Here is a 144179-nt window from a genome sequence, read left to right on the forward strand (position 1 = left end):
GCTCCAGGCTCCGAGCCATCAGCCCAGAGCCTGACACGGGGCTCGAACTCACGGACCGTGAGATCGTGACCTGGCTGAAGTCGGACGCTTAACCGACTGCGCCACCCAGGCGCCCTTCTCCTCTAAGGTTTTGATGGTTTCCTGTCTCACATTCAGGTCCTTTATCCATTTTGAGTTTATTTTTGTGAATGGTGTGAGAAAGTGGTCTAGTTTCAACCTTCTGCATGTTGCTGTCCAGTTCTCCCAGCACCATTTGTTAAAGAGACTGTCTTTTTTCCATTGGATGTTCTTTCCTGCTTTGTTAAAGATGAGTTGGCCATACGTTTGTGGGTCTAGTTCTGGGGTTTCTATTCTATTCCATTGGTCTATGTGTCTGTTTTTGTGCCAATACCATGCTGTCTTGATGATGACAGCTTTGTGGTAGAGGCTAAAGTCTGGGATTGTGATGCCTCCTGCTTTGGTCTTCTTCTTCAAAATTACTTTGGCTATTCGGGGCCTTTTGTGGTTCCATATGAATTTTAGGATTGCTTGTTCTAGTTTCGAGAAGAATGCTGGTGCAATTTTGATTGGGATTGCATTGAATGTGTAGATAGCTTTGGGTAGTATTGACATTTTGACAGTATTTATTCTTCCAATCCATGAGCAGGGAATGTCTTTCCATTTCTTTATATCTTCTTCAATTACCTGCATAAGCTTTCTATAGTTTTCAGCATACAGATCTTTGACATCTTTGGTTAGATTTATTCCTAGGTATTTTATGCTTCTTGGTGCAATTGTGAATGGGATCAGTTTCTTTATTTGTCTTTCTGTTGCTTCATTGTTAGTGTATAAGAATGCAACTGATTTCTGTACATTGATTTCGTATCCTGCAACTTTGCTGAATTCATGAATCAGGTCTAGCAGACTTTTGGTGGAGTCTATCGGATTTTCCATGTATAATATCATGTCATCTGCAAAAAGCGAAAGCTTGACTTCATCTTTGCCAATGTTGATGCCTTTGATTTCCTTTTGCTGTCTGATTGCTGATGCTAGAACTTCCAGCACTATGTTAAACAACAGCGGTGAGAGTGGGCATCCCTGTCGTGTTCCTGATCTCAGGGGGAAAGCTCTCAGTTTTTCCCCATTGAGGATGATGTTAGCTGTGGGCTTTTCATAAATGGCTTTTATGATCTTTGAGTATGTTCCTTCTATCCCGACTTTCTCAAGGGTTTTTATTAAGAAAGGGTGCTGGATTTTGTCAAAGGCCTTTTCTGCATCGATTGACAGGATCATATGGTTCTTCTCTTTTTTTTTGTTAATGTGATGTATCACGTTGATTGATTTGTGAATGTTGAACCAGCCCTGCATCCCAGGAATGAATCCCACTTGATCATGGTGAAGAATTCTTTTTATATGCTGTTGAATTTGATTTGCTGGTATCTTATTGAGAATTTTTGCATCCATATTCATCAGGGATATTGGCCTGTAGTTCTCTTTTTTTTACTGGGTCTCTGTCTGGTTTAGGAATCAAAGTAATACTGGCTTCATAGAATGAGTCTGGAAGTTTTCCTTCCCTTTCTATTTCTTGGAATAGCTTGAGAAGGATAGGTATTATCTCTGCTTTAAACGTCTGGTAGAACTCCCCTGGGAAGCCATCTGGTCCTGGACTCTTATTTGTTGGGAGATTGTTGATAACCGATTCAATTTCTCCGCTGGTTATGTGTCTGTTCAAGCTTTCTATTTCCTCCTGATTGAGTTTTGGAAGAGTGTGGGTGTTTAGGAATTTGTCCATTTCTTCCAGGTTGTCCAGTTTGTTGGCATATAATTTTTCATAGTATTCCCTGATAATTGTTTGTATCTCTGAGGGATTGGTTGTAATAATTCCATTTTCATTCATGATTTTATCTATTTGGGTCATCTCCCTTTTCTTTTTGAGAAGCCTGGCTACAGGTTTGTCAACTTTGTTTATTTTTTCAAAAAACCAACTCTTGGTTTCATTGATCTGCTCTACAGTTTTTTTAGATTCTATATTGTTTATTTCTGCTCTGATCTTTACTATTTCTCTTCTTCTGCTGGGTTTAGGCTGCCTTTGCTGTTCTGCTTCTATTTCCTTTAGGTGTGCTGTTAGATTTTGTATTTGGGATTTTTCTTGTTTCTTGAGATAGGCCTGGATTGCAATGTATTTTCCTCTCAGGACTGCCTTCGCTGCATCCCAAAGCGTTTGGATTGTTGTATTTTCATTTTCGTTTGTTTCCATGTATTTTTTAATTTCTTCTCTAATTGCCTGGTTGACCCACTCATTCGTTAGTAGGGTGTTCTTTTTTTTTTTTTTTTTAATTAATTAATTAATTTATTTATTTTTCAATATATGAAATTTACTGTCAAATTGGTTTCCATACAACACCCAGTGCTCATCCCAAAAGGTGCCCTCCTCAATACCCATCACCCACCCTGCCCTCCCTCACACCCCCCATCAACCCTCAGTTTGTTCTCAGTTTTTAACAGTCTCTTATGCTTTGGCTCTCTCCCACTCTAACCTCTTTTTTTTTTTTTTCCCTTCCCCTCCCCCATGGGTTTCTGTTACGTTTCTCAGGATCCACATAAGAGTGAAACCATATGGTATCTGTCTTTCTCTGTATGGCTTATTTCACTTAGCATCACACTCTCCAGTTCCATCCACGTTGCTACAAAAGGCCATATTTCATTCTTTCTCATTGCCACGTAGTATTCCATTGTGTATATAAACCACAATTTCTTTATCCATTCATCAGTTGATGGACATTTAGGCTCTTTCCATAATTTGGCGATTGTTGAGAGTGCTGCTATAAACATTGGGGTACAAGTGCCCCTATGTATCAGTACTCCTGTATCCCTTGGATAAATTCCTAGCAGTGCTATTGCTGGGTCATAGGGTAGGTCTATTTTTAATTTTCTGAGGAACCTCCACACTGCTTTCCAGAGCGGCTGCACCAATTTGCATTCCCAAAAATATGGAACGCTTCACGAATTTGCGTGTCATCCTTGCGCAGGGGCCATGCTAATCTTCTCTGTATCGTTCCAATTTTAGTATATGTGCTGCCGAAGCGAGCACAGTAGGGTGTTCTTTAACCTCCATGCTTTTGGAGGTTTTCCAGACTTTTTCCTGTGGTTGATTTCAAGCTTCATTGCATTGTGGTCTGAAAATATGCATGGTATAATTTCAATTCTTATAAACTTATGAAGGGCTGTTTTGTGACCCAGTATGTGATCTATCTTGGAGAATGTTCCATGTGCACTCGAGAAGAAAGTATATTCTGTTGCTTTGGGATGTAGAGTTCTAAATATATCTGTCAAGTCCATCTGATCCAATGTATCATTCAGGGCCCTTGTTTCTTTATTGACTGTGTGTCTAGATGATCTATCCATTTCTGTAAGTGGGGTGTTAAAGTCCCGTGCAATGACCACATTCTTATCAATAAGGTTGCTTATGTTTATGAGTAATTGTTTTATATATCTGGGGGCTCCGGTATTCGGCGCATAGACATTTATAATTGTTAGCTCTTCCTGATGGATAGACCCTGTAATTATTATATAATGCCCTTCTTCATCTCTTGTTACAGCCTTTAATTTAAAGTCTAGTTTGTCTGATATAAGTATGGCTACTCCGGCTTTCTTTTGGCTTCCAGTAGCCTGATAAATAGTTCTCCATCCCCTCACTCTCAATCTAAAGGTGTCCTCAGATCTAAAATGAGTCTCTTGTAGACAGCAAATAGATGGGTCTTGTTTTTTTATCCATTCTGATACCCTATGTCTTTTGGTTGGCGCATTTAATCCATTTACATTCAGTGTTATTATAGAAAGATACGGGTTTAGAGTCATTGTGATGTCTGTATGTTTTATGCTTGTAGGGATGTCTCTGGTACTTTGTCTCACAGGATCCTCCTTAGGATCTCTTGTAGGGCTGGTTTAGTGTGACGAATTCCTTCAGTTTTTGTTTGTTTGGGAAGACCTTTATCTCTCCTTCTATTCTAAATGACAGACTTGCTGGATAAAGGATTCTCGGCTGCATATTTTTTCTGTTTAGCACACTGAAGATATCGTGCCAAGCCTTTCTGGCCTGCCAAGTTTCAAAGGAGAGATCAGTCACGAGTCTTATAGGTCTCCCTTTATATGTGAGGGCATGTTTATCCCTTGCTGCTTTTAGAATTTTCTCTTTATCTTTGTATTTTGCCAGTTTCACTATGATATGTCGTGCAGAAGATCGATTCAAGTTACGTCTGAAGGGAGTTGTCTGTGCCTCTTGGATTTCAATGCCTTTTTCCTTCCCCAGTTCAGGGAAGTTCTCAGCTATAATTTCTTCAAGTACCCCTTCAGCACCTTTCCCTCTCTCTTCCTCCTCTGGGATACCAATTATGCATATATTATTTCTTTTTAGTGTATTACTTAGTTCTCTAATTTTTCCCTCACACTCCTGGATTTTTTAATCTCTCTTTCTCTCAGCTTCCTCTTTTTCCATAACTTTATCTTCTAGTTCACCTATTCTCTCCTCTGCCTCTTCAATCTGAGCTGTCGTCGTTTCCATTTTGTTTTGCATTTCGTTTAAAGCGCTTTTCAGCTCCTCGTGACTGTTCCTTAGTCCCTTGATCTCTGTGGCAAGAGATTCTCTGCTGTCCTGTATACTGTTTTCAAGCCCAGCGATTAATATTATGACTATTATTCTAAATTCACTTTCTGTTATATTATTTAAATCCTTTTTGATCAGTTAATTAGCTGTTGTTATTTCCTGGAGATTCTTCTGAGGGCAATTCTTCCGTTTGGTCATTTTGGATAGTCCCTGGAGTGGTGAGGACCTGCAGGGCACTTCCCCTGTGCTGTGGTGTATAACTGGAGTTGGTGGGCGGGGCCGCAGTCAGTCCTGATGTCTGCCCCCAGCCCACCGCTGGGGCCACAGTCAGACTGGTGTGTGCCTTCTCTTCCCCTCTCCTAGGGGCGGGATTCACTGTGGGGTGGGGTGGCCCGTCTGGGCTACTTGCACACTGCCAGGCTTGTGGTGCTGGGGATCTGGCGTATTAGCTGGGTTGGGTAGGCAAGGTGCATGGGGGCAGGAAGGGCAGGCTTAGCTCACTTCTCCTTAGGTGATCCACTTCCGGAGGGGCCCTGTGGCAGCAGGAGGGAGTCAGATCCGCTGCCGGAGGTTTGGCTCCACAGAAGCACAGAGTTGGGTGTTTGCGCGGAGCAAGCAAGTTCCCTGGCAGGAACTGGTTCTCTTTGGGATTTTGGGTGGGGGATGGGCGAGGGAGATGGCGCTGGCGAGCGCCTTTGTTCCCCACCAAACTGAGCTCTGTCGTCCGGGGGCTCAGCAGCTCTCCCTCCCTTTGTCCTCCAGCCTTCCCGCTTTCTGAGCAGAGCTGTTAACTTATGACCTCCCAGACGCTAAGTCGCTTTTGCTGTCGGAACACAGTCCGTCCGGCCCCTCCACTTTTGCCAGCCAGACTCGGGGGCTCCGCTTGGCCGGTTAGCCGCCCCTCCACCCCGGCTACCTCCCGCCAGTCCGTGGAGCGCACACCGCCTCGCCGCCCTTCCTACCCTCTTCCGTGGGCCTCTCGTCTGCGCTTGGCTCTGGAGACTCCGTTCTGCTAATCCTCTGGCGGTTTTCTGGGTTCTTTAGGCAGGTGTAGGTGGAATCTAAGTGATCAGCAGGACGCGCGGTGAGCCCAGCGTCCTCCTACGCCGCCATCTTCCCTCCAACCCCAGAGATCAGCTTTTAAAAGTATGCAAATATAGGGGCGCCTGGGTGGTGCAGTCGGTTAAGCCTCCGACTTCAGCCAGGTCGCGATCTCGCGGTCCGTGAGTTCGAGCCCCGCGTCAGGCTCTGGGCTGATGGCTCGGAGTCTGGAGCCTGTTTCCGATTCTGTGTCTCCCTCTCTCTCTGCCCCTCCCCCGTTCATGCTCTGTCTCTCTCTGTCCCAAAAATAAATAAAAAACGTTGAAAAAAAAATTAAAAAAAAAAAGTATGCAAATATATACAGCCTTGAGGGGCCATGAGCATAAGCGCCCCCTGGCCTCCAGAGTCAGGCATCAAGAGGCATCTTCTAGGTAGCAGCTGCAAAAATCAGGGCAGCAGACACATATAAAGGCTCCTTTCTGGAAGATACTGGTGCTTTGGAGTATGGCAAAGGGAGAACGTGAATATGATGCCTGCCAGTTCTGTGCCCAGAGAGTGTTCCAGCAGCAGTGTGTGTGTTGAATTAGATGTCTGTCCCTCAGGCCAAGGTGATCCTCCACTTTACTCTGAACACAATTGGGTGCCTCAGCTAGGCCCTGGGGTGGGTGAGTCCAAGTGCATGAGCCCTTTAATAGCTGTTTCTCAGATCACTACCATTTTTTTTAAGTTTATTCATTTATTTTTAGAGAGACAAAGATAGCATGAATGGGGGAGGGGCAGAGAGGGCGGGAGAGAGAGAATTCCAAGCAGGCTCTGTGCTACCAGCTTCAGAGCCCGACGTGGGGTTCTAACACATGAACTGTGAGATCATGACCTGAGCTACAATCAAGAGTCAGACGCTTAACTTACTGAGCCACCCAGGCACCCCACAGATTATTACCTTCTTCTGGGTCTCAGGATGCATGCCCTGTTGGCTTTCATAATAAGATGTTTTGGGGGCTCTCAAGTGCATGTCTTAAAATTTGGGATGACTGATTTGCAGCAATGTGGATAGAACTAGAGTGTATTATGCTAAGTGAAATAAATCAGTTAGAGAAAGACAAATATCATATGATTTCACTCATATGGAATTTAAGAAACAAAGCAGATGAACATAGGGTAAGGGAAGAACAAATAAGATAAAAACAGAGAGTGGGACATCTGGGTGACTCAGTCGGTTAAGCATCAGACTTTGACTCAGGTCACGATCTCTTGGTTAGTGAGTTCGAGCCTCCTGTCAGGCTCTGTGCTGACAGCTCAGAGCCTGGAGTCTGCTTCTGCTTCTTATTCTCCCTCTCTCTCTCTCTGCCCTTCCCCACTCATGCTCAGTATCTGTCTCTGTCTCTGTCTCTGTCTCTCTCAGAATAAATAAACATTAAAAAAAAACAGGAAGGCACACCATAAGAGACTCATAAATACAGAGAACAGGAACACCCGGTTGGCTCAGTTTAAGTGTCCAACTTCGGCTCTGGTCACGATCTCACAGTTCATGAGATCTAGCCCCATGTGGGACTCTGTGCTGACAGCTCAGAGCCTGGAGCCTGCTTTGGATTCTGTGTCTTCCTCTCTCTCTCTCTGCCCCTCCCCTGCTCACATTCTCTCTCTCTTAAAAACAAATAAGCATTAAAAAATACTTAAATTTTTTTTAATGTTTATTTATTTTTGAGACAGAGGGAGTGTGAGTGGGGGAAGGGCAGAGAGACACAGAATCCAAAACAGGCTCCAGGCTCTGAGCTGTCAGCACAGAGCCGAACGCGGGGCTCAAACCCATGAACCGTGAGATCATGATCTGAGCCAAAGTCAGACACTTAATCAACTGAGCCACCCAGGCGCCCCTAAGAATATATATTAAATACAGGGAACAAACTGAGAGTTGCTGGAGGAGAGGTGAGGGGGGATGAGCTAAATGGAGGATGGGCATTTAAGGAGGGCACTTGTTGGGATGAGCACTGGCTGTGATGAATCACTGGGTTCTACTACTTCTGAAACCAATACTACATGGTATGTTACGAATTTAAATAAATTTTTTAAAAAGTTGGGGTGACCGATGTGGGGTTTGAACCCTTTATCCTTCAGGGAGAAGCTCTAGGTTTTAGTACACTTCAAGTTATGGGTTGTTCTGCCAGGGTGTGTTTTATGGTGAGATTGTGTCCCAGTCTCTCCTACCTGCTTTGATGTGGTTTTCTTCTCATTTGCCCAATGCATAGTCACCACTCAGCCACATTTGATATTTTGAGAGGAAATTGTTCCATATGTAGCTTTAGATTCAATATGCTGGTGGGAGGAAGTGAGTTCAGGATCTTCTAGTCACCATCTTGAATCTTTCAGATGAACCTAAGAAGTAGTTCTTTGAAAAGATAAAGTGACAAACCTTTAGCTACACTCACCAAGAAAAAAAGAGCACTCAAATAAATATAATCAGAAATGAAAGAGGAGATGTTACAGCTGATACCATAGAAATGCAAAGTCTCATTAGAGACTACTATGAATAATTATAAGCCAGCAAGTTGGACAACCTAGAAGTGGATAAATTCCTAGAAACATATATAGCTTATCAAGACTGAATCATAATAAAATAGAAAATCTGAACCAGAAAGGAGATTGAATCAGTAGTTAAAAACCTCTCATCAAGCAAAAATTTAGGACCAGATCGCTTCACTGGTAAATTTTACAAAGCATTAAAAAATGAATTAATACCAATCCTTCTCAAACTCTTCAACAACAACAACAACAACAACAACAACAACAACAAATAGAAGACAGGAAACTTCCAAACACATTTTATGAGGCCAGCATTAGGCCAACCCTAATACCAAAACCAGACAAGGATACTACAAACAAAATTATAGGCCACTATGAACATAGATGCAAAAGTCCTCAACAAAATATTAGCAAACTGAATTTCAACAATACATTAAAAGGATCTTACACCATGAGCAAGTGGGATTTATTCCAGTGATGCAAGGATGGTTCAACATCTGCATATCAGTCAGTGTAATACACCACATTGACATAAGGATAAAAATCATGTGATCTTTAAAAGAGTCCCACACTAGTGACTATGAGTGAACAAGAACATTTTCCCTCAGTGGAGGAGTTATCCTGTATAAGTGATGCTGATCAGCATTTTGAAAACAAGAATAGACAGAACATGAATAACCTGTTTCATTGGAATCACTACATAACTTTTAGTCTGAGTGACAAACCAGGCTTAGGGTGACTCTCAGCAAAATGGTTTTAAACCTTGTCTCCATTTTCACCCTCTAGTTATCTCTCCCCTGGGTTTAAAAAAGTGAAATATTTATATTACTTGAACTCCTCACAAGGTCTCTTGACACCAGAATGTTTAGCTAAGCAGGATTCCTCTGACACTCGAAAATGCTTTTTTTAATACAATGTTTGTGCTATTTCCAGATTTTCCTCATTCATAAAGCATTCCAACATAGAGGAAATAGTACCAGGACTATTGCATTTTATTACAAAATGCAAGCTGTCTTTGAAGGGCCCCAAATGCATAGAGTGAAGCCACAAAATACAGGTCTATGTTGGTTTTTACATAAAGCCAACAATTCATTTAAGCCTCCAAAAGCCATCGTTGTTGCCAAAGTAATTCACTAGAAATGTTTGGGGAAGAATAGTGTAAACAAAGCCCTGAATAAAGAGATGTTGTCCAATCCAAACTGGGTGTTCATGAGACTCTGCCACATCCCCCTGGACCACTGAGGCTGAAGGTGGAGGAGAGTGGGGCTCATAGAAGCAGGTGGTTCACTGAAGCCTTTGCTGCTGAGCACCTGCAGCCCAGCTCGTCCATCCCTTCTTCATAGTTCCCAGTGGGAAGGCCACCACTGCTTAGTTTACATTTATTCATATAATAAAATAGCCCCAGCTGGAAAGTATGCTTTGACAGCACACTTCCTCTGATGGTGTTATGTTGTTATATTCCACAGCCACTTACATACTTATTGTGGTTGGTAGAACAATGAGCTCTCAAAAGCATATACCCTCTAAGCCCTAGAACTTGTGATACATGATGTTACAAAAGGACTTTGCAGAGATGATTAAGGATCTTGAGATGGAGAGATGATCCTGGATTACCCAGGTGGGTCCTGTGTGATCACAAGGGAGAAGAGAGGGAAGCAGGAGGGTGTCAGGGAAGGAAATGTGACAATGGGAACAGAGGTTGGAGAGATGGGATTGCTGGCCTGGAAGGTGGAAGGGAGGCATGAGCCAAGGAATATGGACAGACTCTAGAAGTTAGAAAAGGCAGGAAAACAGATTTTCTTCTATAGTCTCCACAAGTAATACAACTGTGTTAAAACTCTGGAGTCCTCTAGAACTGTAAGATAATAAATTTGTGTTGCTTGAAACCACTAGGTTTGTGGTAATTTGTTACAGCAGCCATAGGAAATGAACATAACTGTAGATGTTTACATTTTCTGCCTTAATATTTTGCCTTTTGTGAGTTACCTTTATTGCTCACAGAGTTAGAGTGGGGCCTGTTTTCCTACTCTTGACTGGGTTGGCCATATGATTTGCTCTGGCCAAAAGAATGAGCTAGAAGTGATGGTGTGCCAGTTCTGGGTGTAGGCCTGAAGGAACTTTGTGTGTCTGTTCACTATTGCACTTCTGTCATTGCCATGATGAAGGCAGGCATAGGCTAGATGTTGGTTTGAGGACAAGGATGGGGGACATTGGAACACAGCAACCCCAATTAAAGTATCCCAACAGCCATAGGCCCCATCTAAATCATAGACAACTGAGCACAACTTAGGTCATCTGGGATCCTTAGTGACCTCCGAACTATAATAATAAATTGTCACTTTAAGCTATTGAATTTTGGGATGGTTTGTTACACAGCAGTAGCTAAGTGATACAGTGATGGCAACTTGGAAAGCAAAGCGGTTTTTTTGTTTTGTTTTGTTTTGTTTTTGTTTTACAATCTCACTGTAACGTTTGCTTCTGTTGAGTGCATGGCCCAGGCCATAAAAATTTAGGAAGTTCATTTAGGCTGGTCACAATCCTACAGTCTCATCTTACACGTGCAATAACCAGGAACAGAGTAATCAGAGGCTTCTCCACTCACCTGCCCCCTCCCTCCCTCCACCCCCAGAAAGAACTCACATTGTAGCAGTCTGTAGATCTCCTTTTTATTAGTTTATTGAAACTGTAAAATATAATAAGTTATATATACAGGATGAGACAAAACTATTAACAATTAAGACTTCACTGGCTAAGGCCCACAGCTCCAGCTTAGGGTGTTTCCTAAAAGTTTTTAAGTATAGCAAAATAATGAATGTCTCCATACAAAATATCAGGGTGGAAGTCCCTGTTCTGGTCAGTGATAATCATTATGGTCACATTGATTTGAATTCCACAATGTAGGCTAAAGCTCATCAGAATAGACTATTCTTGGATTTATGTCCAAATAAGTAGATGACAAAAGAATGTTTAGCTCTATAAGGACTAACTTTCTAAAAATGGCAGGTTGAGAATCACTGAAACATGGCATGATGCTGGCTAGACATCTGGCCCCAGCATTGTAAGTGTGAAATGAGGCAAAGCTCTGGGTCCAGGAACAGCCGCCTCTGCTTCTTCACTGAAAATATTGTTCTTGGGAAACTGCAAGCTGTCTCCCTGGAACAGCATTCTTATCACATGTGACATTTACAGCCTGATTCAGGGGGACAATCTCATCATCATCATCACAAAGCAGGAGAAAGGGGTGCCATAGGATTTCAAAGAGGGATTAAAAGGATAATTAAGTTTTGCCATGGAGTATTTAGCTTGTAGGATATAGCAAATAGGTTCTGAAAAACAGCAAAGAGACACAGAAAATGATGATATTAAATATTCAGGACCTAATTATGATCCTATCACAGTATGTTCTACATTCATTGGTGGGCAATTGCTTGTTGGCTCTAAATGTATGACTGATTTCCTCTCCCCAAAGCATTTGCTCAGTCATGTGACTTATAATTTTAAAAACATCGCTTTGTAAGTCAGAGACTGGTTTTAATTTGGTAATAACTATAGTCAGATCTGTCATTAGGAAGCTCAGCAGTGAACTCTAAATTAAACCCCTGGTATGATCACTACCCTGGCTCCCATGTTCTTGGCAACTGCAGGTGTAGTAAGAGATTTTGCCAAGAACAATGCCAGTTTATTACTTTACCTCTAAGTGTATGTCAAACAATTATAGTTACTCCGAGTTTTTCTGCTTCTAGTCTCATCTTGATGACTCATCTGTGTTCACTTCAATGTGCACCTTGAAGGCCTGGCATTTCCTGAAGTCCACTTTCCTGTTGCCCACCTAAACCTTACTTTTCCTGATTACAGAATCACAGACTAATCTCTCTTTTGCAAAAGAGAAACTGAAGTCCAAGAGGGAGAAGAGAATGGCCCAAGCTGGCACAACTAGAATCAGGTCCTTGGATTTCAAGCCCAGGCCCTGCCTGTGTTGTGAGGCTCCATTTTCCTTGACTGGCTCAGAAACCCTCATGTCACAAGGCTCATTCACAAGTCTCAGACACTCAGAATCTAAAATTATGCATGGCTGAATTCCTAGGAAGTCACCATTTCTCTTTCCACATATAGCTGACCACTCATTTCTGTTTGAAGCAAAAACAGGCTGACACATAATTTAAATGGACTGTGTCTTTGAACATTGCTGCCCCCAAAGAGTCAAATCTGACTAGGGATGAGAGTGGAAAGCAATTCATGTGTAATACAAAACCACTGGGTCTCAGGCCTGGGAATCAGGCAATAGGTGAAACTGGCCACTGACTGGACACAGGTCTACTTGACTGGACAAACACATGCCTTGTAGATCAGTAACAGAAGGCAGGCCACAGAGTGAACTCTTCCATTAGTGATTGGAAGGGCTGTAGGAATACGAATGACCTTAAGAACAGCCACTTAGGATATTAACAGACTTGTACCAAACCTGACACACTATGTGGAGTGTGGCATCTGCCTTTGGTAGCCATTTCACCAGGCATTCAAGCTTCTTTCTTCATGATGCTGCCCTCCTTCATCACCCCAGTGGGGAGCCATCTCCCTCCCTCAGAACTTATTATGTTTTCTTAGTATCCCCTCATCTAGACTGTTTGATGTTTTCTAGCAAGATGGTTTGTAGACACGTCTTCTGTCTCTCCTGAGGTTGTAAACTCCTTAAAAACAGGTACTAGATTCTTCACCTCTGTCATCCCCACATTGTTTGGTTCATCTGAGCACCCAAAAACATCCCTTGAATGAGTTGAATAAATATTCATCCTGCCTGGTGAGGTACAGGTGGGTAGCTGGGACTATCCCAACTTTAATCTTTTATTTTTGGTTAGATTAGAAGACAGGCCTCATTTCCTCTTGTTCCTTGGAATGGCCTAAGGCAAATCCTCGTGACAGCAGAAAAAGCCTGACTCTTGGCAGTCTGTTGCCAGCACTCACAGCTCCAGAGCCCTTGGTAGATCCTTGGTGCTTCCCAGGGAAGGCAGACTATAGGCAGGCTCCTCAGGATGTAGTGGGTGGCTGGGAGGCAGGTGGCACAAGCCCAGCCCACTCCAGTATGTCTGCACACAAGGACTCCACAGCATCCAGCCGTTCAATCTGCACCAGTTTTGTGAGCAGCTCTGGGATGCTGTAGCCTGCTGTGCTGATGCGATCAAAGAGCTGCATGCCATCTGTCATGCCCCCAATCTCATCCCTCTTGAGTCCAAAGCTCTCGGCAAGGTGGCGCCATGTTTTCACAACAGCCTTCTCAGAGTTGTACGTGGAACTGAGCATTCGGCTTGTCTTCTCAAGGCAGTCAAATGGCAGCTCTGTGGGGCTGAGACCTGCGGACAAATAGCCATAGTCAGACATTGCAAATGGCAGTCAATAGAAGCTCAACGCCATTAAAAATTATTTTTAAAACTTAAAAAAAGATTGTAAAATAAAACACAGATGCAGAAAACCATATAAAATAAGTGCATAGCTTGAGGTGAACTACACCCAGGACTTTGCCAGCCACATGAGAAGCCTTACCATGGATCCTAACCCCAATAACAGCCCCTTCCTCCTAGGAAAATAGCCACTATATTGACTGTTACAATAATCCCCTCAAGAACACTGTCAGCAGTCACCAAAGCCTTAAATATGGGCTACCCTTAGGTTACCGTGCTTTACATGGAGCTGGGCTGAGGAGGGAGTCAAAAGGACAGACAGTATTATGCCCTTTATGGAGACAGCAGTCACCTTTATGAAAAGTGCTTTCAAAGACAGCCCAAAATTGGTGTTACCTGAGCCAACTCACTGCAACCTGAGTGGTCCAATGGTTCTCAATCTTCCTGCCTGTTAGACTTACCTGGGAGCATTTTTTAAAAATGATGTATTTTTACTTTTGGCAGCTGGAGTAGACATGCTTTTCCTGATTGCTCCTAGTAAGTACAGCTAAAAACCCTAGATGCTCTGTACAAAGCAAACACAAAGAAACTCTGGAAAGTGGTGAGAAAAGACAGACTGGTAGAGAGCTTGGGAATAGAGCAATGACATGGTGCTGAGCCTTTTGCATCATTATCCCAGACATGGAGCTGAAGAGTCCGGCAATCCAGAAATATGAACAATAACAAACCAAAATTGTCCAACAGATGCCTGCTCTAACTAAAGCACTAGGAAAAAAGAAGCTTAGCAAGAAGAAAACATTTAGACAGTAACTGCTTTGTTACAGCAAAACACCACAGAGAAAACTGTGGCCCCACCCTCAACAAGGCCAGCAAAGCCTGGATGTCCACTCTCCATAGGCTGTTACATTGCACCAGGTTTCAGGGAAGGCAAGGTCAAGAGCCTGGACTTTATCATCATCAGCTGGTAACAAGCCTCCCAGCCCAGTGGTATCAGTGGAGACCACTTGGAAAAACAGTTTCCCACCCCACCCCTCTGCCATCAACAAAAAGAGATTCCTACTTGGGTGTAAATTAAGGCTGAGTGGGAACCTAGATATTTACCTCCATAGAAGTATCAGAGGAAGCCAGATACAACAGAAGGTTTAAATAAGACACAGAGTCTCATAACATGACATAAAACTCTCTAGATTTCAATAGAAACCCACTTATCATACCAAGAACTAGGAAGATCTCAAATGTTCTTAATTTTACTTTTGAAAATATTTCTAAAAAGGGATAAGGAGTGTGAGGCAGGGTCAGCCAAATTCTCTGTGGTTTTTGTAGCTAGAAAAATCTCAAATAAAAATAGAAAATATCAGAGATAACAGAAATGCTAGAATTACCTGACAAGGATTTTATAGAAGCCATGATACAAATGCTTCAACAAATAATTACATACATGCTTAAAACAAATGAAACAAATAGGAAGCCTTAGCAAAAGATAGAAAATATAAGAACCAAGTAGAAATGTTAGAACTGCAAAAATACAATCGAGATAAAAAGTTAAGTAGATATGCTCAATGGCAGAATATAGACTGAGGAAAGAATTAGTGAACTGGGTAACAGAATAGAAATCACTTATTTGAACAACAGATAAAAAATAAACTGAAAAACACAGAGCCCCAAGGACCTGTGGGGCTATAACAAAATATCTCACATTTTTGTCATGGAGGCCTAGGAGAGGAGAAAGAGAGTGTGGATGAAAAAAGAAATAACTGAAAATTCCCCAAACTTGGAAAGAGGCATAAGCCTACAGATTTAAGAAGCTGAGAAAACTCCAAACAGAATACACCCAAAGAAATTCATATCAAGATACATCATAAATTCATGGAACTAAAGACAAAGGAATCTTGAAAATAGCAAGAAAAATCAACACTTTACCTACAGGGGAAAAGTATTAGAATGAGAAAGTATTTCTCATCAGAAACCTGGAAGCCAAAGGGATGTGGCACTGTATTTTCAACTATGGAAATGAAAGAACTGTCAACACAGTGCCCCATGCCCAGTGAAAATACCTCTCAAGAGTGAGGGGGAAATCAAGGCATTCTCAAAATGAAGGAGAACTAAGAATTTGTCACCAAGAGAACTACCCTAAAAGAATGACAAAGGGAGGTCTCTAAACAGAAAGGAAATGCTAAAAGAAGGAATTTTGGAACATCAGTAAAGAACACAGTAAGCAAAAATATTGGTAACCACAATAGCTTTCCTTTTCCTTTTAGGTTTTCTGAGTTATGTTTGCTAGTTTGAAGCAACTGATGTGGTTCTAAATATATAGAGAGGAAATATTTAAGACAACTATAAACAGGAAGGACATAAACAGAAGCTGTTGTTGTTTTTTTTTTAAGTAGGCTTCATGCCCAGTGCGGAACCCAGTGGGGAGCTTGAACTCATGACCCTGAGATCAAGACCTGAGCTGTGATCAAGAGTTGGATGCTTAACTGACTGAGCCACTCAGGTGTCCCAGGACGTAAGGTTTTTATACTTCCCTTGAACTAGTGAAAGGATGACCTCAGTGGATTATATATGTATATATAATACAGTACCTAGAGAAACTGCTAAAATAGCTATGGAAAAAGATGCACTCAAAACATATAGTATACATCACTCAAAAAACATCAAAGTGTATTTCTAAATTATGTTCAAGTGACCCAAAGGAAAGCAGGAAAAAGAAAACAGAGAAATGAAAAACAGGGACAAAAAAGAGTAAACAAAAAAAAATAGCAATCTTAAATGCTAACATATCAATGACTATGTTAAAAATATCCTAATTATATGCTATCTACAAGAAGCTGATGTCCAATATAATGATATAGGCAGGTTGAAAGTACAAGAATAGAAAAACATATACTATGTAAACACTTAATAAAAGGAAAGCACAAGTGGCTATTACATCAGACAGAGTAGACTTCAGAATAAAGGAAATGACCAGAGATAGAGAGGGACATTAATAAAAGGGTCAATCCACTGTCTGTGAAGACATAGCAATCCTAAATCTATATGCATCAAACAACAGAGCTCCAAAATATATGAAGCAAAAAACTGAAGAACTTAAAGGAGAAATAGACAATTCCACAATTACAGTTGGGGACTCCAACACCTTTCCCTTAGTGATTCATAGAACAATTACTAGGAAATCAGCAAGAATACAAAACTCAACAACAGAAGGAAAATCCAACCATGAAGAAAATCCAATCAACATTATAGAACACTTGACTCAACAATAGCAGAATACAGGCCTTCAATTTCAACAAAAGAATTTAAAAGAATTGAAAGAGTGTATTTGCCTACCACAATGGAATCAAACCATAAATCAATAAATAACAAAGATAACAGGAAAATCTTCACACACTTGGAAAGTAAACAACAACCTCTTTTTTTTTCTATTGTCAGGGATGAAATTTGGTTTATTACATTTATTTCTCCATGGAGTTATTGCATTTAAAGACATGGTTTATTTTTCAAATGAAGAGACTTCTTTTCAGAGATCTTTATTAGGTTCCTGTCAGTTCCCTTGACTTTCCTTTAGAAGAAAATTGCATATGGGGGTGGGGGAAGAAAAGATATATGGATCCTCCTCTTTCTGGGAGGTTTTAGAACCAAAGGCTGTTGGTGTTTCCCATGCAGGGATGAGTCACCAGCAGTCACTTTCTCCTCTGTGTCCTTCCTTCTGCCGTGAAGAGAGCCACTGGCACTGGGAATAACTCCACAGTGCTGCCCTCCACTGGGCAGCTGAGGTCCCTTGGCCTTGCCAGCCTTATCACACAGGCTGACCCTGGGGCATGTGTATTTTTGGAGAAGAGATGCCATATTTCAGCAGGCAGCCAAGTAGAGTTCTTGGCCCCTAGAACTTATTTCTGACCAACAGAGCACCCAGCCAGGGAGCCTGCCCCAGGCAAGGTGTGCTGGGCTCTAACTGTGCGGAGAACTGAGAGCACCAGGCTCCACTCCTGCTGCCTGGGCCAGACCTTGAAGTCCAAGGAGGGATGCCAGTGAGACCAGGACTGAGTGGCCTGATGAAGCCGGGAACATTCCCTAACCTCAGTGATGAGGGGTTTTGTCTCCTGGGTGAATACAAAGGTGATTTAGAGCCTGGATTGAGAAGAAGTGGGCAGTGTGGATTCCTGTTTCAGGTTGAAATGTTTATATTCCTAGTCCTGCTGCCCATACCTGGAGGGTACCTGCTGTGATACAGCCTGACTTTGCTTGCTCCAGAAGCATCTTTGTGGATGGAGACCATTACACAGGGAAAGGGCAAGGCCAGCTAATTATTGGGTAAGTGACTGAAAACACCAATGTGGGGACAGCATCTGGGGACACTGGAGGACACTGTTCTCTAGATCATCATGAATCCACAGTGCCCTAGAGAGGCTCTGCCCTGGGGATGGGTGTCATCTTCTTGTCCTGTGAGGGAAAGGGCTGTGGGGAGTGCCAGGCAAAAGTTAAAAAAAATTTTTTTTTAACGTTTATTTATTTTTGAGACAGAGACAGAGCATGAACGGGGGAGGGCCAGAGAGAGAGGGAGACACAGAATCGGAAGCAGGCTCCAGGCTCTGAGCCATCAACCCAGAGCCCGACACGGGGCTCGAACTCACGGACTGCAAGATCGTGACCTGAGCTGAAGTCGGACGCTTAACCGACTGAGCCACCCAGGTGCCCCAAGGCAAAAGTTTTAAATAGCTTCATGCCAAATCCCATGTCCTTCCACACCTGAAGTGGGTTCCCCAGCTACTGGGATAAGGAGCATGACAAGCTAGAGTGGGCGGCCTTTCTCAGCCCTCATGGGGCCTCAGGACTCCTACCAGAGCTGTTTCCTACATATTGATGATTGGGACAAGATCCTTGGGGAAACCTGGCTAAGTGTCCCCCAACAGTGCATCCATGCTTACCTTCAACAACTCCACACACATTGGCATATACATCCAATATCTTTTTCCTTCGACTTTGAATCTATAGGAAAAGTTAAGAGAATGTTAATTTTCACAAGGGAAAGTGGTAGCCATCAAAGATACAAATTCTCCATTGGAGTGTTGGCAACTGCTCTCCCCTGACTTCTAGTCAGAAATGCTGAATGGCGCCCTCACATGAACATCTCATCAGGAAATCACAGGGAGAAAGCCTTTTCTTCAGGTCTCTGCCTGAAGCACATTCAGTATTCACAGAGGTAGAGGCTGCTGCTCCCACTGGACATTCAGGCTCACAAGACTGTGTGGGAGGGTAAGTGGGGAGGACCCCAGCCGGCTGGCGGTGGCCTGAGATGCTATGGCTGTGTCTGCAGCTATCCACAGACTCTTCTCCCAGAGCACACAGCTTGGGGTAAGGACACAAGGCCCATGCTGGATGAGTGCAGAAGGGACCCTGGCTGAAAAGTCCCATGCTCCACAGGAGCCAGTACCTCTCAGAAAAACTCCATAGGCCTCCAGGGTCCCTACAAGTGATGGGTGCCATTACAGACATCCCTGAACTCAGGGCAGCCCAGAGCATGGCATCCCTGTCCAGACCCAGGCCAGATCCAGCTTCCCAATGGAGGGACTTTTTTTTACCCTAAGCTACATTACCTAGCAACATGCTGACCTGGGGTTGGGAGAATAGGTCCCAAGGGGCTGCCAACGACCCAAGTGCTACACACTCAGGCAGCCTGGGCAGAGCTGTGCTTCTTTGCCCATGCACCCTGCCATGAGGGTGGGGGCCTGATTTAGGTGACAAGCCCTTTGGACAATTTTACATGAAAAATGCATATTATGTATGTGTGTGTATTCATATGCCCATTCCCACCCCCACCCCACACATATACATACGCTTGTCTGCTTAGATACACACCAGTATGTTTGCAAAGGTTTTTTCCTGTCCTATGGTATCCCAAACAATTTTAACTTTTTTCTCTCTGCTTATTTTCATTTTCTTTCGTAAAGTTCTATAATAGAGAGATAAGTTTCCTATTTTTTTACTATATCGTTTTGAACCTGCCACTCTGTCTAGGTTCCTGGCGGTGGGTCTACTGGGGAACGGTGAGCGTGCGTGCGGCAGCGCCAGGGCCTCACCCCAGCTGACTTCGTGGCTGCTGACTTCTCCCGGGCCAGGTGAACCAGCGACAACAGGCACAGCTCTGGGGAGCCCTGCTTGTCAGTGGCAGGCTCCTCATCACTGTCCATGCTCCGGCTTAGCAGCTGCTCATTCTCCGATGATGCGTCATTCTCGCTGTGGAAACAGAAGGGTGTGTGTTAACTGCAGCCCTGATACGTCCTCCCAGTGGGGAGACAACCGGGTCAGGGACTTGTTCCCCATGCTTTTACTGAGCAACTTCTGGGCATGAAGTGAGAGAGACGTGCCCCGCTCTTACTCCTCGTCCTCTGCTATTTTCCTAACTAGTGACCCGGATGTTGGGTGGCCTGCAGGTGTCCTGTCAGAGGACTCACAAGGTGTCTCATGAGCCCCCCAGGGCTGGGGTCCAACAGTGAGGGGGACGGCATCTGTTCATCTGTCCACCCCCACCTAGCTCAGTCAAGCTTTCTTAAATACGTCACAGCTTCCTATATTTAATGCAGGAAAGTGCCAGGTTCAGCCTCGTGTCTAAACGCAAACAGTTTATGGGGCCAGCACCAAATCTCTGCAAGCTCTCTGGAATAACCCAAAACAAAGCTGAATGGAGCCTGCCTGGGGACCCCCTCTTGACTAGGGGGTGACCTGGCTGAAATGTGTGCATTGTGGTGGTGGGGGGGTCACAGAGAGCCTGGTGAGGGGCTCTGGGAAATCCCCCAGGAAGTCATGTGGGCCCACGTTCCACCACTGCTCACTGTCCACAGCCCTAGGCACATGTGGGGTGGAGCTTAAACTCTCAAAATCATTCCAAATATATAAAAAACAGCATTCTTTTTTATAGGCATCCTGCTGGCTTCCTGTGGTCTGGCTGAAGACTTACAAAGAATTATTCTTTTCTAGCAACTGGGTTACAGTAATGAAGCCCACACTCAAACACAACTGTAGAGACCAGATAAAGGTGAGGCCCAGTAGGTTCAAGGGACTCACTTGGAGTTGGCTGGCCTGCTGCTGTCTCCACTTGACAGCAGGCTAGGAACAAAAGCATGGTTGTCCCCAGAGACCACTGACTGTCCCAGGTCCTTTCCCTAAGAACTGAGAGCAGGCAGAGGGGAGAGGAGCTCTGTGCCTTGTCTTCTATAGCACCATCGTTGGGTTTTAAGTTTTACTTGACATTTACATATGAAACAAGTATTATTTTTCCAAATATTTTTCCAAATTCCCCAAATTTCCCTCATTCTTTAGATGAAGCTTAAGTCATGGGACACATCCCTGCCCTTTTTAGTATTCTTTTTTCCTTACTTTTGAGAATGAGAAAAGGCTGGAAGAACAGAAGAGGAGAGGCTGCCACAACACCAGGCTGGATAGACTGGAGGGTGGAGGAGAAACTTGTCCCCAGGGAGGCACTCTGCAGAGCCAGACCCTGCATCATGGCCCCTGCATGCCCTGGGGTTCTGAAATGAGGTCAGTGGGAATGGAGGCACTCACAGGAAATACCTGCCATCTGAGGGCCTGCTGAGGTGGACACACTTTCTTTTCTTCCAGCATGCAAAGATTTCATGATTTAAGTCTGCTTTCTGACCTTGTGTCAGGGGTCTTGAGAGATGCTGGGGTTTTCCAAATGTAACATGTTTAGAAGTGCTTTATTAACACCGAAGCTCTACATGAACATGTGGATTCATGATCATTCCTACAAATGAAAGCCTTTGCAAGAGTTCACCCACCACAGGAAGGTCCCAGGCCGGAGGCCAGGACAGGAGGCATTGCTCCTCTGCTCTTCCTGTAACTAGTTTGGGGGTCTCCCATGGCCTCTGTGCCCCAAATACATGGGCATTTGGGTAGACGGTGTCCTGGAATGGCCAAGTGGGTGGAGGCTGGACAGGGTGCTGATACCATGGGGTGGGTTTTCGGAACCTAAGCAGGACCAAGTTCAAATTACCATCTAAGGGGCTAAGGAAAAGTTCACTTCCCTCTGCCCTAGACATTATAGCCAGGGCTGATTCTACATCCTAATGTGCACTAAGTACGGTGCAAATTTCATATGCCAAACCTCTTCCTTAAGAGGCCTTACTTCATAAGCATTAGTGGTTGGTCTGGAGCCTGTACAATGTGGGCTCTGGAGTCAGAGCTCCAGGGGCTCTGGCTCTCTGCCCTGCCACTCATGGATGTGTGACCTCAGGCATGTGACAGCTTCCAGACCTTGGCTTCCCACAATCAGGGATATTATTAGCACCTTGCTCATGGGGTGCTTACACTTAGCATGGTGCCTGGCGGCCAGATGTCTGGTAGCCATCATCATCACCTGTGCCATTCAGGGTTTAGGGATACTAGTGCTGGCCTTAGCACTAGTGATGTCAGTGTCAGTGCTGGCCACAGTAGGCTGCTGGAGAAGAAAGGGGCACTCGCAGGCTTTGGGTCTGCACGCAGAAGGTGGATGTAGAAGAAGAAAGCCCAGGGCATCTGGCCCTGGAGCAAGGTGTTAACCACCTGCCCCTCATGCTGCCTGGCCCCTGCTGCAGGTCAGTGGTGAGGCTGAAACCTGGTACTCACTTGCCTTGCCGGTCTTGAGGCCCTGCTCCCTCTGGAGCCTCCAGCCAGTGGCTAGGCTTCTCCATGTGCTCCCCATCTGGCAACCCAGCTCCCCTTCCTGCTCAGGAACCCAAGAGGATCCCTAACCTCACCTTGGGCTGGGGGCTGCTCCACCCCATGGTAAGTGGCTGCCTTGGCTTGGCTTACCTCTTGGCAGTCTTGGCTGGAGCTGCGGTCAGCTTCTCAAATTCGTCCTTCTCGGAGAAAATCACCACGCTGTCTGCAGATAAATGGAAAGATTGGGGGTGGGAGAAGGGAGCTGGAGTCGGCCCGTGACTCTGAGCTCATCCTTCCCTGCTCACTTCCTCTTTAGCAGGCCTGACTGGTGTCTAAACCACACCACCCTCAAAGCCAAGCACAATGTGGGGGCACTGACACTTTTTCCTGCAGCCCTGTTCTACGTTGCATGGGAGCACCAGTGTTATGAGGCCAGGCTGGTGAGTGGCGCAGACAACCTCCACCCTGGAGATGGACACCCGTGCTGTGGGGGCTGTGTATGCAGACCTTGGGCCTCTTTCTTCTCCTCTTCCTTGCTCACTTGGGCTTCCACACTCTTCACTGAGTGGCTGGTGCAGCATGCTGGTTGGAGAAAGGGAAGGGTGTGAGGAGCCTGGCTCGCTGACAGGGTAAGCTGATGGAGCAGTCTGAGAGTGAGGGTTTGTGGGGTGGGTGTAGGGGCATTGGGGAGCAGTCACCTGGGGCTGAAGGCTTCGTCTTCATGATGTAGAACATGATGATGAGGACAATGGCTATGGCCATGATGAAGATGGTGGACATGGCAATGATCAGGGCTGTGGCCAGGTGCCCTTGGCCTGAGAGCTCTGCTGGAGGCAGGGAGAGAGGGCAACATAGGACTCAGGACTCCCTACAAGAGCCCATCAGGCCGGCAGGACCCGCCCTCTGAGAAGATGGCAGCGCCTGTGGCAGGAGATGCTTCCAGGGGACCCTCGGAATCCAAAACACATGCTTAGCCTGAGACCCAAGCTGTACAGATTTTCTTTGGGAATCATGTCAGGACTACCCAGGAGCTCTCCTGGCTGGTCTTAACTAAGGCTGATCCAGACTTCTCTGGAACCCCATGGTTTGGGTTCACTCATTTGTTCCTGAGGTGCTTGCTTGTGCTTCTCCTACTTTGGGAGCCCTGGGTCAGGTGGGATATGGAGAGGAAGAGACCCATGAGCAAGTGTCCTGAAGACAGTTCCACCCAAGGTTTTTCTGAGGGCCAGAAATTCTATTTTTGGTTTGGCTCTGTCCTGTGTCTCATGCAATTTCAGTTGCATGTAATAATCGGAGTCTCAGGGCAAAGGTGGTACAGGTGCTGCCACACCTCTTCCTCTGTTCTATCACCTCCACCATGATTCTTCCCCGGGGCGGTTCGCCAGGTGGTTCTCACTCATTTCCCCAGTAATGCCTGCTGTTGATACATACAATGCCCTGACGTGTGTTCTAATTCTCTGAAATCACAAGATTCCTGTTGTCATGAGGCAGGATCCAGGTTACCCACCATGGGAAAGGGATAAGATCTAAACCACTGGGGACCATGTAAGGGAGGTGGCAGCCCTTTAGGAAGAGGCATAGAGCTTGTAGCCCCAGCACTGCCTGTTTCCACAGCTGCCCATCCTCCCCAGTGGGGTGTGTCTGCAGGAAAACTGGCCTCAGCTTGTCATGTGGGGAGTATCATTATTTGGATGCCAGGTATGGATGATATAAATATTGTAATATTCTCTGTGGTGTGCTATTCCTGCCCCTCACTTGGGGTCTGGAGGAAATGAGACTCATATATCCTAGCAAAGTCTTCCTGCTTTGATGCTCTGTGAAAGTACAGGTCAGGTTTGGAGAGCAATGCCAAGGCTGGCACGCTGAGTGCACTGTGGGATTTTGAAGGGCCCCCAAGCCTCACTGAGACCAGGGTCCTAAATATGCTTAAATAACAGCATTAAAACTGCCAGATGGCAGCATGAGGCCTTGATCTGAGAGAAACATGGGTCTTGGGGTCTTCTGCCCTCCTCAAGATTTTCCATCCCTAAGGGAATAGGTAGTGAAACGTAGTTACTGAAAACAAATATTAAAGTGTTGAACTCAGCAGGTTTATCTGAAAGCCAGCAACAGAATGGCTATTGCTGTCAAGCCCAGCCACGGCCAGGAAGCTGGCTCCCCTCTGAGGGGCCGCCTGTGCTCTGAGCACCACCCTGCCATCCCCGGGATGTGCTTTTCTTGCCAGCATGTTCTAAGGGGCCCAGAACACCCATGGAGAGATCCATTCCACTCCTTGCAGAGATCATGACCACCTTCCTGCTACTGGGGGCACTGAGGAGCCCTACTGCTATTCCTCATAGCTGCTTCCAGCCTCCCTTTTGCTCTTATCCAAGCCCCTCATTTCCAGCTGGCTAGCTGCAGAAGTGCAATCCTTACCTTTGTGGGCGTGCTGGAAAGGAGAGAGGGTGCTGCTGCCAGAGGTGCTGGGGAAGTTGGCAGAGACTCCGGAGCTGGCTCCTGTACCTGCAATGAGAACCCAGTCACCACGTATTCCTCGGGATGACCTGGACAAGCCCCACCTCCAAGGATGGAACGCAAGGTATAGTCGCAGAGCCTGGAGATCTAGTATTCTGGATTATGCAGGGACTGCAGCAAGGGGCATGGGACAGGGAAACATTTTAATCTCCTAGAATGTTTCATAATCCCTAAAGAGTGTTCTGACCTCCCAAGGGTTAATCTTCAAGAGAAGACACGTAGGTAAATCTGCCAAGACTAAAAAGTGGTGCCTCACCAACTCAATATTTCTATGAACAGAGGTAAAATATATGCAATCTATAAAGATGAGAAAAGTACATATACATACAAGTATTACTGGAGGAAAGTAATAATTGAGAAATTTCTTCAATTACACAAAACAGAAATGTCTTTTTAATACTTTTTCTAGTTATAAAAGTAATATGTTCCATTATTAAAAATCAGGAAAAAAATGGGAATACAAGAAAGAAGTAAAAGAATTGCTAGCTGAAGTTGAAAATTTGGTGTGTTTTCCTTTAGGATTTTCCTAGGATTCATTTTTTTTAATGTTTATTTATTTTTGAGAGAGTTAGCATGAGCAGCAGAGGGGCAGAGAGAGAGGGAGACACAGAATCTGAAACAGGCTCCAGGCTCCGAGCTGTCAGCACAGAGCCCGACCTGGGGATCAAACTCATGGACTGCGAGATCATGACCTCAGCTGAATTCAGATGCTCTCAGCCTACTGAGCCACCGAGGTGCCCCTCCTAGGATTCATTTTTAAAAATACTTGTGCTCAAGCAGTTTAAGAACAGAGATGAACTTTGCCTTCTTTCAAAACTGTGACTCCTAAAACTTCCCTTCTCTATTCCTTCTATCACTTAGCAGGGATGAAATGGAAGCTGGTTTTGTGACCAATTGCATCACTGAGAAATTGGTTAAAACAAAGCAAAAATGTTCTGCCACAGAAAACACATCCTGATAGCCAATCTTCCTGTAGGCTGGACTTGAGTTTTGCCATTAACGAAAATGATCATGTTTCAAATATGCTTCCTCTGTCTCATTTTTGTCTCTGCCAGTTCTGGAGTAATTTGTGAAGTGTCCTTGCATGATCCCAAGTAAGGGCAGGTGAGCTGGCCTCTCCAAAAGTCACACACTTGGTCCCCCAGCTGGCCCAGCAAGGAGTGACACCTGCCCTGGGACCCTGGTCAGCCAGCCTCAAGGCTTCCATGAGAGCCATCTGTAACACAGACAGTTTCTTTAAGAGAAGTCATTCAGGAGAAACCACACTCTGTAAGTGGTATTTCCAAAACTATCTGTGCACACAGCTTGGGTCAACTTGGGAGATGGGCACCACAGCCAACTGGGTGAGGAAAGTCCTGATGAATTATCCACACATCTGTGTCCAGTAAGTAGACAAGGTCACAGGAGAGCAGGGCCAGAACAAAAGAGAAAACTGCAAATACAATGGAGACAGACTGAAGATTGGCTCCCGGGGTCACTGTACTTCTGTTAGGTGCCATGGGTCTCAGGGCTGGCCTGTCACTTGGGTTTGCCAGGAATGTAACTGTTGCTGCTGGATGAGAAATGTCATCTGCAGGTGGAGGAGTCAAGAGGTGGGCTCTTTAAACCACACACCTACTGTAAGGAAGCACTGAGGGGTGTGAGGCACACATAACCCCAGCAGCCCCTGCACAGGGGCCAGCCCAGGAGCCCAAGAAGGCTTGCCAACAAAGTCAGCTTGGGGGCTGCTGGGACCACCCTGCCACCCTTCCAGCCCAGGCCAGAGCAGTCTTGCTAAATCAGACCTCTCAGCACCAGAGGTGTCTCCTGTCTGGGGATCCATCACTTCTGGAGCCCAGGGATCTAACTTATCTGGTGCTCCTGGTCTTTGCCCTTTCACCTGGTCTCTGTCACCTGCTGTGCTGCCCCAGACATGGATGTGGCTGTGCCAGGACCACCACACAATGGACGGAGCAGTCCCCTCCCCTGCACAGGGCACTCTGAGTTCTGTGGCTCCGGCTTCTCTCCTCTTTCTCAACTGCTGGTTATGGGGATCACTTCTTAGCTCTGCCATTACAAGAGGGGGGGCATGCTGAGGGGTGCACAGGGCACCAAGGCAGCAGGCCCATCTGTGGTGCCTAGCCCTGCACACCACCATGGGCTACCCTTGTGTTAGTGCAGACTGCAGAGCTGACCCGCTCAGAATGGAGGTGGCCCGCACCTTCCTCCCCCCAACCATCCCCAAAGTTTTTAGCCTTTTCACCTGGCCTCAGAACCAGTGGCCTCTCAGGAAGTGCTGGTGGGAAGGCGCACCCCCTCTCCGTCTCCCTGTGAGGGCTATGTGCACACGGCAAACCCTGGGGCTGGGGGCTCTGCTGTGTGCACCTCACAGGCCATGCGGCTCCCCTTCATCATGGTAAGGGGGCTTCAACTGCATCCAGTCAAGTAGGAAAAGCAACATGGGGCATGGCTTTAAGCAGAACCCAATTTCTTTTTTGAAAGCAAACAGGACACTGAAAATAAAGCTAATCTATCTGGTAAGGGGCTGAAAGGAGTTTAAGCTATTCATCAGGAAAAAAAAAATACCCATGGGCTCTGTTTGTGGATTTGTCATCTTTGTCTCTTCTTGTCCCTTTCTGCCAGGGCTTGCTGGCCAAGGCTGGGTGACAGAGTCTGGGGTTAGAGGCACAAATGTGCCCAGGCCTGTGGTCCAGGGAGGAACAATGAGAACAGCCCAGCCACACACAGACTTGTGAGATGCCTTTGCACCCGACTGGCAGGACTGCTCACACAGTGCCATCAGCAAACAAGGTGTCCAGGCTACTGCATGTCTGTAAAACACATCTCACTACACCCAATGGACAGCTCCTGAACTCGGTCAGGTGGCAAGGTGGGCCCTGCCTCCATCCTGGTTCACTAGACATTCCCTCAATTGAGCTCTAGCCAGTGTCAAATGAATGGCCCTGGCCTGCAGGTGCTGGGTGGGGTGTTCTCTGGCTGTTCAATGATCCCTAAGCCTACTAGAAAAATGTTCTGTTCTGAGCACATCCCAGGGAGAGAGGGAGGGTAGGCAGGAAGGCTGCATGATTAGAGGTCTATCTCTGTGGGTAGGTGCCCTGAGTACAGCAGGCCACCAGGCCACCAGGCCACTGCATGGCAATTTCCCTATTCCAGATTCCCCTTTGGTCTAATGAGGGTTAACTCAGTACTAACACAAGTATTTGGTGTCCGGGAGGTTTCCCTCCACTCCAACACATGGCACGTTTTGGGTCCACTTGGCCTCCTTAGAATGGATTGTTAGGTGAACATATTTCTCAGTAGTTTCTGTCGGGTGACCAACTACTGGTCCATCTTACACAGCATAATGCTCCCACTGGAGCCTAGCTTTGAATAAGCAGAGATAAGTCCTTTACACACAGAGTCAGAGAAGTAGATGAAAACCATAGGCCCAGAAAATAGGCAGACATCTTCACACAAGGTCTATATTAAAATGAAAGCAAGTGGGTCCTGGCTCTGCTTAGCTCACTGGTGTGTTCGGGGCAGACTGACTTGGACAGTAGGTAGGGGAGGTGGGGGTTCTACACGGTGTAGGCCCATTTTCCTCAAGAGGATTTTGAGAACTGTAAGCCTGTGGCTCAATGCAGTAATACCTCTATTCAATGTGATGACAGGACTTACGGGGCCTTTGTGGTTTGTTAATCCACACAGTTTATAAATATGCTGTATGTGTTAGAGACTGCTGGTCTTCTCTGCATAGGGCAAACAGGTTGGATTTTCAGGAGTGGTTTGATTCTTAGAGCTGTCGGCGCAGGTGCCCCCAGGATGCTGTGTTGGCCCAGTGCCCCCCAGTGGCGGAGCCTGGAACAATGGGCAAAGCTGCTGGAAACTTGGCAGGAGGGTGTCTCCAGGATCTCCCTGGAAATGCAGTCTAGGAACCCACCCCAGACCTGCCGTGTCGGGATCTCTTTCTTAGCAGGACTCTGTGATGGGTGTACACATTCCAGTTTGAGAGACACTGTGTTAGAAACAGCTGGCCGCTGGCATTTGGGAATGCCACAGCTCCACATTTAGTGGGCATTGCATGATGGCATCTGAATGAAACTTGCCACAGCTTTCCTAAGCAGAATTCTCCAAAACAGACTCTGGTTAAGTCTATCCTGGACCCAATGCAGGGCTTGTCGTCACGGAGGAGGGATAATAAAAATGAGGACATTGGGACAAGTGAGGACCCAGCCCCGGACCTGACTCATTGGTCCCTCCAGCATTCTGTGAGGGTGAGCTCCTGTTGGTCTGGTCCCACTGGGGCAGGTGGGGGACAGAAAGTCAGTGTGGGCTACCTGGGGTGGGGCCACGCTCACCCATTGGGCTGTGGAACTCTGCCATCTGCTCCCTGAGCACCCTGTGTGGTACTGGGTGGACTCATCATCCACGGTTGATGCACCATCCCTCACCACATCTTATGACACAGATATCCACATTTTAAGGATGAGGAAACTAAGGCATAAAATTAAGTAACTTTCCCAAGAGGGGAACTCATAATGAAACCCAAATCTTCCTGGCTATGGCACCAGGCCACCTCTGTGTTATCACACCACAGATTCCTTTATGAGGCAGCCCTCAGGCATGAGTTCTTCAGAATGTGCGGGAAATAAAAACAGACAGTGCTGGTTCACCAAGTGAATAGTGCTCTTTGACTTGGGCTTCTTCTCTTTTTTCCATCTGGTGCTGATTTGCCAGGACCCAGATAGGGATGGGATTGGAAGTGACTGCGGTCATTGCTGCATCTGGAAGGAAGCTGCACACTTTCCTATGGGCAGGTCACAAGCAGGGAGGAGGGGAGGCTCCTCTGGGGGTGCTATGAGCATCCAGGGGTCTCCCTGTTGCACTCTAGTTGGTTTAGAGAGGAGTCCTCATTTGCACTTGCTTTGTGCTTTCAATACTGCAAGTATTTTGTGCACGTAGGTCAGCCCTATTGGCATACTGAGAGGATATTAGTTTCTCAATTATACAGGAGAGAAAACAGATGGAGGGTGGTTCCTGGCTTGCAGGGTTTTTCACAGTCCCTGAATACCAGGCTCCACAGTAACATCCACTAATTTCTGTTCTCATGAGAGAGAACAACTGGCCCAAAGGCAAGATGATCGCAAACAATGGCCCCTTCACCCTACATTTCATAGAGCTGTGTAGGGAAGATGCTTCTGTAAGATGGAAGAGGAACCCCTGTACAGAGAGAGGGGGAGTGCCCTAGAGGGTGGGGGGAGATGTGACAGCTCCTGGCTGGCCTTCTCTGGTATGGTGTCTTCCAGACTCCTGCATGGGTGTCTTTCAGGGGGCTCCTGTCACCTCTGGCCAGCTCCAGGTCTGCATTATATGCTTTGCCCAGGGTCCATGCCAGGCTCTCTGGCCACAGGTTTGCACAATCTGCTACTCACTGACTCTGGGTAGTTTCATGCAGCAAGTGCCCAGGTAAATCACATCAAAACCAGAGGGAGTGTCTCAGCTTGGAGGCAAAGGAGTTCTTGACCACTGACTGTAGGCTCAGGAAAAGCAGCACCTGATGGGACTGGGACAGCCAGCCAGTGATGTCAGGATCCTGATGAATGAGGCTTCACTGACTCTCCTGGCTCTCCTGGGGTGGAGCTGTTGAAGGCAGTCCTATGGATTTGAGTCCCAGGGTCTTCATGGAGGCTGTGGTCACAACCAGCTTTTCTGATTCTATTGGCTGCTCCTGAGCAGGAGCCTTGGTTTGAAAGATCTTGGGACTGAAGCTTGGTGCATGGGGGAAGTGCAGACCCCAGAGCTGGAGAGAGAAACTCTCACATGCACACTTGAGACCCTGACCCAGACAGGGCTCCATTCACCATGACACCCCACAACCTAGCTGGTTACCTCTCCCCATTTTCCAGATTGGCAGACAGAGGTCTGGAGGCTTGCCCCTTGACTCTTGGCTTCAGTGTCTTTGCTGGCCTCTTTTAGGGCTGGATGCTATGAACCCACTACAAGGCCTTACTGGAAGCTGGTTTTCAGTTAAGCAATTCAGGGCTGGGGGCTGGGGAGAGGATGCACTTATTTTCAAAGTGTCGAGGGCTCAGGGGCTCTGCTTTCTCTCCCCATGTCATGGACCCCATTGTTGTACGGCAAGAGGAGGGAGGCACCCCTCCCCTGCCTCAGAGCTCTTCCAGCCATCTGGCTGGTTATGGAAGGCCTGGGCAAGAATAAACCTCATGTGTGTGAGCTTGTTTTCCAGGTTCTTCAGGCAAAGAGACTTTTCTGCATAGGTGGGGGAGTGCCTCACATCTTCCCAGTGAGAACTCCATCCCGGAACTATCTGGTATTGAATCAGTTGGGATCCTCTAGCAGGAGGCAGTGGCATGGTGAGCAGACTTCACCACGGGACCTGCTGGAAGCCTGGAGCCCTTGGCCCTCCCCCAATTTGTGAATTAATGAGCATGTGGCTGGGTACAAAGCTTAGCTTTAAAGATATGCAAATCCATTACTGCCAGTGCATCTACTGAAGTTATCTAGGAAAGAGGGATGGCCCCCCAGGGGCAACCTGCCACATGCTCACCTGCCCACTTGGGCATCTCCTCCCCCTGAACCATAAGGTGCGGGGGGGGGGGGCGCGGTGTGGAGTGGTGCTCCTTGTTTGCTTCTCTCCTTCCCTCCCTCCCACTGCTCTTAAGGGCAGGCCCTTGTTCTACTCCCCTAGGCAGGAATATGGTGAGAACATGGAGTGGGGGAGAGGCAGGGTCCCCGCACAGCCCCTCTTCTGCCCTGTGGCAGGAGTGGGCCTGGGGGAGAGCAAGGAAGGGCTCCTGCAGCCCAGGGACAGCTGTCCACCCACTCTCTTCCATGGCGTCTCTCCAGACCATAGATCCAAGGGGCCACATGCTACATTCTCTGGAGCAGAGGTCCCTGGCCCTTCCTCACAGATACATGCAGTGAGAATCAACCAGAATGAGAAGGGGAAAGAGACAGCTTAAGGTGGGACTCTGAATCTGCGAGCCTCACTGATTACATGGGCTTTGTGGAGTCCAGTTCATTCACTGTGACCACTCCTCATCTTTCCCTTGGTCTCATCTGGTTTGAAATGTATGTACAAGAACTTAAAATTGTCTAGTACTTTGCAGGACTTTGCAAAAATACCTTGGCAACTGTGATCTCATTGGTCTTTCCAATAATTGCATGAGATGGAGGGCTCAGATTTTAAAGCCCCATGTCACAGATGACAAAACTTGTTCAAGGTGTCAGGTGGTTCAGCTATAGCAGACTTCCCTTCAGGGACCTGCTGCCTGACTGGCCAGGCCATGGGAGCATTTTTGTTTATGCCTTCACTGTATTCATCTGCCTGGGTGCTGGGACTGGCTTATTTTTACAACACCGCATAACAAGAGATACCAGTGCTGAAGCACAGTGTTCCAATGGAAGGACAAGGGCACTCACATTCCTTGGTGTTAGGGGGTGCCAGGAGGCAGGAGTAGCAGACCATGCCGTAGATGTTCCTGGGTCTATTTTCCAACATGTAGTAGCTACAGGGAGGGCGAGACAAGACAAAGCAGACAGGTGAGCCAGGTGTCACCACAAGCAAGTACTGATCACTTGGCATGCCCATGATTCAGGCATGATCCAAGCATGATCAAAGTGTAACCAAAGTCAGGGATGAGACACATGCCATGGGAATCGGGAACCCTCAGAAATAGGAGCCCATTTTGACCACTGAGTTTCCCTGGGAGTTTTCAGCATGTCTTGAAATGGAAAAATAGTTTTTCCAATAATAGGCCACTTTGGGCCTTTAAATCTCCTTTCCTTTTTGATTGTTTTCACTGATGAATTTGTTGTGTGTATGTGTGTCCTCATCATCTTCATCCACATCATCGACCAAAGTATCTGTGTGCCTACCACATGTAGACCCTGATTAGCTCTCTGGGAGTTCCAGCCAGCGAGCCAGATCCCCCTGGAGGAGGAGCTTCCCCCCCTCAGCAAAAGCCTGTCTCAGAACCTCTAGCCTGGCGGGATTACTGGCAAATATGTCTATGAGCCCCTACGATACTGGCACCTCACAGACCTTCTGCATGCCTGCTGAGATTGAATGGAGCTGGCTGCACTGTACAGAAAGCAGCAATGTCTAGAGAGGTCAACGCAGAAGGCCTTAGGGTTGGCCTGACATACAACCAGGTCATAACTGAAATTCCTTTGTTTCCACCTCAGGAAGCACCTGACTCAGACCCTGCATGAGCTCAAGTGTTCACACTGGGGTGGCATGTACTGAATGAAACAGAGAAATCATTCACAATAAGACTGTGAAGTCGTTTACCCCCATTGATGCCACGTATTTGGAGCCTCCCAGTGTCAGTGTGCCAGCCCTGATGACCACGCTAGCCTGCAGAGCTCTGTACCCTGAGTCAGGACCCCTTGGACCTGGCGATCCTCACCTCCAGTGCTCACAGCTCTGGCTCCTTTCCACATGCAGACTTTGGCACCTCTCTTGACATGTGCCTGCTTTTCATAAACACACATTCAGCGGTGATCATGAAACCATTTATCACATCATGAGAGGTTGATTAAGTAACGTGAGCTGGTGCCAACATTTTTCCTTATGATTTCAAGAGATGAAAAATCCCTCTTCACTATTGGCTTTTTCCATGGTTGGTTTTTAATCTCTTTCTTATTAGCCGTGCACACCCAGGCCCCCACTGATGGCAGGGTAGGTGGCAGCATGGCAGGGGTGCTGGGGTTGTCTTTGGACTCCAGCCTCCATGAGCTGGACCATTACCAATAACATTATGATCATAATTGCCTGCCCTTCCTCAGGGCCTTTTATCCTCAGATCCCTGTGTATCTCATAAACATTAATTAGTCAATCTTAAAACAGCCCTCAGAGAAGCCACAACAGCCAGTTTTACAGTTAAGACTTCTGGAAAAAGCCTCTCTCAAACATTCTGCCACTCTCCATAAGGCATCTGTGCCTGGGACACAGGAAGTGACAGTGGGGCCTATGGAGCACCTGCTCCCAAGAGGTGGCACGTGTCTGTGTGTGGCCTCATGAGGGTGACAGGCTTCAGACCAGCCCCCTGATTTCTAACATCCAGACCCACTGTTGGCACTTGGGGCTCTGAGTTAGTCCTCACCTCCCCTTCGGGCACATTCTTCTGCTGGATCAGGACTGTTAGTGTGCCTGGCCTGGGAGTCCCTCAGGGCCAGCCTTGCTCATAGCTATATTCCTACTATCTGTGCAGGGCACTGAGGAGGCATGGTTCTAGGCCAACATTGGTTGGAAAAATCAAATGAACAACACTAAGTTCTCCTCCACAGAAGTTCAAAGTTCACAGCCTGACGAGGGCCCTGAGGGCATTCTGTGCATCTTTCTTCCTCCCTTTTAAAAAAGAAGCAGCACAGCTAAACCTACCCTGTTTGACATCTGAGCTCTGAGCTCTGTCTGAGATGAAGAGCCGTAGCTGCCCAGCGGGTGGAGAATGCCTGGGCTTAGAACATGGCTCCCTGATGGGTCCTTGGGGCCGCCACGCTCTGTGCACACTGGGAGGCGGGTCTGCTGCCCTTCCTCACACACAGTTCCTTCTCGCTTTCATCCCAAGGTGGGGGGTCTGTCTGACTCCCATGGGGGCTCGGGAGGGCTGCAGCAGGGCCTCCTGTCCTGATACTGTGTCTGGACCAAGCTGTGTGACATATTAAATAACGTAGCCAAGAAACAAAATACTGAAAGGCAATACATCGAAAAAAATAAATTGGTTCCAGAGGAACTTCCCAGCCTAAGTCGGCATGTGAACTGCCTCTCGCATTTCCAGGCATGTACCACTGCCCAGAACATTGTCAGGTGTGTTTCCTCTTCAGGGCTAACCTCAGCAACTCGTGCTGCAGCTTACACCCAGACCTCTCAGTCTGGCTACACAGGAGTGGAGAATCATTGCTGGGCTGCTTCTATCTGACAGATTCCCATCAGCTTGAAGCTGGGTGTTCATTCAGGGGTCTGTGGCCCTGCCACAGAGTATTGGGTCCCTCTGTCTTTCTGTAGAGGCCTGATTTCCTACACTTTGATCTATGTTTTGACTTTTCTTAGTTCTTTTTTGTTTTTTGTTTTTTTCCTCAAGGGTTGATTAAGGTAAGGAGAAAGATAAAACGCAGTTTAAATGGGGCCTCTAAAATCTTCTATGAAGGGGTTGACTTATTCCATGTCAACAGATATATAGATTTCACCCAAAGATTTCCTTTCCTCAGGGCTCCTAAGCTTGTAATGGATGTGATGGAGCCATTGGATGTTGTCTTCCCACACAATGAAGCACGTAGAACTGTGTCCTTCACCTGGCCTTCCAACAACCCTAGAATGCCTTATTTGAAGGCAGTGGACGTGGACTGGAGATCGGCCAACAGAAGGTAAGATGGGCCACTGCCAGCCATGGATAAGGCGCTGCCCTGGCAGGGGGTGGGGGTGGGCTATGAAATAAAACCTCCATGTCTTCCTCTTCTCCTGATTTGTTCCCTGTCCTCCCACACAGCATTTCTCAACAGGAAAGCCATGTATGCTCATTGTTCTGCCAGCATCTCAGCCGCATACTGACGCACAGCAGAGAGGGCAAAGAATAAGGGGAGCGTGCCTGCCAAACCACAAGGGGGGCAGGGCCAAGGGAGCCTATGGTGTTAGGAAGACAAATCCGTGGCGGCCTGCATTGTGGCCTGGCAGCCACATGGACTCCATGAAAACAGCCTTTCACTGAGTGAACAGCGCCAGCTTACCCAGACTCCTGGTAACCCTCCCCTGTGACACAGAGCATGAGAGCCTCATTTGTTCTCTGGGCCTATGGTGGGTAACAGGAGACGGGAGGTCCTGAGGCTCTGGAGCCTTCTCCTGACAAGCACAGTACTCTATAGAGCCCCTCTGAGGAGGCTGGGGGACCAGAGATAAAGTAGGGGCCTTCTGCTACAGTGGCCTTGGGGTTGGGAGTGACTTATTTGAATGGTCTGTCACACTACAGGGCCAAACTGGAAACCAACTACATCTTCATATCTGTGAAGGATGCAGTGAGATGAAAGTTGAGACGTATCTCCGGCACAGTGGCCTTCATCCACTCAATGAGTGCCCTGGGTGATTCAGTCAAGGTGTGGAAGAAGGAGGTCGCTGTTCCTATGGAGCAGGGAGCGAGTTACTCAAGACTTCAGAGCTCGGAAGACCCTTTTTTTTTTTTTTTAAATTTTTTTTTTTTTCAACGTTTTTTATTTATTTTTGGGACAGAGAGAAACTGAGCATGAACGGGGGAGGGGCAGAGAGAGAGGGAGACACAGAATCGGAAACAGGCTCCAGGCTCCGAGCCATCAGCCCAGAGCCTGATGCGGGGCTCGAACTCACAGACCGCGAGATCGTGACCTGGCTGAAGTCGGACGCTTAACCGACTGCGCCACCCAGGCGCCCCTCGGAAGACCCTTTTAAGAGTACAGATGCTGGCTTCCCCATTAATCTACAGATGGTCATTCTTATCTTTTGAAGCCTTCTAGAAGCAGGGCACTCACAACTATTCCACTGGTAATCTTTCTGGTAAATATATTGGGACCAAGGAAATTGTCTTCACTGTCACAGAACACCCTTTCTAGTGACCAAGCTGGCACCTGCTTACAGGACAAGGTTATTTTACTGCATTGGTTCCTGGGCTTGTGCTTTCTGGCTAGAAAGTCTTTGTAGCCTAAAGATAAGAATGAAACAGCCTGCTCAATGTGCATAATCATTGCCCCTTCTAGATCATCTGTAATTATGCCATGGCTGAATCTCAGAGACCACTGTGGGATGCATGTATGGTCTGAGCCACTGCTGGGACAAAGCCAGCAATGCTGTGAGTGAGGCTCCATTCTGCATCTACCCATGCTCCCCTTCTGTTTCACTGGAACAGCCTGTCTGGACAACACCATTAATGCAGAGATGACTTGCAGATCTGACTTGAACTTCATACCTGTTTATCCATCTCTGTGTCAGCTTGGTCTGGATGTTACAACCACCTCAAGTCACACACACACCTCTTCCACCCTCCCTTCACCTTCCCTCCAAAATTCCTCCTCCTCCAGTATCCCACCTCTTAGCAAGTGGGTCTCACTGTCCACACAACTGGCCAAGGAAGACATCTGAGATTCCTTTTCAAAATATACTTCCCCCACCCCCCACGCCCTTGGTCTGCAACTCTGGTCAATGCTATCTTCCAGTGAGCTCTCATGTTTCCTCTCCTTCCAATTCCTAAGGCTCCCACTTTGCCCCAGTTCTCACAGCGCCCCTGGGCTCCTATGTCTTCCCTACACAGCACATTTTCCTCACTGCTAAAAGGATCATTCCAAGGTACAGTCCAATTGTGTCCTATACCAGCTTAGAAGTCTGCATGGTGGTCTGCTTCCACACTGAGCTAACGACCAGTGTCTTCAACATCGTTCTCCAGAGCCATTTTCCCTCTGGCCCCTGCCCCCCTCTCTGGTTTCTCCACAACCCCTGGGCATGCCTCCTCTGCAGCCACAGGGACCCTCAGCTCCACATCACACCAGGTTGCTTGCCCCTTTGAGCTTTGCCCTGAGCATCTTGGAGAGCTCTGTCCTAATTCTTAGCCTAACTCCCACCTTCCCAATGTCACCCTGAGAAGTCTTCTGAGACCCCTTCCGACTCACCACCCCAACCATGAAGCGAGGGGTCCTTCCCGGACTTCTAGAACCCCGTGTACACCTACCATACTATGCTGTGGTTACTGATTTTCTTGTCACCTTCACAGAAAACTGTCTTTCCTCTTTGCCTCACTAGTGCCTACCTAGTAGGCTCTGACTTCACAGGTTTACTAAAACAAATGCAGAAGCGGTTATGCTAGGTCGTGAATGTCAAGTCAGATTCTCACCCTGAGAGACTGTGAGAATAAGTTGAAATTTTGCAAAGAGGGTTATTTACTTTCCAAGGTGAGCATGGCAAGGTGTGCACACTTTTCCTTGGCACACTTATAGTTAATCCGTGAAACTCTGTGTATCTTTCATGAATTATGTATCTGCACCAATAAAAACCAGTGAAGATGAAGTTCCAGGAAGCATATATATTTTCAGAGACTAGTTCTAGTCACCTAATGTGAAGAGCATACTGAATTTGTCTCATTCAAGCATGGCGTCTGTGCAGAGCAGTCCTTCAATGGATGCTTGTACCATTGGGTGGGAATGCATTGATTCTGCTTCTCCTAACATGTTCCTTTTGGTGGAGCCCCCACAACACAACAGCCTCAACAATTAAATTAAAGACTGTCACCTATAGAACTTTTATTTTTATCACATTTTTAAGAGAATAGTCTAATTCCTGTGTATTACCTGATTTTTTGCATATTGAAAAATAAGGTTCTGTAATAAGATTCCATGTTTTCTTTATTAATTTGACCAATATGTTTGAATCATACTCTGTGTCAGGGACACTGACATAGAGTTGTCAAGCAGATATTTGGAAATGAAGGTCTGTAGCTCTGGAGGTAGGTCTGAACTGAAGACAGAAAATGGGAGAGACTAGGGCTGGGGGATGGTCCCCAGTATAAAGATGGTGGTGGAAGCCATGGGAATCAATGCTTCTCAGTCACAAATTTGAACTAAGGTCAATTTCTGTAATTTTAAAAGATTTCCTCATTTTAAAGAGTTATTCACTTTCAATCTATTCTGAAGTTGGTGGGTCTTTATGCCTTCCTTATACTTCCTTCTTCTTACAGACTAATGCCTGGTGTTCTTGTTTGGATATATCCTCCTTGTTTTCTTTCTCCTCTTAATCCAAGACAGAGATCTAGAAAGATAATGCGCAGAAATGGGTTGCAAAGTATAGTGTGCTATTCAAAATGCCACTATTACCATGACCACCATCATTATCATCACTACTACCATCATTACTACCATAACCTCCATCACCACCACCTCTGTCACCACCACCCTCATCATCACCACCACTTCCTCCATCATCACCACCTCCACCATCGCCACTGTCTCCATCATCCCCACCACCTCTATCATCACTGCCACTGTCTCCATCACCATCACCACCTCCATCATCACTACCACCACACCACTTCTACCACCTGTACCACCTCTACTACCATGCCGCCTTTGTCACTGCTTTCAGTTTTATCTGTAACCCTTCCAAGCATTGTGCTATGTGGCCACTAGAGGGAGACAGCAGCAACAGCTGTGGCTTGGTAGATCTGAGTGTCAAGATTGCACTTTGCTCTCCTAGGCAGAACTTGCTAATGTGTCCTGCCTGTGAGAAGGAAGATTATCTTTCTGTCTTTCACACTAACTGCATTTTCACTTTGCTTTTATGGGATAACTTTTGATAAATAACAGAATTGTGGTGGACTTATAGGCACCAAATGACTCACATATTCCTTAGTAGGAATATGTACCCTCAGATTTTTCCAGAATACCAAAAACACTAAATTTAATCAGAATTTTAGTTTTCTTTTCTCCAAAGAATTCCACATGTGTTATCTTATAGTAAGTATTCAACAAGTTTGTTTGTTTTGGGTCATCAGAAGACATTATTATGATGAACATCCGCTTAAGAGATCTGGAAGCTGAGCCTGGGTGGGCTGCCTATCCTCTGAAAGATGTGGGACTCACCATCCTAGACCCTGTGCTTCCTGACTCCAGACACATGCCCTCCTCCCTGCTGAGCTGCTCCTTATAGAATGGGCAAATGCAGGAGTGATGCTACGCTGCAGCCTGAGGTGCTCACATTCAGGGCTTTCTGCACAAAGTGTCCTGGGGTGTTGTCTGGTAGCGGCCACGCTTACCCAGGAAGACACGGCCCGCACTCAGCATCATTCTCCATGTCCCCTGGTGTCAGCACGGTGGCCCGGAAGAAGCCCTCACAGTCTTTGTGACGCCTGCATATCTGGTAGCCTCCTTTGGAAAACTTCTCCGCTGGGCAGGGGACGCAGCCATAGTCCTCATCTTTGGTGCCATAACCACAGGACTGGCCAAGAAACCGGACAGAGGATACAGGTGAGTACAGCAGCCACACCCACCACGACTGGGCCTTCAGTCCTTGGGGCACCAGCACACCAGGCACAGTGGGTGAATTGGGCACACTGCGCACAATGAGCACACTAGCTGTTTCCAGAAGCTTCTCTTGCTAGGCTTTGGCTTCCTGATCTGCCTTAACTGCAACCCCCTTGCATCTCCAACTCTGAGCTTCTTTCCCCAGTGCTTCTAGGCTTTAGACACTGTCCCTCTCCCAAGGGTTTCTGAATAAAGGCAGCCAGCTAAAGGGATAACCTGCCAGTGATGCAGCCTGTGGCATCTGATGTCCTCAGCTCTGTACAAGAACCGTGAATGCTGACACTGTGGGTGTTTTGCTCAGCACTTAACAGAACAACATAATGAGGCTTTCCCAAAGAAGAGGGGCACTGCAGCACTCAGGAATCAGGATGCCATTCCTGGAGGACATCAGTCATCCTCCAATCCAGATGGCTTGAAACCTACTTGATCAAAGAAGAGTAGGAAAGTAATCATCCTTTAAAAAACTAAAAACAGGTCCTTAGAAATCTAAGTAATCTAAGTAACAAGTGCTCGGACATCTCCCTTGCCAGGGAGACACCGTTTCTGTGCTCACTGCTGCTTCAACCCTTTAATTGTGACATCTGAGGACTATAGTGACTAGCCTGATTTAGTTTAGGAACCACAAGTAGAGTGATACAGATGAGGGCAACACTCATGTGATAGAGAGTGCCAGGCCCAGGCACAGCTAGCAGGGGCCTTACCAGGTAGGGCTCCTCTCCCGGGCCACACTGGGGACACTCGTGGCACAGTCCCGTGGTCTGGTTGTAGTACTCATTCTCTCCGCAGTTGGAGTATTCTGCTCTGGCTGAACACAGCAGTGAAACCTGCCACAAGAAAGGGGGTCCTTTTGGCCTCTGTGCCTCCTTGGAGACACACTCAGGTGTGAGCACCCCATGCACGTGTTGCAGAGGAAGGAGTCTGGGTGTGGGGGCCTGGTACTACTCATGTGGTACCAAATCCTAGAAACTGCAGCTAATAAACTGGGCAGGCCAACCCGCTTCCCACCAGCTGGTTTCACTCCTGCATCTCCTTTTACCCCTCCATCAAAACTCCATCCCATCTTTGAGGCCTGTTCCAAACTCTCTTCACCCATGAAATCTTGCTTCCAGCCTCTCTGAGGTTATGGAGGAGGCAGCCCTCTTCCTGGAGCCTCCAGAAAGGCAGGTTTCAGTCACATGCAGCCTCTCCTCTTTGGGGAGTCCCATGATGGGGGCCTGGATCTTTCTCAGCTATAGGACCACAGGCATGGTGCTCACCACACAGACACTGGGTTACATAGACTGCAACACAAGGAAGCATTTAAAGACCCCTAGAAAGGAAGCTACCGAGGAGAAGTCTGATTTGGACCGGGTGCTGCTCAGTGCTTTGCACTCTCAAAAGAGCCTGGTGAAGGAGGTGCCGTTAACATTAATCCCACTGCACAGCTGTGGAAACTGAGGTGTAAGAGGCCAAGGGACTGGCCTGCAGCAGTGTGGAAGGTGAAGGAGCTCCCACTGAACCTCCTCCCGGGCCGTACTGCAGGTGCTCCGCAGGGTGAGGGTGCACTTACCACCAGGACAGGGAGCCAGGGCATCTGCTTGCAGTCTCCCGCGTGGGCCATCTTCTCCTGGGGCCTTGCCTGAAAGACACACTTCATGGCACCCTGGTGCCTGTAGGTCCTGAGCTGCCCCAGCCCTGGCTGGCCACAGCCCAGCCCCCACCCTCAGTCTGGCTTCCTCCACCATGTCCCACTGGGTGTGAGGGGCCTCCCTGCAAGTGAGGCAGGAAATGAATGCACCCTAAAAGAAAAGGCAGGTTTTAAGTTGAGCCCCAGGCCACTTGGACTGACTCCATCCATGGTCCTCCCAGTATCACCCCCCCCCCCCTCCACCAAGGACGAAAGGTCCAGAGTGCACTGAGAGCCAATTATGGAAGCCAGGGCAATGGCGGATGTTTCACCTGCTCACAGAGTCTGAGGAAGCCTGGCTTTACACAGTGTGTCAAGGGGTACTCAGGGCTGGTCCTGACCTTCTGGCTCCAGAGCAGTACTGGAGATGGTGGCAGGATAGCCTCTCCCCCAAGCCCTCTGCCCTCTCTCCCGGCCCCACAGTCAGACTCTTCTTGTCTCTGTTAAGAACAGATTGTTGTCAGAGTGATTAAGGACTCAGTGCATGAGTCCAACCACTTAATTTTATAGCTGAAACAATTGAAGCCCAGAGAGGGTAGTGACATGCCCAGGGCCACACAGCCACTAAACAGACAGAGGGTGGCTACAGCCCAGGTGTTTAGATGCTTTCACCAACTGCTAAATTAATGCACTACTTTGAAGGAGGAGGTATTGTTTTTCACTTTTCCATTTTCAGACTGGGAGGCCTGTGTTTCTAACTGAAAGCAGTCTTACCTGGGAGCCTGACTATACAAAGACATGGGACGTGATACACAGAAGCAGGTCTGGAGTGATATTCACTAAATTTTCAATAAAGGTTTTTTTGGCAGGAGTGAAATAGGGTGGGAATGACTATGGACTGTGGTGGGTTATGGGGAACGCTCCCTTTCCACACATTTCCTAGTGTCAGAATGATGTGAACTTTGTGACAGGAAAAAAGGCAATAAAGACATTTCACTTTGGGAAGAAGCATCTGATTACTCTGAGAACAGGCTGAGAAGGATGTCCCAAGGGTGATTCCAGAGACAGGGGCCCACTGGCTACTACTGTGTCAGTAAGGGGAATGGGGCAGGGCCCTGGGGGGCTTGGCTCTTTCCAGCATCTTGTCCCTGCTTACCTTGAAGTGTCTTCACTTGTGAATAACATTGGTGGGGAGGCTTTGGGGAAGGCTTAGGTTTCCAGAATCTCTTGAAGAGATACAAAAGCTGCCTCTTCTCTCTTTCTACCACGCTTGCTGTCTTGCAATTCAGTGCCCCATTTACTTTTGAGACACACTAAATGAACTGAGGCAAGATTAAAGCACCCAGCCACCCCAGCAGTGAACTTCTGGGTGTTTTCCTTCTAGCAATGGAGCAAGCTGGGACAGGCAGGGAGGGAGGCAGAGGGAGGCCCCACCTGCAGTCCTGCCAGGTGGGGAGGGTAAGGTACAAAGTCCCAACCAGATCTTAGGAACCAACTCCCTGCCTGCCACCCCAGCTTCATGATGGTGGCAGCCCAGCCTTTGCTTCAGGATGGTGGGTAGCAGAGATGGGTTTGCATTGGGTCTACAGACGGGGTAGAGGCTCTTCCCAGAAGAGCTGCAGCCCTGGAGGCCTTCCAAGAACAATACTAAGGGTTTCTAATGTAATTGACTTCCAATTATAGCTGAGCCTGGGAGGGCTTCCCTGTAAATACTGAGAAGGGCTGGGCTGGGTGCACCGGAGTGTCAACCTAGAGCATTTATTGAAAGGCTCATTAAAGATGTTCCCAGGCCAACCCAAGAAGACAGAAAAGAAAAACAAATACACAAGGCAAAACAAAGCCTGTCGTGTTGGATGCATTTCTGCCACGATTACCAGTTCTCAAAGAAGGTAACGGGGTGGGGGGAGGAAGGCAAGGGCAGCCCTCTGGTTAGGGTTCCATTTCCAAGGTCTGACTTCCCTTGAAGCTTTGCACATGGGAGCTGGCCTGGCCTGGGAGCTGTTCCCAAGCTGTTCCCAGAAGTGACCTCCTGGTTTTTACTTTGGGGACCCCCAGTGCCCTGAGCAGGGCAGCACCCTTGCCTGCCAGCCATCAGAGGTGACAGTGGAAGGAGCTGAGCTCCTATAGCTCCAACAGTGATGGAGAAATGGAGGTGTCCCCAAAACATCTCTTCCCACAGGTGAATCCAGCCACCACCCAGTCTCATGGCCAAGATTTTGTTTCCTAGTGCCTGTGGCCACTTTCATGATAGCACGGAGACCCATGGCCAGGTGAGCCCTTTTCAGGAAAGCTCTGCCCACCCGGCCCTCGTTCACTGCTTCTCCTGCCTTCCACGGAGTCTACTGTTCCTTCCTTAGCACCATATCCTCCTAGAACAACAACACTACAATGGAAACAACAGCTGATGACTGTGGACCTCTGACCCCTCCCCAGGCACTGCTCTGGCTTAACTCTCACCACCCCAGCACAAGCTCTAACTCAAGGGTCAGTGAGAACAAGCTCGAACTGTGGACCCACATGCAGAGACGAGTGCGGCTAGGATTACTGGCCTGTTTGTTTCCTTTCCATTCTGTGACCTCAGCCTGCAGTCCCAGACCTGCTGTTAACCAAATAGGAAAAAAAGGGTAGTGATTAAGAGCAAGGGCTGAATCACATCTTGGCAAGTTATGTAGCCTCTCAGTGCCTCAGTTCCCTTATCCATAAAACAGGCATAAGATGAATGCCTACTTCATATGGGGAGGAAGGGAGGCCTGTGTATTCCCAAACTTGAATTTAGCCTCCCCTGCTGTGACCACGACCTTAGCTCCAGCCTCGGCATTTCTGGCACATGGTTTCCCTATAACATCCTCACTTTATGGCAAGACTTTGGCTAACACCAAGCAGGCTGACCTCTGGAGACCTGGGCTGGAAGGATGCTCTGGGAACAGCGGTTGGGACCCTGCTTCACAGTGCTCCTGGGAGAGCTTGGTGCTTAACACGAAACCAGAAGATTCAGGATGGCTTTCAGAGGTGTGGCCCTTAAGAAGCTTGTGGTTTATTAACCAGGAGGGTTGGATGGAGCTGAGATATATCAACTCTGGGATGTTGTTCAAAAGTATGAAGGCTCTCCAGTCCTGGGCTAGAGCTGGAGGGCTCACAGAATGAGGCCCACCTCCTGCTCTCCAGGTGACTGGAGAGTTAAGGGGCCAGAGGGTCACCCACACGTTGGGGGCTAGAGGTCCAAGATGCTCAGGGCATCCTGTGGTGTGCAGGGAAGGTGTCTAATTTGCAGTGTTTGACTATTTTAGTAAAATAAACACTCTCACCATGGCCATTTCTGCTGCTGATTGAAGCCACCCATGAAGACCACTGACTGAGAAGCTTTGGAGGGGCAGGTGGCTTGCACCCTCAGAGGCACCTGATCCATTTTTGAAGAGATCAAGGCAGGCAGAGTCTCACCTAGGTCCTAAAGAGTAGGTAAAAGTTCACTTGGAAAGAGGTGGGAAAAAGGTCTCCTAGGAAGTGGAAGTAGGGGGCCCAAATGGCTGGAGGCGAAGCCACAGCTGGACCAGAGGGCTGAGCATGAGGTCAGATGACATCATCAGGTTGCCATGGGTCTCACACAAAGGCTGTGCGATGCAATGAGAGAGTGGCGGGACCAACTTGCCATTGCAGTGACAGAAGGGGCCAACTCTGGCAAGAAGTGTATGTCGTAATGCCACCCAACACACACACACACACACACACACACACACACACACACGCCCCAAAGCACGTGAAACAATATTTATACTTACCGAACACAATGGACTGTGATCTACTCCATCCTACTATTTTTATTCCGACAGAACAATGGCAGTGGTTGTAGCCCAAGACAGCGATCAGGAAAACCATCACTGGGACATGATCAGTAATCTGAAAACCACTGGCTTAGACAGGACAAGGCAGGAGGGAGGAAGCCTGAAAGATGCTGATGGTGCCCTGACCTTAGGGGGTCAGAGGGTGGAGAGGAGGGCCTGGAGGGGCCAGGACTAAGGAAACAGAGAACCAAGTTGACCCAGGTCTCCGTTTGGCTGCTGGGTGCATGGGAGGCATGTGAAGTTCTTCCTGAGCTGGAACGAACACAGGTGGGAGATGTCACAACTGTGAACACATTGTAGAACCTGGAGGGCCTCCAAGAGGAGGCAGCCTCTGGCAGCTGCACACATGAGTTGAGCTTGTGAGAAATATCTGAGCAAGGGAGAGACATGGCTGTCACAGTGTCAAGGCAGCCTGAGTTCTATTGGTCCATCCCTTGCTGTCATGTGGACAAGGACTTGTTCATGAGAAAAAGCCCTGGTCTAGGCCTCGAGGAGGGGTGGAGACCCCATTCCCAGGTGCCTTCTTTTCTCTGGATAGATAAGTGCCAGGCTGGAGACTGTTGGATCACTTCCTTTGCTCAAGGAGACTTTCTGGAACTCAAGAGAAAGCCAGGGTTCCTGCAGATGGGGAAGCACATCCTTCTTTGCCCACAGGGAAGGAAACCAGGGGCCAACAGACACCACATCTGGCAAAAACAGTAATGAACATTTGCAACTTTTCTGTAAGGTGGAAATTATTTCAAGATAGAAAGTAAAGAAGAGACACCACATTCCAGCACACGGCTTCACCTCTAAATGCAGTTAACTTGAGAGGTGAAGAAGAGTCTTGCTTGTTTGGATATAAATTGCTCATGACAGGTGTTCCAGAGAAGCCAGGAAGTAAGGCCCATGCATTTAGCTGTGCATGAAGCAGGACCATGTGCACAGAGAGGCTACGGGGAATGGCAGAGCTGCAGCCTCCCTGGGAGGGACTCACAGGCCCACACAACCCAAGACCCCGGCACCGGGTCCCCACCTGGGCATAGGGTGCAGGGACTCCACATGCCAGACTGTGCCAACCCACTGCCTCAGGCCTCTCCAGCAGCACAGCCTGTGCTCACTCACTCCCTGAGGCCAGGTGCACCCATCTCCTCAACCTCATTTACTGGTGTCGGCATACAGGATCCACCATCCTCCTTGCCAGCACTTCTAGAGTACTGAGTACCTCCCAGACACTAGGCCGGGCGGGCACCTCAGCCTGTATAACCACCTAATCCTCACCACTGCTGAGCTGGTGGGAACTTCTACAACTCCGTTTGCTCACACAGAAGCCAAGGCACAGAGAGGCTGTGTAACTTGCTCAAGGCTGTGCAGCGGTCAGGCAGAGCCAGGATTTGAATCTACACAGTCTGTCCCCACAGCCTGCCCCCACTGCTCACCACTGCCCTGCTGTATGTAAGTAAACATGTTCCAGGGTACCCACAATGTAGGCAATTTTTTTTTTATTCTAAGGGAATGACAAGGTTTGCAGGACTGTGGGCTCCCTTAGGGGCCATCCTCAGGAGGTTTTGCTTTCTTGTCCTGCTTGGTATGACCCCCTCAGGGAGCAGCACACATTCTCTATAAAAATGGAGTATTTCAGCCCCCTTTCCAACTGAGTCATTGTTGTGAGGAATCCAGGAGACCCCAAGTGTGACAGTCCTGAGCGGGTTTGGCAGCACCACGAAAGTAAAAAGTGACAGTGTTCTTAAGAAACAGAGGTCACAGTGACCACTGTGTGACAGCATCTCAGGCTGTGGGAGGGGGTTTGACTTCTTAGCTCTGGGTTACTGTGGGGATGGTTGGGAGTTACTGCCATCTGCATGAGTGGCTTAGAAAGAACAATAATGCCATCTTCCTTAATAGCATTTGACAGTCTCAAACGCTGTCTCCTACACTGCTTCCTACAAGCATCATTAGATAGCAGGGCTCCCGTGTTCCAAGAGCAGGGGCTCAGGAAGGTTATGCGACTTGTTAGCGCTCAGGGCCTGGTGGCTCCAGGTGGGGACCCTGCTGGTGGAACCCAGTCTGCTGCTCATCTGACAGCAGTAGCAGTCTCCTCAGGAGATGACACCCCACCTCACACTCTCAGAAGCTCTCTGTGGTATTCCCACCCATTGATAAGGCCGCATGCATAGCAGAAGGATTCTGCGTGTTTGTGTGTCAGGGTCATGGGTACTAGCCTTGCCTTGGGGATTGGACAACTGGCAGTCCATGTGAGGTGTGAAAGCCCTCAGCATCAGAGGGGGAAGAGGTTGTCCATGGTCCTCAGGCCACTGCTAGCTCATCCTTTTGCCTGTAACTGCCGAGCTTTGGACACCAGTGAGTGGGAGCAGTTTCCCTTCACACAGCCACGTGTGGACTGGGTCTGCCTCCAAGTCTGAGGTTTGCCTGGATATTCAGGTAAGGTGGAAATAAAGTAAAATCAGCAGGCAGGAAGCCACTAAGAGCAGTGTCCATCCAACCTTGATGCCCAGGTGGGATCTCTGGGGCAGCTGCAGCACCACCCGGCTGCAGTGTTGAATCTCAGACCCCTTGCAGCCCTGCAGCATCAGAATCTGCTTTTCAGCTAGCTCCCTGGGTGCTCTGTGCACACATGAAAACGTGAGAAGTGTGGGTCCTGTGACCTCCCAGTGACTTTGTACTCAGGCTGTGTTTGAGTCCCCTTGGCAGACCCAGGAAAGGGCTTCTTCTGGGTCTCTCCCTCCTTAAATTCTGACCCTCTCCCAAGTAATGAATGCTGTCTTTAGCCTCACCCTGCCCAAGACTGTGTGCTAGACACTGGGATTCCTTTGCTTTCATTCATTCATTCATTCATTCATGGTTTATTCAACAGTGACCACAAGCTGCTACTGTGTATAGAGACCCTGGGGATGGTGAGAGACAGAAAGGTCCCTGCCCCATTGCATCTTCATCTGCCTGGGACACAGATACAACACACACAATGACACAAAACTTCAGCCTACTTCTTGCATTTCTGAGGGCCACTCCCTCGGGTCTAGCTTCATGCTGGCTATAATGGGGTTCAGGGCAGGCCACCACTAAATATGCCACTTTCGCATATGGCATATTTTAAGTTACTCAAGAAACAGCTGGTGCAAGAAGGACACTCTGACCCTCCTCTGTCCCCCTCAAAGCAGGACATAAATCTCCCATGTGAAAGGTGCCCTTGTACCTGGAGGTAGATACATCCTCATTGCCAGAGTTGGGAATTCAGGGCTGAGAAGGCTGTGTATACAAACCCTGTACTGCTTCACTCCTTTACCACCCCAAGCCCAGGCTTCCTTGTCTTGTCAATTCCTCACTAATTTACCATTTCTCTGTCTAAAAGGTACAAAGCTTCTTGCTTTGGTCACTTGAGTCCCATATTTTTATGCACTCTTATAGGTACAAAACTAAATGGTTTCCCCCCGATTAATCTGTCTTCCATCAATTTACTTATCAGACCAGCCAAAGAACTGAGAAAGAAAGAAGGTAAAAGTTTTCCTTCCCTACAGCAGTTTGTCTTTGGGATGACCTTTGCCCTCAGGGGGCTAGCTCTGCTTCAGTGGACACCTGTCATCACAGTGGCCTCCAGGGGTCCGGCAAGCACTATGGCAGGAAGGAGGCTGTGCTCCATTTTAGTCATCACCTTGGAATACAGAGAGTCACTACCAGATACAGCAGACAGTTGAGTCTCGGTGGCTTTACCTTCTTGATCCAGTTGCTATCCCCCTCCCCCCAGCTCCATCTGACTGCCCTGGACCTATGAAGATGCTGCCTTTCCCTTAAAGGCTGCTTCTCTCTGGGAAGGTGGTATAAGCCCCAGAGCCACACCTCAGGCACTGTCTGCCCTGAATATGTGGGAAGGGGTGGAGGCAGTTGGGCTGGGGAAGACTTTGTAGGAATGAGGGCTTCTGAGTTACCTTTCAAAGCATGTAGAGCATGGGTCCCTCTTGTTCCTGGCCCCTTCCACCTCTACAGCATGCTCACTTGCCAGAGAATTCTCAGAAGGCGGTGCTGGTTGACTGTTTGCCCTCATCCTCATCTGGTTGCAGTGACTGGGGACAGAGGTCCCACGGGCCCCCCAGGCACAGTGCTGTCCTTGTGACCCACACCGCAGGATGGGGGACAGGAGACAGAGATGGTGAGGTCTGTGGCCAGCCCACCCTGGTCCTCAGCACAAGCGCTTTGTGGAGAGGCAAGGCACTGGCAGCTGCCTGTGTTCTGGGGAGGTGGCTCCCCACTCCCTGCCCACCCAACACTACCCTCTTCTCCCCGGCCTCCCACACTCTCCCCTCCCACAGAAGAATGCCTGGGGGAAGGCTGCTGGTGGCCTCCTCCCCACTCATCCACAGGATTCCTTTGCTCCCCAGACTCCCCCGGAAAGGCCTCCACTTGCCACCAACAAAGACAGATTCACTCACCCTCCAGGAGCCTGTGGAGGTCATTATAAGAGCAGCTGAAAACATTTCCATTTGACGTGACTTATGGCTCTCAGGAAGCAACCCCCCCCCATCCCCCATCCCAGTTGGATCATGCTAATTAATGCTACATTGTGAAGAGGTGAACTCATTGTCTTTCATTTCTGTTTGAGTCAAGTCAGTCTCACTGGAAGGCCTACAAGACATCCTGGGACCGTCCATCCCATTGCAGCAGGGAATGGGGACCTTGCTGTCACACCAGCCCATAGGAAGGGCCCTGAGCTTGCCATCTTGAAGTTCTTAGTGATTTTTAAAGGAGACTGCCCCCCCCCCACCCCGCCCCATTTCCATTTTGCACGGGCCTGCAAATTAAATGGCCTGTCCTGTTCTTAGCCACTCTGGCTGGGCAGGCAACGCTGCCACACAGGGCCTGACTACTGGGCTGCCCTGCCCAAGAAAGTGCAGCCAGGGGTCAGGGACAGCACAAGAAAAAGGGCAGAGGTGCTAATGTCTTGCCAAGACTGACAGGTGCCTCCCTGCCTCCCAAAGCTCAAAAGCAGAATCCCAGAGGGACAGAGAAGGAAGGTTGAGAGAAGTCCCTGCAATGCAGTACAGCGGGGTGTCTTAGAGCTTTAAATCACAGCGCATGAGGGTTTTAAAGGGCCAGTCTCTGTTCTTGACCACTGCCCTGAGAAATCTGCACTTAGAGCTCCGAGGTGAAGGTTTCAGGGCCATGACAGGGAAATTGACTTCACCAGCATCACCAATGTCCATATATTCTCTCAACAATGTGATTTTGATTGAAAACATATACACGTCATATATTGTATATATATGTATACATACATACGTATGCATGCATGTGTGGGTATAAAAAACAATTTTTTCTAAGGTCAAAGATCTTTCCTTGTCTGTTGGAGGCACTGTGCTCAGGGGCCAGCAGGCTCCATCCACTAGAATTCACCCCTGGGACAAGTCTAGGGCTCCACCTTTTGCCTCTCAGGTCAGCCTGTGGTGGCCTAGCCTGGGTGAGAGGCCACTGGGGGCTTTGGTCAGAAAATGTTCATCTGATAGCTATACTGTAAAAGGGTTAACAGAATACAGGGTTGATGGGTTCTCAAGGGGGAGCAGGAGGAGCTACCTCCGTGTTCCCAGAATTTTGGGGCAGGTGCAGGGAGGCATGGAGAGGGACAGCTGGGTACAAAGGCCCAAGGAAGTCTACCTGCTCTGCTGGCAAAGCCACACACAGCCCACCAACCCCCTGCCCTGCACAGGAGATCCGTCTGCAGTTGAACCCTCAGGGGGCTCTGCTGATAAAGGCTCTGGTGATTTGAGTTGAAGGTTGAAAATGAGAGTCCCCAAGGTTTAAGTTTTAACTGAAATAATACTCAGGAAACAGACATTCTTGCACAAATAAAAACAGCACATGACATTTATTTTTGATAATTCTAGCTTTTTCTTTGAAGCATCATTACTAATACAAATAAGTGCATCAAACTATTCCAGATTCTGTGGGGAGCCTTCACTCTTCAGCAGCAGAATCGGGAAAGGCAGCACAGAGCAAGGAAAATCAGCATTTTGGACATTTCTGTTCACCAGATCTGTTCATCAGATCTTTCTATTTGACTTACCCTTTCCTGTCAGTTTTCATTTTCCTACGTAGAAACCAGTGCTGATGGTAATTGTTTATGAAGTGCTGTAGACAGCCATGGCCTAAGAACACTCCCTAAACACCAAAATTATTATTATTGTTTGTCAGACTAGGCCCGGGCTTCTTAGAATACTAATTACCTTATTAAGCAGGTGCTTCTGCATTTGTGCAGCGAGAGCTGGGGCTAGAGCCCAAAAGAGGAGGGAAGCTCTCCCCTGCATTTGGAACAGAACATGGCACTTGCATGCTACTGCAGTCTTGATGGCTGCCTCATGAAAATAACATGGCCAGAAAATACACATCTGGAAAGTTCAGAGGGAGAGCAATTATCCTTATCCGGAGCTCCTGCTGTAAAGATATGTGCTCACAGTTTCATTTCTATTTCATTTAATACCTCAAAGCTGAAAGGATCTTGTAGAAGTGATAAAGCCAGGTGAAGCTTTAAAAAGAGTCCCTATTTTTTATTGCCTTCCCAAAATCGACAGAAGGCATTTTTAGGGTGAAATCAGGAAGATAACTGTAACTCGAATGTGTTGCCTTAAATTACATAACGAAGTTTTTCTAGGGCTTTTATATAAACATATAAACATGAAATTTTGTTGAGACATAGTACCAGCCACTCTCCAGCCCTTCAATATGCATGCCATCCATCCTTCTATTTGTCTAATCTGTCCTTCCATTGATCCATCCACCCATCTGTCCAGCTATCCTTTCCAGACATCCATCCATGCATACAATATTAATTAGATACCTACTCTGGACCAGGCTGAACAAACAAATTGTCACAGTCCCTGCCCTGGTACTGTCTCACAATATGGTGGATGCGGGGAGTTGGAAAGCCTGCCCAGACCCACGCAAGGAAGAATGGCCAGTGGTTAGCCAGGAATACATGGAAAGGGAGAGGAAGGAGGATGGGCATGGACAGAGGCTTGAGGAGGTATGTGCCCCACTGGGGCCACTGAACATTGCAGGGCATTCCCTCCAGGTCACTGCTCTGTCCTCTTCTCCAAGCAACAGACAAATGAGCTACTTCCTGAACTGCATTCTGACAAAATCAAGATCTCTTTCTTATTTTCTGCCAAGGGGCTACTGTGCCAGGTTTCTCGCAGCTCATGGTCCTTGTTTCTTTGCTTTCACCAGCTCAGAGATATTTGGAAAGCAACACTTTCAGCCCACCCCATCACCCCCAAATCTGGCCATTCTTCGTGTGTCAAGATCCACTAGAGAGCAGAGCATTGGCACCTTAAAACTGTTCACTGTGTTATGGAGGTGAGGCTTGATTCACAGATGTATCTGAAACATGAAATTTTACCTAACAGCACAACCAAAATGAGAACATAATAAACAATTACTGGAAGACACACTACGAGAATCCCAAGCCCTGTCGGCCAAGTAAAAGACATTAATTTGACGCTGAAGATATCCTTTAAGTAAAGGAAGTTGAAGGAGATAAACCACTTATTGGCACTGGGATCAATAGATCTTAAATTAGCTACAAAGCCGTGGCAAGCAATGAGGCAAGAAGGATCTAAAAATTGTTGCTATTATTATTTGCCCCCGAGGGGCCCTCAGACAGCCTGCTGCTCTCTGAGGATGGTTATTGTGGGTAATTGAGACGGCTCCCACTTGGGTGGCGGAGGCTGGGCAGGGGGGCCTCCCAGACGGGTGTCTGAAAGGAAAGGTGAGCTGAGGGTGTGCAGAAGGCAGGCCAAGGGCATGCGGCTTCTCCGTGTCTCCACCCCCATAGCACCCCCATCCGCTCTACCCTCCACGCCTCTCTTTGAAGTCTGAGCCCAGAGAGATAAGAGGGCCTTTCTCTAAGGAGGTGGCCATATGTCGTGGCCTTTGCACTCCGGGCTCTCTGGTGGCCCTGAGCCTCAGACAGATGCTGGAGATGAAGGCAATTAGGCCTTCTGTTCTATTCATCTTCTGCAGCAAAACCTAACAGTGCCATCATACAACATCCATGTGCAGTTAGGCACAGAGCAAGAGAGAAGCCGCTTCTGAGGCAGTGCGCTCCATCATCGCACACGTGTGATGTGCTGCACACGTTATGGCCCACATGTGGACAGGCACATCCGATGGGGAAGAGTTCAAAATGATTAAAGCTGTGTTCTCAGAGTCTGCATGTCTCCTAAGAACTGATGGCTTACTGTTCTGGTTAATGGCACATATTTTTATGTCCTTATTGTTCTTACTTTTAAAAAAATAATCAGCTTTCTTAAGGTATAATTCACTCACAGTAAAATCCTCATGCTTCCAGGGCACAGGTGGTGATTTCAATACAGTATATACCATGTAACCAGCACCCAATTGTGATACTTCCCAAAGGTCTTCATGCAGCCCTTTGCCATTAGCCTGCCCCTGCTGGGCCACTGTTGATCACTCCAGATGAGTTCTGCTTGTTTCAGCTCTCACGAGTGCAGTCATGCCACATGGGCTCTTTGTATCTGGCTTTTCTTTCACTGAGTGTAATTACTGTGGTTTCTCCAGGCTGTGAGAGCTAGTTCCTCTGTAATGCTGAATAATACCCCATGTATTGAAACACCATGATGTTCATTCATTCGATTTCTTTTTGTAAGATTACATTTTTTTAAAAGTTTATTTATTTATTTTGAGAGAGAGAGAGCATATAAACAGGGGAGGGGCAGAGAGAGAGGGAGACAGAATCTGAAGCAGGTTCTAAGCTCTGAGCTATTATCATGGAGCCCAACGCAGGGCTCAAACTCATGAACTAGGGGATCATAACCTGAGCTGAAACCAAGAGTCAGACGCTTAACTCAGTGAGCCCCAAAGATTATGTTTTAAAAGTGGTTTTTGGTTGTTTCCTGGACCTGGGCAGTCCTGACCACACATCTGTTGTAGGTGACTAAAACATCAGACAGGTTCCAAATGGGGCTGCTCCTGGTCTTGGTCTAAGTCTGCTCTAGACACATCCAGAGGAGGACTTATGGTTGCAGCCACTTTCACTTGTCACCAGAGGGGCCTGGAAGGCACCATCTGGCAGCTTCCACACTGCTTCCATTGAGCTGCTCCCTTTGAGGGGCTCCACATGACCCCTCCATCCTGGCCAGCCCCCCAACTCTGTTGGGGCCTGCCACAGAGATGCTATACACCAGTTGTGAGGGTCCACAGATAAAACCCACTGCCCCTTCCACACCAGCCTGAGCACATGGCCAAAAGGGAAGAGTCGAAGCACAAGAAAAATGACAGCATTTTCCCAGAGCTGAATCAATGGTGCTTTCCAGTCACTTCAGAAAGATTGCTGGTATATTTGCCATGACAAATAACCATCCTCGACAAAATTCTTCTGTCCTAAAATGTCACACAGAACTGGCTCAGAGAAAAAGCAATCACAGTGCATGTGTGTGGCCCTCACTTCTGAGGACACTGTGGTCCTGGGGACCTGAAAGGCTGGGACCTCTTCCCAGACTAGGAATGAATGTGTGCGTCCAGGGGAGTGGGAGACAGGGCTAGATGGTGGGTGTGGGGTTATCAGCAGGTGCAAGACAAGGTTCCCCCACTCAAAGGTTCTCTTCTAGTTAGAGAAAGCAGTGGCCTTTCCTGTGCCCCTTATCTGATGAAAACTCAGCCAGAGCTTAAGAGAAAGGTTTCTTCAGGCATTATGTTTAGGGAGTAGAGCCCCCAGATGTGTTTGCTGCAGGAAGATGTCCTCTTAGGACAATACTCCTGAGAGTATTTATGGAGGGCATACCCAGCACCAGGTCTGTTCGTACACACACTCTTTTTTAATCCTCTGAACCTTGCAAGATAGGCACTCGCTATTCCTCATTTAATTTGTGAGCCAATGGAGGCTCAGAGAGGTTGAGTGATTTGCCTGAGGTCACACAGACAGAGGTGGGAGAGCTTAGGCATAAACCCAGACTTGCTTCACTTCCTACCATTCTGCTCAGCCTAGGAACAGGGGTCCCAGGAGCCACAGAGGAAGCCACAGAGAGAGTGGGGAGTGGACAGGGTGAGAGAGGCAAGTCAGTAAAGGAGCCTGGGGTCGGTGCAAGGTGGACTGGGCTTCATCTAACTGTTGCAGGCCTGTGAGAGCTGGATGGTTCTTTGGGAGGCCAGCAGTCTGTGTCCCCCACTGGCAGCCCCACTGAGTAGGCCTGTTGTGATGAGTGAGACTCCGTTCCCCTTCCACAGGGGGGCCCTTGAAGACGCCTGGAGGTGTATGGTTCCGGCGAGTTCCTGTTATCTCCTCTCCCCTTTCAACATCGCGCCAGCTCCATGGATGCTTAACTCCTGGGTACTCCTGCAGGAGTTTGGACTCCCTTGAAGAGTTCATGCCCTGAGAACCTGGATAGGCGGGCACTGAGAAAACCTACCAGCAGCAACACAGACATCCTCATGTGCCCAGTCTTTGAAGTCTGAGTTTGTTCCTGAGCATATGGATCGTTTCCCTGCCCTTGATCCTGGGATCAGCCACTCCTCCCACCTTAGTCCTTAGTCTCCTGACGTGGAAATGGCCTAGCACAGGTGGTGTTTCTGTGGGCTGGTGACCCGGACAGTACAGGGCCAAGAATGCATGCCCGGTAACCCCTGGGAGGCCCCTTACCCTGAAGTAGAGTCCCACCATTAAGCAAGCAACTTGTACATTTGGATCCTTCCTGTTAAACTCGGGGTCTTGTTCTACCAGTTTGAAAGAGGACTCTTTTTTTCTGTTCTTTCTTCAAGCACAGTAACAGGTGAGCCTTGGGGAGGATGAACTACCAAAGGCCCCTTATAGGTTCATCAAGGGTTCCCCAGTCGAAGCTGGTCTGACAAGCCTTGGGGGAGAGTGAGGGGTTTGTGTCCCTCAGCGCCCGGGGGTCACTGGTGTAGAGACTGAAACCTCTTCTTGATGGCTTCATTCATTCCTCATGTGGTTAAGTTACACATGAATATGACATAGATGGCTGTCATCATGCTATATTCATGCTCCTACCCTGTGCCTTTCTTCAAAAAGCAGGAGCTGGAGTCACTGCGGAAGTGTTGAGTATCCTTTTTTAAAGGCAACTGAAAGTAGTACATTGCCCCAGCTGAGACAGGTAGCAACTAGTCTAGGTGATCCAGAATCAAGGTGAGGAGAGCCACCACAGGCTTGGGAGTGCCTGCTCTCTGAACAAGATTTTCCGAGCCAAGACTAAGGCGTATTTTCCTGGGCTGGTATGTGGAAGAACAGCCCTGTTCATCCTGGGTGCTGGTGTCTGCTCTCTAGGCCATGGGCCAGGGGCTTCTCAGGGTCTCCCTTCTGAGAGGATGTACAGTGTGTGCCATGCAGGGCATCACAGGCCTGCAGGACAGGGCTGGCTGCTATCCAGCCAGTGCTGCCCCAGGCCTGGGCTGAGTGCCAGTAGCCCAGCTGGGTCTGCCACAGGGGGCATTATCCTCTGCCGGTGATGGTCCTGAGACAGAGACTGGTGGCCTTCTGCAAGATCTTGGTGCCTCAGTCATCTTATGCCTAAAATGGGGACACAGGGCTCCCTGCCTGCCCACCTCTTTGATATTAGGATAAGATGCTTTTATGTAGAAGCATTTTTTTAAAAGTTTATTTTGGGAGAGGCAGAGACAGCATGACTAGGAGAGGGTCAGAGAGAGAGGGAGAAAGAGAATCCCAAGCAGCAGGCTCTTCAATGTCAGCATGGAGCCTGACAGGGATGGGTGGGGGGGGGGGGGTGGCTCAAACTCACAAAACTGCAAGATCATGATCTGAGTCAAAAACCAAGAGTAGAATGCTTAACTGACTGACCCCTCCCCCACACACACCCCGCTAGCACCGCTGTGCAGAAACGTTTTGAATGGGAAGGCTTGATGCAGAGGGTGCTTACTAAGGAGTGTGCATACACAAGTACCATCCAGCCATACAGCAGCAAACACTCTTTTGCTCAATGGGAATGGTATTTTCTTTGAGAAAATGTAAAATAGACTGGCCAAGCCTGCAAGATGTTGGACATGGAGCCCATACTGTTGGCTTAACCTAAAATAGCTGTTGCTCTCATAATGTACGAAGCAGGGCCTCCTGGATTGACAATGGGCTGTGGCTACACTGGAAAGGATTTGGACATTCATGCACTCAACAGACCTCAAGAAAGATGTACCGTGCTCAGTGCTGGGCAGGATGGGCACTGTCAGGAGTAGGCACCAGTCTGTTTGCCACATCAGCCCACAAGGCAGTCCTGCCACAGTCCCCACTGTGTAGATGAGGCAACTGTGGCACCCTGCAGGGATCTGACCTTCCTGAGGTCACAGGGCTGGGCAAAGTGGCCAAGCCAGACACCTGACTGCAGAGGCCATACCCACAGGCCAGAGATGTGGTCTGCACCCTTGAGGAGCTGACATCTGGGGAAGCCTACAAGCTCTGTGACATGAGCACAGTGCCCATGGTGTCTCTGCTTATTGGCAGCTCCAACATTTCCCCTGGTACAAGGAGGGGAGGGTTTTTAGGATCCCCATGTTATACCAATTTGGTGATTGCAGGTGACTACCATGCCTTCTCAACCAGAAAGTGCATGGGTACAGTGGTAGCTTTCTGACCCTGGAATATTGTAGGGAACTGTGACAATATCCTGTTGTGACAATGCCTGTTATGAAGTAGCCTCACTCTCTGTGCCCAGGGAACAGGGGTCCTCATGTGGGACGAACGGCTGTGTGGCCATCAGCCAAACCAAGGCTGTATGTGTGGGTGAGCCCCTCCTGAGCCCACTCCCTCAAGTTCTTGTTCTAGTGGAACACTGTTTATTCCAGGGGCCAAAAAGGAATGCTATGCCAATGCATCCAAGTACACAACATTTAAAGACACCTTTTATTAGGTGTTTCATTACATATTTCACTACTCTGGCACTCTTAATGCCATTTATTCCCATGCCAAGAGCCCTAAGATGATGCCAAAATATTTGGAACTAGAGTGTGCTGGTAAAATTTAAAAAATACATTTAAATCCTGGAAACCTGGTAATTAGAAAAAAAATATTAAATTCTTAAACAAAGAAAAAGTCTCTAAGTTTTTAGGGGAGCTGATCAGAGGTCAGGATAGAAAGAATAAATCTTAGTTTATTTGGACCACCAGAGTTTTAAATGTCAACCACCAAGAATACCAGGAAAAAGAATTAGAAATGATTTAAAAATAAAAATCCAGCTAATAAAAATACTGACCTATATTTATCTTCAAATGCCATGGATCCCAAATGGAGAAACAAAATATGGTATACGCCTGCAACAGAATACTATTTAGCATTAGAAAGGAAATTCAGACGCGTGCCACAACCCAGGTGAACTTGAAGACTTCATGCTGAGTGAAATCAGCGAGTCATCCAAGAACAAACGCTGTATGACTTCACTTATGTGAGGTCCCTCGAATGGTCTGATGCACAGAGACAGAAAATAGGATGGTGGGCACCAGGGGCTGGGGGAGCGGGTATGGTGAGCTGGTGTGTAACGGGGACAGGGTTTCAGTTGGGGAAAATGAGAGAGTTCTGCTGGGCTGTGTTGATCGCTGCACAGCAGTCTTTGTGAAGCCTCTGCCATCCTTGGGAGTTTTGCAGAACAGAGTCTGGAGATGCTGGCTTGGTCAGGTGTGTGGGCCTAGCAATTGTGCAGGTCTGCCAGGGCAGCTGCTCTCCTGCTTGGCCACCTGTGGCCCCTCAGGGGCAGCAGGCCATGCCCATGTAGGTTTAGTGAAAAAGAGCAGGGACTTCCCATGTGTCAGTACAGCCGTGTGGCTAAGTCTCCTAGGAAGGGTAAACGCACAGAAAGGGGAGAGGAGTGCCTCCAGAAGGCCTTGCCTGACTAGCTTCACAGGGCAGATGTGACGTGTGAAGCTTTGAAGTGGAGAGGGGTGGGAATTGTGAGTAAAAGCTTAAAAGGCCAGGACAAGGAAGACTTTGCAGGAGGGGCAGAGAGCGCGGGTTTGAATATAAGTCAAACACATTATTAGTTCTTATCAGACAGATTCGGTGCTTACTAAGCCTCAGCCTCAGGTCAGAGAGAAGAAACAAGGATCCCGGAGCCCTATGGGAGCTGAGTTGCATCCTAGTGGGGGCCATGGGAGGGGAAGGTCAGACTGCAAGGGCTGAAGCTTAACAGAGCTTTCTCATGATGGGGATGATCCCACCCTATCCTCCCATAATGACTCTTCCTCTATCTAAAACACAATCAACTAGACTGATGCCTCCCAGCCACTGTGTGCATTTCCTCACTCCATTTCTTTGCATCATTACTGGAAGCATCTATCCTTCAGGCATGAATGAGTCAGCCACTTGGGACAACCTCCAAATGCTTGTGTCTTTGAGGACACGTCAGCCTCCTCCTCCAGGCAGTCCTCCACAGGGCCTGTGGACTACAACTCCCATATGATCCAGCAATTCCACTACTGGGTATTTACCCAAAGAATACAGAAACACTAACTCAAATGGAGACTGATGAAGGAGAATGGGGCAAGCTGAAGGCAAAATATAGGCTAACAGCACTTCCCCAGGTGGGATATGTGTGATATTCCTCAGACAATCCTGGCTACCCAAGAACAGAGGAAAGAGGTTCAAGTGCTTGCCATGGCAATGTGGGAAACTAAGGCAAATGAAAAATTAAATTCCCTTACTGCCTATAGTGAGTGCCATTGACAAGTCCTTGAGACCGTTAGAGTGACTTCCCTCTAGGAGCTCAGCTGCCTTCGTGATGCAGCTAGGGGAAAAAGGGAATCTTAGCTTAACATTATCCCAACCTCAAAGACCCTGTAAGTTTACTTCCTTTATTTCAACTCCCCCAAGATATATGCTGGCAATCATACTCCAAGCTATGGCCTCCCAATATACATCTGAAGGGCCTCATGACTGAGGTTTTACTAAATGGTAATAAATGGCATTTCCCTAGCAACAGCTAGCCCCTCAAGGTCCTGGAAGCTTTGCTTCTAAATTTCCTTAGAAACTTTACCCCTAACCCCCTTCCAACCTGAGGATATATAATCAGTTACCTCTCATGATGCCAGTGCAGCTCTTCTTGCCCATGGGTACTGTCCCCATGCTTTAATAAAATCACCTTTTTGCACTGAAGACATCTTCAAGAATTAATTCTTGGCTTTTGGTTCCAGGCCACCCCATCATCACCCCAAAACTTCATTAGATCAGGCACCCCTTTGTTTACTGCAGCATTATTTACAATAGGCAAGAAATGGAAATAACCATGTCCATCAATAGATGAATGGATAAGGAAAATGTGATACACACACATACACACACACACACAATTGAAATACTGTTCAGCCACAAAAAAAAGAATGAAATCTTACCATTTGTGAGGACATGGATGGACCTCAAGGGCATTAGGTTAAGTGAATTAAGTCAGAGAAGATAGAGAAAGACAGATACCATAGGATCTCACTTCTATGTGGAATCAAAACAAACAAAACCCTACCTCAAATTCATAGATACAGAGAACAGAATGGTAGTTGCAAGAGATGGGGGGTGGGGTGGGGGGCAGGGAAAACAGTGACAGAAGTGGGTGAAGGGGGTCATAAGATACAAACTGCCAGTTATAAAATGAGTGAGTCCTGGGGATGTAATTACCTCATGGTGACTGCAGTTAACAATACTGTTATTGTATATTTGAAAGTTTCTAAGAGAGTAGATCTTAAAAGTTCTCATTATGAGAAAAAAATTAAACTGTAATGATGAAAGTTAACTAGGTGTTTTGTGGAGATCAGTTTGCAATAAATACATATATGTATCGAATCATTGTGTTGTATACTTAAAACTAATATAATGATATATATCAATTATATCTCAATTAAAAAACTTAAAGTAAAATGGTCTTTGAGTGAATTGTTCTCAAAAGAGACTATTTTATTTTATTATTTTTTATTAAAGTAGGTTCCATGGCTAGCATGGAGACCATGACCCTGAGATCAAGACTTGAGCTGAGATCAAGAGTTGGAAGCTCAACCAACTGAGCCACCCCTAAATAGACTATTTTTTGTTGTTGTTTTAGAGAGAGAGAGAGAGAGAGAGAGAGAGAGAGAGAGAATCTTAAGCAGGATCCATGCTGAGTGTGGTATGGGAGCTTGATCCCATAAGCCTGGGATCATGATGTGAGCTGAAATCAAGAGTTGGATGCTCAACCAATTGAGCCACCCAGGGGCTCCAGAGATTTCTTTTATTTATTTATGTATTATTTATTTATTAAAACAATTTTTAAATGTTTTTATTTATTTTTGAGAGAGCACAAGTTGGGGAGAGGCAGAGAGAGAGGGAGACACAAAATTTGAATCAGGCTCTAGGCTCTGAGCTGTCAGCACAGAGCCTGATGCGAGGCTCGAACTCACAAACCATAAGATCATGACCTGAGCCAAAGTCAGACACTTAACTGACAGAGCCACACAGGCACCCTGAGATTACTTAAAAAAAATTTTTTTTTTAATGTTTTACTTATTTTTGAGAAAGAGAGAGACAGAGCATGAGCAGGGGAGGGGCAGAGAGAGAGAGAGAGAGAGAGGGAGACACAGAATCCGAAGCAGGTTCCAGGCTCCGAGCTGTCACACAGAGCCCGATGAGGGGCTTGAACTCACAAACCGTGAGATCATTACCTGAGCCAAAGTTGGACGCTTAACCAACTGAGCCACCCAGGCTCCCCATCCTGGGATTACTTTTAAAATAGAGGGCCTTACTACATTTCTTTCATGTACTATGGATTCCTTTACTTTTGCCAGTGTGAGAAGTAGCAAAAGTCTTTATTGAAAATATTCCAAAGACTTCACACACACACACACACACACACACACGTGTGCACGTCCACACACGCACACAGGCACACATGCACACACTTGGAATGTCCACTTAATGTTAGTAATGGTTGTTTCTGGGTGAGAGAATTAGGGATATTTTTCTTCCTTTCTTTTTTACACTTTTCTACATTGCTTGAATTTTTTTTCTATGAGCACACGCTATTTTGAATAAAGAGAATAAAATAATTCTTCTAATAGAAAAAGCGAAGGCACACAAAATATTTGATGAGTTTGCTCTCTAGTTAATGGGAAAACATGGCTGTCGTGAGCCTGGCCATCCTGTCCTTACAAATAGCTGTGTTAGGCTAGGGCCTGGGGGCCATCACTTCAGAATGACCGCCTGGTGCATCCATTTACTCTAAGTAAATATCATCTTTCTGCTGTCATAGATCCTCAGAAACCAGTGCACAACTTGTGATTAACTTTATCATGAGAACATGTTTTTCCCTAACAACTGTGATGAGATTCCCACTCTTGCCCCATCAAATAAGAATAATCTGAGGGTCGAAGACTCATCTGGGGCTTCAGGAAACAATCACACCAGCCAGAGAGCCCACTTGGGGGATGGCCTTCCCCACCCCCCTTCAGACCCGTATGCCATATGGAAAACGGATGTTCTCATTTCTTCTCAAACACCAAAGAGTGACTCACTTGAAATAATGATGTATGTAGCTTATGATTTATCATGGGCTAGGTCTTCATGCCACCTTAGAAGCAGATGTGACTGGAAAATGACCTCAGAATAATATGTCCCTTCCAAATTAAAGATTCTATTGGCTCACTGAGGCTCATGCCCTCATTTCCTTAGGTTTTTGAAGAAGCTAGTGTGTCTGGGAGTAGGTGGAATGCATCCCTCTGTAGCTGTGGAGACTGGGTGTAGCAAAATGGACAAGTCAATGACCAGATGTTGTATTCACTGAGCTTTCCCTGGTGTGGGGAGGCAGCACTGATGGTGTAATTCTGATCACAGGACAGAGCTTTCCAGCTGGGGAACTGAATGCTACAGGCATAGTGAAATACCCAACCCTACAAGGCAAAGCAGACAATAGACCTCTGAGATCTGTATTTCTTTCATAACGGCTGAAGCCATTAAGAGCAGGTGAGCCCAGCCAGGGCCAGATTAATTAGGGAGGTGTAAGTGACTGTTTATTCCTTCATGTTTCAGTGTAACGTGACTGAAGATAGGATAGTGTGTAACTCCCTACAGCATGTCAGCAGGGCTCTGAGTGGCGCTTCTGAAGTGTCACACTGCCATTTGGCCTCACCTCTGTTCTTTTGGAACTTCCTCCTGCCCTCGCTCCCTTCTCAAGTCGTGTTCCCCGAGAAACTCCTTGAACTGGAGACTAAATTAGAAAACATTTGTCAGGGAGAGCTTTGGGGATCAACATTTGTGGGTGTGAGAAGTTGGGTTGCAATGCAGTCCCAAGAAAGACCTCAAAGAGGTGGGTAGGACCTACAGAGTTGTCCTGAGTTGGAGCAATGGGACCAGGGCTTTCCACCTCCACATCAGCCAAGCACTGGATGTGTGATGCCCCCTGGAAGGTGGGGGTGACCTTGATGAGGCAGTCTTCTTCCCTCAAGGACCGCTGCCAAGTTAGGGGACTCAGCTGCGAGCCATCTACCATGCATCATCCCAGTCTCAGGCGGGGGGCACACCACAGGCTCTAGTGTACTGCCATTTCTTGTGCTTGCTCCCAGGCTGATAACCACCTACACTGGGGGTTTCTCAGCATCCTGAAGGGATTCTATGTAGCTTGGTGCTCCTCCTTAATGGACTCTTATCACAGGGGAGGCCCCTCTTTCCCATTCCCCAGTCACCCACAGGACTTGTGTGTTCAGAATCATCTTGACATCCATCTTGAGCATATGTATTGGCTTCTGAACCCTAATTCCAGTGGCCATACCATAGTCCTGGTACTTGAGAAACCCTAAACTTAGCAGATAATCACAAATAGCTGAACCATCAGTTATTTCTGTTATCTGGGTAGCCCTGTGTCTGGGGTCAGAAAAAAACTCAAGCAGAAAGGCCAGGATGTCTTATGTGATTATTATGCTAACAGGTAGTGAACTTCAGAACTGAGAGGAATTCAATATAAAGCACATCTTGATGGGAGAGGTTAGTCTTATCAGAGTTTAAATGTGTGCTTGAAATTCTTTCCTTCAAAATCCTACAGGTAATTGTGTTCATAGATATTGGCACATAGATAGAGATAACATGGTTTAGAGGAAAGAGCACTGGACCAGGGTGGTGCTTTCCTTTCCAGAGGCTTCAATTTCTTTAACTATAAAGTGAGCATATTATAGTAGATACTTCTAAACGTTCTTTCTTCTCTACCAGTCCATGAGATTCTCTTAGAACTATGATATTCAGTGAAAGATTTTGCCAACACAATTACAAAAATAAATGCCTGTGTTATGTTATGGACTACCTTATTATATCCTGATTAATTCAACAAACATCATCCTCCCAGAGGCTGCTGGGATACCAAAAGGAATACAAAAATGAGTAAGACACAGACTGGCCCTTGAGGCTCTTACAGCCTAATAAAAGGGCTTAAATAGTAGGCAAATGATCTTGAAAGCAGGACCAAGAATATTTCCATAAGAAAGCACAAACATGGGTTTGTTCTTGTTGTTTGCTTTGCTCTTTTGTTTGCTTTTTGGGAGGAGATCAAAAGGGAGAAATTACATTGCTAGTTGGGCACATTGAGGAAAATTTCATGGATAGAGTGACATTTGATATTGTCTTAAGAATGTGAGGCAGGAAAAAGAATTTTAAGTGTGGGCATGATGCATAGAAGGGCTAGGGTGGGGAGGTAATAGGTGGTGCTGGGGTGGTTTGTTTATTGCTTTGGTTGAAAAGGTGTGTTTGCATGAAGAGTATTGGGTGATCAGGCTGGAAGGTAGTTTGGAGACTGATTGCAAAGGGCCTTAAATATTAGGATTTGGTTTTCATTAACTAGACAAGGGTTTTCTGAACAACAGGAAAACATGATGTGTGTGTTTTTTTAAATCTCTCTTCTTCAGATTTGATTATTTAAATTGATCTGAATTCAATTCACTGCCTCTTTTTTCTAGTCTCCAAATGGTGTTAATCCCTCTGGTGAGTATTTCATTTTAGATATTGTACTTTTCAGGTATAGAGTTTCCTTTTTAAAAAATAATTTCTCTTTCTCTGCTGAGAACAGCCATCTGTTCACTCATTGTGTCCAACTTTTTCTTTAAATCACTGAACATGTTTTATATTAAATGTCCTAAAGTCTTTAATTCTAACATCTGTGTTGTCTTTGGGTCTGTTTCTATTGACTAACTTTTTCCTGAATTATTGGTCAAATTTTCCTTTTTCTTATGTCTGGTAGTGGTATTATTGTATGCTGGACATTATAATGATGTGTTAAATTACTGGCACATTCTCTTGAAACCATCAGGCTTGGCTTCATTCTTTATTAAGGCAGGTCTATTTAACTTTTTGTCTTTAGTCCTAAGGCATGATCCTTATACTGAAGGCATAGACTTTTAGGGGTATCAGTTGATAGCCTGAAGTTCTCAGTGAGGCTTCTCCAACCTGGTTGGGCCAGTAATCCAAACTTCCCCAGCTCTGTGAGACTTCTGAGGTCTGTTCAGCTCATAGCTGTTTAGGAGCTACTCTTTGCTGAGTTGTGCTGAATCTTGGCCAAGGATCCATGCAGAACCCTCATGCAAGTAAATGGGGATCCTTTCAGTGTAGCTCTTTTCTACTTGGTGTTTTGTCCTACAAATTCCAGATAATTTTTCAGCCCCAAATTCCAGTATCTGCCTTTCAATCTCAGTGATATAGCCTCTCTGCTTGGCCTCACTCTGGTCAAGAAAGTGCCTCCCAGCAGAAAGCTGGGTGATGAATGTATTTCTCTTAAGGATCATGGTCTTGTGTTGTTGGTTGCCCAATGCCTGAAAACAGTTGAAGTTGCCTCTTATATTTGTCCAGTTTTGAAGTTGTTTTTGGAAGGCCAGGACAAAGTAAGATGATATTTTAGGAAAATTAGTTTGATGGTGTCTTTGCAGGACAGCTGTGAGTGATGAGACACTGGAGGTGGGCATATGAAAATAAGGACCTAAAGTAGGGTGGTGGCAATGGAAACAAAAAAGAAGCATCTAGAAAACAGGTGGAAGGGGGCAAGCTGGACAGAAGAAAACGGTTCTGAGTCTTTTCTTTGCTCTTTTACCATCAAATGTTTGCCCAAGAATCAACTGAAGGTGAACCAGAATGGTTGGTACAAGGGACAAAGAACATGGATATTCTCTGAAATAATGCTTTTCTATAAACTATTAATGGGACACAAAAGATTGCCAAGATCCTTGTACTTCTCAGCTCCCTCCTGAAAAGCATGATAAAAATTCGAGGGTCAGAAAAACAGAATTAAAGGAGTCCCTCTCTGTAAAAGGCTGTATCCTCCAAGACTTCTTACTATTGTCACTCAGGTAAGTTGATGAAAAAAAGTAACACTTGTCATCCACAACTCCTGCACTACCTCCTTATAAGATCCTTCAGTTACGACAGCCCAGAGAGCACAGGAAGCATTTCTATAGCATGAATTCTGTGTCCTGGACCATTTTCTCTTCAGAAAAAGAATCCCACTCCAGAACCAGCAGGAGGATGGGTAGTGTGCTGGGCAGATGATTATGGATCAAGACATATGATATATGGGCTGAAATTTCTGTTTATCATTTGAATGGTTTATTACTTAATGGAATTTCACAGATGTTCTGAAGCCAACCTGCCCTCTCTCTTCCAGGTTTGGAGACCCTGCTAACTTTGGGTTAGTATGGCCCCTACCCCATCCATGTGGCCATCAGCCCAGAATCTATGCTTGGAAAAAGACTTCCTACCAACTCCTCTTGGCAAAAGTGGGAACCATATGATTTGTCTTTCCATTTTAGTCAGTGCTTTTGTCACTCAGACCTGTGTCTTGTATAGGGTTTTGCCAAGCCCCTGAATTCTGTTCTTACCTGTTTCCTCTACCCATTCCCTCAGTGATTTTGATTCAGCAATCTGTCACTAAGAAAATAATTTTATACAGAAATTCATACAAGGTTGTGAGTAATTGGTACCTTTTCTTAGGGAGGCACTCACAAACTGATTTGAGTAATAGCATTAGAAGGTGATGATTAGACATATAGGACCCTGAAGTCAGATTTCTGGGGTTCAAATTCTGGCATGATCATTCACTAGCTGATGACTTGAGGCAAATAATTTAATTATCTCTGTGCTTAAGTTTTCTCATTAGTAAAATTACGACATTAATATATCCTATCTCAGAATGCAAAGATTAAGTGAGATGATATATATGAAGTGCTAACAGTTGTTGGTGCATAGTAAGTGTTAACAAATACAAGCTATTTTCCAGTTTTGGAAATTTTTTGCAATGGAAAAATTGGAAAGAAAAGAAAAATAGGAGAAATAGAAATCATAAGCCATCCATTTGATGCATTTTCTTTCAGTCTTTTATTTGCAATAGATGTCTTTAAAAATGAAATTAGGATAGCAGTATATACGTTCCTCCTTTGCCTTTTCCTTCCCTACAGCTTTAACTATTATAAACTACATTCTTTTTAATGGGTCCAAACTATTCCATTGTATGGATGGACCATAATTTAATCAACAAATCCCCTAATATCTGACCTTCAGGTCATTTCCCAATTTTTACTATTATAAATACTTTGCAATAGCATCTTTATGCCTGTTTGATGATATTCTAATTATAAATTCCAAAAAGTGCAATTATGAAGTTGAAGGGCATGATGTGTGAGAATGGTGCCTGTATAGGCATCCTGTAAAACCCAGAAATGACTTTTGGTTTAGTTTCGGGTAAGAACACAGTTTTGTTTTGAATACTGGGTGTTCTTGATGCCACTCAAAGCACTTCATGTCTTCTGCCTACTGTCCACCATCTGTGTACTAAGTCCTTCGGATAGGAAGGTTTTGACATCTGTTAGTCCCTTCCAGTAGACACTGCACAGGGCGTAATGCAAGGGGTCCCATGGGGGCTTTTCTGGCTGGACGTGTATTACCTGGCTGACTAACATTCCCTCTGTAGATACCTGATTATGGGCAGCTCCTTCCACCTGCTCAGCTACCATCCAGCATTGCCAGAATTTGCTGAAAATCTTTGATTTATGATTTGCTTTGCATCTTCTTCCTTGCCCTGGACTTTTGCTATTAGGATCTCAGGTTTGTAAAGCCCAGCAGAAAAGGTGATGACTCTAACTGACTGTCTCTGCACTAGGTTAGGTTCTACAATCTCCCCAGTCCTGTTTCCTGAGTGATGAGTGGCGTGGTTGCCACTGACAGCTGGTTCCAGCCACTCCAGGTCTCCATGAAATATCCTCGTGGGCTCCAAGGCAGTTGCTTTCAACTGGTTTCTGGAGGCAGATGAATGCCCACATTCTTTTGTTTAGAGACAGAGGCAATCCCTTTTATGCTCTCACTTGGAGACCACAGGTCTTAGTCACCAGGTCAGGAAGTCATGGGCAGGGCAGCTGATGTTGCCGTTGCAGTACCCTTCATCAGTTCTATTTGGATTTCCCTCATAACGGTCCTTCACACAGAGGCTCTATGTGAAGTGGCCTGGCTGTGTTTCGTGTCCCCAGGGGGCCAGATGGTCCTGCCAGCCTCTACCTGCCATCCCGGGTTCCTCGAGGCCTACCCTGTGAGGAGGTCCTCAGACCAGAGCCACACACCTGGATACATTTCAGCGAAGTGAGGAGAGATGTGTGGTGCCCCTGACTGCATTTCAAGCATAATTGACAGGGCATTACACACCATTTGATGTCCAAACCTCATCTTTCACCAGGCCTGCAGGGGAAGGCTGGTGGAGGGAAGACACCTCATGATCCTCATTTTTTAATGCATCTGAGGTGTTCCAAAGGAAAGGATATTTGTTTTCCCTTTTGCTCTTCTAATTGATGCAGCTGTTGCCCAGCCTCATCTGCATTAAGCTAAATATTATGTCTTTGTAACGTTTTTTGATCTTCATTAATTATAGCTCAGGAAAGCTGACAAAGGCAACCTGTCTCTTTAATATAAACAAGATTAATTGCACGGTTCCTGCAGAAAATGAACTACCAGCAGTTTAACAAAAAATGTTTGTCTTTAAGCAGCCTTTGGATAAAAAAAAAATTAAAACTGCTACAGGAAGTGCCAAAGCTGCCAAATTACCATGCCCGTGAGCCTCGCCCTCATTATCAGACTAAACGAACGAACGCACACACCCCTGCACTTTCATCCTCCTCCAGGCCCAAGGAAAAGAAAGGCGGGAGGGAAAAAAGCACCTTTATACAAAGAAGTGTCTCTGAAGTCTGGAATGCACCCTGACTGTTTGAAGACAAGATTTATACCTGACACCTTTCCTTAAGCTCATTGTTGAGACTCGTCTGTTTTCAAATCAACCGCAGACTGACTGCTTGAGGTACTTCATCTTATAACGACCACATAATCTAAGATAAATACACAAGGGATTGCTATCACTTTCATTAATAACCATGAAATATTCCTTCCTTTAGCAGGTTAAAAAAAATAAAAACAGGCAAATGCACCCAGTGGGCTGAGGTTGAAGGTCTGCAGGGAAGGGCTTACTTAGAGCAGGGAGCAGAGGGTAGAGGGTGGGGACAAGGGCAGAGGACAGAGGGCAGACAGTGGAGACAAGGGCTGGGGACAGAGAAGGCAGAGGTTGGGGGCAGGGGGCAGAGGATGGGGACAAGGGCAGGGGACAGAGGGCAGAGGGTGGGGGCAGGGGGAAGAGGGTGGGGAAAAGGGCAGGGATAGAGAGCAGAGGTGAAGGCAGGGGACGGGGGGTGGGGGCAGGGGGCAGAGGATAAGAAGCAAGGGGCAGAGCACAGAGCAAAGTGTTCAGAAAGACTCAGACACAGAGTGCACAGCACACAGAGGGCGGGAAGGGCAGCTGGAGGGCAGCTCACAGCTGCTCCAATGCTTCAGGACCCTCACTTAGAAACCACAAATTCAAGAGTCGGGCACTTCTTCCTCTTGCCCTCACCCTGGAGTCAGAGGCTGAACTGTAGTTCTTTAGCCTCTGCAGGTGACATTGCCTGAGGTATTGGGTGCCTCAGGAGACCTAAAAGCCCAAGAGAGGGGCTTTGATTGGGATGCTGTGACCTTAAGGCCCATCAGAAAGACCAGTGCGGGGAGTGGGCTCTCCAGGTGCATGGCTAGCTGAGAAAAGACATCAGGTTTGGGACAAGATGACAGCATAGTTGTGAAAGAACTTGGAAACTACAGCCCCCTAATGAAATACCACCCTTCTCTGGCCAGTCCATATGAAGCGGCTCCCCAGAGGGAGGCTGATGCAGTTGGAATTGGCACCCACCTCACGGAGAATGGGACACTATGCTCTCAAGATCATGCTTAGAAAAGGGGCAAGAGCCAGAGAATCATTTGTGTCAAATCTATCTCTCTGTGGCTTCCCTGGAACTCCTGATTCCAAGAATATGTTGGAATCGTGCCTAATGGAGTGTGTGTATGGGGGGTGGGAGTGGAGGTAACTCAGGTGAAGCAAAGGCTTCTGTGAAGCCAATGAAGTCATTTTGAGGCTAAGTGTGGGGAGAGGGCTGATGTGCTCCATGGAAGCCCATGGCCTGGGATCAGGGGACTCACACAGCCTGGTGGGTAGAGGAGAAGCAGACCTGAAGTTGGCAATTAGCTTTCCTAGTGAGCAAGCAGATGGAAAGGAAACTCGAGTTTCCTGGTGTCTGTGAGACAGAGGATGTAGTGAGCCAGACGCCTGGAGGTGAGTCTTAAAAATGGAAACCAAACTGCCGTTTAGCTGGTGTTGAGAAAGCCCCAGGAAGGTGGGGCGTGGAGAGAGGGAGCTAGCCAACCTTGGCGTGCAGAAGCTAAAGTATCATGTTCCTAGGCAAGAGAAGGCTGTCTCCTGGAGTTCCCCATGCTCTGGTCCATTCTGGGGTCGTCCTGGTTTATCATGACCTGAATACTGAATCTCTCAATGCTTGGTTCTCTGTGATGTTCAAACATGTGGTGACATGACTCACATGTAAGGTTTCCCAAAGGCCTTGGTTCCTGCCATTGTCACTGGGCTGAGGGGGGAGCTGGGGCCTCACACACTCTGGGGCATCCAGCTAGGCGGGCACCTCATGGGCGCACCCTGAGCACTCAGCTTTGTGTGCCTGGCAAACAGCTGCCGGACCAGTGGGGCAGTCACAGGTGGGGAAATGGCCTCACAGAAGTGACCAAGGCTGAGGCTTTCCTCAGACTATGTCTGCATGTTATTCCACAGCTTGACATTGTATGAAAATGAGGAAGATGTGTCCTCCAAGACCAACTTTTGCAACGGTCTGTCTCCATGTACTTGAGTCTCTTGAACACTGTACACATAGGCACATACACATATAACTGGAATAAAATATTTACCAAACACCCTTTCTACATGATATTTTCCATTATGTGATAACAATGCTATACTATGTATTCTGGTCATTAAAAAAATAAACACTGGTCTTGACCCACTGTATCAATTTCACGATGCACTAAGGGGAGGCAATTGGCAGTATGAGGAAATGCTGCCCTCCAGGGAGAGAAGAGGGGTGCCCTTGACTAGCAACCAGGATGGAATTCAGCTCATGGGAGGGACTTACTGATGTGACACAGTGCCAAGCAGACTGGGAGTCAGGAGGGTGGGTTCCAGTTCTGGCTCTGCCTGAGTACCTTACCAACCACCAGTCTGTCTGGGCTCATTCTCCACTGGTGGGAATCACTGCAATTGATGATTACCCAAAATTCTGTGTACTTGGGACCTGACTTGACACTTTCCTGGGAGACTGAACAAAGAACAGGTGATCGGTACCTTAGAATTTTTAGTGGAGAATAGGTTAAGCTCACAAGGTGAAGTGAGTGCCTTTATGTATCACTGTTATGCTCCTCAAAATACTCGATATCAGACTCTCAGAGCCAGATCACCAAGCATGAGTATCTCTTAGAACTTCTGTAAGAAGCGTGAGGAAGCAGGTCAGCTGTGCACCTCTGTCGCCATTGCCCTCCCAGCAAATAGAACAATGGGCCATGACCTCATTTATCACTTGGCCTCACTGACAATGTTTCATAGTTTTCTGACTATAATAACAATACATACTAGTTATAGGAAGTTTTCAAATACATCAAACTATAAAGAAACCTAGAAAGCACTTGTCCTACCATCCAGAAATATGGAGATTTTGATATATTTCCTTCTGTCTTATATATATACAATTTAGCACATAGAATTTTGTATCCTTTTTGCTTAATGATTTAATGAACATTTTCCTTTGTCATGAGATATTCTCCAGAGGCATGGCTGCATAGTATTTTACCACATGGATGTCCCATGAGTATTAATCCATCCCCCAAGCTCTTTCACTGTTACAATCAATGTTACAATATACATAACTCACACAGCATGAGGAATTCTAATCCTTTCCTTAGGGATAAATTCCTAGGCACAGAATTGTTGGGTCCAAGGTCCACAGATGCAGGAGAGCTCAGCCAGCTTACCCCACTCCTTCAGTGCCTCTCCAAGCAGGTGTGGGGCAGATTCTGCAGAATGGCCACCACCAAGGACTTCTGGTGGTCTCTGACTAGATTTTGGAGTTGCAGAGGGAAGAAAGAAAATGAGCATGATTTGGAGCGATAGAACAAGGAATCAAACTGAAGCAGGGGAGCACTGTCTAGCTCTCTCCCTTCTAGATGAGCAGGAGGGAAGGCCTCATGGAAGGAGCTGCATGGCTAGAGCCCAAGGTCACACCTCTGCCTGCAGGAGCCAGCGGCCCTGGGCTTGACTGGCTGTGGTCACTCAGATGGGGGCTCCTGTGTGGCAAATGGGGAGTCAGGATTGGAGTGCAGCATTGCTGGAGGCCAGCCGCCCCTGTCAAGGGCTGGCCTCTCCCAGTGGATGTGCTGCAGCTATTGTCTTCACACAGGCTCAGCTGCTCTGGGACTCGCCCGGTGTGTGTGTGGGGGTGCTGGTGCCAGGCCCTCATCCAGAACCCTCCCAAGAACCCCTTCTGTGGTGGGCCTGTGCAATAGGGATGCTGGAGCAGAGGGGACCCAGGAGGGACAAGCCAAGTTCTTGAGGAACAAACATCAGATTTATACATGAGAGGTGGCACTGCCTTTTTGTTTATGGAGATTCTGAAAAGGACAGATAGTTATATCAAGTGAGCATTCACTGGTGGGTGTTACAACTATTTTCTTTTCTGAAGCCCTGGGGTCAAAATGAACTCATTCTTATGCAAGGGGTCCTGGGCCTAGCTCTGCAGCCTGAATGTGCTGGGCCCACTGCCTCATCAGTGGTGGCCAGGCTGGGAAAGGGCAGAGGCATTGTGTCCGTGCCACGTGTGGCCAGGCCAGCTCTCATTTTTCCAAGCTTATATTTGTACAGAAAACCCCAGCTGTGTTCAGGGAAACCAAGGAGAGGAAAGGCAGCTGTAGGATGAGTCATGAGCTATTTCTCCCAACACCCTCTCCCAGAATATAACATTTTGGATAAAATCCTAGAGATTTTTCCCCCCTGTTGGACTTTGCCTGTAAAGCACAGAAGGGAAATCTACAAAGAAAGATGTGATCTAAGTGGGAATATGAACTCTGTCTAGGGCCAGCGTGTGGGACGCTTTCAAGGAGCCCTCAACCCTGGCCTTTCCTTGTGGTTCTGTAAATTTGCTGCACCACCCACTATAGAGGGTCACTCTCACTCCCTCCAGTGCTTCATGTATATTAATCCAAGTTATATCTCACGATAACCTTATGAAATAGGTGGGATTTGGTGTGCCTGTCTCACAGATGAAGAAACTGAGGATTGAGGAGGTTAGGTGAATTGTTTAAGTAAGTGATGAAAAAGGAAGTCCAACCAAGGCTTCCCACCCAAGGCCCATGCTCTTGCCAGTGGCCACTGTGCTATTCTCTGCTGCCCAGCACAATTGCACACACACTTTTCAGGCCACACATACCACACACATACCACCATCTGTCCAAGAGCCCGAGCATAAGTTCAAAGATCCTCACTCTTCCATGGTTGCGTTAAAAGTCCACAAATAATCCTCATGTTTTCTAGGAGGATGGAAGGCAGCAGAGATGCCAGGCTAGGGTTTGCTGACTGTGGTCACCATATCCTACTTCCTGCCAGTCATTCTGGCAGCAACAGTGCACTGAACTGGACAAAATCCTGTGTCTCAGCATGCCAGTCAAGACCGATCATGGTCATGTGCAGGTCCCACGTCCTTGTGCATTCCCTAACTTAGATCACTTGTGTTGTGTGCCTAAGCCCCACAGTAGAGATGCTTTGGTCTTGGAAAACTGCATTGTGAAGCTTTATGCTATGTATTCTTATTTGAAATTCTGTGGCAATGCAAAATGGCTGCTGTAAGTAAAACATCATCATGAACTCCAAATTTAGTAAAACTGAGGTTCTTAGGAGCTGGGAGGAGAAAATTCACTTTGTGTTTAAAGGCCGTCCACAATCTGTTTCTAGGGTATTTAAGAATGCAAACATTCTTGAATTTAAAAAGATGTGAATTGTAAGAGCTGCAAGGGGACATTTTAAGAAATTAACCTTTTTGTTTTGAGATAACTGTAGCTTCACATGCAGTCATGAGAAATAATGACTGGTGTCCTCTTTACCTGATAGGTTTCATGTTGCAACATTATAGTGTGATCCCATCCTCACATCGGCTATTGACATTCATGAAGTCAGGACGCAGATCAGTTACAAGAGGACTTTTTAGAGACTGTTTTTGTAAAACTCTATCATCTGTAAGAGCGTGTTGCCATTTCAGCAGAAGAATGAACCCGGGAGCTCTTCAGGACATTGTGACGAATTTAGGGCACTACCCAGGCTGAGGGTCTCATAGGAGTGCCTGTCCCTGACCTGCAACCTACAAATGAGGGGCTCCTTCTTTCTTTAAGTTCTACCCTTCCCCTGAAAAGATGTAGGTAGATGGAAGGCAGTGGGAGCTTGGTGGAGGGATGTCTACACCCTCTGGACTAACAGTGAACCAGAGTCCAGTCCCAGATTCAGCACTGGCCAGTCCTGCACTCACTTCTCAGGTCCTCTTCCTTGGCCATAAGATGGGGCAGCTGAGCCTGGAGTTGCCCAGTATGGTGGCCATTGTTTACATGTGGCAGCTGAGTGCTTGAAATGTGGCTAGTGTGACTTTGGAATTGAATTTTTAATAGTAATTAGCTTTAATTGATTAAATATAAAGCCACATGTGGCTAGTGGCTACACCACTGGGTAGGACAGGAGAGGGTCCCTCAGATCCCTCCCACCTCGCAAATATTCTAATTATGATATCTAGACTTTTCCGGATGGGCTCCCTGGTCTCCCTATGAGACAGGGTGAGCCTTACCTCTGAGAAAGCTGCAGCTCAGAAAGATCCAGGATTTTTCTGAGGTCCCACTGGCAAATCTGTGCTGGGGCTTGCTGAACAGGCTTCTAGGCCAAATCATCCCCCTCTTTGTGTTACACAGTGCTCAAAAGCAACCCCACTGACATTTTACTGCGATTTAAAAAATCAATTCATGCAACTGTTCATTCTTCCCCCACACTGAATATGAAACCCAAAATATGGGAAATAGACGTTCATATTCTAAGAGAAAGACAGGCACTTTTGGGGGAAAAACCCCTACCTGGTAACCATAACTGAAATCAGGATAAGATTTTAACAACTTAGAGACTCCTATGTAAAGAACCAGGTTTCTGTGAGCAAAATGGAATCGCAAATAGCAAACCAACTCCAAAAAGAAAAACGTTGAAGATAAATCCACATGGAAGCTCACAAAATAAGAGATTCATGTTGCTTCTCTTAGGCTGAGTTCTTGGCTCAGTCCCTGGTGGCACCAGCCCATTGGTAGGCCTCCACCAGGAGACCTAGTCCTTCATCCTGAGACTCTGGAGAGCGGCAGATAAATGTTTGGGAGAAATTATTCAAACCATGTAGCACAACAAAAACATACAAGCATGTTGAAATAAGGAATAATTTATTCACTCTAATTAAATCCTATGAAGTTCAGCTTAATACTACATATATATTTTTATAACATAGGCCCTTCATCTTCAATAACACAACCTGCTTTACACTAACTTCCTAAAAACGTACTCTATACTTCATATTCCCCACTTCAGTACTGTTCCACAAATCAGAAAACGTGTGTGTTTGTGTGTATGGAGAGGTATCATGGTTAAATCTTTCTTTTTAATGATCATTAAGTGTCTCAGATACATATCTGTCCCCAGACACAGGTCTTCTGGTGAGAGAAATAAATTGCAAACACAGGAAGATCCTCAGAAGGCTTTCACCTCATAAGGATTTTCTCCTCCTGAGCTCCACGGGCTTTAGAGGGATTTGGGTATTTTCCTCTTACCTTTGGGTGTCTGTGTACTTCTTTCATTTTCCTTCCAGTGACTGCCACAGCTGACAGTCTCCTTCGCCCTTCCTTGGGTTTATGGTAATTTAATGTTTGATGTAGGAGAGGTGTGGCTCTCTGTGCATATTGGCAGGTGAAGAGAGGGAGGCCTGAGGTTTTATCACATCACAGATGAAATTCAATATTAAGGCCTTTCAAGTCTAACAGCCCACCCCCCAACCCCTCCCTGAACTCTCCCTCCCTCAGTACCCCATCACCCCAGGCCAAGATATATTTCCTGAAAACTGGAAAAACCAGGTACCAGCAACCTCAGATCAGTGCTAATTAAATTAGGTTATAAAATTCAGGCTCAGTTCCCTTATCTGTGAGTGACACCTCCCACTTTCCAACTGGGCTTTTAGCATGCACAATTAAAGCATCTGACATCACCATATCCTTGGGTCTAATGCACTTGGTGCCATTAGCACATCAAGGTGTTTTGATCAGACTAACTTTGATGTAATTCTCTCCTCTTGGTCTTTTTTTGCCCCTAATTCCATTTCATGTATTAAATTCCAAGTATTCAACAATGTATCCGAGGCAGCATTTCATTAAGCTGCTCAAATTCAGTTTTTGTTACTTCTATTATTAATATTTTTTATTGGGTCATCTTTACGCTGAACGTGTGGACTGCAGTGAAGGATCTAGGAATGGCGTTAAGTCACTCCAAACCTTTCAGGAGTGCAGTGGTCCTGGAGGCCCACCACAGGCTGAGCCCCTTGGGACAGCATTCCTCATAGGACACAGCAAGCCCCACTGTACGATGTCCCTCTGGGCCACCGTGAGGTCACATAGGGCTGGAGCATGGGGCCTGCGACCTCAGCCATACATTGGGCCCCTTCCTCGAGGCAGCACTGAGAGCCTGTGAGGAAGAGGCTGTCTTTCATCTGGATAGCAGTTATCATGGAGTTCCACGTCTCTAGTTCATCTAATAGTAAGGGAACCCATGTGGTTTCAGGAGCACCGGGCTACTGTGTTTGTTACCATGCCACTGAGAGAATGAGCCTCAGCAGTGCTGGCTCTCAGTGGGTGGGTGCAGGGGTTCAGGCTGCCCTTCTTCCAAGCTACCTGTGATGGGTCCATGCTCCAAGTCCAGGAGCCAGCCCTGGAGGGTAGCAGGGGGAGGACCAGCCTCCTTGGGAAGATGGCCATGAGGAAGGACCAACTCCATGGACATGGTACTCACAGACAAAGTGGGTGGAAAGGCAGGGGACAGAGTGTGGGACCCCTTTCCCCAGGGTTTCCCCCACCGACACCAGTCAATCTTGTATTTTTGCGATCAAGTCCTTGGGATAATCGGTGGTGGATTCATATTTCACACAGAAAGCCAGAAAAAAAATGAAGAATATCAAAGGCTAGAATTTTCTTTTACTTTAATACTTCATGCTCTCCCCGAGGCTGCAGTGACTGCTGCAGAAAATATGGTGCGGGGTTTGCAGGTAAGAAACAGAGCAGAGGAAAGGTGAGGCCCGCTGCTCTTGGGTCTTTAAAGTTAGTGTTTACAGGTTTCTTACTTTTCATCCTTTTTTACTATCAAAGAGGCTGATAACAATCCTGTGTGCAACAAGTGACTTCCTGATTTTTCTGCCCAAATGGCTATAAAACTTGAAAAGAACTGGGTGCTGTCCGTGCATGGAAAAGTGTGTCTTTGTAGAAATATTTGAGGTGAATTTGATCCTTTAATTGGTTCACTTTTACTTTATGAACCACTTTCTTTCCCCCTTTCCCTCGAGCTTCAGATAATACCATCTATTGGGTAAAACTAGACAATGGATTTCTGTTTGAGAGCTTCATATGTGGATTTTTTAAAAAGGAAAGAAAGAGCCCACCAAGATAAATTTCTCTTCGTGTAACAATATTACTGAGAGCAGTGACTTCAGGGACAAAAGGAGGAAAACCTTGGAGATTAGCAAGTATACGATGTTTCAGAGACAGCTCTGGGTGATGAAGCACCCCCGCCCCAGCAGCCACAGCTTAGAGAAGAGTCAGTGCTCAGTCACACACATGGACAGACACCTAAGAATGGAATCATGGATCCTGGATGATGGAGACAGTGTACAGACATGTTCCTGAGCACTGACTATGATCAACCATCCTGTCTACCCAGCATGGTTGTGGGTTTAAAACAGAACCCTGCATCCCAGGGGCACCTGGGTGGCTCAGTTGGTTAGGCATCCAACTCTTGATTTTGGCTCAGGTCATGATCTCATGGTCTGAGATCAAGCTCTGCATCAGATTCCATGCTGAGTATTGGAGTCTGCTTGGGATTCTCGCCCTTATTCTCTGCCCCTCCCTTGCATATGCGCACGCTGTCTCTCTCTCTCTCTCTCTCAAAAAAAAAAAAAAAAGAAAAAAACCAGAATTCTACATCCCAGAAGCCCCCATCCTGGCTATCCCGGGCACTGTGCCGAGTGCTGCACATAGACCATTTCATTTGATTTTCACAGAACAACATGAGGGAGGTGCTGTTATTGATCTCACTTTACAGATAAGGAAAGTAGGGCTCAGCGAGGCTAAATAACTTATCTACAGTCATAATAACGAGCAAGTGATAGGGAATGTTAACCAATGCTGTCACTGCTCCCATCACTTGAACGCAGGTGGACTGGTGAGCACTTCACTCCACCCTGACATTTGGGTGCACACCACCTTCAGATGGGCTGCTGGGTCAGCAGCTTTGTACAGATTAGGAGCCAGAACCTGTCGTCTCCTCAAAGTGTGGTCCGTAGACCAGCTACATCAGTATCACCTGGTTGATTGTGTGAAGTGCGGAATCTCCGCTCTCATGGACCTATAAGAATTAAAATCTGCATCTCAGTTAGATTCCAGGTGATTCAGATACACTGGAATACCTGAGGAGGAATGGATTCCTACACAGGTTTCCAAACTTTTTTTGACTGCACATCCCTAATAGTAAAAATGACTGAGTAAGCATCATATTATTATGACATCCTATTATACCTATTATAGTGAGATACTATGTACATTGTAAATATAGATACAGAAAGTAAAAAAAAAAATATGAGGTTAAGATGAAAGAGCGATATTTATTTGTTAATGGTGCAAAACTTCTTATGGTTGTTAACTTTGAAAACCAGGGTTTTCATGTTAGTAATGGGCAGGTTTTTCTGAGCTGCAAGGGAAGAATGAGGAGCAAAGAAAGCCCCTGTGGCTCCTTGGGAGCTGAAGCAGAACATGCAGTAAGAGTCTTCCTGTCACCAGCCCCCTGGGCACTGCCCAGCCCCCAGGCCGGAATCTGGGGGGAGGCTTCCAGAGAGCAGCACCACCAGGGACATTCTGGCCTGACTGTTCACAGTCCCCTGGTTTTAGCTGTGGGGATTTCTTTTCTTCCTAGCTGCAGAGGAGAAGAGAGGCCCCTTCTTCCACACTGCTGTGCAGAGAGGGCTTATCCCCTTTACCTCTCTGGGTCACCCTGGGCTAAAGCTTGACCTTGATTCAAAGAACCAACACTTGCAAATAAGGCAAACTAGAAGGGCAGCATGGCCCACCATGACCCAGGACTGCCCAAGATGACTTAACTCTCCAGGTGAGGGTACCTGGGTGGGGCTCTGCTACCTACTGTTTAGAGGCCCAGTCACTGCAAGGTTACATGTTAGCTTGTAGATTTTGGCCTCATAGAACAGATGACCGCAAAGATTATAATTTCATCGTTCTGTAGGGTCTCAAGCAGTTTTGTTATCTTAACATTCTTTTTGTAAAAAAATGCCTGTAAATATCCAGTTCCTCCTCAGATGCTTCTGGAAGCAGCTTTGCTACCTTGTGGGCTCTGTCACTAATGAGCAAGATAAATCTCTGACACATGCTCAGCTTATGCTGTAGAAGAGTCATGGTTTTAGCTCCTTGACAGTGAGATTGCACAAGGCCCAAAGAGAAATGTCTATCTGCTTTTATGGCTCCTCTTCATCTCAGTTACCTGGCACTCTTTAAGAAATGGTCCCACAGGAAAAGGCGCCCTCTGGTTTGATGTGCCAAAGAGAATGCATGGGACCCAACTTGTTTTGACATCTGCCTTCTTTTACTTCTGTTCTTCCCTCTGCCCTGGTCCCAATCCCCAGCCCACCTTTGTTTTTTAAGATACGCAATTATATTCTGTCTCCAGGACCTATTTGGAAATTACCCATTTTCCCTTTGGTCTTGTTTTCACTGCTATTGATTTGTATGACTCATGGATGTGACGGCTGAAGACAGATTGGCTTGCAGCTCCAGTGAGAAGAGAATAGTCAGCAAACTCATGAACCATACATAGATCTGTCAAAGGTTTACGGGTCCAGGAACCCTGCTGGGCCTCCGAGGACAGGCAGGTCACATCCTGAGGATCTAGTGAGGATGCCCATAGACAATTCCTCATACAATTCCATGAGGACTATAAAGTGGGGTGAGTTCTTTATTCCATTTCTCAGATTAATTTTTGACTAAGTGCAGGAATTTTACCTTGAGTCATTTAAAGAAATTTATTAAGTGCTTAATAAATGCACAGCACCATTTCAGTGCTGATAGAAATACAAAAGAAGTGAAAGATGAGTAAGCCACTGTCCCTGGGGCCTTACCATCTAGTTGGAAAGACTGTCAGAAGCATGTAAAAAACTGAAATAACAATGCCTGGCACAGTGTGATTAAGAGCTAAAGAACAGACAAGAACAAAGTCATGACAGATCCAAAGGGGGTGAAAGAAACGACAGCCAGGGAAGCTTCAAGGGGAAGCTAGAGTTTGATGCGGGTCACAAAGATGATACAGATTTAAACACAGGGGGAGCAAAACAGGAGATCTGCTCAGGGAGGGGACAGTGGAGCGAAGGCTCGAGTTAAAGTTGAGCCTGGGCTTTTGGGCGATGCACAGAGCCCTGTGCTTCCCCATGGGATAGGTGGGGTGAACCTTGGATGGTCAGCAGATGGGTGGGGTGAACCACATTGTGGTGAACCTTGGGTGGTCAGCTGATGGGAGCTCACCCCGCAGCACCTTGCTGCCCCAACTTAGCACCAGCATGGTGAGTATCATGGGAGCTAGTCAGAGCTTCAAACTCAGTCCCCACCCCCACCCACTGAGTCTGAATCTCATTTTCACAGGACCCCAGGTGGTAAAATTAGAATCTGAGAAGTACTGGTGCAAACTTCCAGTTATAAAATAAATAAGTCATAGAGGTGAAAAGTCCCACAGGGTGAATGTGGTCAATAATATTGTAATAAGGTTGTATGGTGACAGATGGTGGCTATACTTACTGTGGTAAACACTACAGAACGTATAGAATTGTCCAGCCATATGTTGTACACCTGAAAGTAATGTAACATTGTATGTAGACTATACTTCAGTTGAAAAAAAAAAAAAGAATCTAAGAAGTTATTCCTTAGGATGTGAGGAGCCAGGAGCAGGCACCACATGGACACGCCTGGACAGGCCCTTAGGAGCCAGGTCAGTGCTGGGAGGTTGAGTGAGTGTGGTCAGCCCACCCACAGCAGTGAGCCCAGGAGTCAGGACTGGTTCTAAGGGAAGAGAGTAACCCAGGAGGAGCAGGGCTTCTGCTAAGAACTGAGGTTCTGTGAACCCTCCAGTTTCTCCTTATTCCGGAGACAGGAAGAGGACCCAGCAAAACAAACAGAAAAACCATGAGAGAAAGAAGAACAACTAGAACAATGGTTACTTGCAGGTTTCATTAAAAGAAATTTTACTAGAATTTCCATAAGCCTAGAATTTCAAGTTCAGAAAACACACTTTAATTTGTTAGTGGCATCAAAAAAAGCAGGCTTGCTAAACATAGCAAGGATTAAATTCTGGATTAAATATAATCCTTTTGGGAATATTCTACAAGACCGAACAAATACAAATAATAGATTTGCTAATTTTTTTCTTTCCCTGTGGACTGAACTACTGTTCAGTTAAACACACTAACTTGTAAAAGACTTCCAGAGATCACAGTAGGGCCTGGACTTCCTGCCCACCTTCCATGTTGCTGATGGAGAGACAGGAGGGAATGATGTCTCAGCAGTGACAGTCCAGGCAGGAGTGGGATACCCTTCACCACATCAAGCTTGATCCCTGGTATGTCACATCTGGGCCACATACTGGGCACTTAGGTCTTAGGGTGCTGTTTACATTTTCATGCTATGTCTTCCTCTCCAACTAGATTCTTTGCTCTTTGGGGGTGGGAATTATCCTTGTACTTATGCACCTTTGTCCCAGCAACGAGAAACTTGCCACTCAAAGTGTAATCCTCAGAATGCATTGTATTACCTGGGAGTTTGTTAGGGATACAGAATTTGAAGCCTCACTCCAGACCCACAGCATCAAAATCTGCTTTTTAACCAGATCCCCAGGTGATTCGTGTACCCATCAAAGTTCAAGGTTATGACTCTAAAACAATAGTCCTCAATCCTTCCTGCACAATGGCATCATGTTGGGGTGGGTATTTTAAGACCGTGGAGCTCCTGGGCTCCACCCCAGATCAATTAAAGCTGAATTTCTTGGGTGGGTTCCAGGCACCAGCATTTTTTAGAAGCTCCCCAGGTATTCCAGCATGAAGACAGGAATCAAGAAGGGAGTTAGACACAAAGTAAGAACTGAATAAATGTTTAGTTAATGAATACATAGAATGAATGAATGATAGGGCATGAGGGCTTAGGAGAGGTTCTGAGACATCTAGTCAGTTCTCTGATTTTACAGAAGAAACAGAGGCCTACAGATTTGAAGTGATTTGCCCAAGGTCACATAGTAGCCAGAGACAAGCTAGGATTAGAAATCAGGTGTCTGGTTTAGAACACGTACACAAACTCTGACACTGCCTTTCGAAGGTGGAGCCTAATTTCCCTCCCTGTGAGTATGGGTTGGTCTTAGTGACTCACTTCCAACCAGAAGAAAAAGCAGGAGAGATTGTGTGCTGCCTCAGAGACTGGGTCATAAAAGGCACTGCAGCTTCCTGCTTGCTCTGTCTTGGATCGCTCAGCTGCCATGTCATGGGAACACTCCAGCAGCCTGCGGAGAGGCTCACATGGTGAGCAACTGAGGCCTCCTGCCAGCAGCCATGCAGATGAGCTTCCTTAGAGATGGCTCCTCCACCTCCATCAAGCCCTCAGGTGGTACAGCCCCAGCCGACTGCAACCTCATGAGACTCTGAGCCAGAACCACCCAGCTGAGCCACTCCCTGACCCTGACCCTCAAAATGGTGTGAGATGGCAAAGGTCTATTGTCTTAAGTTGCTAAGTTTTGGGGTCATTTGTTTTACTTCACCTTTGAGTCCTTTGCTATTTCAGCCACACATCTGGCGAAACATCCATGTGGCATCAGGTTCTGTTCCATAGAACTTAAATAGAAATGCTGACCCCAGTTTTTTAGGAGCTTAGGGTTTAAAGCAGACAATGACAATGAAATCTAAACACAGAGGGAGGCAGGGCATGGCACAATGTGGTCACCCAGCCCGAGCCCACACAGTCATGCTGTGGTCCCCACTCCTTTCTGGAAGCCCCTCAGGCATCTGCCGTGCCTTTCTGGCTGGCTTCCATGCGAACATCCCAGCCACTGCCCTTTCCAGCCCTGCCAGGCTGCAGGAGGGCTGGGGGCAGGGCTGGGTCAGGCTGAGGCAGCTTTGGAAAACACAGCCACAACCTTGGTTCAGAAACAGGATGTCTGCCCTGCATGCCAAGAGTTGGCAGAGGCAGTGTCTGCATCGGGTGGATGGAGTTTGCTCCTACTCTGTCTGTCTTGTAGCCATGGCTGTGATTGCACTGGAGTGGCAACTTGTCTGGCTAATTTGAAAAGCAAACAAACAACACCCAGCTGATTTGTTAATGACCAGACAATGGCCGGTGGCCTAGAAACTAGATGCTGAGACTCAGAAAGGGTGTGAGAAAAGGTGGTGGACGCAAGGCTGTGTCTGTGCCTCTTCTTCCATCCATACTCCCTGACCTCTCCTTGGCTAGCAAGATTCTTCCCTGTGCCTTCATGAGCTTTCTAAGCATGCCCAGAACACTGCAATTTAGTATTTCCTATGAGAATGCTTCACCAAGTATTCACAATGCCACCTCCCTGCCCTGCATGAAAACAGGCCAAAGGAAATGGGATTGTTCCTCCCAGCAGTGGCCAGAGGAGTCAGGTGGTAGGGTAAGAACAGCAGCTGGTAGCCCTGTCCCACAGCAGCTCAACCTCGAGGGATCCCCAGAGCCTTCTAGTGCCCAAGGGTGTCTTGCCCTGAACCCTGGCAGTGAGTAGAGCCCCTGACTCTGCTTTGTGCTAGAATAGTCCCAGCCTGCAAGCAGTGTCTCCTAGAACCACATGCCTTTCCCCCTCCACCTGCCAAGGTACTGGCTGCCTCTGGGGAAACAAAATGAAGAATGCATTCTCCGAAGAGCCAGTTGGGGAGCCCAGGGCTGCATTCATAACATGGCTCGTTCATGATGGACTCCAAACACTGCAAACTGCTTGGCTTGCAGCCACAAGCTTGGCTTTCCATATCCTCATAAGAAAAACATCTCAGAATTCTCCAAGGCCCTTTAACACTGGGCTCTCATGGACACTCTGCTGGTCTCTGGTTTTATGAAACTAACTTAATGACTTTTCCTGGGGTTCAAGATCAGGCCCCCAGGATATTTTCAGCACAAAGTTCTTATCCATCATCAACTAAGTATGGAGCTGTAAGCCTCAGCTTTGTTCACAAAAGGCTTAACATTCTATCTCTAGGAGACATAGACCTTCTTGTATGTTCATTTTCCAAATAGGAATGATAAAAATGAAAGGTGTCACATATTGATGGTGGATTATAGGTTAGATACAGAGGTATCCTCTTTGCAAGCATTATTTCAATCCTTAAACCATGAAAAGTAGACATTACTCCCATTTCACTGACAATGAAACAGACTCAGAGGGGAGAAGGAACTTAATGTTAAGTGGCAAAGGTGGAATTCTAGGTCTTTCCACCACGTGCGCTGCCCCACCAGACATGCACTGAACACATGCAGCTTGCAGGATTCTCGTGGAGATCCAGAAGTTCTTGGAGGCAGAAACCCAGTCATTTTGCAGCCTCCCACATGAGGACCACCTTCACAGTTGGCCTGGAGAACCAGAGCCCATCCCTGAATCTGCTTTTCCTCAGAGTCCACCCCTCAGTGCAAGGACACTGCCTACAGAAGTTAGGCTGTCTTCAGGGGACAAGGGATGGGCCAGCACCCCAAGAGCTGTAACCTTCCCAAAGTCTGAGGTGCTGGGGTGGGGGAAGGGGGTCTGAACGCAGGGATGGGTCTTACATTAGTCTGATACATTTATCACAACTGATGAGCCCATAATAGCACATGATAAGTAACTAACATCCACACATTAATTTTTCCCTAATGTCCTTTCTCTGTCCCAGGATGCCATTCAGGACAACACATTACAGTACATTTAATCTCCACATCACCTTAGGCTCCCCCAGGCTGTGATAGTTTCTCAGACTTTCACTGTTTTGATGACCTTGACAGTTTTGAGGAGTGTTGCTCAGGTGTTCTGTAGAATATACCTTAATTGGGACTCATTCCATGTTTTTCTTATGGTCAGACTGGGGTTATGGGTTTTGGGGAGGAAGATCACAGCAGTAAAGTGTCCTTTTCATTACATCATGTCAGGTGTATATAGTGCCAATATAATGTGTCACGGTTGATACTGACCTGGAGCCTGCCAGGCCTTTCCATTCTAAAGTTACTTTTCTCCATTCTTAGTGTCCTGTTTAGACTCTGGGTGACTGCTGACTATGAGCTCCACTCTAAGGGGGTGGGGAGTTGTTCTCTACCTCCTTGAGAGGGGAGTGTCCACACAAGCTATTTCAAATTCTTCTGTATGGAAGATTTGTCTCTTGTCTCTTCCTTCCTTCCTTCCTTCCTTCCTTCCTTCCTTCCTTCCTTCCCTCCTTCTATCCATCCATCATTTATTTATATGGATATTTATTTTAGGATGCATGGATATTTCTTTTACATTTTGGATTATAATCCACTACTATTTTATTCATCACTCAGGTTACTCCAGCTCTGGTGACTGGGAGCTCCTTCAGTTGATTCCTCTGTCCCTTTGACATACCCTCATTTTTTTTCATTTTTTTTTAGCACTTTCTTACTTCCTGGAGCTAGAGGATGCACCAGGCTTGTTTTGTATTTTCCTGCCCCAACCCACTAATGAACCCCCTTTCCAAGGAATTCTGGTACCATTTGAGAATGGCATTAGAAATCTGCATCTGGGTATGGGGCAAGGTGAAGAGATGTCTGCGGGTGCCCCAGGACAACGGTTACTTCCCAGCACAGGAAAGAAACAGCTCACTGTTAGGAAGGTAACTGTGCAGTTGCAGCAAGTCAGCAACAGTGCTCTGATGATGCTGGTAGCCCACCAGTGGCTGGCCCCTACATGTTTCCAGAAAGGGGAACACCCAAGTGAACTGAAATGTCCTGGACTCCTGGCCAAGAGCTCTGCCTTCACTGCCTTCGCTGCCTTCATCAGTGCTTCCACAGAGGTCTGTGGTCTCTTGCCATTGGCTCTTTGAAGATCTTGCCCTTTCTGAATATTCTCTGAGTTGAAAAATGATTCCAGATATTATGAAGGACTTGTCACATCTGACAGTTCCCTCTTCCAATACCTGCTTCCTCAACTTCAAGACTCACATTTACCTTCTCATTGAAAGAGTATTTCTTGTTTCCATTGCTGAAAAAGTCTGCAAAACTCTAATTAATACAAGACTTCACAACTGACATTGGCAACAGGCTTCAGAGTCTGCGAAAGGCCAGTATGGGTTTTCTGGGCCTTAGCACAGCTCCTGCTTAGAGGGAAAAACCATCATTTGTTTCTTCTTTTCTTGCTTAATCTCTCATTCATGCAAATAATCACTTTCTAACTTTTATTAAATGCAAGACATCATACACTATGATAGATTAGGGTCTAATAGTATGTGTTTATTCTTATACGTAGACAGGATTTGTGGCATCTATGGATAAAATGAGACCCTTCAAGGAGCCTATTTCTAATAGAAGACCCCCAACCAACCTCATCCAACAGAACTGGGTGGGCTGCAGTCATTTTTCTTCTCATGGAGGGCATCTACACAGGGAAGCACAAGGGCTGGCCCTGCATGGGTTGTGCCTCTGGGTAAGGCCTGCTAGGGTGCTGCCTTCACTGGGAAATATCTTTTAGGAACCCATAACTAGTCTTTGAAGTACAAAAGGATACAGAAAGGGTATGGGAGTAGTGCTTTAAGGGATAAAATATACTATCCAAGCCGAGAATGCCCGGTTGTACCTCTCTGGCTCCCAACAACCATAATCTTGTTAGGTGGCCAGGTCTCTCCTTAAGTCTAATTAAATACAAGAAACTCATTTAAAAAAAGCTCACAAAAAATATTGAAATTGGCAGGTTCTGGGTATCTTTGCTAATCTGCATGTTTAAAAGATTTTTTTAAAGACTCAGAATTTCACCATGTATTTCTAAAAAGTAGGCCTCCAGGGGATCTTCATGTTTATGGAAAGCATAAATCCTCCTAATAGTTGCTGAGGCTGATGGCACTGAGAGAAGCATTTTTTTGTGTGTTACTTTGTTTTTACAGTGCTTTTTATAAATCATAAGTTTTAACCATTAAAATATTAAAACTAACTTGTTAGCATCTGAGATGTAGTAAAGTATGGTCAGAGGAAACAGGTTTTGAAGCAAACACCAAATTGCCCGATATGGAGAGTTTCAGTATGGATACAGTCTATCAGTAAAGCCAGAGAAAATACTTAGAAAAATCCATTCTGAAAGCAGGAGGGCATCAATGAATGTGTTAGCACAGCTGCAAATTTGGTTAAATGAAACCCAACAGGAGAATAATCCACACAGAACGAAGGAAGCAGCTAACGTAAACTCAAATGAATACAATTTGAAAGTTTTCTAAAATGAAACCATTAACTCTCAAGAGTTTTCAGCAGGGGGCAGGGGGCAGGGGTGCATAAGGAGCAGATGGTCCATTTCCAGTGAGGGCTCAGGTGTCTATTCAGTAAGCAGAGAAGTGCCAGCTCCAAAGATGTTCAGTGTTGTAGAAAATGAGATTCACTTAAAACTCATAGATGCTAAACCACCCAGTGAAGCTGAGGACCTCCCTCTGCCTTTCTTCACCATGCCTTCCAAGTATCTAACTCACACATAAGGAATGGACCTCTTGCCATTAGTTAAGGGAGAATATGCAGCTTAGACCCCAGATGTGCAGGAAATAAAGGTATCACCGTCCCAGGTTTGCTGCCTCCATCTGGTGAAACTCGGCCCCTCTGACCAGCTCCTTTGCTGGTGCCCACACCAGGCTACTTCTGCCCCTCACTCTTCCACCCCTAGCCTGGTCTAGGCCTCATCCCGAGCTCTCATGGTTGTTGCATTTCACTCTCTTCTCTCAAAGACACACACACACACGCTCCACAGGCACCCCAGAGCAGCTGAGGAGGGCGCCAGGGGCTGGGGAGCAGTGATAGTGAAGCCTCGCCCCACCTGGCGAGGCTTCATTCTGAGGCAGGGACTGCATGATTCAGTGGAGCTGTTTATCCAAACCAGGACAAACGAAGAATGTGCAAAGGGAAGGATGGGAAAGAAGCCCCAGGAAGTGGGGAGATGTCAGATGGCAAAGCTGCTGAGACCCGGACACTGTGGCTCCACCCAGGGTTCGATGAATTATATCAAGAACTGAAGACCCAGGGGAGGGCTTGCAGATTTCAGGCAATAGCAGTCAACAGGTGAAAAGACAGGTAAGTCTGGGAAGGCAGACCTGTGGTCCTCTTTGCGCTGCTCTCAGTTCTAGAATGACTGGTCCCTCAAACAAAACTTTTTCATCTTGATCATCTGGCGTGCACCGTGTTTCCTGATGGGCTCCTGACTGGTCTCTGATGGCAGAATTTGGGGAGGCAGGGTGGCCCGTGGGTCTGTGGGGCAGGGGCAGGTGGGGAAGGGACTGCAGCCCCAACATCTGTGACAAAGTGTGATAACTTGCATCCCCCCCTCTCCTCCCCAGCCTGCAGTGCACGTGCATGATAATGCACACACCTGTGTTGAGTAGTGCCAGTGCTGCAAGGCTGCATGGGTGGGTGTGGCCTGGAGCATGGGGCACTCCCTGCTTTCTGGGTTCCTCACTGGAAACTCAACTACGGCCACACCTCTTAGTTGTTATTTAACCTCTGCTCAGTTCATCGTCTCCCCTACTTGCTTCGCTGATTCCACACTGAGCTGCAATGAGAAACTCCCAGGAAGTCTCTTGAGAGTCACATCCTGAAACCACAGCAGGGAAGGGGAGAGTGAAACCTACCTTGTGAGGCTGCAAAGAGCAGAAGGAAATTACCATTCCCAGGTTGGGCAGGCATGCCTGCATCTGGTCTCAGCAGCGATACATACTTCTAAATGAGATTCTAACCTTGATTGCCTACCAACTTCTGGGCTCATGTATGATGATCCCTAGGTTACATTATGTGTATAGTGAGTCATCTAGTGACCGATACTAAAAACAGGAGTTTTGGGGTGGGAGCACTCTTTTAGTCTGAGTTGAGCCAGGGAGGGTTTCTGTGATCAGGTGACTTGTTAGCAGAGACCTGAAGGGGATGAATGAAACAGAGATTCTGGGTAAGAACATTCTGGGGAGAAAGAAGAGCAGGCGCAGCATGTTGTGGCTTATGTGAGGAGCAGCAGGAAGGCCATTGTGGCCCAAGTGTGGTCAAGGTGTCACTGATAGCAGTGGCCAACCAGACACCACACCCCATGGAGCTCACAGACCCTGCCCTGTCCTCTGAGTAGCTGCTCCTTAACTGCAGGGCCCCAGGAGTATTCTGGATACTGGCCAAATTCATAGGTTGTTCCTATCACACCTCAGATGGACTTGGCCTTCATCAAACCACTGTGAATGACTGATAAGTAGAGATCTAGCTGCCACATTAAATTCGGCCCATGAGTGCATGCAGAGCATTGACAAGACTTACAGGTGCCCCTTCTTGTTCTAAAAGCTCTGCCTGCCTCGATTCACTTTTTTCTGCACAATGATCCCATGAGCCGAGTACTGTTATCCTTTCTCAGGTAACTGACACACATTACCCAACAACAAATGTCCACAATCCCATCGCCAGCACATGGAGGAGCCAGGACTTGGACCCACAACCACTGGACGCAAGAAGCTGTGCTCTGGCCCACACTTCCACATGGCCCCTGGCCTCAGCATCCTTCCTCAAGCCAGGTCACCTCCTATGGCTGTGCCCACCTCCCATGGTGTGCCCACTTCAGTATGACCCCAATGCTGGACAGGTCCAGTCCAACATCACAGAAGAAAGGCCTCTGAAGTTAAAGTGGATCTGGCTTGTCTCAGGTCTCCTACAGTTCTGACACTGCCATTGTGAGGACAGAGGCTTCCTGGTTTGCTCTTGGTCTTAAGGGCTGGAAAGAGAGATTCTGTTTTCTTCTCCAGCCCCAGCATCCTGCTGCCTCAAACAACATGTGCACAGACTCTGGGCCCAACCGGCAGGGCTATCTGCAAAGGGATCTGGGCAACTCAAAATATCTAGGATTTTAGACATCTGCCTAGGTAGAAATCATGTTCTACGTCTGAAAGTTATGATATAAAGTTACATTTCAATATAATTTGCAACAGCCCAACCCAATCTGATCTTTGAAGGAGTCCATAGAAAAGGCACCAAGTTGAGGTTTGTGAACCTGGGCTGAAATGTCACTTACCAGGAGGGAGCTCTTGGGCAAGTCACCTCACCTCTGTGACACTGTGATGATAATTTCTACTTCTTAGGATTGTTACACAGGTTAAATAAAATGCAAATGTGAAGGTAGTAAGTGTTCCATAAAGGATGGTTTATGTAAACATTTACTGAGGGCCTACTATGTGCCAGGCACGTGCTAGGTGCTAGAGACCATAGGTGGGCTCCCTATGGAGATATTCTCCTGGCCTCAGAGAGCACCATTCAGTGCAACTCTGGAGACAGCCCCTGGACACATGATTTCAGTGCAATGCAATGTGGGAAGCACTGTGTATTTCCATTTCTTATATGAATTGGTCTATTTGTGTGTGAATATGTGGCTGTCTGTCCTTCTTCTTCCTTTTAATACGATGGGCTCTAAGAACAGGAGCCAGGTCTTCTATTTCCTTCAGATATTCTTAAAAAACCCCAAGCAAAGTTTGTAGCCTGTTAAATTATGGCAAATGCTGTGGCCTCTCTAATTTAAGAAGGAAAACCTCCAGGGAGGCTTTGGGGAAGTATCGTTCAGGCCACCAAGGCAAACAGGAAAGATGCCCCCCAAACCCACCATCCACTTTACACACAGGGAGCCCAAGTCCTCCTGACTAGAACCCAGTGGGGTGGGCAGAAGGATGCTCAGCCCGATGGAGACCTGCACCTCCAGAGGCCCCTGCTTTTATTTAATTGGTGCAGGAGGCAAACAGCTGGTTCTTCAGTGAACAAGGGACATTGCATTTATCAGTGTCTCAATTCTGTTTATTCTGTAAACATAAGGAGGAGCTCCACATTCTACTATTCTTAGTTTTGCAATCCTCACAAAATAAATATTTGCCTTCAAAAGCAGCAACTGTGATAATCATCAGGGTAATATTCTCAAGCGCCGCTTCCCTCACACACGCCAGTTGCAGAAGTCAGAGAGCTGTGTGTGGTCTGTTTGGATAATGAATTTCATGTGGAAACCTCATGCTGGAAACCAACTGGCAGCGATGGTGGTGGAAGTTTGGTCTCTTGGTTCTCAGACTTGACTCAAAACCGAGTGTCCCGAGTCACTGGAATGTCCCTGCCTTGGTTTCTTCTGTCCATAAAATGAGGAGTAAAATTGCTTAAATGAGTGCTGTTGGGAGACCAAGACACTAGCTCACATCACAGTGGTTGTAGGAACAGGGCTGGTTCCTGCCAGAGGCCACCCGGATAGATCAGATGTCTGCTGCGTGTTCACATATCTCAAGGATGGGTCTCTCTCTCCCCATCTCTGCAAGAATGAGCTAAACTCCAAAAGGGGTTCTGCTGAAATTCCCTTAAAATCTTCCAATTTAAATGATACTGAAGATTTTATTGCCCAGGAAGGAATCCATCAAGCAGAAAACCATCAAGCAGAAGTCTACCAAAGCACAGTTGCCTTGTGCCATTTACAAATGCCACCCTGCCCAGCTGCCTGGCGCCTTCCTTGGCTTGTACTCTTCTTTCTGCAGATGTGGAGCATCTAAACAGCCACATTCCCAAAGTGTCCATTCTGATGGATTTTCTTCATTATGGACAGGAAGGTTTAGGAACAGCCATTTCTAGCCATTATTAAGGACTAAATCTTAAAGAAAATGAACCTTGAAAGCCCTCTGAGGTGCTTTTAAGAAAGTGCAGTGCATTTCAGTATATTTAAGGATTATGGTTTTTCTGGGCCAGAAGTAATGTTTGTTATGCAAGCGCACAAAGCCTCAATCAAAATATTAAACCATAAAACCATATTTGCCAGGTAAACAAAATCAGCCAAAGCAACAGATGTGTGCATCCCATCTGACCATCCTTTGTGGTCTCGGGCCTCTCTGTACAGTATCAGGAGCCTGGCCAGATGCCAAGCCCCTGAGTCCACCCCCACTTCCTCCCTCATGACCCATCCATGTGCTCTCACTGCCCTGGGCTTCCCTGCGATAGGGTCTCTTCCTTTAGGCTGACCTTCCACCCTAATCCATCTTATTACTTGGAAAGAAATCAAACTTGCCAGGTGTTGGTGAGCCACCTGCTGCACGGGGCTGAGCATCCAGCGTTCTCCCCAGCTCCTAGGACCATGTGCAATGGACAAGAATAGCTCTGGCATGCCAAACTGGGTATGAAATTGATCTCTCAATTAGTTCCCCAAAGCATGCCCAGAAGAGGCTTCCTAACTGAATGTCAGTGCGCTGGGCTGTGCTATCAGAGCTTCTTGGCCTGCATACCTCCAAGTGAGAAATGGGGTGAGTAGAGCTGGCTTGGGGCTCAGAGTTGGCTGTGGGAGGATCAGGTAGGGTGCAAAGAGGTAGGAGGCAACGTTGGACTCTATAATAATGTTCAGTGTTTTCTTTCTAGTTTGAGACTTTAAAAAATGTAAGCATGCGGGCACCTGGGTGGCTCAGTTGGTTGAGCATCTGACTTCAGCTCAGGTCATGATCTCGTGGTTTGTGGGTTCGAGCCCCACATCGGGCTCTTTGCTGACAGCTCAGAGCCTGGAGCCTGCTTCAGATTCTGTGTCTCCCTCTCTCTCTGCCCCTTCCTTGCTCACACTCTGTCTCTCTCTCTCAAAAATAAATAAACATTAAAAAATTTAAAAAAAGTGTAAGCATGCGTTTCAAGTTGGAATATTCAAAAATTTTCTCAGGAGGGGCCTATTGTTTGTTAATTGCAATGGGAACAGATGTTGGGTTGAAAGGGATCATCCTGGGGTGCCTGGGTAGCTCAGTCGGTTAGGTGTCCAACTTTGGCTCAGGTCATGGTCTCATGGTCTGTGGGTTTGAACCTCTGTGCTGACAGCTCGGAGCCTGGAGCCTGCTTTAGATTCTATGTCTCTTTCTAACTCTGGCCCTCCCCTGCTTATGCCCTCTGTCTCTCAAAAATAAATAAACAAAAAAAATTTAAGAAAGGGATCATCCTACCACCCTGCCAAGTTTCTCCTGCTGACTGCCCCTTCTGCTTGCTCGTCAGCCAGACTGGCCCTCTCAGAAAGAGCACACCTGAAGACCTGACTCACGACAGGTGGAGGTGGGTTTCACAACATACCAACTGGCATGCTATGGGCACTGATGGTCCCAGAATGGCACAGGGCATGGATAATCATAGCTGAACCTCAGCACTGAGTTCATGCATGGTTTTCGTTGCCTTCCCATCTCCTGCCATGAAAACCCAGACTTCTTACCACAGTCTCTAGCCTGGCATGCTCTGACTCCTGGCTCTCTTCTCTCATCTCCTGTTTTTCCCACCTTTCCCTCTGCTGTAGCCACATTGCTTTCCTGCTGGTGATGGCATGTCTTGGGTTTGTCCCACCCCAGGGCCTCTGCTTGGTTTCCTCCCTCACTTCACTTAGGGTTTTACTCAGATAACATCTCAGGGGGCCCTTTCCCCCCAGTGCTTTCTCTCGGCTTGCCCTGATTATTTATTTCTTCATGGCATTGGATTTACCTGAAACTACATCCATGTTAATGTACTATAGCTTCCCTCTTCGCACTAGTATGTAAGCTCCATGAAACAGGGACATCTCCTGTCCTCACCATGGTATTGGATATTAAAATCAACACGAAATCCTACCTTCATCTCTTTCTGTGCCTGACGTTTAAGAAATATGGAATTGGAAATATGGCAAAAAAAGGAAATTTTAAGAGAAAAGATTTGGTACTCATCTGACAGTTGTCAAAAGTATGACACTGCCCCCCCCCCCACCATTCTCATCTGTTGTCTAGACCTACATGTCTTTCTTCATCTCCTAAGAAAGCACCTTTTGCCAGGATTAGAGTGTTGTCGGCAGAATTATCTCCCTATTATTTTCAGGAGACTAATATCCTATTTCAGTGTTTGGGTTCACCTCTTAGTATCTTGTGTACAGCCACTTAGTGGTATCATTTAACAGTATCAATCTTAAAGGATCTAGAAATACCACAGCTAAGCTTGGCTTCCATATACCCTCCCTGGCCTCGTCACTACTAGTAATGACAACATGACTGTGGCTGTTACTCCTCTGCTTGCTGATTCCATTGGAACTCAGAAGCCAAGGTACCTTCCTGCCATGTGCAGAGTTTGATTTACTGGCTTGGGAAGTGACTGGGGATGATATAAGCTTGGTGGGTGGCACAGCTGTGGCTATCAACACACATGCATTTCCCTACACAAGGCTTATTACCACTCATCTGCTTTCCACAGTGATCTGACTTGTTAGAAGTGGAAAACAAAGGCCTCCTGGTTAGTTACATGGGTAACAGTGTGTACAGACCTCTGGGCATTTCTGGGGGTGGGAAGCTGGGTAGAGGAGGCAGGGTCTCCAGCTTTGCCAGCATGTATCTGTTCCACCTTGTAGCCAAACTGTGTTTAACACTTGTGGGCACCTACCCTTTAAGAAATCACACATGTCTCTGCACCCAGAGGGTAGCTTTGTTAATTGGAATTTGTTTGCTTGTTGATTTAGGGTACTGTGATGTTGGGAAACCCCTTGCTCCCCACTGTGTGATTAGAACAATTGGTGGCCTTTCTTGGAAGGATCTCATTCATTCATTCATTCACTGGACATACAGCTAACCCTTGAACAATGTGGGGGTTGATACACCAACCCCTGAGCAGTCAAAAATCCACATATAACTTTTGACTCCCCCCAAATTTATCTACTAAAAGCCTACCGTTGACTGGAAGCTTTACTGACAAGAAACACAGTTGAATAACATATATTTTGTATGTTATATATATTATAGAGTGTATTCTTACAAAAAAATAAGCTAGAGAAAATAAAATGTTATTAAGAAAATTCAGGGGCACCTGGGTGGCTCGGTCAGTTTAGCGTCCAACTTTGGCTTAGGTCATGATCTTACTGTTGGTGAGTTCGAGCCTCGCATTGGGCTCTGTGCTGACAGTTCAGAGTCTGAAGCCTGCTTTAAATTCTGTGTCTCCCTATTCTCTGCCCTCCCCTGCTCATGCCTTCTTTCTTTCTCTCTCTCTCTCTCTCATAAATAAATAAATAAATAAATAAAAATCCTAAAGAAAACACATTTACAGTACTGTACTGTATATATATATATATATATATATATATATATATATATATATAAAATCCACATGTAAGTGGACCCATGCAGTTCAAACCTGTACTGTTCAAGGGTCAACTGCACTTTCACTGAGTATCCACTATGCTGGAAGAATTGAAGTCACCTCAGATTGTAGGTTCCCTTATTTGCTAGCAAATGAATGGCCCACCCTAATGCTAAGTCCTTGGGCAAAGCTTTTTCCTTGGCTTTCATTGTTCAGGGTCACCACCTTGGGCACTGCTCTGTGATGACCTCAGGGCAATGGTGAAAAACTAGTCCAGTCTCATTTGTTTGTACTAACAGGCCCAAATTCACTGGGATGCCTGAACCCCAAAGCCATTTATTCCTGGATTGGAGTACCTGAGACCACTGATATTTGGCTACATTTGTACTATATACAAACAGCCGCTTTGTATTTCTTACACCAATATTTCCTCTATCTCCAAGCCTTCACAGAGATGGCTCACAGCAATGGAATGTAGATTGCTTTCTCCTTTGCCCTGTCTCTGATGATGGCAGATGCCAGCAAACAGTGTGGTGTGAGGGCTGGGATCTACAAAGGGCAGAAGTTTGCTCCCGCTACCCTCAGGTTTACCAGGTGGTTGTCCCAGAACCTTCTCCACATGTCCTTACAGAGGCAAGCGTATCAGCCGCAGAGGCAGGGAACAGAGGTCTAGTCCCTGTCCTCCTAATTATAAGTTACACAGCATGATTCCCTGGGTTACTATTGGCATCACGATCATTAGAGGTTATATGGGGCTGAGCAGGTCACTTAACCTTTCTAAGTTTCCACCTCCTTATTCTGAAAATAGGGAAGACTTGTACGAAAAATGATTTGTAAAATGGTCTGGAAATGTAGGGCAGAAGTTAAACGATGGGACATCATTTTATTTTCCCTTCTTTATTCTTTCAGTAAATAATAATCAGAGATTGAATAAGAGTCCTGCCCCAGTACATGAATTCAAGACAGACTGCATGATACACTGTGATAGGCTGTGATACGCAGCATTCTCTGAGGCAGGGTTGGGGCTTCTGTTTCCTAATTGACCTAATGTGCTAAGTGAGCTTAATGTAAGTTAATTAATGATACTATTGGAGGGTAGAATCACCTAGGCAGAGCCTCAAACAGCATCAAAGTGAAGAGCAGGCAGGTGTTCTCTGGGATAATTAAGAAAACAAGGGCCCAGAGGAAAGCTGCCGAGAGGCTTGCAGGCAAGACACTGAGGAGGCCAGGGGTTGTGAGGTGGGTAGAGGGAGGGAAGGCAAGGTGATGGGAGGGGCTGCCTTTTCAAATGCCATCCTGTTTACAGCTCCTGTGTTAGAATTTCAGATCTACCTGAGTCTTTGCAGCTGGGTTCCTGGGCATTTCCTTGAGAACAATTTCATTTTTTGGAAAACACAAAACTTACTCACCTGGACCTAGAAAGGAGACTCAGGTGATCTAGATTCTATCTTTGGTCTTTTGGGACCTAAGGAACTTTGATGAGAAGGTGCTTCATAGTTAAGAGTCAATTTGACTTGTACCATGTGAAATAGGGGGTAAGACCAGGGGGTAAGACTCTTGCCTGTGGCAGGCACTCTGCTGGGTACGGGGACAGGTTGATGCTTAAGAAAGAAGGGTGAGCCCTTGACATTTCTGAGCTTTGCAAATATGTATCTCGAATAATATTAAAACCTTCTTTACTTTTAGAATCAGGTAATGCCAGAGAGTGAAAATCAAACTTTTCAGGAAATTTTTTTTACTTTTCCTCCCAAAGACATGTGCTTCCAGGATTACCCTCCCACTGTGCTGTCACAAATTAATATTCCTACATACAGCCTGCCTCACTGAAGGATGGGGAGAAAGTGCCGCAGAGGCCCCAGCTGACCCAGCATGGAGCAGGGCCCCCAGTTTTCTCCTTCAGTGGGGAAGGGTACACATGGACAAATGCTAGTCTCCCAACTTTGATGAGTAACTCTCTTTTTGGTGGACTTTGTCAAAAAGTAACTCTCACTGTTTTAAATGGCTATCCCTTTGAAATCTTACAGCATCAAGTCAGGCAAGAATATTCTCTATGTTAGCTATTTGAATTGATTCCTTTCTCCTTAGTCCATTATAACTTTTTACCTTAATACTTTGAATTAGCTGCTGTTTTGTTCTTAGAGAGTGTCTCAGACATGTAACCTCAGAGCTACAGAGCAGTGGTGAGCCCGAAAGCAGAAAAGTGGGGCCAACCTCCCCTCTCTGTCCTTCACTCCAGCCATGTTGTATCCTGTGTCCCACCAACTCTCAAATGTCCTTACTGACGGGCTTCTGCTCTGTCACTCTGTCTCTACACTCTGGCACCTTACTGTTTTAACTGTCCCTCTTGGACCCCCAAATGCTGCCCTCCCAGTCAGCTGCCCCCTTTTGCTCTACCCTAACCTGTGAAGCCCCACCCCTCCCTCCCCCCCACCTCCCCAGGACAGGAGCAGTTGCTACAGGATGCTGGAGAATCAGAGCTGGCTCTTGTGCAGGAACCCAAACTACTCTGATATGTCAGAGCACTGAGAAGAGCCTTTTGGCAGGAAATGAATGCCTTAATCATCAGAAATATGTACTTTCCCCACTGCGCACCCGAAAACAGAGGCATCTGAGACATCGGGTCTCATACTTGATTCAAAATCACACCTGGAAGGTCTCTTAGGGCACCATAGGTAACTTGGGGCGGGGATGCAGGTACCGAGCCCAGCTAAATCCCAGCTGCTGTGTGTTCCCCATGAGCCCGGCTCAAGGGCAAATCTCAGAAACAAACTTTTCATGCTCTCTGGAGACACCCGTGGTCTTAGCAGCCAAAATCTTAAAGCCAGCGAAACACACACAGAGTTTGGCTCACGAACCAAATGTGCAACCAAGAGCAAAATGGGGTTTCTAATGTTTTTCTGAAAACAAAGGAACAATCTCAGGTCTTAGATCTGGTAGTGCAGACGCACAGTAATTGGTAAAGCTTGTTCAAACGCAACCCAAAAATGACGTGCATTTCAAAAATGCACTCAGGCCGTTTCTCAGCCGATGACACCTCAGTCTCAAACAGCCGAAGACTTTAGAAAACCCAGAGAGAAGAACCAAGGCTTACCTGGACCCTGCTGGCGGGTCAGTTTCTAATCCAAGCAGAAGATGGTCTGTGGAGAAAGGCAGGCACGGTCCCGCCTAGGGCCACCAGGTTTCACAGGTGGCCATCTGGCAGTGTTCTGAGAGGCAGGTGGCCAGTGACGCTGGAGGCCGGCAGAGCTGCCTGGGGCAACACACCTCTGTGCTGCCAGCCCCACTTTCCTTCTATTGCAAAGGACTGCCCGGGAACTCCTTGACTGCTCGTCCTGTCTGCGAGTGTGGGAACTTAGTCCTTGTGGAGGGGCTTTCCCTCCCTGCAGACTCACCTGCACCATCTAGAGGCCTCTCCCAGCACTGAGATGCTGGTGCCTCACTCTGCAGGTTAGCCCCCTCTGCAGCCTGACTGGACACACACACCTGGCTCTTGACTTCCTGTCCTGAAAGACAGAAGTTGGAATTTGTAAAATCATTGATTTCTTTTTTTTTAGAGAGGGACCCTTGCTTCCTTCAGAACAACTAAAGCCTTTGGACACTGGAGTGCCAAAAAACTAAAGTAGCATTAAAATTCCATTAATCAAGACATCTTCACTCAAGGACCCCCCACTGAGATGGCCACAGGCATGGGTGCTACTGCATCCATTTGAGATATGTTCACATGTTTGTACACATTCCTGTCTTCCTCTCCCCTCCCCCCACACCTACAGCAGACTTGAAGTCCTCAGATCCATTCTTTCTCTCCTGTCCCTGGACACCACCATATTCCCCAAGTAATCCCAGGCAGTCATATATATCCCATTAAACCCCAGATAGTCATATATACCCCCCCTTAAACTCCAAACAGCCACATCTTCCCCCTTAAACTCCAGATATATACATATACTCCATTAAATTCCAGACAGCCACATATACCCTATTAAACTCCAGATAGCCACATTTACTCCATTAAACTCCAAAGAGCCATATATACCCCATTATACTCCAAATGACCACACATACCTCATTAAATTCTAGATAGGCATATATACTCCATAAGACTCCAAACTGCCGTATACACCCCATTAAATGGCAGGCAAAAATACTCCATTAAACTCCCCATAGCCATATATACCCCATTAAATGCCAGATAGCTATATATTCCCCATAAAACTCCAGACAGCCACATTTACCCCATTAAAATCCAGACAGCCACAGATACCCCATTAAACTCCAAATAGCTACATATTCCCGGTTAAACTCCAGATAGCCACATATACCCATTAAACTCTAGACATCCACATTTGCCCCATTAAACTCCAGAGCCACATATATCCCCATTAAATTCCAGATAGCCATATATACCGCATTAAAGTTCAGATAGCCATATATATACTCCATTAAACCCTAGAGAGCCATATGTACCCATTAAACGCTAGATAGCCATATATACCCCATGTAACTCCATATATCCTTCTTATATACAAGTATGAAAGACAACCTCAACTACCTCCATTTTGAAAGTACTGTCTGTACTTTCTAACTGATAAAATTCTTCTTTCCAGTGGATCTCTTAATTCAGGCAAAAGACCCTGTGGGCAAAGCACCCCCTGACGGGGACCAAAACTACTCCCTCAAGCTATAAGGACTGTCCTAAGCCAGCAAGACCCCCCTGACTGACCCCAGGACAATGAAGGACCTGACCTTTACCGCCCACCTGCATGTACCCATCAACCCCTGTCCCACATTTTCCTTACATAAACCTGGATGTATTTTCAGCACTTTGGAGACAGTCTTGAGAAGTTAGCCTATGGTCTTCCCAGTGTTGGCCTCACTGAAATAAATTCATTTCTTGTGTCACTACCACTCCTGCCTCTGCCTTTGGATTTTGTCTGGAATGAGTGACAGAGCTTGGTCTGCTTAGGACCCCAAAGCCAGGTGCTCTTGTACCCCTCCGCCCCAGCTACAAGCAGATCATCAGGAAGACATTTGAAACACAAACATTTTAAAAGGACACCGCCTTTCAGTGTCTGTCCATTCTTTCTCACAAGTTAATTGATTGGGAAAATCCCCAAAATTTAAGAATTTTTCCTGACCTTCTGTTCCCCCAAAGCCACTAACATACAGAAGAACAGAACAACTTCTCGAGGCTCGATTTCTATGTTCTGCTTTTCCATCTTGTCTCCATTTCCATCTCTACCCTGGATACATGCAATTTAATTCACACATGAGAAAGTAAAGAACTTAAGAGAGACACAGAGACCAAAATGTTTGGGACTTGCAGCAGGGGCTGGAATCATGAATTAAGACTCATTCTGCCTTCAGGGAGGTTGGGTAGAACCATTACTTGACCAATGTTAATGGTTAATCCAGATTACATAGGTTCCCAAGTAAGAATTCCAACCTGAATGTTCAGGTTCAATCATTTATGTATGCCCATGTTGAACTCAAAGTGAGGGTTTGTGATAAATTGAAATTACTAAAAATTATTAAGTAGGAACCAACAAAATGAAAAGGAAGTAAGTATTCTGGGCTGATATCTTCTATTGACTTTTTAGCATGTTCATTTTGATAAGTGTGTTTGAGGATGGAGATTATTTTAGGCGTAACCATTTTCTATTGGAAATTAAATGGCAACTTTAAATTTATTAAAGAGAGAGGACACTGATATTGCCAGAAGACAGGAAAAAAGGAGAAAAAAATCTGAACAGGCACTGAATATGGATGCTATAGCAGAAGTACAAAAAAGTTTTTTTTCCTCTTCTGAAAAATCCAAAACATTACGCCATTAAGAAAGGTTGCAGATGGTTACACTTGAAATGCTCATAGTCATCATACCCAAATGAAAATAAGTATACAAATTAATTCAGCTGATTAAGAGAAAGAAGGAAACGAGAGATTATTGCTTGTCTTCATCATGTGAAGTCCCAGAGCTTTGAAGGTATGTCTTTTCTGTTTTGCACTTTTCTAAAAGACTGAGGGAGAAATAGCAAAAGGTTATCAATAGTATTTCTCTAAATAAGAACATGAATCAAGACTGCAGACCACAGCTGGGTAAATGGGATCTTTTGGGGCTGTGGAGAATGGACGGTAATTTAGAGCACATGCTTGATACACATAATGGAACCCTGACCTGTCTGCCCTCCCCTTTCACTGAGCCATCACCGATGCAGCCAGGAACCCAGTGGATGGCCACAGCTTGCTTCAGGGGGCAGGTGCCAGCTCTCAGCACCAGGGAGCTCTGGCTTTACAGATGATTGTAGAGATTCAGAAAACATTCATTGATTGGTGGGAATGATCTCACAGATCAGATAATTAACCTGTGAGCAAAACTGAGCCCTCTTCTGGTTGTCACTAGGTGATGATCATTGGGAGAGCTTCAAGAGGACTCTTGATACCCACTCATTCTGTCAAAATAGCATTCATCTACAGGCAGCATGTGTTCAGCCATCATTTATTCATTTGGCAAGTGCATATGGCACACCTCTAGGAGCCAGGCCCTAAATGAGTGCTGGGATACCACAATGAGAAAGACAGTCAAATTCTATGTCCTCAAGAAGGTGCCACAGAGGCAGAGAATAATCAGGTTAAGAAATAACCATAAAATATACTTTCTGGAGGTGACAAGCAGGCAAAAGGGTGCAGGATGCTTGGGCTGTGTGGGTAGGGGTTACTAATGTCTGCTAGTGACAGTTTCCTGCTATCTAATTACTGTCTGGAGAACGGTACTGCTTTCTGGCGGCTTACCTCTGACCCTGAACTGCCTTTACCTATAAAACTGGCCACAGAAAGTAAACTTCTGGTTACCTACGGAATTTACCTCTAAGTTCCTTCCAGGAAACGATTTTTCTCAAATCACAGCATGCTTATGGGTATTTCATGAAATTTTGTGTGCCCATGGTGGGTGCTCAGTAACACAAAGTTTTTTAGAATCAACTGACCACAGTTCTGTCTCTGGCTTGGGATTTGCAGCTTTGGACCTGTCTTAGAACTGGAGCAAAATTGGAATTCTTTTCTTGGAGAAACCTGCACCTGCCCTTGTGATGATGAGGACAGCAGGGTCCTCAGGCCCCTCTTGGCCCAGTGCCTCCCCTTTCCTTAGAAAATGCACAACTCGGGGCGCCTGGGTGGCGCAGTCGGTTAAGCGTCCGACTTCAGCCAGGTCACGATCTCACGGTCCGTGAGTTCGAGCCCCACGTCAGGCTCTGGGCTGATGGCTCAGAGCCTGGAGCCTGTTTCCGATTCTGTGTCTCCCTCTCTCTCTGCCCCTCCCCCGTTCATGCTCTGTCTCTCTCTGTCCCAAAAATAAATTTAAAAAGTTGAAAAAAAAATTAAAAAAAAAAAAAGAAAATGCACAACTCCAACTCTGCTAGGGTTCAATGCACCAGTACTGCCCTCCTGAGAGCATGGGCTAGCTAGTTTTTAAGGCACTGTCTCAGGCTGCTTGCTGCCCATGCTTATTACAGCTCCACAGGCAGAAGAAACAGGAATATAAGTACTTGTGATTTAAACTCTTGTGATGTCTCCCTGAAAGTGCAAATCCTGTGGAGGGCCTTGGTTTGCAAACTGATGTTCAAAATATCAGAATGGAGTGAAGTGCTACAAAGGAGGCAAGCCAGCAGTCGAGGGGGGAGAGCAAGCATGTATGAGGGTAGTGCTTTGGCTGATACAGGAGTCAGGAGTGGTTGTTCTAAGAGGAAGGAGGAAGTCTTGCAGAGTAAGGGAAGGAAGGTATTTGGGTAGAAAGAAGAGCTTGTGCAAAGGCCCTGACTGGAAAAGATCCGGGCATATTGAGGAAACTGAGAGAAGCCATGTGGCAAAGAACAGGGAGCTGGTCTGAGTAGGCTAAGCTGGACTCAGGTAGGGCAACAGAGACCACAGCCCAGTAAAAGGATTTGGATTTCATTCCAAGTATATCATGATTTAAAGATAATGCAATCTTAGTTTAGGAGAGAACAGGCCTCTATCCCTAGCATCAAAAAGAAATCCACATGCCCAAAAGGGAGTCTCTTATGCTAGGCCTTGTCACCCAACAGAGGTGCAACACCTAACGTAATTGCTGTTTCAACCTCCCCCAAAGATATAGTCTTATCGGGTCAGTCAGGAATTTTCTGGTCAGCACCAGTGAGATAATCTGTCACAGGGACCTTCTCCATCCCCTAAAGGAAGAGGAAGTCATTTTCATGATAAGACCCTGTGCTCTTCCCTGTCAGGGAAAGTGATCTTGCTCAGAACAGTCCTTTGTTTTCTTTTGTTGATACCACCTTGCCCCATCCTCCTTCCTATGAAAACCTGCCATTTTGTACAACATCCTCCTTCCTACACAACCTGCCATTTTGCACAACTCCTGGGAGTATCTCTACTTGATAGATGATGGGATGCTGCCTTTCATGAATCACTTAAAGCCAGTTAGATCTTCAGATTTACTTGGCTGAATTTTGTCATTGTTGTTTTGACACCAGTAAAGTGAGCAGGGAGAGAGACTGAGTCTGGGGAGGCAGGGCAAGTGCACATGTTGGGTTCTGGGTCTTCTGTAAACTAGTCCTGGGGATGAAGGGATAAGTGAGCCATTAGCAAGCCTGTGTGATCTGTCCTCTCACGGCACAAAATAAGAAGGGAAGACTCCAGGTCAGAGGCAGAGTAAACAGGCCAGGCTTCCCACTGATTTTATCTCTTTAGAAAATGAGATTCTGCTTTTAGTTATTTAACTAACTTTGCCATACTCAACACCATGCTACTAATTAAAGAAAGAAGAGTCTAGGGGCGCCTGGGTGTCTCTGTTGGTTAAGTGTCTGGACCCTTGATCTCAGCTCAGGTCTTGATATCTGGGTTGTAAGTTCAAGCCCTGCATTGGGCTCTGTGCTGGGCATGAAGCCTACTTAAAAAAAAATTATAAAGAAATAAAAGCTTTCTTTTACTACTTATTTGCCCAAGATTCCTACCCTGGACACTGCTTATGAAAAAGGTCACCTGGATTTGGAACACTCAGCTGTCAGGAATGACTCTGGTCACATAGAGCAAGTATCATCACAAACCCTCTGCCGTGGATGTAGGGCACACCTGGGTGGAGGGGAAAGCTCCGCATCAGGGGTTGGGTGGAGGGCAAAGGCAAGAACTCCCAGGGCCCCCAGGGTTCCCTGTTCCTGCTCATGAGGAGGGCCCCCACTGCCTCTATTACATAAGCAATAAAAGTATAATTGAAATTGATCTTCACCAAGAATGACTTTGGAAGCTTGAATAGTGCAAAGGTTCAAAATACTAAGTCTTTTTTATGAGCTATAATATTGTCATTTAGCTCAACAGTACAGATCAGTACATTTTTCTAATAAAGGAAACCACAAGAGTATTATAAAACCTATTTGCATTGTATCAGAAAAATTAAAGGGGGTTGGAACTGAGTTTGGAAATATGGAATATTGATGTCTTCATTGAAAAATCAACACATTCATTCTTCCAATAGACAAGTTCATATTTCTACCATAATTCATGGATTTGGGGTTAGTGGCTTATGAGACTATCATTCTATTATCAGTGGATACTCACAGCAGGGGAATATGAGTCCATATATAAACATGTAAAATTATCTGTTCATTGGGTTATATTTAATAAAATTTATTAATGGAACTTTATTATATTTATGAGAACATTTTGCAGGTTATCTGTAAGGTAGAAGAATATAATCAGTTTATGAGGGCTAATGTGTTCCTGGGGGACATTTGATTCTATAGAGTAGTTAGTACGTCTGTGCTTATCACCTACCATAGATATGAGCTCACTGTCCTCAAAAGCTGTGGTTGGCAAAAGAAAATCAGAATGGGGAAAAATGCGTTTTAATGGGAATTCACCCCGGCTGGCAGATCTGCTCCCTGCCACCTGCTGCCTCCTTCCATCTCACTAATAAGTTGCTGGTTCTGCTCAGGGCAACATGCCTGGCTAAGTGGCTGTAGTCCCCAGCTTCCCTTGCAGCTAGATGTAGCCCCAAGCTTCAAGACCAGCCACAGAGCCATTGCAGAGGTGCATGACTTCCAAAAAGGCTGCTTAAGGGGCTGGCCCTCTGGGAGGAGAGCTTTTCTGCCCGCTTCAGCTGACTCCTCACTGCCACCCAGTGTGATGTGCCAACTGGCATAACAGTGGCAGAGCAAGAGGACAGAAGGAGCTATGGCCCTCTGTAGAGCTAGCTGTCAGGTCAGTCTTGAATTACCTACCTCATTGATGGGAAGGAGTAACCCTTGTGTCTTTTAGTCACTGTGCTCAGGCCTTTCTTACTAGAAGCCTAAATAATTTGGATGGTTTCTCTCTCTCATTATGAAAAATCAGGACATGTAACTCCTTTTTTTCTAGATAACCTAGGTCTAAGAAAGTATTTTTTTAAATGTTTGTTTGTTTATTTATTCTTTTGCCAACCACAGCTTTTGAGGACAGTGAGCTCATATCTATGGTAGGTGATGAGCACAATGTACTAACTCCTCTGTAGAATCAAATGTCCCTCCAGGAACACATTAGCTCTCATAAACTGAGAGAACATGTGAGTACACTGGGGGAGGGGCAGAGAGAGAGGGACAGAGAGAATCCCAAGCAGGCTCCTGGCTGTCAGTGCAAGTCCAACATGAAGCTTGATCCCATGAACCATGAGATCATGACCTGAACAGAAACCAAGAGTCAGAAGCTTAACCAACTGAGCCACCCAGGTGCCCCTAAGAAAGTCTGTTTTATGATAATTACAGCTTTCATATGCGTTGTACTAAGATCTCACTCAGGGTACAAAATGACTCTCCAAGGAACTGAATGTTGGTTAACTGAAAAGATTCTGTTTGCGAGCAGGCAATGCAGAGTGAGCACCCCCAGCCACTTAACTGTCCTCAGTGGTCCTCAGTAGGCCAGAGACTACAGCCCAGGGAGACACCAGAGGTGCCCAGCTGCAGCTTCTGACTGAGTCTGTCCATGCTCCTTGGGACAGCTCAAAGTATAAGAAAGATTCCAGATGGGTGAGCAGACTTTAAGACACTGGCCTCATTAAGAGGTCCATTAACTTTATGTGCCCAGGGTCTCTGAAGTGGGGATACACACTCCAGAGGTGATCAAGGCAATTCACTGGGTGGGAACAGATGATGAAAACTTCCACTTACATTGAGATCTACTGTCTAAAATACAAGAAACAAACAGTATGTTATTCAGATTGACTCTAGGGACGTGCTTCTCCTGCTCAGAGTTCCTTCACACAGGCTAATCAGACCATACCAGAAGGCTGCCAAAATATTTTTATATTTTCAGGAAGAGTTTTTGGAGCATGCATTAACTTTCATTACTGTTAACCATCTTCATTTGCTTTCATCCCCTCCTGCCTACAAGCATGGTCATCCGTTAGTCATCCTCCCTGCCAGGAACAGCCTGGAGGTCCAGCAATGCTGATTGGAAATCTTGGTGGCATACTGCAATGATAGCTTATTTCTTGCTCATGTCACATTCTGATGTGGGTCACGTGGTTTTCCTGTAGGAAGTGACTCAGAAATCCAAGCTCCTTCTATCCTGTGGCCCCACCAGGACAGGCAGGGAGGGAAACTGTGGATGAGAATGTTAGCATGTTTCCAGAGTGAGGCCTGGCTGTGGAGAATATCACTTCTACAGACTAAAACCCCATCACATGTGCACAAACTGCCTGTAACTGAGGCTGGGAAATGTAGTGTTCTTGTGTTTCCAGGGACAGAAAATGGGATCTGTGGGTGTATAACCAGTCTCTGTTGCAAGACACCTTCTTACACTATTCTGTTTCATCAAAACGAATCCGACTTCTGTCTCTTCCTCCAGATCTGCTTCCAAGCAGCTGGTCTGAAACATAAGGTAGCCTCATATGAATATAAAAGATTATGGTTGCCAGTGGTTTAGAAACACCCAGAGAACATACTGAATGTTAAACAAGGCTGTTTGTCTAACACTCATGCAAAGAGGCAGGGTGGCTGGCTGGAGTCTCTGGCCCTGGAGTCTGAAGATCCTGTTTTGAGAGGCTGCTCTTTGCTGTATTTTCATGTGACCTGAGCCACTCACCCTCAGCAGGTCTTAGTGTGCACACCTGAGCAATGACTGTTGCCTTTCACAGGGTTGAACGGAATTTCACAATGAAGGGGTTGTACATATTCTTAGCCAGAACTTGGTGCTCTCCGTACGTTCTGAAATTGCTCTTGCCTAGGTCACCAGGGACCTCCTAATTGCCAAAGCCAACAGATGCCTTTTAGTCTTTATTCTCCTGGAGCTTTTTACTGCATTGCAACTGAGACCATCGATTGCTTCTTTCCATGTGAAACCCAACTCCTTTGCATTCTGTAACCCCTTGGGTCCTTGGGTTGTCTACGTCTGTCTCTAATGGGTGATTCTTGGTCTTTTGTGGGCAATTCATCCTCCCTTGCCCCTCAGATGGCTGTGTCTCAAAGCCCCAGTCCCTGTCTGGGCCTTTCCAGTGTCCTTGTTTCAACAGCTACGTGCAGGCTGATGACTCCTCCATTTATAGTTTTAGTCCAGATCTCAACCTTTGAGCTTCAATTCTTGTAGCCAATTGAGTGTAAAATATCTCACCAGGAAGTCTCACAAACACTGGGAACCACATATATCCAACACAAACTCCTCATCCTTCCCGAAACCTGCTCCTCCACCTTATTCCCTAGTTCAGCCGGGGACCACTCCTAAACCTCCTAAGGAGAGCTCATGGGATCATTCTTAGCATTTTCCTTTCTTAGCTGCCAAACCTTGCCAGTTTCACCTCCTAGATATTTTTTAAATCTACCCCTCCATTCCAATACAAGTGCTTTTGCCCTAGTTCAGGTTCTCAATATGTCCCATCAGGATTATAACATCCTTCTGTTTTTCCTGCTGCTGACTTTGTCTCCTCAATCCAGCCTCCACACAATTTATCTAAAACTCAAATCCTGAGCCTCAGGCTACTGTCCTTAGTAAACGAATGGAGAGAGTACCTGCTCATGAACCTCTGCCAACTGTTGTCAAAATGCAGGTCCACACAGTTCCAAGAGGAGCTCAAAAAACCGAACACAACAGAAACAGACAAGGGAGGGGTTGGGAGGTTGGGTAAAGTAGGTGAATGGAATTAAGACGTCCAAACTTCAGTTATAACATAAGTAAGTCACAGGGATGAAATGTACAACACAGTCAATAATATTATAATAACTTTGTACAATGGCAAATGGTACTAGACTTATCATGGGGATCATTCTGTAATGCATAAAAATATCAAATTGCTATAATGTATACCTGAAAGAATAGGATACCAAATATTTCGATTAAAAAAATGAAATTTAAAAATCTGGACTTTATTTTTTTTTTAGAGAGAGAGAGCAAGAGTGAATACATGTGTGCATGAGCTGGGGAGGAGCAGTGGAAGAATCTTTTTTTTTTTAGAGAGAGAGAGAACACACACATGAGTAGGGGAGAGGGGCAGAGGGGGAGAAAGAGAAAGAGAGAGAGAGAGAGAGAGAGAGAGAGAGAGAGAGAGAGAGAATCTTAAGCAGGCTCCATGCCCAACACAGACCCCAACACAGGGCTTGAACTCACGACCATGATATTATGACCTGAGCAGAAATAAAGAGGTGGATGCTCAACCAACTGAGCCATCCAGGCACCTCTGGACTTTAAAAAAAAATGTGGAATCTTCTCATTTTTAAATACTGGCTACTAATCTGTGTGGTTCAAACAAACACACACACACAATCTCTGGACTGGATTAGGCCCCCAGGCAGCCAGGTGGTGCCCTCCATACTGAAGCCTGAGAGCCAAGCCTGTGCCCTCCACAACCAGACCCTGGTTCTGCCCCAGCTTCATGGTTCCCCAGGCCTGCTTTGAACCTCAGATTCTACTAGCAACCAAAGGTTTAAGGTCTCAAGCCATTCTGTTTTTCCAAGATAACTTTTGCAAATAAGCTCACCCATTTTATGTTCGTACTGCCCAAATGACTAAAGAATTTAAGGTTTTTATTAGCATAAAAATGTAGTGTTTGGAGAGGCCTTGGTGCTAGACAAAGCTGCCCTTCTCCAAGCACAGCTTCTAAGTTGATTAACCTCCCTAAACCTTGGTTTCCTCATCTGTGGAATGGGGATAAATAATAGTGTCTATTTCATAAGGTTTTAATGGGTGTTAAATGAGATAATGTATGCATGGGCTTAGCCTGGAACTTGGTATAAGTGTCAAGTGACATTAGCTACTATTCCTATTAATTAGAAATCTAACATATTTTCAAACCACCCAATTTATTCTATAATTTTACCTTTGGCTATAACTAAGGTAACTTACAGATTCAGCAGCCACCTGCAGCTCAGAACTAGAGAAACCACTCTATTTTAGGTGGATTATCCAAGACAACTTTCCACACAGGTAACCCCTGCTCTTGCTCAGATAATAAGCACTTGCTTTATTTTGACATTAGGCCACTAAATGTGACTTTTTAATCTTTTAGTACAGAAAGCTTGTTAGTCTTTGATATGGTGGTGGCACATGGAGATTCCTGGTCAGTCTGGTGATGAAAAGCAATAAACTGTGTAATGTGCACTTTTCAGTTCTTAGGTTTTGTAAAAACTTGTGAAATCTCTGTGATTAAAGGTTTTAGGCCTTCTAGAAGGTAAAGATTGAATACTTTTTTTAAATCACAAAATTTCCCAATTTACTTTCACAAAAATGTGGTGGGGGCGTCATGGAGAGAAATGAAGACACTTCGGATCTGGGACCTTCCATCAATGGAAGAGGTCAAGAGCTTGAGTTTAGGGCTGTAAGAGGTGTATGTTCCCTCAGAGCAATGTTTCTAACCTGCCCCTGTGGATTTCTGTCCCATCCTATGCTCTTTTGTCTGGGCTGCTGCCTTACACGTGTCCTAGTAAGTAACCATCTGCACCCAATGACAACCTGTAGGTTTTAGACAAACCTCTGTGCTTCCTTTACCAAAACTGGGAACAGGAACAAGTTCTGGAAGCAGGAAACAATCATGCAGAAGTTTAGCAAGGTGTCAGCAGGGCAATAAACTGAATCCAGAATGTCTGTCCTGTGCCTGTCAGGGGTTGACAGGGTCAGGGCAGCAAATAGTGTGTGAAATAGGGAGGCAAGCAAGCAAATCATACATTTGATGTAAAAAGCTCAAGAACCAAAGGAGAGATACAAATCAAGTCCTATGAAAGCACAAGGAAGGACAGGTTTCTCCCATTTGGAAACTGGGGATGGTTTCAGGGAGAAGGGGCATAGGAGTTAGCCTTAAAGGAGAGGTGGGATGATGATGATGATGATGATGATGATGATGGTGGTAGTAACAATACTGTGTCCAGTATTACTGAGTGTTCCTCATATGCCAGGCACTAAATGCTTTGCGTGACTAATCCTCATAATAGCCTTGAGAAAGTCATGCCTATCACCCATTTCACAGGTGAGAAAACTGAGGTCCAGGGACAGGGAATAACCTGCCCCAAGTCACTCAGCTAGTAAAGGAGCAGAGTCAGTACTTGACCCCAGACAAGCAGACCTGGGGATCAGAGCTCTGAATGTCTTCAGCAGAAGGGGCTGTGCTCTATCCACTGTGGGTCTCTGAGGACAACCACCTTTGCCAATGGAGGAAGAACGTGTGCGTCAGGAGAACGTTCAGTGTTGTTGGTTTTCTGTGTAGTTCTGATGAATTTCTCCCTACCAGCAAAGGTGTTGAGCAGTCTCGCTGCTACGTGAGTGGTCTGCATGGGAAATCCACGGAAGAGCTGGCCATTCCCTGAGCATCTAAGTGATAACAGCCAGCCCAGGAACCAGTCTCACCAACACTGACTTCTTTGGCACCCAAGGACAATCCCAGAAATAACCAGTCCTTGGGCTGAAAATGCTCTTTCTAGCCCACTGTATGCTCAGTACTAAGGCTGAGAAGAGGGCTTGTCTGAGACTGAGCTGGGGGTCACAGGAGAGGCAGGAAAGCTTGACACAGAAGAGGCAAGCCCAGGCCTGCCTCTCAGGAGGCTGGAAGCAGGATGCTTGGGGGTGGAGTTGGGGTGGGGGCGGTGCTGCTCTAGCCTCTTGCCTGTCCCATAAAGGCCTTATTTCCACCAGGCTGATGGTGAAGGGATGTGCAGGAGGGACAGGCCAGAAAAGGAGGGACAGGGAACCCTCCCACAGAACCTGTGAAGGTGGGTGCACCAGGCCCTGCAGCAGCTGTGGACATGCCACCTGTGGCCCCAGCCTCAAGGAGCCCTCATGTCCCCTGGGCTCCCTTTTGGAAAGGATACCCACCGAACCAGCCCTAAATTCTTCACCCTATCATTTCCAGGGGATTGTCTTTCTATGATTTTCTGAAGAAGCTTTTAACACAACCAGAACAGTAGCGCTCCCTCCAAGAGCAGGGAGTTAACTGCTGTCACTTCCTGTTACTTGTGTCTGAAGACTGCATCACACGTCTCCATGGCCCTCAACTTCTTCTGTTCCTGTCTCCAGGGGATGCTCCCAAGATGTAAACTCACCTAGGAGGCTGTTAGATGAGAACCTGGGCCTCCTAGCCCATAACTGCTTTCTTCTGGAATGGTGCCTTCAGTCAGCTGCTCACTGCTGGGCTCTTGGGGGTTAAAGCAAAGGGTCCACGTTGTCTCCCTCTCTCTCTGACTCATGTCCCCTGTCCCTTGGACCTCCACGTTGAAGAACTTCAGGGGCTCCTGCCTGCCCTTGGCCTCACATTCCAAGCCACTGCTTTAGTTATGAAGCCTTCATGCACAAAGTCCTTCACAACCTGGCCCAGCCATCCCTCTAACCTCCCACGGGGCCTTGCTCCTCCTTGTCACCCTCCAGTGGGCAGGGACCCCCAAAGCTCAAGGACTGGCACTGATCATGTTATAAATACAGGGCCCAACGCTTGGACTTGGAGTTTTTGGTGGGATAAATAAAAATCCTTCATTCCAGTCATACCAACATACAGTTTGCAGAAATCGGTGTCATGCTGTGCCCCGACACTGGCTCCTCTTCTTTGAATGCCCTCGCCCATTTTCACTCATGAAGCTCATACTCCATGATGCCAGGAAGTGTGTTCACTTGCCTGTCTTTATCACCAGCTGTCAGCTCTATAAGGGCAAAGAACAAGTCCTCTTGAGCTTAGCATAGCACCTGGCACATGGTAGCAATTTACCAATAAATTGCCAAAAATATTAATGAGTAAATGACAGATGGTGTGGTCACCTCCTTTAGTGCTCTCATTTTTAGTAACAGTAGACTCACATAGCTCTATTCCATATGTAGGAATAAAAATATGCTTGCAAGGGATACTGGAAGATAGTTCTCAGAGCATGGTCACAACAACATAAAAGGAAACAGCAGTGGGGCTGTTTGGCTGGCTCTTGCTTTGTAAGAGCCGGAATCGTCATCTCTTATTGCCCTCCAGAGCTGCAAGGTCTCCTAGGTTCTGTGAGCAGCAACATTCTAGTTTCAGCTAGTTGACACAAAGTCATGAAGCAAGTGGAGCAGATGAGGACAAAAAGCAAATAGGAGATAAGCTTTCCATATCTTGCTTATTCTGAGGAATGTTGATGTCTGCATATTTTTGTAAAAGAACATAAAATCACTTTCGCAATAAGGCTGCAAGCCGTTTACAAACATCACAGATTCTCACTGACACATTTTTGGAGACTGGTGGTTATTTTCTCCTTTCTCTCTTCCACAGACTCCCATGTGATAGGTTTAATATAATTTCTTGCCCCTTGTTTTTCAGGTCCCCAGCTTCAGCTCCATTCAAGACCCTCTATTCCGAACCCACTCAGGAAATATTTATCAGGTACCTAGAGCCTGAATGAAATGCACTGTGCCAGGCTCCATTGGGACAAAAAGCAAAATTAACACAGGCCTTGCCCTTGAATAATGTGGTTCCTGAATCACTGTAGGATTAATAATCCATGAATCAATCTTCTTCCTCCAGGCTTCCTCAGTAACCCCGTTTATATACTAGCACTGGACTAACCTCCCTAAACTGAGAATTTCAATCCCCAAGTCATAGGTTTTCTATGATGTGTTTCTGTGTTGCAGAGGGTCAAGTCCAAATTCCTTAGTTTTACATGTAGACCTTCCACAGCCTAGACCTCTAAAATCGTTTTTTCAGTACTCCCCAAACTGCCCTCCAAACTCTCAGGGACACTGCCACCTACTGTCCTTTGATCTCCCCATGCTCCTGCCTGGTATGCCATCTTTCCCCACCCAGCCTGCAGAAAGCACTTTGTATTTTGCCACCTCTCTGGAACTATCTTGGACAGTCACAGCCCGGAATGCTTTCTTTCCCCCTTTTTAGCCCTGAACACATACTGACTTATGGCATAAAAGATCATTTTGTAGGTACTCATGTCCTCAAAATTAAACCACAGGGTTCACAAGCACCTCTTACACCAGTGTTCATTGCACCTCCCAGAAATCAGGTTCCATATGGCAACGTCCAGCCCGAGCACCACATCACCTGTCCCATGCCTTTGCTGACTCCTCCATGCTCTTCCCGCCATTATTACTGTATTTTACATCCAACACAGCTGTAACGACCCCAAGCTTCACCAAGTGACTCTGGTCACCGTCCAACAGACTGAGGACTCTAGGACGACACACTCTAGGACGCAGGCTCATTCTAACAACCGGTCACACTCCCAGGAGTTATGGCACGGTCAACCGCCCATGCATCTGGCAGAGCTGAGAAGGGGGAGGGGGGCATGCAGAAGTCACGTGAGCAGGTCCTGGGAGGTTCCCACAGCAGGTCGGAAGTGTCTGGAGTTGCTTTCACAGCCAATGGCCAGCGGTCTGTCACGTGGTCCCACTGAGGGCACTTGTGCAGAATGTGCACCTCTGCAGAAGCGGGCACGCTTGGAGTATGGCAGGCGATGATGTACTCAGAAGTTGTTTTTTTTCTTTTTTTTCTTTTTGTTAATTAAAAGTCCAAACCCAGGGTAACTTGGTTGGTTAAAATGCATGCATGGGTGTCTTGGCCGCCTGAAGGATGACCTCATTTGGATGCGGGGTCACGAGTCCTGTCTACATTTAGAACAAAGTCCAGAAGACAAAGCTTGGTGGCTATCGGCAATAAGTGAAAACAGAAGCTCCTTAGCCGACCTCCACTCCACTGGCTGGAACAGTGTGTCCCACTTTTCTACAAAACTAACTGAAGGGGGTGCAGGAGACTGACCACCCGTGCTGCAGCTGCTGTCTAGGATGCCCCAGGCACTTGCGCTCCTCTCAGGAGTTTGTGTGCTTATCAAGTGTTAGTTGGATTTGTTCCTAAACCTTTTTAGGGCAGTTATGCATGCTACATGAATTCTTCAAACCTTTCAATTTAATTGATGTCACATAAACTGTTGAGTAAAATGGAAATATGAGTGAATTTTTAAAATTCTGGTATAATTAACAGACAGTGGTATGTTAGCTTCAGGTGTACAATATACAATATAGTGATTTAACAGTTATATATATTACTCAGTGCTCATCATGATAAATATACTCTTAATCCTCAAAAAAATTTTTAAATAAAAAATTTTTAATTTAAAAATTCAAATTTTTAAAAAAGTTTATTTATATTGAGAGAAAGGGTGAGAGAGAGAGGCAGAGAGAGGGAGAGAGAGAATCCCAAGCAGGCTCTGCAGTGTTCGGGCAGAGCTGGACATGGGGCTCCAGCCAAGAACCATGAGATCATGACCTGAGCCAAAAGCAAAGGTGGGATGTTTAACCAACTGAGCCTCCAGACACTCTGAAAAAAAATATATTTTTTAAAATAAAAATTAATTTAACTACTTTGGATAACTTGAAGTTGAATTGATTCAAAAATGATTGTCAAATATGGTGTTTGTGAGATGACTTCGGGGAAAAGAGATCGGGGGGGGGGGATTATAAAAATATAGAGGACTCTGCACTCTGATTGCTTCAGGGTGTCTTTCAGCTCTAACTGCTTTGAAGAAACCCAAACTGGAAATCACATTTGATGCATTACATATGTGGCTTTTGTAGAAAGGACCACCGAGACTCAGGAAAAGGCCTTGGCCTGAATTCAAAAGATTGGCAAATAAATCTCCTCTTTTTGTAGTGTAAGTTAAAATGGTTATGTTTATATATTTTTTTAAATGGATTCCCCACTTTAACCGGCTTTTTTGATCAACCATCCCCTGAGTCTGTAAGCACAAGGTAGATGCACAATTCATGTTTGTGGAATGAATGAATGAAGTGCAGGTAGAGAGTAACATAGATGGAGACTGGACTATAATTAACTTCCAAATTGTACCCACCAAACACTGAACTGCTTTTGTTTTAAATTTGTTTTGTTTTGAATTTGTTTTAAATTCAGTATTTTAACAAAACATGTTTTAACAGAAGCAGTACTTTGGCTCCTTCCAGTAACCTGTGCCAGTCACTAGAAGCTGGGACAGCACCCTGGGGACCTCATCCACATCCCTGTCAGAATGTTGTGCCATAAAGAGGTTGGCAACTGCTAAGAAGTGAATAAGAGAAAAATTCCATGCCTCTCTTTTATATCTAATACTTTATATTTTCCACAGGGAGGTAAAAAGACAGTCTAATTAATTTCTGTGTGGAATTTCTGTTATATGAGAACTTAAAAATAATTTAACTTATTTTTTCCTTTCACTTATAAGAGCAGTCTGGGCTTGTTAAAGATAATTTGGACGATACGGAATAACCTAAAAAGTTTATAAGCTAACCACCCAAGGTTGCTGTAGTTAACATTTTCATATTAATTATTTCAACTTTTTCAGTCTACATCATTTGATTTCATAAGTGGGATCACATGGTACATGTAACTTTATACGTATTGCCCTCTTTAAACTAAATTTGAGCATTTCCATTGCCATTATATATATTTCTTGAAAACATAGTTTCAATGACTACTGAATGTTCTGTCACCTGGATATACCATAATATATTTAACAATTCTTGTAAGCCTGGACATTGCGAATGGATACTCCCATTCAAAACATTTTTTTAATGTGTGCATTTACATAGTTTACAGAGCAAACTGGTTCTTTAAGTCTTCTTATGAAGGCAGCAATTCCTTGTGCTCTGCCTTTTGATCCTTTGAGGTGATCACTTTCTTTTAGCTGATTTTTTTTTTTTTTACAGTTTACTACCATATTTTCCAATAAGGTGCTTATATGAATACACCTTGTGTCTTCAGTTTTAGGTACTAATAGCTTTCTCCGCACCTGAACATTTAGCTGTCTTTCACCACCATACCCCCCAGCTCAGCCCTACCACACACATACATACTGCCCATCCCTGCAGTATCCCTCAATTCTTTTTTCTTATAACTCTGGTGAGGTTAGCATTCAGCATTTATATTACATTATTATGTGCATGTAAATGCTGTTTACCACTAAGCCACAAAGAATACTATGGTTACTTTTCCCTTCTGGCACATATTTTTCTTTCCCTGGAGCTATAATTTGTCTAGGATTCAGAGAAGCCAAAAGAGGAGACCCAGCAGCAGGTGGGGTTGCATGGGCCTGGTTGCCACATGTGAGCCAGCATCTAGGTGATTCTAGATTAGCTATGGCTAAAGTGACATTTTGCATGAGATTTGGAGGATAAAAATGTGGGAAGAGGCCCTAACTTGAATATTAGGAAGGTGGGCAGGCCACCAATTGCCACTGCTCACACACACTCTGTCACTCATCTGCTGGCTCACGGCAGAGTTCCAACTCAGTGAAGTTGACCCAGTTCAAATGCAGGCCAGATTTCTTTCTTTCAATCATTCATTCATTCATTTATATAATTTATTGTCAAGTTGGTTTCCATACAACACTCAGTGCTCATCCCAACAGGTGCTCTCCTCAATGCCCATCACCCACTTTCCCCTACCTCCCAACCCTCATCAACCCTCAGTTTGTTCTCAGTATTTAAGCATCTCTTATAGTTTGTCTTCCTCCCTCTCTGTAACTTTCCTTCCCCATCGCTTCCCCCATGGTCTTCTAAGTTTCTCAGGATCCACATATGAGTGAAAACATATGGTATCTGTGTTTCTCTGCCTGACTTATTTCACTTAGCATAATACCTTCCAGTTCTATCCACGTTGCTACAAATGGCCAGATTTCATTCTTTCTCATTGCCAAGTAGAATACTACACTGTATATATATATATATATATATATATATATATATATATATACCACATCTTATTTATCCATTCATCAGTTGATGGACATTTAGGCTCTTTCCATAATTTGGCAATTGTTGAAAGTGCTGCTATAAACATTGGGGTACAAGTGCCCTTCTGCATCAGCACTCCTGTATCCCTGGGGTAAATCCCTAGCAGTGCTATTGCTAGGTCACAGGTAGATCTATTTTTAGTTTTTTGGGAACCTCCACGCTGTTTTCCAGAGTGGCTGCACCAGTTTGCATTCCCACCAACAGTGCAAGAGGGTTCCCGTCTCTCCACATCTTCTCCAGCATCTATAGTCTCCTGATTTGTTCATTTTAGCCACTCTGACTGGCGTGAGGTGGTATCTCAGTGTGGTTTTGATTTGTATTTCTCTGATAAGGAATGATGTTGAGCATTTTTACATCCAAATTAGTTAGCATATAGTGCAACAATGATTTCAGGAGTAGATTCCTTAATGCCCCTTACCCATTTAATCCATCCCCGCTCCCACAACCCCTCCAATAACCCTCTGTTCTCCACATTTAAGGGTCTCTTATGTTTTGTCCCCCTCCCTGTTTTTATATTATTTTTGCTTCCCTTCCCTTATGTTCATCTGTTCTGTGTCTTAAAATCCTCATATGAGGGGCGCTGGATGGCTCATTCGGTTGAGCGACTGACTTCAGCTCAGGTCATGATCTCATGGTTTGTGAGTTCCAGCCCCGCATCGGGCTCTGTGCTGACAGCTCAAAGCCTGGAGCCTGCTTCAGATTCTGTGTTTCCTTCTGTCTCTCCCCCTCCCCCGCTCATGCTCTGCCTCTCTCTGTCTCAGAAATAAATATTTAAAAAAATTAAAAAAAATCCTCATATGAATGTAGTCATATGAGATTTGTCTTTCTCTGACTAATTTTGCTTAGCATAATACCCTCTAGTTCCATCCATGTAGTTGCAAATGGCAAGATTTCATTCTTTTTGATTGTCGAGTAATACTCTATTGTATATATATATACCACATCTTCTTTTCCATTTATCCATCGATGGACATTTGGGCTCTTTCCATACTTTGGCTATGGTTGATAGTGCTGCTATAAACATTGGGGTGCATGTGCTTCTTCAAAACAGCATACCTGTATCCCTTTGATAAATATCTAGTAGTGCAATTGCTGGGTCGTAGGGTAGGTCTATTTTTAATTTTTTGAGGAACCTCCATCCTGTTTTCCAGAGTGGCTGCACCAGTTTGCATTTGCACCAGCAGTGCAAAAGAGATCCTCTTTTTCCGCATCCTCTCCAACATCTGTTATTGTCTGAGTTGTTCATGTTAGCCATTCTGACAGGTGTGAGGTGGTATCTCATTGTGGTTTTGATTTGTATTTCCCTGATGATGAGTGATGTTGAGCATTTTTTCATGTGTCAGTTGGCCATCTGGATGTCTTCTTTGGAGAAGTGTCTATTCATGTCTTTTGCCCATTTTTTTCACGGGATTATTTGTTTTTGGGGTGTTCAGTTTGATAACTTGTTTTTAGACTTTGGATACTAACCCTTTATCTGATATGTCATTTGCAAATAACTTCTCCCATTCCATCGGTTGTCTTTTAGTTTTGCTGATTGTTTCCTTCGCTGTGCAGAAGGTTTTTATTTTGATGAGGTCCCAATAGTTCATTTTTGCAGTTGTTTCCCTTGCCTCTGGAGATGTGTTGAGTAAGAAGTTGCTGCATCCAAGATAAAAGAGGTTTTAGCCTGCTTTCTCCTCTAGGATTTTGATGGCTTGCTATCTTACATTTAGGTCTTTCATCCATTTTGAGTTTATTTTTATGTATGGTGTAAGAAAGTGGTCCAGGTTCATTTTTCTGCATGTTGCTATCCAGTTTTCCCAGCACCACTTGCTGAAGAGACTGTCTTTATTCCATTTGGATAGTCTTTCTTGCTTTGTGAAAGATTAGTTGGCCATATATTTGTGGTCCATTTCTGGGTTCTCTGTTCTGTTCCATTGATCTGAGTATCTGTTTTTGTGCTGGTACCATATAACTGGTGATTACAGCTTTGTGATACAGCTTGAAGTGTGGGATTGTGATGCCTCCTGCTTTGGTTTTTCTTTTTCAAGATTATTTTGGCTATTCAGGGTCTTTTGTGGTTCCATACAAATTTTAGGGTTGTTTGTTCTAGCTCTGTGAAGAATGCTGATGTTATTTTGATAGGTATTGCATTGAATATGTATATGTAGATTGCTTTGGGTAGTATTGACATTTTAACAATATTTGTTTTTCTTATCCAGGAGCATGGAATATTTTTCCATTTTTTTGTGTGTCTTCTTCAATTTCTTTCATAAGCTTTCTATAGTTTTCAGTGTATAGATTTTTCATCTCTTTGGTTATGTTTATTCCTAGGTATTTTATGGTTTTTGGTGCAATTGTAAATGGGATTGATTCCTTGATTTCTCTTTCTGTTGCTTCATTGTTGGTGTATAGGAATGCAACAGATTTCTGTGCATTGATTTTATATCATGCAACTTTGCTGAATTCATGAATCAGTTCTAGAAGTTTTTTGGTGGAATCTTTTAGGTTTTCCATATAGAGTATCATGTCATGTGCGAAGGGTGAAAGTTTCACCTCCTCCTGTGCAGGCCAGATAACTTGAAGGAATCCAACCTGTTCCAGTCTAGGCTGGTCATGCTCTATACTTGGTGTGCTGTTTCATCCTAGGATCGCCTTCATCATCCAGGTGAGTTCTTTTGCTTTTTTCCTTTTGATTTAGACATTTTGTTTACCAGAAGAAATAATATCCCCTTTATTGGTTAATATTCTTGTTTCTGTTGATCACGTCATCAGAAGCACTTAGAACACACCAGGAATTCAAAGACAGTGAATGTTTTCAGATATTCAGTGTCTGACAATGTCTCCATTCTCCTCTGACTCTTAACTTTGTGTTAGAAATTGTGTTGTTTAAGCATTCTAGCATTCAGTGTTGAAGTTGAGAAGTTCAAAGTCATCTAATTTCTGAGCTTTGTATGTAATCTTTCTTTTTGTTTGTTTTCCTCTCCTGAAGCTTGCAGGATCTTTGTTCCCCAAACTGAAATTTTGTGATGCTATGTAGTTCAGGTTTCATCCAGTGTGTTGGGCATTCAGTGAGCTCTAATTTTATTACCAAGTTCCTTACCTTAATTTTCTCTGTTCTCTCTGTATGGAATTCCTACCACATGGATATTGGAGTGTTCAGGAACTGAGGCTTCCATTTTTTTCCCCTTTTCCTCTCCTCTTTTCTTTTTGTTTGTTTGTTTCATTGATTTTTGCCCCTTTTCCTCTTCTACCTTTTGGCAAATTTCCTCAGTTTTACTTCCAAATGCATGTATTGAGTTTTTAATTTCTGCTATCGTTTCTTAATTTCCAAAAACTCTCTTTGTTGTCTAATTGTTCCTTACAAATTGTGTGTACATGCTTGTGAAAGATTCTATTCTTTTCTCTTAAATGCTATGCCTTGTCTTATCCTTTGGCGGATATTAATACTGGTGTCTTTTCAAGTTACTTTCTTGTGATTTTGATTTTTCTGGTTTTGTCTGTATATTTCACATTTGAGGCTTTACTTGGTTATCTTTGTATTCTGCTCATATTTAAGAATGGGAGATTAAAAATCTGATCAGAAGCTCAGAGATTTGTCAACATAAGACTTTACCTTAGGGTGACACAGCATTTTACAGGATGTTGACTTGTCAGAATCCTTAAGATTTTTCTATGTCCGAGAAGCATTTTGCTCTTTCCTAGAGGGTATGAGCTTGACTGCCAGTGCACAAGAGCTGCCTGCTGTGTCAACATTCATACCGTCCTGTCTCCTTACAGACCCTCTCTCCACAGTGCCTGGTGTCCTGTGGTATAGGAACCTCTACAGAACAAAGCTGGGCTGTTCTGTCACCTCCCTCCACTTGCCCCTCACCTCCTGGCCCTGCCTTGGCTTGCAGAGCAGTAGGAATGAAGAAGGTGAGGACTCAGTTTCTTCAGTATTCTCTCCAACACTGCACAGAATGGAACATCACACCCCAAACTCCTATGTTTGGCCCCTCCTCTGCCCTGGTTTCCCTGTCACCAGAGCTGCCCCTTCCAATCATGTGGGAGTCATGCAGAGTAGAGTGAGCAGCACCCGGCTTTTCTTGCCACCAAGGATGCGGTTTTGGGGTGTGCCGGGAAGCTTCCTGTGAACCTACCCTCTCTGCAGCTTCCTCATGTCTTACTGTTGTCAAACCTCTCATTCTCTCTGTCCTGAAGGGCTTGTGCCTTTTTGGAAATCCCTTTTTCTGTCCATTTTGGTGAGGTCTGGGAGGGAGCGAAAGTATGTATTCAAGTCAATATTTTTAATAGATACCACCTTTTCCTGGAATTCAAGGGGTCTTCATTCCCAGGTAATTCACAAACATGACCCATCAAGGTACTGACTTAGTTCTAAGAGGCATCTGTGCTGATCTGGGATTAATACAGTGGTCCGATTCTTTTCTGCTTGAATACACACAGAGGCAACCCTGTCTTTCTCTTTATAAATTTTTTTTTTTAATTTACTCAAAAGAGAGGAATTTGGGAGGCACCTGGGTGACTCAGTCGGTTGAGCGTCCAACTTTAGCCCAGGTCATGATTCCATGCTTTATGGGTTCTAGCCTCACGTTGGGCTCTTTGTTGACAGCTCAGGGCCTGGAGCCTGCTTCAGGTTCTATGTCTCCCTCTCTCTTTGCCCCTCCCCCACCCTGTCTCTCTATCTCCCCAAAATAAATAAGGATTAAAAATTTTTTTTATAAAAGGAATTTTGTATACCGGGGTGGGGCGGGTGATTGTTCTCTAAACTGCCAGTGTTCATTGAAGAAGTTTCTAGTAGCTCTTTGCTTACAGCAAGGATGAAAGGAATTAATTTGCTAGTACCTCCCTGATACTTTTTTGGCCCAGTTTGCAATACTCCAACCAAGTATCTCTGATACTTTCTTGTCCACTGGCTGATTCACACACTTTCTCTACTTCTAATGCCATTAGTTTCTAGCTCCTTCCTTGGGCAAGCAGCTCAATAAGGATATCCATTTTCTTCCCTGCTCAGTATCAACTAGGGGATTCATCTCTGCAGACATGTCCTATCAGTCATCTAATCCATACTTGAAAAGTGAGATCAAATTTATAGCAGATTTTTACAAAAATATCTTTCTTTTTATCATCAGTACAAAAAGCACTTTTCTTTCTTTCTTTCTTTCTTTCTTTCTTTCTTTCTTTCTTTGATGTGATATACTTTTTAGTTTAGCATTTTTTTCATACATAAACTGTCACTACGGGAGCCATAGGTTTTCTTGATGATTAACTTTTAACTTTATAACTGACTTTTTCTGAAGGAGCAAGTGGCTTGGGGTTTTGTTGCTTCCTTTTAGAAAACTTTAATGGAATCTTGTCAAAGAGATAATTATAATAGCTTAAGAGGTTCTATGCATCACTGTCAGTGTAATGATTTGTTGCCTTGAAGAAAGCACTTTTCTTACTTGTAAAATGGGTGGTTCACTTTAGAAGCACACCTGACCACCATGAGAAGTTAATGGGAGGTATCAGGACACTTGGGTCACAGATGATTTAATAATGCACAAACACATGATTAGAAAAACAGAGTAGTGTGTGCTTCTGGCAAGCTGGTGGTAAAGCAATTCTTTGACATACACAGATGTCTATTCAAACATGTTTATATTGCAAAGTGCAGGGTAATCTCTTCCTAATCATTCTTAATGGCTTTTGCCTACTCTCATTTCTGGCTTGTTTCTAGGTAAGGTTTGATGTTCGAAAGTCAGTTACAGTAATTTTGTTCTCCACTCTTGAACAGCAATGGAGCTATTCCAATTTTGAGCTTACTAGACAATACGACAAGCCAACCAGAATTCACATGTCTTAAGGACAAAATTTGATATGCATTGTTTATGGGCCAGCAAGACCTACAATAATTTAAATAAATTATTTTTTTAATAAGCTGTTGGAATAATTTTCTTCTGCCAGACGATAAATGTCTTCTGCCCATGAAAATATAGCCTTTCTTTTCAATGTGGCTGCGTCACAAAATGTAGACTGAGAGATAGAAACAAGGGTCCTGAATGGAAACAAGGAGACACACTTATGCTATGTTGAAGGCCATGTGGTAATAACTCACTTCAAAAACCTGATGTTAATGTGTTCTGAGCCTGTGTGCCCCAGGCATGGCCTCCCTGTGGTTTGGACTCTTTTTCCCTTAGAGTTTGGGTCTCTTTTCTCAGCATCTATGGCCTGTATCATTAAATAAGAGAGAAAACATTCATTGTTTAACAAATACTTGAATGTTTTTATGAAATAGAAACATGTCCTTCAGTCAATTTCTATTTTAGAAAGAGTTTGTGACTTCTTGGTAAACTTGTGCAAGAAAGAGGTGAACTTTGTATCTTGTATAATTTCCCAGGACTCTGAACCAAGTTAGAAGAGACAATTTTTTTTTAATTTTTAAAATGTTTATGTATTTTTGAGAGAGAGAAGAACGTGAGTGGGGGAGGGGCAGAAAGAGAGGGAGACACATAATCTGAAGCAGGCTCCAGGCTCTGAGCTGTCAGCACAGAGACTGACGCGGAGCTCAAACTCGCCAACTGTGAGATCATGACCTGAGCCAAAGTCGGGCACTTAACCAACTGAACCATCCAGGTGACCCCCCCACCCAACTTTTCCTTTTTAATTTAAATCTAAGTTAGTTAACATATAGTGTAATAGTGACTTCAGGAACAGAAATAATGACCCATCACTTACAACACCCAGTGCTCATCCCAAAAAGTGCCCTCCTTAATGCCCATCACCCATTTAGCCCATCCCCCTACACTATACCCCACCAGCAAACCTCAGTTTGTTCTCTATATTTGAGAGTCTCTTATGGTTTGCCTCCCTCTCTTTTTATCTTACTTTTGCTTCCTTTCCCCATGTTCATTTATTTTGTTTCTTAAATTCCATGAGTGAAATCATATATCTGTCTTCTCTGACTAACTTATTTCAAGCAGCATCGTTTCTGACAGAGTTCTCCAGCACCCAGTGTATTTGAGTCCCTCTCCCTGCACACTCACATTCTCAGACACCTTCTGTAGAGTGTTCAGTACAGCATGGGGGTGAAGGATGCAGGATGCAGAGCCAGACCAGGGCTCTGAACCCCAGCTCCAACAATGTGTGTGGTATGGACCTGGGTAAGTTCCTCAGGGTCTGTTCTCCATCCTCTCTTTGACAGTAAGAGAACTCGGGGAGTTGTGGGGAACACATATGGACATGTGGGACAGAGCTGGGCCCAACTCACTGCTCAGAGCCAAGGCCAGCTGGTCACTTGACTCCTGGTTGGTTGACTCCCAGACAATCTGAATATACATGAGGGAGAATAAGTGATGCCAATGAGTTTTGGGGTGTCTTTTTATTCAGTGTAATTGTGGTGATCACTGGCACATACAATGGGGAAGTTAACTATTAGTTAACTCAAAGTTAACTACTGTAGAAATGACACATAATGAATGGCATGGAAGCTGAAGTGTGAAGGGTGGTTTAGAGGTAGACCTCAGAGGAGAAACTGTTCTCCGGATTTCACTGCAAAGCTTGGTGCATGAAGATCTGGCTGTTCCGAACCTGCTGAGTGAGAGTATAAGTTTTTTTTATGTTTATTATTTTTGAGAGAGAGAGAGAGAGAGCGAGAGAGCAGGGGAAGGGCAGAGAGAGAAGTAGACACAGAATCAGAAGCAGGCTCCAGGCTCCCAGCTGTCAGCACAGAGCTCGATGCGGGGCTTGAACCCATGAACTGTCAGATTGTGACTCGAGCTGAAGTTGGACACTCAAGCAACTAAGCCACCCAGGTGCCCCACTAACTTTTTTTTTTAAAGAGAGCCTAACTTTTCTTTTTCATCAACATGTATCTATATTGACTATATTCTTCCTCTGTCTCTCTCTCTGTGTCTCTCTCTCTCTTTTCTTTAATCAGCATAGAAAAGGCACTGCTTTTTATTCACACCTAGGCAAAGCCCCTGCCTTTCTCTGGTTGCCAAAGTCTCTTACTCTGAAGGACCTGTGAGAATTCAGATTCTAGAAGTGCTGTCTCTTCATCCATGCCCAGAGTCTGTCACTATTTTTCTAATGCTGTGGAGGCAGCTGAGTGATTAAACCTCTTTGGTATAATCCTGAGGCTCCATGGAATCACTGGCTTGACATCTCAGTATGCTCTATCCCTGCTGTCAGCTTCTGAGGTGGGGAGAAAGAGAGAGAGAGAGAGAGAGAGAGAGAGAGAGAGAGAGAGAGAGAGAGAATGCATTCCCTAGAAGCAACAGACCCTGCAGATCCCAGGACAGCAGGGGCAGTGGTATCTTGTCTTGCTGCTGGCTGGCCTGGTTCTTCGACCTCCTGCTTCTTTTCTCAGGAGCTCTTGGGCAGATTTAGAGAAACTCTTGTATGAAATGAAGGAAGGCCTTTGAAATGTTACCTCACCCAGTTTGGTTGAAGCTACTTTCCTAGTTGCTTGTTTTTCCCATTCCTTTTCTATGGTGATTATTTTATTGAGCAAAACTGACCGATGAGGCCAGTGGCTATTTTGGTAATGGAAATGTGACCGTCAGATATGTAGTGCAGTTAGCCATCCATGAGGTGTGGCAAACAAACCCAGAGGGTGACGGTCTGTTCTCAGGGGCAGAGTCTGTTCCATCTGGAAGTGGGTGAGACACCCTTCTCACTGGGACTAGACACCTAGTCTCTCTAGGACTGAGCATGGCATTCCCATTATCATGTGTGTGCTGTCTTTGCCTTTAGGATAATCACGCTGAAGTTTGCTGGAGGTGGGAGAAGTGGTGCTGAAGTGAGGAGAATTTTAGTTAAAATGGCAAGAAGATACATCCCTGACTTCCACATCTCACAGATGCTTCGTTAATTAAATAAAGGTAATGATGCTTGTTTAGAAAGGAGCATTTGCACTAGTAATGGTTTTCTTAAAATCAGACGACTGCTTCAGGATTAGAATCAATGAAAGGTCAGAAATGGCAGATTGTAACTTAGATTGTAACAAGATGGTCATCTTGTCAGTTTGTAACTTAAAGTGAAATATTGCTATGCAGAGACTTAACATGAAGACTGCTATTACAAGGATAAAGAATTATCCTTATTATCATATTAAGTAGCTTCTCTCCAAAGGTAGAAAGTACCTTTCACCAGCAAACAGATCCAGGAATTGAGATTCTCAAAGGAGAATAGAAGGAATCAGGAGCAAAACTGCAAAATTACTTCCTGGAGGCCTTAGCCCCTCAGAACAACCTGCCACCTGCTAACTGGCCTCCTGCATGCACTGTGGCCGTTAATCCATACCCATCCTGAGCCAGAGTGGTCTTCTTCCAATACAGACTCATGTCACCCTTCTCCCCACCCACCCTCCTGAAGAAGTCCTTCCAAAGACTCCCTGTTGCTCTGGGAGCCGATTTTCCTCTCTGCCTCGGAAGCCCATCTAGATCTGGCCGCTCACCACGCACCATTACTATACATGCCACCCCCCCTCCATTCCAGCCACACCCTGCACCCCCCTCCCACCCACCACAGCACATTCTTTCCCCTCTATCTGCACCATACCTCTCCACTCTTCAGCCTTTACAGTATAACTTTTCCTTTAGGAACTGGCTCAGCTATGATGTTACTTCATGGAGGAGTACTTGATATTGGATCCCATACTTGATACAGGAACTATTCCAGACCCTCCAGTCAAGCTCCCCTGTTATAAGCATGTACACCACTTGCCACAAATGGAGTTACGAATTTGCTTACTTAAGTTTTTCCCCCAATAAACTCTATCACTATCTCTAAGGATAGCAGGGTTTTGCCCACTCACCATTGATTGGGACCCTAGCACTGGAATGGTGTCGACACATAGCATGCCCTCAATATCTATGGAGCAGAGGTAAAAGGGAATTTAGTTTAAAATGCACTTAGAACATGTGATTGTTGTCACAGACACATATATTCTAGGTCAGATCCTTCCTCAGGGAAAGGACATAGCATCCAGGTTATCTTGGAAGAGTCTTTTCTGTGGTCAGACTCAAGTCAATAGCTCTTACTTTGGTTCAGCAGTTTGATGTGCTGGTTTGATTTTAGGCTCACTGATTTTTTCCAGTATGCAATTTCTACTTAGGTTCATACCTATTTAATTATTTTTAACATTTATCTATTTTTTGAGAGACAGAGAAAAACAGAGGGTGAGCAGGAGAAGTGCAGAGAGAAAGAGACACAGAATTGGAAGCAGGCTCCAGGCTCTGAGCTGTCAGCACAGAGCCCAAAGCGGGGCTTGAACTCACGAACCGTGAGATCATGACCTGAGCCAAAGTCGGTTGCCTAACCAATTGAGCCACTGAGGCACCCCTAGGTTCATACCGATTTAAAAAGAATCAATCTCTCTACTCATTTATTTATCCATCCATCTCCCTCTTAACTATCTGGTGAATAAACTGACTGCATCTGGCTTATTCAGCCACGTGATAATAAAAGCCTGGGGTTCTATGTTTTGTTCCTGAGTTTGGTTCCTGAGTTTGGTTCTTTACAATCAATATAGTTCTGAAATCACCTAAATCAGCATGGACCCTGTCTTTATCTCCAGTGACAGAGCTCTGAGGATCACCTGCTCTAAGCGAGTATTTACAGAGTGCAGGGAAAAACAGGTGGTAAAGAAACAAAAGTGGGTCATTTGGGGGCTGTGTGTTCAATTGGAGCAACGATGTTTGAACAGGGAACCATTTGGGACATGTTTTGACACTACTTGTAATTTTTTCATTTTCTTTCATGACTTCTTCATTGTGAATACTGGGAAGGGGCTTCTGAAGGGAGGCATGACGTGCTAGAAAGATATGGAAGCATATGAAGGACCATTTGCAAAACAACAAAGGAAGCCGTAGGCAGTGAACACAAGCAGAGTAAACAGCAGAGATGCTGCCAGCACACAGTTCAAAGATTGGCCATTCAAGGGAACATCGGAGAAGACAAGCCACCACAAGAAGCCTATAATAACCTTTCCCCTAGTTTATGAAACAGGCAGAGATCAAATGAAGGAGGTCAGGGTTAGACTTCCTGGTAACAGCTTCACATTTGGACAGCCTTCAGTCGAGGAGGTCAGATGAGGGTTCCAGAGATTAGGGCTATTTTTAGTGCAAGCAAAGAAGAAAAGCCCTCAGAGTTGTAGATTCCAGTGTGAATGACACAGTTATTCAGTGAGCTCTGCTACAGGTGCAGAGAGAGTATATCACAACTGAATGACATCCCTGGACCTGGACAGGCTTTCTTTATGAGTAATACCCACAACAGAGAGTGTTTTTAGTTTTAACAGTTAAGGCATACCAAAAAAACTATGTAGTCCACAAGAAGAAATTCACAAAGTGGAAATCTGGGCATTGAGAGGGTAGATTACTTCTTGGGAGGATGTGGTGGCAGAAATGTTCAGTGAGAGCCCAGAAGACCCCAATTGTCAAGGTGGGAGAAGACACAGGGAGCATCACCCCCAGCCTGGCTCCCAGTCTCAGAGGGGGCCTTAAAGCCAAATGGGTCATGCTTCTTGCCTCTGAAAGCAGGAACCATTCCAAATCTTTTCAAATCCCTTTTCCAGAAAAAGGGACAATTCCGGGAAGTGGTGGAGAGGGATCTATGGCAGAGACACAGAGTCCTGAAGAAGACAGAATAAGGGAGATGCACGTGATCTATTTATGGATGGGGGCAATTTGGTTAGTGCTAGTCAAGTAATAAACGACACACAGTCCTGAGTGTCTTTGTGTAAGAAATGATGGCAAAGAAGGGCTCTGGCTAGCAAGTGCATCCAGGCACCAGACAGAGATTTATGGGTCTGAGGACGTTGAGGAGAAGATGGATGGAAGGGGATGCAGCAAGAGTGTGTTAGGGATGGAAGAAGAGGAAGCAGAGGTGAGGACGGTTGACCTCTCTGGTAGCTAATCATTTGCCAGCAATGACCCAGGCAACAAGGGCTTGTGTGCAGACCCTCCAAGGACTGGGAGCCTTTACTGCACAGTTGAGCAGCAGGGTGGCACCCCAAGGTTCAGTAAAAGGGGCCAAGAAAAAAAGTAAAAAGGGTCTGTAGAAGCAGCCAAGTAGGTGTTTGGAAATCAAATGATGTCACTTTAAAGATGATCTCTCCTTCCTAACGAGAAGGGGCTTTGTAAGGACATGACTTTCACCTCTCTGGAGATTAAGAAGTGCTCTGGATGTTGAAATGGACCCTGGGGCCAAGCAGGAGTTTGCCTTAGGATCGACCAAGGCATGTGGCTCTTACACAAGCGTCCGTTTGGCCTGCACGGAGGCTTGCACGTTTCAAAAGCTTTCTGGAAACAGTGGCACCGAGCTGTGGGCCCCAGCTTGCCTGCTGCATCTGCCACTGATTGGCACTGTGCTCCACATCAGGAGGCCAGCGCTCCAGTCAGTACTTCTGCTGACACCGCCAGGCTCCGGTCACACTGTGCCCCTCCACCTTCACCCTTCTGTCCTTCAGCCTTGCCGCAGGAAGTGGGGAAGAGGACCAGAAGTCCAGCCACAGCTCCCTGGGGTGATGCTGATAGCCGAAGGTTGCCTCTGGGAATCATCAACACCACGATCAGAGTGGACTTTCAGTTCTACCTCTTTCCTTTTCCCAAATGAAACATCCGAATACTCAGCAACTTCCGTTCCTGACCTTTACAGACTGACTTTTTGTTTGTCAGGAAAAAATAAATGGTTTAAAACAGAGGCATGTGCTGGCGCACCACCTTGTCTGTGAGCATTCTCTGGGGAAAAGCAATGACTGCTCTCGGGCATAAGACAGATTGTGTCCATGCTGTTCATTTATGCACAGCATCACCTGTTGGCCAGGTGTCTCTGTGGAGTGAGTGCTCACCAAGATGCATTTCCAGATCATTAATGGTTCAAATCTTTGCATTGTAAAATCTTTAAAAAGTCACTGTTTTTCATGACTACCTTTATGCTGTATACAAATACTTCTGTGCTTTTCTTTTTTTCTTTTTTTTTTTTTTAATTTTTTTTCAACGTTTTTTACTGATTTTTGGGACAGAGAGAGACAGAGCATAAACGGGGGAGGGGCAGAGAGAGAGGGAGACACAGAATCGGAAACAGGCTCCAGGCTCCGAGCCATCAGCCCAGAGCCTGACGCGGGGCTCGAACTCACGGACCGCGAGATCGTGACCTGGCTGAAGTCGGACGCTTAACCGACTGCGCCACCCAGGCGCCCCACTTCTGTGCTTTTCCAAGCAGAAAATACATACTGTAATTCATCTTCTCATGATGAGTCAGGAATATCATTATATCATAATCACCAATTACTGCACTATTCTAAGTTAGCAGCAATGTCCCGAGGATTGACAGAGCTTATAGAACTGCTGTCCCTTACAATGAGCGACCTCAAACCTCAGTGACCAAAGAAATCTAGAAAACAGGACAACTAGACAGTGTTTTTAAAAAATTTCTCTTCTAATTACAACAGTAAAACATGTTCATTGCAGAAAATTGTTATGTACAAAATAATAAAAGAAAAAATAAAGTCCCTGAAATGAGATTTAAAATAGCTTTTTGCTGCCAGACATTCCTGCCACTATTTTGCTGATGTCTGAGGGTACCACTGTTAGAATTCTGTTTCTACCTAGTGATTCTCATCTCTCTTTCAAGATAATGTGCCTATGTTTTGTGACCACTGCTTTTACTTCTGGGTGAAACAGTTTGTGGTTTCAAGAAGATAAGATAAATGTTATAAAAATTTCTCTACACCTTATTCAAGAAGATAAAATTGGGGCAATTTATAAACTGTATCTTACAAATAATGTTTGTCAGTTTAAGGCTATAAGAAGCTGGTGACATTGGCTAATAGTCCTTAATCTCTTTGAATTTTTTCATAGCTACTCTCAGAAACTTCAAAAATTTGCAGGTAGATTCTAGAATAGATGGTGTCAGGGAATTTTGCTATAACAAAATTTTTGCTGCAATAAAACACCATTGACTGGGTGGCTTAAGCAACAAAAATTGATTTCTCCAGTTCTGGGGGCTGGAGGTCTAAGATCAAGGTGCTGGCTGATTTATTTCTGGTGAGAGCCTTTTCCAGATGGCCTTCTTCTCCTTATGTCCTCTGTGGCAGAGAGAGGAAGCAAGCTCTTCCATGTCTCTTCTTATAGGGGTCCTAGTCCCATCATGAGGATGCCACATTCATCACCCACATACCTCTCAAACATCCTATCTCCAAACACCATCACACTGGGGATTAGGTTTCCACATGTGAACTATGGAAGGACACAAACATTCAGTCTATAGCATTTCTATATTATGCTTTGGTAACATTATAAAAAAATGTGAAAGTCACCCAGTTAGAGTTTTATGCTGAGATTCGGTGGCCACATCGTTAATTCCCAGATTTCTAGCTTCTCACAGTCTATCTGGGACAGTCCCAGTGGATGCCTCCTGTCTAGGCATAATTGTCAGTGAACCCCCTCCACCCCCCTGAAGACCCTGATTGTCATGTTCCAGCCCCAGGCCACATTCCTGCTTTGGTGGGGATACTCCCAGTGAATGCCAGTCCAGAGCTGAGCAGAAGAGAGGGAGGTAAGTCTGCACAGGCCTTTCCGAGGCTGGGGAAACAGTTGAGAAGGATTCAGTACGTGGAAGAAAGCATATTTTTCTCAATGGCTAATTTTTGCATGTCTGAGGTATTGACTGTCCCCTTGGTGCCCTCTTACCTTTGAGGCAAGGGGAAAGAAGACTGGCTAGCCATCATGATCTCCCAGCTCTGAGGGGCCATGAATGACTGGATAAATTGTGCAGTTAAGTGGGAGAAATATATCCTTAAAACTCAGAGCCCTTTAGGCTGGGAGGAAGGTCAGAATGGCCCCTCTCATTCCTATTTCATGATAGCTCCTAGTTCAGAGCTGCCAATTACTTAAAAAATCATTAAAAACAATTTAATGTCAAGAAAAAAAATCAGAACTAGCCATATCAAAGCACATATATTTCTGTTTTTACATCCATTGTTATCTTCATGCGTGCCTTCTGTACTTGCAATATTTTTATTTAACACCTGCTTCTGCATAGTTTCTTAACTGTTCCCTGTGTGTTACTCACACTGCTGGACGTGCTCCCTTTTGGGGCACTGAAGGGCACTCCTGGACCCCACCCAGAGCCTGGACATCCTGTTTCTTGGCAGGGTCTTCAAGGGGGAGCTGTTGAAGCCCCAAGGAAAGGTTGAGTTTTTAAGACAAGAGTAATTTTCCTCCTTTGAAGGCAGTGTGAAACTGAGGAAGCTCAGGGAGCCTTAAACTAAGAGGTTGGGGATCTAAGCCTGCCCCACCTCCTCCTTCCTAGCCTCGGTTGCCTTCCTGTCAATGGTGGTAAACCTCACGGGGTTACTGGGAGATCAATGTGGATGAGCATCTTGAATGAAATGGTGCTGTGCAAATGTTGTTTGTTACTCCGCCAGGGAATCCAAAGCAAGAGTAAGGCCAGGAACAAGGCCCAGGGTTGCTAGGGCCCCGTGGCCTCTGGAGACGGGTAGGTTAGGTGAGGCTGGCTCTCCCACCACGCATGGTCACCTCCCTGCCATTCGCCTTCTTTCTCCCCCCAGATGACACTTCCTTGCCTGACCCCACCTGCTCCATCTCTTCTAGAGCTGCCACTCATGGAGCACTCCTGCAAGGGAACACCGACTTCTGTTCTCTAGATTAAAATATATGTCCTGCAGATGCAAGGAAGAGCCAACTGTCTGAGCTCAAGGACTTCCTGGTAACATTTAAAAATGCATTGCTGAATATTGATTGATAAGTTATCATTGATACCTGAGCCTCCTGGCTAAGAGAAAGTGTGAAGTCAACCCTGAGCCATAATAAATTGTATGGCAATTTAGCCCTGTTAAAAGGATGCTGGGCCTTCCAGCACTGTACCAAAAAGTGTTCCTCACCTGCCCCTGCTCTCCCAGTGGATGGATGGCATGTTTCCATGCCAGTGACTTAGTTGTGACTGGCATGCTGGAGTAAAGGCATGGGGTTCAGTGAGTCAACCTTTCAATGCTTCTGAGCCCCTTCTCCATTGTCTTCTTCCGTAGCCCAAGCACCTTGACCCCAACTGTCCAGGATAAAAAGCTCTCTAAACTTTATACCATAAGCATTGAAGGGTATCAGCATTGGCAGTTGACAATGCTTTCAAATGAATAGCTAAAATAGAAAAGTGCAATTCTGCCCACTTTTCTCTACACAAATATACAGAATCTTTGGCCCTGAGCCTAAAGCATCAAGATAGATGTTAGAGGTCATTTCTGTTCAACCTTTGCTTCTGTCACCCAGAGGGGTCTCAGGGTCCTTGAGAACTATGTGTGACTCCCAGTGTGTGTGAGGGTAAATGGAGTAAAGATGTGAAATCATTTGGGTAATACTGCTTTAGTGCGATTGTTTTATTTATTCCAAAAGGAAGGCTTAAGGTCATATAGTTATTATTGGTAATAGGACATCTGGACCCCCTCTTTTCACAGAGACATAATTTACATATAACATTGTATTAGTTTTAGGTGTACAAAGGACCCTTCAGCCCTTCATGTTAATACTTAGTCCCATGAAGTCCTTCCCTGCCCCTGTCCCCACGTGGTTGTGCGTTCTGGGGCCCCTACCAGCTCTCTCTGTGCCTCCTGGTTGCCTTCTGTGACTCTTGCTTCATAAAGTTCAGGAGGCATCCAGAGAGGGACAATGGGGGAGAGTTTTTAAGTGGGTGAAACTTTGTCAGAATGAGGAAGTGGTGGGGTGACTTTTATTACAGGTGGGAAAACGTGTGCGTGAATGTGAATAATGGTGGTGCTACCTCCCACAGATGTAGCTCCTTCCCTGAAATGTCACTGAGGGGGAACTCAGACACTCCTATGAAGAAAGCAGCTCAGTGTGTGACCCTCCTTTTGCAAGAGAAAAACTGGCCACTCCAGACAGTTTAAAGAGGAAATTCTGTAGCAGGTCTATCCCTGTGGGTCTAACTTCATGGCACCAACCCCATAAGCAGAGCAAGGGTGATCTGAGGTGTGGGGCGGGAAGCAGACTGCCTCAGGCATGCTCTCCCCTGCATGTGTCTCCCCTCCTTTCTTCACTGAGAGCCCCATGACAACCGTGTTCCCATCACATCTCTCCTTCCCTCTGTAGGCCTATCTCCAGCCGTGTGTGCAGGTCTGCTGTGACCATCACATGACTGATGAATGTGGGGGCATCCTAGCCTGATGCAGTGACATCATAGACTTCATGGGCAGCCTCTTCTTTTGCTCACAGGCAGACTGTTCCTGCCAAAGAGACAATGACAACCCTCTTGACAAGTATGCTGGTTGCTGTCTCTGTACTCATTGATTCATTCATTCATTTGCTCACTCAGGAAGCCTTGGTTGAGTGCTTATTTGAGTGTGCGCAGGTGTCTTAGATTTCCTACCCCCTAGACATCTTTCTTTGTTTTCTTAAAAGTTTTATTGAGAGAGAGAGAGAGAGAGAAGAGCAGGGGAGGGGCAGAGAGAGAGGGAGAGACAGAATCCCAAGCAGGCTCCAGGCCATTAGTGCAGAACCTGACATGGGGTGCCAACTCGAACCAAACAGTGAAATCATGACCTGAGCTGAGATCAAGAACTAGAGGGGCGCTTAGGTGGTTCAGTGGGTTGGGTTTCTGGCTTTGGCTCAGGTCATGATCTCACAGTTTTTGGGTTCAAGCACTGCATCAGGCTCTGTGCTGGCAGTGTGGAGCCTGCTTGGGATTCTCTCTCTTTCTCTTTCTCTGCCGCTCCCCTGCCCTTCTATTTCTCTCTCAAAATAAATAAATATATAAACTTAAAAACAATAAAAAAAAGGAATTGGAGGCTTAACTGACTGAGCCACCCAGGTACCCCTAGACATCTTTCTTTAAAGAGAATTATTCTGCCTCTGACTTTCATTTGCTGCCCTGGAATGTCCTGCCTGTGCAAATAGTTCCAAATCGGCCTGGATTCAAGGGCTTCTCAGACTGATCTGCAGCCTGTGTGTCTAGCCTTAATCTCAAACCACATGTCCACAACAGATTGGTTCAGTTCTCCTTCCTCAGAGGGCCCTGTATTTTAGTTCTTTTGCTTCAACATTTTCCCCCAGGCAGCTCTATCCCCTCTCTAACAAAATTATGGTACACTACTTAAAATTCCTTAAATTTCTATCTTAAGTGGATTTCACATAAATAAAACAGGTCTTTTTATGTCATTGGAAAAGTTATTTTTAAGTTAAGAGGTATGTGGTAATAGCACCTAACACAGTGCCTAGTGCATGGTAGGTAAGCAATAAATATTAGCTGAATGAATGAGTGAGTGAGTGAAATAGGCACATCTGCTGAAGGCGAGGGGTCCCTGAGGAGAAGAGGGATGGCTAGACAGGCAATGGAGCAGGGAAAGGAGAAGGCTCACATAAGAAGGATTTTCCATGAGCATGTAGGACCATTCTGAGGTTCCAGTATGCTCAGATTCCTGGGCCATTTGGTTTATATACCCAATGTGTTATCCACATTCTGCCCCTCGACAATTTTGAAACTTTCCCAAGACTTGATTTTCTCCTTTGTAAAATGGTTTAACAAACAGTATGCATACTAATAACTAGTATGTGCACTAATATGTTAGACATATGCTGTCATTAGTAGGATCTGTGTCATTTGTCTCACGGGGTCACTGGTGACCAGAGAGCTAAAGTGTGTGGAAGCCCTTTGTGAGGATGTTCACATCTAAATAATTATTGTGATTATTCAACCACAGTAATTGACTGCTGTGGGTCCCAGTACTTCTGCCTCAGTTGGCTTGGCTCTGAGTGCATGGGGCAGGCCTCCTCTGTGTTTGTTCACTTGACTGGCTCCAAGATCTGGCCTGGTCCAGCACTCAGTAAACATAGAGGAGGGATGCATAGTTCCAGGCTGCCATGCTTTTCTGGTAGTTTCCACCACAGCTCACAGCCGGCTCAGCTGAGTGATACCAGGTGGCTGAAAAGGAGCATTGCCTCAGTGCTGTTGGCGTGGTGCCTGGGCTCCAGGCCCTTGGGGTAGACGTCCGGAAACATGGGGCAAAGCTGCCCTTCACGCCCCCAGTTAACAGAACCCTCCTCCCTCTATGGGTTTTCTTCAGCAACCAAGCTTTTATTTTTGCTAACTTTCTTTCAACATGAAAGCTGTGCTCACCCCCGGTTCCCTCCCTCTTCCTCAGCCCTACCACATCCGTTCACTCTCTTTGACCTTGTGCCAAAAACTCTATTTCTTAACGCTCAGCTGCCCTCCATCTCATTTGCTCACCGTGTTTCAGGCACTGTAAGTTCTTGGTTGTTCAACCCCCCTGAGGTTACATAAACAGTATTTGGAGCTGATGTTCTTTCTCTTTCTTTAAAGCTTTGTTTTCAGGTTCATTAGGGACTTCTTTCTACATATAATTACAACTATTCTGTTTTGAATGCTGGCCACCTTTCCCCCATTTTGTTAAAAAGTCAAAGATCTCCTGAGATTGCTTTTACTTTTAAAGTTATTAACTGCTTGCACATCAATCTTGCTGATCCCATTTCAAGAGATTTTCCAAAGTGAGCTTCTGTGTAGCTCTTTTTCTGCCCATGACCCCCTTTTGTAGAAAGGTAAAATAAGACAGAAGGAAAGGATTAGAACTCAGCCCATCCGTAGCTCCTCCAAGCACCATGTCTTCAAGCCAACATTGTGCCTGCTGTCAGCAGCCCCCTGTCATGTAAAACTTACTTGCAGTGAAATCAACCACATGGATGTGGGGCTCTTCTGTAGATCCCATGACTTTTATCCCATATAATGCATTCTTTTATTTCTCTGTTCTTCCTCCCTGTGATGCCATTTTTTTCTGGCTGAGACCAAAGGCCCAGCCGACAGGAGCTGTCTTCTGGGCTGCCATCCTTGGGCCACCTCCTACCTCTGGCTCAGGCAGGTGGTTTAAATGAAACTCAAATTGTGATCATCAAGCATTTGATTAAAGGTAACATTGATTAGAAATCACAGGTCATAATGGAAAATTAATTTCCCTCTGGTTGCAGGTGCATGTGCTAATTAGCAATCTACCTAATTCCATGATGGAGCCTGCTAATTCTGTGGGCTTCAGGGGGAGCTCTACACATGACATTTGGAGCCAAAGCTGCACCATATGTGGCCAGGAGTTACTTTTCCCTTGATCCAAAAAGAGGGTTCATATTTGACCTATGTCGTGGAAGGGTGAGATATAAATCCTCTCTGAGCTCTTAGAAGCTGAGCATGTGACATGGGCTGTGGGAAACACACCTCCTTTAGGTTGGCCATCAGGCCTCAGTTTCTTCTGTTCAATGAATTCAACCATGACCTCTCACATTTAGTCATTCATCAACCAGGCGTTTCCTTCTCTAGGAGTGACTTCCCTAGGATGGAATCATGTAGATGCCATAGACTGTGGATGAGACCTATCCATTTTAATTTTTAATGCAGCCTAGCTCACTTCTGTGAGCTGAGATTTTGATTACTCCATTTCCAAGGCTCTCCTTGCAAAACAGAACCACTGTGGGGGATCAGGCACTATGGCCCTGCCACCTCTGGTTCAGGCCTACCCTAGAAGGCAGATGCAAGTAGAGGCCTAGAGCCATGTCCCATGGGAGTTGTTTCCTGTTCTCTGTCTCTAGAGGGGGTGAACTGCAGAGGAGAAAGAGATTGGAGTCCAGGGAACAAGGACACAGGGAAGGGGGACCTGGAACACTGGGGGGGGGCAAGCAGGAGGCTCATGAAAATAGTGTCTGGAGGAAGAAGGGTGAAGAAAGCAACAAGCCAGCAGACAGGGTGAGGTTCCAGCAGAGCAAAAGGAAGCATGCTTGCTTGAGCTGGGTAAGCACATTCTCAACATTCCTCCCCTGCCCAGCTTCGTGTATTTCACTGAGCCAGAGCCAGGCCAGATGGCCCTCAACCCTGCCACACTGTCCTCCCAAATACATTGTAAGTAGCTTGTTTGACATGTCAGGGCCTTCTGGGAGGAACTGACCACTATGGTTACTTGGGCTCATTCTTGGGCCATCTTTTTTTTAAATTCTTTTAATGTTTACTTACTTTTGAGAGAGAGAGAGAGAGAGAGAGAGAGAGAGCAGGGGAGGGACAGAGAGAGAGAAGGAGACACAGAATCTGAAGCAGGCTCCAGGCTCTGAGCTGTCAGCACAGAGCCTGTCATGGGACTCGAACTCATGAACCGTGAGGTCATGACCTGAGCTGAAGTCGGACACTCAACTGACTGAGCCACCCAGGCACCCCTTTTGGCCCATCTTAAGCAACTGAGGAATCATTCTCAAAACGAGCAGGGGCTTAGGTGAAACCTCTGCTCTGTACAGATCACATTGTTAACAGCCAATAAACAGTAATGGTTAATGATTGCTCAGAAGCCTGCCCATGAGAAGAGGGTATACAAACGAAAAGGCATGGAGAAAATGACAGAAAAGTAAAGAGGAACATTTAAAGAAGGCAGACGATGGGGTGAGAATACAGTTAGGTGAGTCTGAAACTTGTTAGAAGCTGTCAGCCTAAGTCTTTGTGGAGTTTCTTTGCCAAATAACTTCCCTAAATCAGACTCTCCAGAGGAGCTGGCTTGGGTTGGCACATGTCTGTTACTTATAAGAATTGCAGTTTTGTTATGTGTGAGAACACGGAATAATTTGTAACATCAGGGGGCCTCAGCCTTTTTAGGTATGACAGTCATCTTCTTTCTCACCTTTTCACCACTTGTAACAGTGAAATATAACTAACTAGTATAAAGGAAAGTGCATTAAAATATGAGTGTTGACTTCTGGTTCTTCCCAAATGGACTGGTCCCATGCCTCACAAGCTCTTCTTCATACACCCCCAAAGCCCTGGATATAACAAAACAAACAAGAAAAGAAAGACTCTGAAAGGTGGGAAGAAGAAGGCAGAAAGCCTAGAGATCTCAGGACGTAAAGAATTACATGACACTGACTTTCTCAGGTTTCTTGATCACTCCCACATATCATAGAGAGGGCACTGGAGAAGCCTCCAACCAGAAATCACTGACAGGCACAGACAAAAAGCCTCTAAGAAAAGCATGTTTCCCTGGTCAAAGGACAGGGAAAAGGGTGGCCTGAAAACAAAAGGAAATCTTTCTGGCAATATTCACATACTCCAACAAAGCACTAGTGAACTGAACAGGGAAGGTCCAGCCCCACCTGCCCCTGTTCTACCAACAGAAGTTGGCTGAGGTACTTCTACTCCACACTCCAGTGGTGTGGACACCTGAGCTGGGAGCTGGGAGCTGACCCTCCATCCTCTGGCAGAGAAAATCCAAATAGGATAAACAGAAAGAAATCATAAACTCAAAATTACATGTATGACCATACACAAAAATAAATTCAAATGGATGAAAGATCTAAACGTGAGACAAGAAACCATCAAAATCCCAGGAGAGAACACAGACAGCCACCTCTTTGACCTCAGCTGGAATAACTTCTTACTAGACACGTCACTGGAAGCAAGGGAAACAAAAGCAAAACTATTAGGATTTCATCAAGATAAAAAGCTTCTGCACAGTGAAGTAAATAATCAACAAAACTAAAAGGAAACCTATGGAATGGGAGAAGATATTTGCAAATGACATCTGATTAAAAGCTAGTATCAAATATTACACTATATGTTAACTAACTTGAATTTAAATAAAAATTTGAGAGAAAAAATCGAAGAAAAATTTGATTCATAAAAAAATGATCTTTTTCCAGATTTCAAGGACACAGAAATTTATGAAGGATAGTATTTAAAAAATACAAAATTACATGTATGAAAACTAAAAATGAAGAAAAATATCATGAAAGAATCAGAAAAACTATGCCTTACTTAAGAGAACATTTCTTCAAATGACAGTAGATCTCTCATTTAAAACCATGGAGCCATAAGTAAAAGAGGCACACATTTTTCAGGTATTGAAAGAAAAGAATAGTTAACCATAAAGCCTGTGTTCAGCAAAAAATATCCTTCAGAAATGAAGGGGAAATCAGTGATTCTCAGATGAAGGAAACCATAAAGAATTTGTTACCAGCTTAGAAGAAGTGGGTCAATTCCTAGAAAACCAAATGACTAAACTCAAACAGTATGAAATAGACAACTGAATAGTTCTATAACCATTAAATAAATTGAAATTGTAAGTAAAAAGCTCTTAAAAAGGAAATCTCCAGATGAAAATATTTTAAGGAGAATTAACACCAATTTTACACAATCCATCTCACAAAATCAAAGAAGAGAGAACATTTCTCAACTTACTTTATGAGACTAGTATTACCCTGATATCAAAACCAGAGAAAGATAGTACAAAAGAATAAACAAAAAAAAAAATCCACAAAATAGAATAATAGAAAAGAATACTGCAACAAGACAAAGTGGGATTTATTCCAGGTATGCAAGGCTAGTTCAATATTCAAAAGTCAATCAATGTAATTTGCTCATTGACATACTAAATTAAAAGTGTATGATTATATCAACTGATGCATAAAAAAATCTGATACAATCCTACACTAATTCATGACAAAAGCTCTCAGCAAACCAGGAATAGAGGGAGCTTCAAAAAACCTACAGATAACATTATACTTAATGGTGAAAGACTGAACACTTCCCCCCCGCCCCAGGACTGGGACAAATACAAGGGTGTCTGCTCTCACCACACTTAATTCAGCATAGTACTGAAAAATCTAGCCTTGAAATAAGGCACAAAAAAGAAATAAAACACATGACACTTGCAAAGGAAGAGATAAAACTGCTCTGATTTGCCAATGACATGGTTGTTTACATAAAAAGTCCCAAGGAATTTATAAAAAAATATTCCTAGAACTAAGTGAGATCAGCAAGGTACTAGGATACGAGAGCCATATGCAAAAACCAATGGCATCTCTGTATACTAATAATGAACATTTAAAAACCAAAATTAAAAACTCAATACTATTTACAATAGTTCCAAAGAAAATGTCAGGCTTAGGCACAAATCGAACAAATATGTACAGAATGTACATGCTGAAATTATGGAATGCCAATGAAAGAAACCAAGAATACCTAATAAATGGAGGTACACCATGTTCATGTGTTACACTACTCGATATAATAAAGATGCCAATTCTCCAATTGATCAGTACGTTGAATGCAATTTTAATTAGAGTCCCAGCAAATAGTTTTGTAGACCTAGAGAAGTTTATCCCAAAATTTATATGGAAAGGCTCAGGGAATAGAATAGCTAAAACAATTTTGAAAAAGAAGAATAAAGTGAGAGAAGTCAGTTTATCTTACTATCTAGTTACAGAAGTCAAGAGTGTGGTACTGGCAGCATGACAGACACATAGATCAACGCAACAGAACAGACAACCCAGAAGATAGACCCACACACATATGCTCAGCTGATTTTTGTCAAAGGTACAAAAGCGGTATAATGGAGGAAGGGTTGCCTTTTCAACTAATGGTTTTGGGGAAACTGGACTTCCATAGGCAAAAATAAACCTTGACCTAAACCTCATACTTTACATAAAAAGTAGCTCAAAATGGATCACAGACTTAGATGTAAAGGAAATATTTATGAATTGGACTAATCAAAATTAAAAACTTGTGCTCTGTGAAAGACCTTGCGGAGAGGATCAAAAGGCAAACTACAAACTGAGTGAAATATTTACAGATCACACTTCTGACAAAGGACTAGGATCTAGAACAAAGAAATCTTAAAACTTAAGAGTCAACAAACAATCCAATTAGAAAATAAGCAAAAAACATAAGCAGCCATTTCAAGGAAGAGGAAATACAGATTGCAAATAAGCCCAGGAAAAGGTGTTCAACATTCGTAGCCTTTAGGGACATGCAAATTGAACCACAATGAGATACCTCTACATGGCTAAAGACAAATGGGGATGACACTAATTGCTGATGTGGGTGTAGGGAAACTGGATCATCCACATATTGCTGGTTGGAATAGGAAATGATACAGCTACTCTGGAAAATCGGTTAGGACTTTCACATGAAAGTAAACAGGCAATTCCCACATGACCCAGCAATTGCACTCTGGGGCATTTATCCCAGACAAATGAAGATTCATATTCACACAAAAACCTGTATATGAGTATTCATAAAAGCTTTACTTGTAGTAGTCAAAATTGCAAACAGAGATACCCTTCAATGGGCAAATGGTTTAGCACAACATGCATCTGTATCATAAAATACTGTTCAGGAACAAAAAGAAGTGAACTGTTGACACACACATCAATTTGGATGTATCTCCAGGCAATTATTCTGAGTGTAAATAGGTAACCCCAAAATGCTACATACTGTATGATTCCATTTATATAATATTTTTCAAAATATAGTTTTAGACCCCTTCCATTTACATTAATATCGGCTAACTTCTGTAGTAACCACACCCTTGTCTTTATTCTTTTTCCATCTACTTGTGCATACTTAAATATTAGAGATTTTTAAAACTTCATGTGATTGGAATCATATAAGATATATTATATCATATTGTGTTTTGTTCACTCCACACAGTAGATTTATAAGATCCACCTAAGATGTTGCATGTGTAGTTCTTCCACTTTCGCTTGTATAAAAGTCTGTGGAATAGCAGACCATAATTTATTCATTCTTCTCTTTATGGACAATTGGTTGCTTGCAATTCTTGCCTGCTTTGAGTAATGTTGGTGTGAACAATTTTGTGTGTGTCTTCTCATGAGTATGTGTATGTACTTCTTTGGGTAAATACTGAGGAGTGGTTATAGGTTAAGACTACCTGTAAGAGTTTTCTTTTTTTTTTTTTAAATTTTTTTTT

The 144179-nt window shown here is 45.6% G+C and overlaps 1 protein-coding gene and 1 non-coding gene across 4 annotated transcripts; both read right to left on the reverse strand.

The window, feature by feature from the left end:
• Nucleotides 1-2963: 2963 nt before the first annotated feature.
• Nucleotides 2964-3070, reverse strand: LOC131486500 (U6 spliceosomal RNA). Its single transcript, XR_009249380.1, has one exon. It is a non-coding gene; the product is annotated as a U6 spliceosomal RNA (small nuclear RNA).
• A 7733-nt stretch (nt 3071-10803) lies between these two features.
• On the reverse strand, nt 10804-99584 carry EDAR (ectodysplasin A receptor). 3 transcript variants are annotated; one of them, XM_058684633.1, is made up of 12 exons: nt 99303-99584; nt 41294-41362; nt 40446-40568; nt 39477-39658; nt 32134-32219; nt 24613-24699; nt 22896-23024; nt 22705-22779; nt 22348-22420; nt 19617-19773; nt 18465-18525; nt 10804-13491 (listed from the first exon to the last, which is right to left on the reverse strand). In XM_058684633.1, exons 2-12 carry the CDS (start codon nt 41342-41344, stop codon nt 13169-13171), a joined length of 1347 nt encoding a protein of 448 aa, XP_058540616.1. In that variant the 5' UTR covers nt 41345-41362; nt 99303-99584; the 3' UTR covers nt 10804-13168. The 3 variants fall into 3 exon arrangements, with proteins under 3 accessions (XP_058540616.1, XP_058540617.1, XP_058540618.1); XM_058684634.1 differs by having other exon boundaries at nt 22896-23021; nt 99303-99583; XM_058684635.1 differs by lacking the exons at nt 22705-22779; nt 22896-23024.
• Between the last annotated feature and the right edge of the window lie 44595 nt (nt 99585-144179).

Source organism: Neofelis nebulosa, chromosome 9, assembly GCF_028018385.1.
Source record: "Neofelis nebulosa isolate mNeoNeb1 chromosome 9, mNeoNeb1.pri, whole genome shotgun sequence".
NCBI classification, from domain to species: domain Eukaryota; kingdom Metazoa; phylum Chordata; class Mammalia; order Carnivora; family Felidae; genus Neofelis; species Neofelis nebulosa.

Bases quoted from the DNA above. Each gene is read 5' to 3' on its own strand.
- EDAR (XM_058684633.1), bottom strand. From the start codon at position 41,344: ATGGCCCACGCGGGAGACTGCAAGCAGATGCCCTGGCTCCCTGTCCTG. The intron at 39,659-40,445 runs GTAAGGCCCCTG...TTTCTTGGCCAG, and splicing joins CGGGAGAGGAGCCCTACCTG to TCCTGTGGTTATGGCACCAA. The intron at 24,700-32,133 runs GTGAGTGCCCTT...TTCTCATTGCAG, and splicing joins ACCCCCTAACACCAAGGAAT to GTACAGGAGCCAGCTCCGGA.